Source organism: Panulirus ornatus, chromosome 19 (assembly GCF_036320965.1).
Source record: "Panulirus ornatus isolate Po-2019 chromosome 19, ASM3632096v1, whole genome shotgun sequence".
NCBI lineage: Eukaryota > Metazoa > Arthropoda > Malacostraca > Decapoda > Palinuridae > Panulirus > Panulirus ornatus.
In genome coordinates, this window is record NC_092242.1 from 64,238,776 (window position 1) to 64,382,954 (window position 144,179).

Genomic DNA, 144,179 nt, shown 5'->3' on the forward strand with positions numbered 1-144,179 from the left:
TAGGAGTCGCAAATACTGTTACATAAAATATGTTCTTCCACACCAATCTTGTTTGGAGATCCGACATCCTGGCTACGCACCTGAATTAAGCAGATGGTAGAAGGGAAGATCCTACGGGAAATCGGTAAACGATGTTTACGTTGAGCGGAGGAAGGTTGATTGAAGCCAAATATTAAAAAATGGGTATATTACGGTGCCTGTTGACTGGAACTTGGACAATCATATATGGTGCCTCTCTGCACCCCTGCCTGGCTTCATACTCAAATGAGGTCTTGCATAGAACTCTAAAGCTCAATCTAACAACAGTTAAAGGGACTAAAAACAAAATATCTCTTACATCAATAAGTTTAATTATAAAATGCTATTTACATAATAAAACTTGGGGTCTTGGGTTGCGTCACAACCTCCTGGAGAATAATTTAGATTTTTTTTTGTTCATGTTTTCCATGAAGAACAGAGCGGGAGCAGACACGCAACTCCGTGCACACGATAACAAGCAGATTAAACTACGCATTCATACCCTCAACAGAACTAGCAGAAACAGAACACGAACACACACACTCTGTTCCTCGAAAGAAAAAGGCCAAACTTTCAGGAATGCACTGAAGAGAGAGATTCAATATGAAATAAATGTGTGTGTGCGTTGAGCAACAAAATGTTATGATGCACGTGTGTGTGTGTGTGTGTGTGTGTATGTTGAGCAACACACAGCTATGATAAGATCACTTTGAATCAACAAGTTTATCCTCTCTGAATTAGAGCATATTTAGGCTCAGGTTCATGGAAAGTTAACAACAGTGAAATGTGTGTTCACTAGTTATCTTCGAAGATATGTCAAGACAGTATCAAGGGAATGTGATAATATCAAGGGAAGATAGTGATAAGATATAATGTTTTATTACCGAGTGTCTAGCATCAGCAACACGGTGTATGAAATAACAACATTGGTGAAGCTGATGTGATGGAACTCTATCAAGGTCAATGATCCATTCTGAGTCCTTGATTATGATGACTTCCCTACCCGCTCCTAAACTCGAACACAGACATAAATCTCTCCACTTAACTTAGCACCTTAGTTCCCTTGTGATTTACCGATTTATTCCCGATATCCCGCCGCATGGTGTGGTACTTCCCGTGTCTGTAAAGTAACTTGAAGAGTAATTCATGTTTGTTCCCTAAATCGGCGACGTATGATCGTTGTCCCAAGACTTGCCGAACTTATTCCAGGTCTGTAGGGAGGAAGTCTCCTTCTATCTGTCGGTGATTTAACGACTTGGCTCTTCCCGTCTTCCTGAATATCAGTAGTGAGTTACTTGCGTCCCTCACAGTCGACAGACTCGGCCCAGTTACACATCCCTCCCACGGGATCGAACACCAGCTGCTGCGGGCAGGTGTACACCCAGCCCCTGACCAACCCTCGCACAGTCTTCGAGCACGAGATGAACTTCTTGCAGGAGTCCGGGTGGGAGAAGTACCCAGTGTCGTAGCACTGGACGGAGCCATCTGCCATGAGAATAGCCTTCTCCGTCAGCGTGGCGAGCTGGCCCAAGGTGCCGGTCAAGGCTCCCTCGAGATCGTCGTAGTAATAGTCGGTGTAGTCTCCGGCGAGGATGGCCGACTGAGCTGGTTTAAGGGTGGGCGGGGGCGTCACGGGGATCTTGGCGAAGGCAGGACGCTGAGGGCGTGGGGATCGTGGAGGGGGACGAGGTGACGTGGCTCGAGGTCGTGGGTTCAGTCGAGTGCGGGGACTAGGGCGTGAGCGTGTTCTGGGAGCGGGCGTGGTGGGTGCAGGAGTGGTGGGTGCAGGCGTGGTGGTAGCCTGAGGCTTGGGGAACAACGATGCAAGAGTGGGTCGTACTGTCGACTCCGGGTACACAGTCGTGTCTGAGAGGGACTCCTCATCAAACGTCGTCACGGCCTCCTCATCTCTTGCCACTTCGACCGGTGATGCTGTGGCACTGAGTACAGGGGCGGCGGTGCTAAGCTGTGGGCGGGTATCATCATCTTCCGGACGGACTGGGCGTGGACCATCCACTGGACGGGTTGCTCTTGGGTTATCAGCCGATGGGCGAGTCAGTCTTGTTCGATCTGATGGGCGGCTTACTCTTGGACCGTCAGCCGATGGGCGGCTTGGTCTCGGGCTGATCTGGATCAGCGGGCGAGATGGTCGTTGGCGAGACTCAGGCTGTAGGCTGGCGTCGTCAAGCTGCGGGCGAGGCAAACGTGGGCGAGTGAAAGTCCTAGAAGGGTTGGTCCTCGGGGAGGTAGGAGGTCGTGTCCTGATCCTCACAGGTCCACTTGTCGTCTGCTCAGCCTAGGACGAGACCAAGATGATCCCTTACATACACCATTCCACAAGTGGGGAGTCAAAGTCTTCTAGAACTAGAATATTGCCAGTTTAAAAGCATAGTAATGATTCAGTTTAGATGGTAACCAAATAGATAAATATCAAAATACTTAATGAAATCTATGTGCTGGATCTTTGATACAAAATCATAGCATTTATCATCAAACATAAACAGGAACACTCATTCCAGACAGTCTTGTCAGCAACAGACAACTGCAACAAGAAGAATGTCTAAGATTATCGAAGTCGGGGAGTCAGGCCGTAGCTTATCGCCTCCTACAGGAGAGAGAAGTCCCCGAGAGGCAGAGAGTAGTCACCTGCAAGTCCGAGTTCACCAGAGAAAGGTTGTTCAAAGAACCCAAGAAGTGTGGCGGTGGTGGTAGTGATGGTGTTGTGGTTGGGGTTGCACGAAGAAGATTATGTGTAAACAATATGAAAAATTCTCTTACCCACATTGCGTCATTTTGGATCTGGAAGAGATTGTCATTTATACCAAACAAGCTGGAGAACGATCAGTGAACACAGGCAGAGCAAACTGGAGGCTAAAGTCTGTCCTGATGACCTCTGACTGTAATCCTTCCGCATCATGTTCTGAAACAAAGACGAAGTCCGTCCAAGTCTAATATGTCACTTTAGGTCATGTGGAGAGTCGTTCCCAGTCCGGGAGGTGACTGACGGTCTACAGTCTCGGTCAAGTTATTAAGTTGGTTATAACATGCTATCAGTTCATGAGGATTACTTTACCACAGGTACGTGTCATTCATGACGCCCAAGTGACCAGGGTAACATGTGATGTGCAAATATAAACTACTCTGTATCATATACACGGAAGTCAATTAGAGTATGTGGTGGAATGACTCCAAATCAACTCTAATCAACTTCCTTTGGTTCACTGTTAAGTATCCAATGCAAACTACTGAAGGGTGTGGCAAATATACACAATGCATCAACAACCGGAGTGAGGTATGTGTGGTATAATGAGAGATGGGATGAAGGTAAGTATGTACAGTCTGTGTCTGGAGGCTACTGATACTACTACACTCACACTACACCCATCACCGCAAGAGGAAGAAGATATTTACTTGACCAGAAGCTCCGATGACCCCGATTCTCTTCCTCACCAAGATTCTCCTCCTGTTGTTTTTGGAAGACCCGGTCGGTCGACGGGGAGGTGGACGTCTGAGGACGCCGGGAGTCGACTTAAGGACCTCCTCTTTCCTCTCCGCCTTCCCTTTCTCGCCGCCCGTTTTATTTCGGAGTGGCTTGGAGGGAAGGCGGGACTGCGTGTTGGAGGTTCGGCGACTCACGCCGTCCACAGACGCCCCTAGGCGTTTGGCCTGAGACCCCACCGGACGACCCCTTAAGCGGGTGCGAGTTCGTGTAGGTCTTCCGGCAGTTGTGATGGTGGTGTTACGTTCATTTGTGGTAGTGGTGGTTGTTATAGGAGATGATGTGGTAGTAGTGGTTGTTGAGCTTGTTGTTGTTGTTGTTGTTTGTGATGATGGTGGTGGTGGTGGTGGCGGAGAAGAGCTAGGGAGGGTAAGGTCAGACGACCCAGTTTCCGTGGTGAGGATTTCGTCGTCGTAGTAATTGTAATCCTCATTAGGGAGGGCGTCGTGAGTAGCACCAGCGGCGGCCTGGGGAGAGAGAACATCATGCAGGCTGGGTCCCGTCCTGACGACCTCCTGCCTGCCATGCGACGACCCGCCATGCACCGCCACCACCGACGTCGTCGCCTTCAGTGCTCCGCCACTGCCAGGTTCCCCGCCATGCTGTGAATCATGCACTAAAGGGGGGACATCCTTTTCCCCCGAGTCCTCTCGGGGAGTGAGTTGATCATGCAAGACAAGTTCTCCCTCTCTCTCTAGAAAGTGTCCATCACCATGATGCATCGTTAGAGGAAGAGAATGATCAGTGTTGGGGGTAGAGGGCGTGCGTGTGGAGGGGGTGGCCTCCTGTGGTATGTGAGGGGCACGGTGCTCCACCCTCACCGCCTCCGGCACCTGCGGAGCCGGCCCGAGGGATGATGATGCAGGTGACTCTACCGTGGTGGGTTGGTGGTGGGAGGAGGTTAAGGTGGTGGTGGTGGTGGTGTGTGGGGTTGGGGAGGCTACTGCAGTCTCGGGTGTAGGTTTTCTAGCTACTAGAGGCACCAAGTCCAGCAGGGAGATATCGTCTACCTTAAGCCTGTGCAGGTCTGTTTGCGACACACCATCGCTAAGCGACACACGATCAGCCCGGCCTACGTGATTGGCCTGCGACGCGCGGCTGCCCTGTTTGACGCTCTTAGCTTGTGACGCACGATCACCCTGCGTCACACGGCTGTCGTGCGACGCACGGCCATCCTGTGTGACGCTGCTCTGAACCTGAGAAGCGCGGTCGGCTAGTGACGGGCGAGCGGAGGGCGTCACGTGGTCATCTTGCGATGCGTGGTCAGTGTGTGACACAGTGTCAGACTGTGTAACATGGTTAGTCTGTAACACACGGTTAGTCTCTGACACACGGCTAGTGTGTGACGCATCAGTCTCTGACACACTACTAGTTTGTGACACACGGTCGGTCTGTGACACGCGACCAGTCTGTGACACATCGTCAGTCTGTGACACACGGACATGAGATGTCACACCATTAGTCTGTACTATATTATCATTTTCTGACACACGACCAATCTGTGACACAAGGCCAGTCTGCGACTCACGACTAGTCTGTGACACACGACCAGTCTGTGACACACGGTTAGTGTGTGATACACCATCAGTCTGTGACACATGACTAGTCTGTGACACACGGCCAGTCTGTGACAAATGACCAGTCTGCGACACACGGTTAGTATGTGATACACCATCAGTCTGTGACACATGACTAGTCTGTGACACACGGTCAGTCTGTGACACATGACCAGTCTGTGACACATGACCAGTCTGTGATACACCGTCAGTCCTTGACACATGGCTAGTCTGTAACACATCATCAGTCAGTGATATGTGGTCCGCCTGTGACACACGGCTAGTATGTGACACACGGTCAGTCTGTGACACACCATCAGCCCGTGATACATGGTCAGTCTGTGACACACGGCCAGCTTGTGACGACACACGACCAGTCTGTGACACACCATCAGTCTGCGACACATGACACCAGATGTCATACTATCGGACTCTGACAAGCTATTAGTCTGTGACACATGGGCAGCTTGTGACACACTATCAGTCTGTGACACATGGCCAGTCTGCGACACACCATCAGCCTGTAACACATGGTCAGTCTGTGACAGATGGACACCGGATGTCACACCATCAGTCTGTGACACACGGTTAGTCTGTGACACACGATCAGTCTGTGACACACCACCAGTCTGCGAAACCTGGTCAGTCTGTGACACACGTGCAGTCTGTAACACACTACCAGTCTGTGACACATGGCCAGTCTGTGGCACACCAACAGTCTTCGAAACGTGGTCAGTCTGTGACGCTCGGCTTCTCTGTGACACATGGACACCAGAACTCACACTGTCAGTCTGTGACACATCAGACTGTGACACGCGGCTCGTCTGAGACACACGGCCAGTCTGTGATACTCCATCAGTTTGTGACACACGGCCAGTCTGTGACACTCCTTCAGTCTGTGAAACATGGACAGTCTGTGACACACGACCAGTCCGTGATACTCCATCAGTCTGTGACACATGGCCAGTCTGTGACACTCCCTCAGTCTGTGATACTCCATCAGTCTGTGACACATGGACAGTCTGTGACACTCCCTCATTCTGTGATACTCCATCAGTCTGTGACACATGGCCAGTCTGTGACACTTTCTCAGTCTGTGATACTCCATCAGTCTGTGACACACGGCTGGTCTGTGATACACGGCCAGTCTGTGACACAAGTACATCAGATGTCACGCCATGAGTCTGTGACACACGGCCAGTCTGTGACACACCATCAGTCTGTGACACACTGCCAATCTGTGACAAACCATCAGACTGTGACACACGGACGCCAGATGTTACACCATCGGTCTTTGAGACCCGGCCAGTCTGTGACTCATGGGCAGTCTGTGATACAGCATCAGTCTGTGACACACGGCCAGTCTGTGGCACATGACCAATCTCTGACATATGGTCAGTCTGTGTCACACCATCGGTAAGTGACACACTACTAGTCTGTGACACACGATCTGTTTTTGACACATGGACACCAGGTGTCATGCCATCAGTCTGTGACACACTTCCAGTCTGTAATACATGTCCGGTCTGTGTCACATGGTCAGTCTGTGCCACACGGCCAGTCTGTGACACACGCACACCAGATGTCACACCATCAGTCTGTATTACACGTCCAGAGTGTGACACATGATCAGTCTGTGACACACCTGCGGTCTGTGACCCAAGGTTAGTTTGTGACACACGTACACCAGATGTAACATCATCAGTTTGTGACACACGGCTAGTCTTTGACACATCGTCTTTCTGTAACACATCATCAGTCTGTGACACACGGACAGCAGATGTCACACCATCTGTCTGTGAAACATGGTCAATCTGTGACACATCATCAGTCTGTGACACACGGTCATTAGATATCAGGCCATCAGTCTGTGACTCATGGGCAGTCTGTGACAAACCATCAGTCTGTGACACACGTCCAGTATGTGACACAAGACCAGTTTGTGACACTTGGGCAGTCTGTGACACATCTTCACTTTGTGATACACGTCCAGTCTGTGATACACCTTCAGTCTGTGACACGTGATCAGTATGTAACACACGACCAGTCTGTGACACATGGTCAGTCCGTGACACTTCATTTTGTGACACACGGTCATTTTGCGAAACACGTTCGCCAGATGTCACGCCATGAGTCTGTGACACACTGCCAGTCTGTGACACACGTTCAGTCTGTGATGCACGGCCAGTCGGTGACACATGTTCAGTCTGTGATACACGGCCAGTCTGTGACACACGTTCACCAGATGTTACGCCATGAGTCTGTGACACACGGCCAGTCTGTGACACACTTTCAGTCTGTGATACACTGCCAGTCTGTGACACACGCACACCAGATGCCACGCCATCAGTCTGTGACACATGGCCGGTCTGTGACACACGGCCAGTCTGTGATACACGGCCAGTCTGTGACACACGTTCACCGGATGTCACGCCATGAGTCTGTGACACACGGCCAGTCTGTGACACACTTTCAGTCTGTGACTCACGTACACCAGATGTCACGCCATGAATCTGTGACACATGGCCGGTCTGTGACACACCTTCAGGTTGTGATACACCTTCAGTCTGTGACACACGGCCAGCCTGTGACACACGGCCAGTCTGTGATATGCGGCCAGTCTGTGACACACGCTCACCAGATGTCACTCCATGAGTCTGTGACACACGACCAGTCTGTGACTCACTTTCAGTCTGTGATACACGGCCAGTCTGTGACACACGCTCACCAGATGTCACGCCATGAGTCTGTGACACACGACCAGTCTGTGACACACGACCAGTCTGTGATACACGGTCAGTCTGTGACACACGTACACCAGATGTCACACCATGAGTCTGTGACACATGGCCGGTCTGTGACACATCTTCAGTCTGTGACACACGGCCAGAATGTGATACACGGTCAGTGTGTGACACACGTTCACCAGATGTTACGCCATGAGTCTGTGACACATGGCCAGTCTGTGACACACCTTCAGTCTGTGACACACTTTCAGTCTGTGACACACGTTCACCAGATGTCACGCGACGAGTCTGTGACACACGGCCGGTCTGTGACACACCCTCAGTCTGTGATACACCTTCAGTCTGTGACACACGGCCAGTCTGTGATACACCTTCAGTCTGTGACACACGGCCAGTCTGTGACACACGTCCAGTCTGTGACACACGGCCAGTCTGTGACACACGTTCACTAGATGTCACGCCATGAGTCTGTGACACACGATCATTCTGTGAGACACTTTCAGTCTGTGATACACGGCCAGTCTGTGATACACCTTCAGCCTGTGACACACGGACAGTCTGTGATAAACGGTCAGTCTGTGATACACGTTCACCAGATGTCACGCCATGAGTCTGTGACAAACTTTCAGTCTGTGATACACGGCCAGTCTGTGATACATCTTCAGTCTGTGACACATGGCCAGCCTGTGACACACCTTCAGTCTGTGACACAAGGCCAGTCTGTGACACACCTTCAGTTTGTGACACACGACTAGTCTGTGACACACGTTCACCAGATAACACACCATGAGTCTGTGACACACGGCCAGTTTGTGACACACGTTCAGTCTGTGACACACGACCAGTCTGTGATACACGTTCACCAGAAGTCACGCCATGATTCTGTGACGCATGACCAGTCTGTGACACACGTTCAGTCTGAGACACACGGCCAGTCTGCGATACACGGCCAGTCTGTGACACACGTTCACCAGATGTCGCGCCATGAGTCTGTGACACACGACCAGTCTGTGACACACTTTCAGTCTGTGATACACTGCCAGTCTGTGACACACGTACACCAGATGTCGCACCATGGGTCTGTGACACATGGCCAGTCTGTGACACACCTTCAGTCTGTGATACACGGCTAGTTTGTGATACATGGTCAGTCTGTGACACACGTTCACCAGATGTTACGCCATGAGTCTGTGACGCATGGCCAGTCTGTGACACACCTTCAGTCAGTGACACACGGCCAGTCTGTGACACACGTTCACCAGATGTCACGCCATGAGTCTGAGACACACGGCCGGTCTGTGACACACCTTCAGTCTGTGATACACGGTCAGTCTGTGATACACGTTCACCAGATGTCACGCCATGAGTCTGTGACACACCTTCAGTCTGTGATACACGGCCAGTCAGTGACACACCTTCAGACTGTGACACAGTGCTAGTCTGTGACACACCTTCAGTCTGTGAGACACGACTAGTCTGTGACACATGGTCAGTCTGTGACACACGTTCACCAGTTGTCACGACATGAGTCTGAGACACATCTTCAGTCTGTGACTTACGATCAGTTAGTGATACACCAGTAAGTGACACTTGGTCAGTCTGTGACACACGTTCCCCAGATGTCACATGATCATTCTGTGACACACGACCAGTTTGTGATGCACGATCAGTCTGTGACACACGACCTGTCTGTGACACATTGTCATGCTGTGACACACGGTCAGATTGCGACTCACTCAAATCATCAGTCTGTGACACACGGCCAGTCTGTGACACATGTTCTGTCTGTGACACAACATCAGTTTGTGACACATCATCTGCCTGTGACACACGGACTCCAGATATCACTTCATTAGACTGTGACAATCGACCAGTCTGTGACACAGAACCAGTCTGTGACACACCTTCAGTCTGTGACACAGTGACACCAGATGTCACTCCATCAGTCTGTGACACAAGGACATCAGATGTCACTCCATCAGTCTGTGACACAGTGACACCAGATGTCACTCCATCAGTCTGTGACACAAGGACATCAGATGTCACTCCATCAGTTTGTGAGTCAAGAACAGTCTGTGATACTTCATCAGTCTGTGACACACCATCAGTCTTTGACAGAGTGACACCAGATGTCACGCTATCACTCTGTGACACACTGTCTGTCTGTGACGCATGACCAGTGAGTAATACACGGCCTTTTTGCAACACCCGATCAGTCTGTGACACACGTCCAGTCTGTGACACACGTCCATTCTTTGACACACGTCCAGTCTTTAACACACGATCAGTCTGTGACACACGGTCAGTCTGTGACACACGTCCATTCTTTGACACACGATTACTCTGTGACACACGTCCAGTCTTTAACACACGATCACTCTGTGACACGCGTCTAGTCTTTGACACACGTCCAGTCTGTGACACACGCCCAGTCTGTGACACACGTCCAGTCTTTGACACACGACCGGCCTGTGACACACGATCAGTCTTTGACACACGACCGGTCTTTGACACACGACCAGCCTGTGACACACGTCCATTCTGTGACACACGCCCACTCTGTGACACACGTCCAGTCTGTGACACACGTCCACTCTGTGACACACGCCCACTCTGTGACACACGTCCACTCTGCGACACACGCCCGCTCTGTGACACACGTCCGGTCTTTGTCGTACGATCAGTCTCTGACACACGCCCAGTATCTAACACACTATCAGTCTGTGCCACACTATCAGTGTGCGACACGCGATCAGTCTGTACATCGTGAGTGAGAATGTTGGTATCTGTGTCTAGGATAATCTCGGGCAGGTTGTCTGGTAGGATAACGATCTTTGACCTAAGGCGAGTCTGAGGGACAGCCGTGACCTGTGCCGGGTCGACCTTGGACACAGCCGCGACTTTGTCGACCTTGGACACAGCCGAGACCTGTGCCTGGTCGACCTTGGACACAGTCGTGACTTGTGCTTGGTCGGCCTTGGACACAGTCGTGACTTGTGCTTGGTCGACCTTGGACACAGCCGTGACCTGTGCCTGGTCAGCCTTGGACACAGCCGTGACCTGTGCCTGGTCAGCCTTGGACACAGCCGTGACCTGTGCCTGGTCGACCCTGGACACAGACCCAACTTGACGGCCCCGACCTGACGTACTATCATCATCAATGACCAATTTCTTGTGAGTTACCCCGTCGTGCCCCTGGTCGACCTCACCTGCGTCAGATGGGACCCCTGGCGACACCATGACAGGCGTGATCTTAGGGATGGTCTTGACTTGGACTGGTTTAATCTCCTGCACGACCGTGCTGGGTATGGGCACCTTGTGCTCATGCTCGAGATGGACAGCCCTGAGCTCACTCTCCGGGACAACTTTGGACGGCACGAGTTTGTGTCCGTGGACGACCCTGGTCCGTCCCAAGTTGTTCTCGGGGAGGTCGAACTCGTGGCTGTGGGCGCCGTCGCCTGTGAGATCGACCGGGGGCCTGAGGGTGATTGAATCAAAACTAATCTCTGGCGTCAGGTCGGTGTCGGACTCGAGGTCGACCTTGGACTGGCCCTCAGCCTCGGGGTGTAGCTTGGGTAGAGAGTCACCTGGAGTTAGTACAGTTAAGTCTGGTTTGTCTCCCACAACCTCGAGTACTACTACTTCCCCCTCAGTTGGTGCTCCAGGCTTCGACACTACGGTCGTCTCGACGACCGAAGGCGCTGAACCTGCCTGATTAGAAGGTGCCACAGCCGAGTGATCAGGCAAACCAACATGCAACAGATTATCCTGAATGTCCACTGTGTGAACGGCCGGGGTTGTGGGCGTCGGACGCACCACAAGTGGCCTGTATCTGACAGAGGACGGACTTACAGGGTCGCTGACAACCGTCGTCTCCTCAGTGGTGGTGGTGGTGATTTCTTCTTCGGTGGCGAAACGACCCCGCTCGATCGTCACGTACCTGCGGAGAGCATGTTAGTAAGTACAGTGGCCATGGTCAGCGACGGTGTTTATCAACCTGCTTACCAGTATTCTGATTATCAATGACACCCGGTGTTAGAGCGGGAAGGCTGTAAAAGCGGCACACTCAAACACACACACACACGCACACACACACACACACACACACTGCGCGCGCTTCCCAAAGTCTTCTGTTAGTATACATCGCCCGAGCTGCTGTAGGAGGAGGTCCCGGTATGAGTGGTGGAAGTACTTGGCGCGCCCCACAACACAAAATACAAAGATATCCGCAGGTAATTTCATCTGCAACACAGGGCGAAGCATGAGCGTCAACTTGTACAATATGGTAGAGAGCTGTTGACATGTCAGATAGCACATGGGTAACCCAGTAGGTAAGGTCAATGGGTAAGGTCATACCACGGCGTAGGTAAGGTCATGCCTGGTACCGAAAGCGGAGGGTTGGCATAGAGTGGTGGCAGCAGCAGCGAGACGCGCCACCGACAGCTGAACATCGAGTGTGAGAGGTTGGTGAGGGGCGCGTGGGCTTTCTGGCTCTAAGATTTAGGTCATACAGGTACAGACAGCAAGTGTGATACATCAGTTAGAAAAATTTAAGTGAATAGAAGAAAGAAAAAGAAAGGATGAATCTGCAGGTGTGTTCTGAGAAGCAGGAATGAAACGAGTTCACCATAACCAGTGCTCGAGGGAGGAACACGCACATTCCTTTGACATAAACGTGTATAACCGTGACTTGGAGATTGACGTCATTGCAAAGTATCAAGCAGTGAAGGGCTCAGCTGTTGACGCAAGCAGTGAAAGGCTCAGCTGTTGATGCAAGAGGTGAAAAAGCTCAGTTGCTGATGCAAGCAGTTGAAAAGCTCAGCTGCTGAAAACTGAGGGTTGGTACCTTGGACTGGTAGGTGCGATCTCGACTAAACCTTGTGCTGGACTAACAGTGGGTTCTGAGGCAGGGAGAGAAGGTGGGGTTGGGGAATCAGGCGTGATCCTGCCACGAGAACGGTCAATTGTCACGTACTCGAGTGTTGGCTGAGTCGGGTACAGTTCCTCGATGGGAGCCGGCGTGGCAGCACTAACTTCAGCGGCCGGGGCGACCACCCCACCGGAAGTTTGTGGACGACGTCTCTCGAGGACGACGTACTCTCGTCCTCCTCCTCCTCCTTGTGTCGGCTCGGCTTCGCGGGCCTGACCAACTTCTTCCTCCGCGGCAGGACGGGCCTGGGCCGCGGGTCTCTGGCGTCTTATAGTAGTGTACTCAGGGCGTCTTCCTCCGGTGCTGGCGGGTTCCTGTCGCCTGGAGGATGATGATGAGGAGGAGGAAGAGTCGGTCGCTGCTGCCTGGGACGTCCGACTCCTGTGCGACAATGGTTAGTTTAGAACCCCTCATGAAATGGGAGCCACAGAGACAAGCCAATAGTAACAATAATCTGTAGACAGTGCAACAGAAAACACCAGGAACGAGACGCCTCACCTGTCGCGGCTGATGCTAGTGTACTGGGGTCTTGAGCGTCCTCCTAGAGATCCTGACGAGGAGGTAGTCTCCCGGGCGGAACCTGAGGTCGAACTCGAACTCTTGGAGGAAGTCGATCCCCTCGTGAACTGGTTCCCTCCAGAGTTCTGCAGGCTGCAGGATGTTCATGACAGTGTTAGACACAGACATATCTCTCCGAAACATCACATAACGAATAACAATCTAATGTTTTCAAAGGAAAGGAAAATATACCGTATATCTGCAGCTTCCATTTGAATGTTCTAAAACGGTCTGGTAAACCGCACTTCGCTGTCTACTACTTCTGTCGTCAGATACTCTCTCCGCTACCCAAGCCACAACTTACCGTCTGCTGACAGTGTTGGGGACTTCCTCAACTGGTTCCGGCAGGTCACCGGGAGTGGAATCCTCGTAGTCATAGTAGTACTCGTCGTCGACGTAGATGTCGTCCAGGTAGGAGTAGTCGACGGGGATCTCGGTGGTGGTGGGGATGGAGCCGGAGGAGGGTTTTGGCGTGGTGGCGGAGGCTCCACCTCGACTCTTCTTCTCGGTGGAACACTTGGTCCTGGTCGGGTGGTCGCACCCATCAATGGTCTTGCTGAACACCAGGTCTGTTGGGAGACGTAAGGGGGCGTCAGCTCCCAACCTACAACGTGCATCACCTACTTAAGCGGCAGGTGAAGCCGTGCGCTACTTACCTGAGGGGCAGGTGAAGGATTGCGTCACTTACCTGAGGGGCAGGTGAGCTTACGTCACTTACCTGAGGGGCAGGTGAAGGATTACGTCTCTTACCTGAGAAGCAGGTGAAGGCTTACGTCACTTACCTGAGGGGCAGGTGAAGGATTACGCCACTTACCTGAGGGGCAGGTGAGCTTACGTCACTTACCTGAGGGGCAGGTGAAGGATTACGTCTCTTACCTGAGAAGCAGGTGAAGGCTTACGTCACTTACCTGAGGGGCAGGTGAAGGATTACGTCACTTACCTGAGGGGCAGGTGAAGGCGTACATCACTTACCTGAGGGGCAGGTGAAGGCGTGGGCTACAATGCCCAGGCCAGAAGCACCAGAGTCGAGACACCAGTAGTACTTGTGGCAGTTGTCAGGGTTGGGGTAGAAGCCCTCCCGCTTGCACGAGAAACCTGGCAACGCATGAGACATCAAGTCACACACGGTCGGGCTACCAACAACATTAAGAATCAAGAACACTGATAAAGTCCCCTCCTGCTATGTCTATTCCTTGCTATATATCTATCAGCTCGTCCATCCGTGTACCTAATGTGTGAACGTGTCTATCATCAAATCATTTGTCCATGTCTGTCTACCAATCTATCCACACATCACTGAACTGATTGGTTTATCTGTCTATCGATATCATTCTATCTAGTGATAAGTTTTCTTCTGACGTACGCACCCGAAGAGTACAAAATAGAAAAAAATGATCGATATCAGAAATTCAGAAATTTTAGCAAGGCCCAGAAAAATATGGCCGATAGATTTCTTGTTATTGCCTTCATCTTCATTCAAATTCAATTTAGAGCTACTGTACGTACACCTTTTGGATGTCTGAATACAATTATGATTTCCATGATTAAAAAAACTCTGGTACTGTCCAGGTCTCAATCATCCTAGGGTTTTTGACGCAACTCCTATCGATTCGTCACCACCTACTTATCACTGATTATGGACCACCTCGCCTATCTATCGATCTAGCCTTTTGTCTATCGTCACTCTATCACTATCTATTGGGCTTTATCATCCATCTATCGATCTCCGGGTCTGACCGTCGCCGACGTACCAGAGACCGGGCTGGGGGTTGTTGGCGGTGCTGGGGTGTTGAGGGGGTCGATGGTGGTGGTGGTTGCCTGCTTCCTCTGTCCTCGTCGTATCCCAGGGCGGCGTCTACGCAGTGTCCCTCTAGGCGTGCTCGTGGTCGCAGGCAGCCTCGCGGGCCTGCAGGAGGCGCGGCAGGAGGAGGAAGAGGAAATTTGTTATTGAGGTGTGGTGGGTGACTGGTCTTTGAGTTTTAAAGGTCCCATTCACACACACACACACACACACACACACACACACACACACACACACACACACAGCCTAAACCAGGCACATATTTATCGACCCACCCCCCAAGAGGAGGATGAACAGCTGGGATTGGCTGTGGGCTCGACTGCCTCGACCAGGAATTCGCACACGGGCGACCCGTTGCGTTCATCAGAAAGTCAGGGTATTTGATGACCTACTTAAACTATCTGTCTAAGCTATCGTATTGTGCCCGCATTGACTGTGTCCTCGTGTGTGTGTGTGTGTGTGTCCCACTCGACGTACCTGGAGGTGGTGGTGGTGAGCCTACGTCGGTTCTGGACGCGCGAGGAGAGGCTGCCGGGAGTGCGGGCGCTGAGAACATGGAGGCGAGATTAGGATGTGGGTTTTTGAGAGAGAGAGAGAGAGAGAGAGAGAGAGAGAGAGAGAGAGAGAGAGAGAGAGAGAGAGAGAGAGAGAGAGAGAGAGAGAGAGAGAGAGAGAGAGAGAGAGCAGGCGAGGCAGACATACAGGGCCGCCCCACCCCACCCTACCTCTCCCACTTTCTGTCTTTCACAAAGAAAATGGGATGTGAGGGGTCTGGTCCTCCTATACAGAAAATGGGAAATGAGGGATCTTATCCATCTATAAGGAGGAGTGGGCCTGATCCTTCCACACGGAAAATGGGATGTGGAGGGGGGGTGGACCTATTCCTCCTACACAAGGATGAGGAATGAGGAACCAATCCTTCCATATCAAACACATGATCCAATCTGACCCTTCCACACACAGTCTCGGGGAAAGTCTGAACTTCTCCAATCATTTTGAAAAAGAAAATAGTCACCCACAGAGAAAATAGGAAATATGGCCTTTTTCTGTCACCTACCTAAAGAAAACAGAGAAATTCTCATTTCTTCACACACTACAAAAATTTCAGAAACTGTAGCTCCCTTGACGGACGTGATATGAAATACTGGTGTGGACAACTATGACCTTGTAGTTAACAAACAAAACCTACTAATCAAGTATATAGGAGTTGAGGTAATAGGGGACAAGAGAAAGGATTTCTAATTCTTCTGTTCAGACACTGAATATTTCCAAAATGTATCACATCTTATCAACTTCCAGTTACTGTTTAATATCAAGTATGAGAGGTTAGTCATTTTATGATGGCATGTACGAGAAACGCCACCAACTTCTGCTGTGCTTTATCAATTGATTATGGGCAAGGCAGAATTTATATATTATATAAATCGGATGACGATCTTTATTTGGGCCTCGTCATCCTTGTTATTGACATGCTGGACCAGATTATATGAACCTGAAATACGGGAACTGTCATGAACCATGCATGAGGTGGCAACATGCACTGAGGGGCGGTCATACAAATGCGTATTTGCTCCGGCCGTCGGGAACGTGATGAGTGATCCATGCAAGCTCTCCTGCAAGGCAAGATATTAATGGATGAGATGGTTCTGCAAGAGGAGCGAGCGCCCTCTGCTTAACTAGGCTCTCTGCACGGATGGGTTGTGGGTAAGGTTGCCTGTGGGGGGTACTACTGTGGGTAGGGGGTGGTGATGTTTGGTGGGGGTGGGTGAGGGGTTGGTAGAGGGCGTTGGCGGGCGGACGAAGGCTTCAAGAACATGAGTCCCATGAATGAAGTGGATATGGCCGATCGTCCCTTGTTCTGGGAACCTCTCACGCGCTCTGAAGGCTCTAAGCTTAATGTCCAGCAGAAGCAGTTCAAGCAAAGACGGAGAGCACAAACATAAACAAGCACAAACACACACAAACAAAACACACATGAAAGGGGTTAATCTGTTTAACAAAGCTGGCAAAGCGGCGTTGTTGTGGGAGACGTGACTCTCCTGGTGCAGTTAGGACCGGTTAGCGTGGCTCCAGCACCGGCGAGGCTGTCCTGAGGGTACCTGGGTCTTATACGAGGGGGTCGGCTGGCTTGGACCCGGGACGTGCCGAAGCTTGTGCCGCCACGGGTTTGGGTCCCGGACGACTGGGAAGTCGTGCCGAAGTCTTGCCTCCTCGTGTCTTGGGTTCTGTCTTGGGCCCTGGTACGGAAACGTTCTTGGGATCTGTCTCGTGCTCTGGTGCTGAGGGATGCCTGGGATCTGTCTTGGGCGCTAGTGCTGAGGGATTCTTGGGTTCTGGAGCTGAGGGATGTCTGGGATCTGTCTTGGGCCGTGGTGCTAAAGGAGTCTTGGGTTCTGTCTTGACTCCTGGTACGGAAACGTTCTTGGGATCTGTCTCGTGCTCTGGAGCTGAGGGATGCCTGGGATCTGTCTTGGGCCCTAGTGCTGAGGGATTCTTGGGATCTGTCTCGAGTTCTGGAGCTGAGAGATGCCTGGGATCTGTCTTGGGACCTGGTGCGAAAACGTTCTTGGGATCTGTCTTGAGTTCTGGAGCTGAGAGATGCCTGGGATCTGTCTTGGGCCCTAGTGCTGAAGGACTCTTGGGATCTGTCTTGAGTCCTAGTGGTGAACGGTTCTCGGACTCTGCTGGAGGCCTGGGATCTGTCTTGGGACCTGGTGCGGAAACGTTCTTGGGATCTGTCTTGAGTTCTGGAGCTGAGAGATGCCTGGGATCTGTCTTGGGCCCTAGTGCTGAAGGACTCTTGGGTTCTGTCTTGAGTCCTATCGTTGAACGGTTCTCGGACTCTGCTGGGGGCTCTGGTACGGAAGGGTTCTTGAACTCTGGCGTCGGGGGTCTGAGTGATGAAGGGGTCTTCGGCTCTGTCGGGGGCTCTGGTGAGGAAGGGGTCTTGGAATCTGTCAGGGGTCTGAGTGAGGAAGGGGTCTTGGAACCTGTCGGGGGCCTGAGTAAGGTAGGGGTCTTGGAACCTGTCTGGGGCCTGAGTAAGGTAGGGGTCTTGGAACCTGTCTGGGGCCTGAGTGAGGAAGGGGTCCTCGGCTCTATCTGGGGCTCTGGTGCGGAAGGGTTCCTGGAACCTGTCGGGGTCCCGAGTGCTGAAGGTGTCCTGCTCTCTATCGGGAGCTCTGGTGCGGAAGGGTTCTTGGAATCTGTCGGGAGTTCGAGTGCTGAAGTTGTCCTGGACTCGAGGACGAGCGTCATCTTGGGACCTCGAACGCAAAGTGTTCCGGATTCTACCGCGGAAACTATCTCTATTTCTTGTTCGAGTTGTGCTCTGACCTCTTGTTTGGAAAGTGTCTTGTGTTTCGGTGCGGAACCGGTCTTGCGTCTTGAACCTGGTGTCCGTCGAACCTCTGGATCTGGTGTCATCAACGGCCTGACTGGCCACTGAGACTGAAGTGCGTCTTCTGCAATTTGTCGTGTGATAGTTTTTGGCAAGTGGAAAGTGTTGTGTGTATTTTGGGTGGGGGACAAAGTTTCCCCAGTGTGGCCATGGTCCACAGATACACCAGAATTCTGAGACAACTCGACCACCACACATTAGAGGAATCAAACTCCATCCTTAGATACAGATCTAGATCATCGTATACCGTCAGATATTCAAGCCAATTTTATTTATTCATTCAGCCAAGTTCTCTCAGAATTCTAGCCAGTGTAGCATTACTAATCATCTACAGATTCTTGTGCCTGGAAAAGTTAAGGCTAATGTCTAGTCCCAGTGAAATTAAGGCTATTAATGTGAATCCTGATTGATCTATATTGCAGACGTCCACAACAGAAGCCATAACTAACAGTGTAACAGTGTTGTGAAAGCAAGAAAAAACACACGAACGAAAGTAGGTTAAACTAAAGACTACAACTGTGGCACTAAAACCTCTCTAATACTGTAGTGATTATGATACACCAAACCTTATTAGCAATGTTACCATATCTAAATTATGGGTATATGTATATATATGTGTGTATACCATTGGAAGACAGTGTTAAACCTTAAATTATACCTTAAGACTAGGAAACCAAAAGCTTTTTTTTTTTTTTTTTTTGGCATATTGCACAGAAACATCACTAATTCCAACAACAACAGGACAGGGACAGACGACATCACACATTTACCAGAGAGAGAGGAACACAGCCATTTCCCAGTCCACACACATGGCCACATGGAGACACGATAATTCCTTCGTCTATGTAAGCTAGAAAAAAAAAATGGACTCTGTCCATAGGTAAGCACATACCATCTCAGATCAACGCGTGACCTTGCTTGTGTAAGGTCATCAACTAAAGGCAGAGAATACCAGTGGTGGATGAACCAGGAAACCACAAACAATCTGGTCTGAATGCTTTCCGATTCTTCCCTCGGACCGCCTCTACTTACCCCCCAGTCGCGCTCTGGAGCGCCCTCGCCTCGTTGAGGGAGACGTCTATGTCCTCGTCGCTGAAGAGGGCCTTTTTGCCAGCCTCCACAAGCGGGTACTGCTCCCCGTTACAGATGCCTCGGAAGTCGTCGTTGTCCAGACTCCAGTACATGATGCCTCCCAGGCCTTGTTCCCGCACGTACTCCGCCTGACACCGTAGAGGGACTGAGTTAGTGACGGTGGACGAGGAGTGCCTACCCTATCTATCTACGGGCTCGTCAACAATAATGATATGCGCTAACGCGTAGCGCCCGCCGCAGAGATAAAGAGATAGAGATGGTTGATAATAATTCTAGCATACTTGATGAGATAACTTAAACTGATGAGTACCATCTCTTGATCATTAGCGATACTTAAACTGTCGAACTTTTTTTTTCCTAGCCTATTCTTCCATCACTGTTTCCCCAGTGTAAGTTCATCCGTCCATCCCTGGCGTCTCACCTTCCTGGCGACGATCTTCTCATCGTCGTAACCGACCCACTGGTCTTCGTTGTAGGCGTAGGGTCCGATACGTCGCGGGTAAGGTTTCCTGACATCCCAACCGTAAGAGGCGATGTTTTCACAAACCTGTTCATCAAAAGGAGTCTTATAACTCACTATATCATTCAAGAAAATAACTTCCCTTCTACATTACTGTTGCTATTCCTTCGTTAATAACTTTAAGTATACCAACATTTAACTCAATACAGCACAAAGATATGAAATATCGTGACGAGACGAGACGAGACGCTGACATATACTATAGTGACCCCTTCTTAAACCCACCTCGTAGAAGGCCATAAAACCGTTTTCTCTGGTGTACTTTCCCTGCTCACCAGGCCCGTCGGCGGAGGCACCGAAATCGGTGAAGTTTCCGTCAATAAGCGTGTACGACCGACCATAAGTAGGGATGCCGATCACCAGCTTGTGCTTGTCTGCGCCCAGGGAAATGTAGTACTTCACCGTCCAGTCCTGTGGGACAATATAATGCGCAATTATCTTTCTCTTCTGTGAGCAAGTCGTGTGAGAGCTTCCCATTCTTTCCTGTTATCCATTTAAGAATTATTTTGAATACAATTCCCACTAGAAATGTTGAAGTTCATGTATTTCAGTGTGAGGTCAGAGCTTCTATCAAGTACCTGCCTCGTACACAACAGGTCAGGACCAGGGGCCAAGACCTAGTACTCACCTGGTACTCATGACATGGAGAACTGGCGTATCCAAAAGACTTGTTACTCATCTCCTTGCGACCTGGATATACTTGACGTACTCACCTGAACCAGGTACTCATATCCTCGCGACCTGGGAGAACCTGAGTATACCCACCAAGACCTAGTAAACAACTCATCACATTCATTCGCTGAGACGTATCATTTACTCATCACCAAAGTTCACTCACCGAGGAGACGTGGGTGCTCATCACGTCCTCATGACCCAGGAGTTACTCACCACGTTGAGCTGTGAGTTCCAGGCGTACTCGGAGGTGCCTGGGGCGGCCATGAGGGCTGCGTGGTGGTTCACCGTGGGTTCGTAGGCGCTGTGGTAGTCGTAGTTGAGGATGTTGAAGAAGTCCAGGTCACTGTGTGGTGGAGAGAGAGAAGAGGAGGGAGGGGATCAGTATGGTGGAGGGAGGGAAGGAGGGGATGAGTATGGTGGAGAGGGAGGGAAAGTGAATGCATATATTGGGGAGAGGGGATGCGTATGGTGGAGAGAGAGAGAGAGAGAGAGAGAGAGAGAGAGAGAGAGGGAATGAGAGAGAGAGAGAGAGAGAGAGAGAGAGAGAGAGAGAGAGAGAGAGAGAGAGAGGCGGGGAAAGCAAGCGCTGTGATCATGACTGCGTGTCGGACGACCATAACAGATGGCCAGCCTCCTCTGTCGCACCTGCCTCCCACGAGCGTGTTCTTCACCTCCTAACTTAACCTCCTCCGCGAAGTCGACCTCCTCCTCCTCCTCCTCCTCCTCCACTGGTCAGGGTCGTGGTGCCTCCACGTGGCACACAGGTTACGAACATTAGGGGCTGGGGTATTGTAGATGATGCATGGTCCTCATCAGGGGATAGAAGGGGACAGACACAGATAGACAGATTACAACAAGCTCGAGTCGAAAATATTCCGTTCCCGCGGGAGATTCTCGTGTGGTCCTTCCGCGTTTGATGCGCGGAGTCGACAATGAATACTGTAGATAGAGGGATGGATAGATGGGTGGATGAATAGGCTATGTGAGGAGGAGGAGGAGGAAGAGGAGGGGGAGAGGAGGATGCTTCTGGCGCGAGCTGGGCCGTCCAGTTGAAAGCGGTTCAGCTGAGGCACTGAGCCTGGGGCGGGCGGGTGGGTTCCGGCTGCATAAGTATGTCAGTGGATTTCCTCGTCTCAAGACTCTTTCTTGTGAAATTCTAACCTTCGCCGCCCGCCCGCCCGCCTGCCTCCAACACCCTCGAGGTAAATGAAACTATGATCAATTCTTTCTCTCGTGGATAATCGTCCTCATTACATCTCAAATTCTTCACCCCCATGGCTGAGAAATCTCGTTTTAAACAATGATATTCACGTCGAATTTCTCTCGCTGTCGGAGGCTGTCTGGGTTGCGACAGTCGGTCCAAGTGGACTACGTCACGTCCCCCACCCCCCACCCCCAACACCGGTGAACCGTACTGGGCCGGACGACGTAACACCGTGTCGCTATCGGACCAGTTGACGTGGGACGGAAGGCAGAGCAGCGAGTGATGTCAAGCCGACCACCGGGTGGATGGGATGATGACTGATCGACAACACGGTGGGAACTCCTCTACTGAACCAAACCAGTTTCGATTCCTTACACCGCGTGAGGCACAGGAGTTTGTGTGTATGAGCTGTAGAGGTAGGCTGTTGTAGCCAGCCTGTCGCGGGCTCTTGCGAGGCAACAGACCATGTAAAATGTCACATCCCTGACCGTCAGAATATGCAAGATGGACCACTGGTGCTCGAGACGCGTGTGGTTCTTCCGCGTTGGACAGTAAGAGGGACGGGGAATCTCCCTCTGCAGTGTGCTGAGGGAAGTGTCTAATGTTTTGCAGTGAGAGCTGAGATCTGAATGAGCTTAAAGTGGTGACATCATGGTGACTGGAGATGGAAAAGACTGTGCTATTTGGCGAGAATACCTAGTGAGGGAGGGTGCAGTACCTGGTGAGGGAGGGTACAGTACCTGGTGAGGGAGGGTGCCGTACCTGGTGAGGGAGGGTGCCGTACCTGGTGAGGGAGGGTACAATACCTGGTGAGGGAGGGTACAGTACCTGGTGAGGGAGGGTACAATACCTGGTGAGGGAGGGTGCCGTACCTGGTGAGGGAGGGTGCCATACCTGGTGAGGGAGGGTACAGTACCTGGTGAGGGAGGGTGCCGTACCTGGTGAGGGAGGGTACAGTACCTGGTGAGGGAGGGTACAGTACCTGGTGAGGGAGGGTACAGTACCTGGTGAGGGAGGGTGCCGTACCTGGTGAGGGAGGGGATGTCGTAGCCCTTGTCAATGTAGTTCTGTCCGGCTGGGACGGCCATGGTCAGCAGCAGAGGACCCTGCTTCACCTTGCTGCCTTCATCGTCAAACGCCTCTCGCAGTTCCTGCAGACAGATGGTAACGAGTTACAACCACTCTCAGGGCACAGCTAACACAGCGTTACACACACACTAAGAATTAACAAACAGTAACGCGTTACAAGGGCTAGGAGAGTAGAATACTCCAACATGTTACACATATACTAGGATAACAACAATAAAGAGACAGATCTTAGTCTACATGTTACAGAGCGTCACATTAACTGAGAACAACGATCAAATGTGGTATACACTGTGACAAGCGTTACTACAAAGATACGTCACTTGGCTTTGGGAGTACAGCGGTCAAGTGTTATTCTACTACTGCCGAAAATTACGAAAATTCTTCAGTAATTATCTACTTTCGCTTCCTACTATTTCCGTTTTCGGTCGCACGTTCTTTAGTGGCGACCCTCTGTTACTCCAGCCAAACTCCCGGCGTCCATTACGTCACTTGCATACGTCACCAACATCCAAGACGTCATCAGACTAAACACACGCTTCGTCCCTCAACCAAACTCACTCACTCGAGTGCATTTCTTGAACTTCGAGGAGAGTGTTTTAAGGTTTACACTTTTTCTGTGTTTTTTTTCAGGTTCGATTTAGCCCACACTCTGCCAAGGTTAAGTTCCCGAAAGACTTCGGGATTTCCCATAACAATGCTAGGCTTGTCCGAATCACTCTATGTTTTCGACACGGCGAAACAGCACCCACTCACAAAGGTCCCTAGTTCACAGACATTACCAGTGTATAGATAATCCTGCGAGATCTTAACAGACTTACGATGGGCTTTTCAATCTTCTAAGTGGAAGGGGACCTTTTGTTGCACTGGGGACTCTGGCCTGCGTCTCGTGTGGTCTGTCACACACACACAGACACGCAGGCCCGACGTGCTGTTCCCACTGGCTTAGAAAAAAAAAAATCTACTGGACGTGAAGACTTAAATTCTTTCTTAGATCGCTACTGTGACGCCGGAGTGAATGTCGGGATTGTCTGCCCAGCCAACACCTCCAGTGTCGCTCTGACGGCAGTACAAGCGTCGCCTGAGGGTGGGTCTGAGGGACATGGGCATGGCAGGCGGACAGGAGGAGGTGAGGAAGTATACCACTCCAACAGGAGAGTGTTGTGGCAAACTGAGCCAGGAGGATGTAAATTCGAATTCCTACATGATGGAAATTAGAGTGAAGAGCCGAAGACCCATGGACGTAAACCTCCCTCTCTCCCTCCCTAAACACACACACACACACACACACACAAGACCTCGAGTCGCTCATCAACTTTTTCTATCCATGAGCCTCTGGTCCCAGTTGACCTACAGGGCTCCCAGGTACAGCAGCCAGGCATCATAATCACCTGCACTGCTCCGGTATCGCCCCCTGGGCCGCTGACGTCCACACAGCGAGGGAGACAGAGAGATACGTTAAAAAAAAAACCCTCCTCAACTGTTCGTTGTTAACAACGGTACTGACCACCGCTGGAGGGAAAAGTCATGTGTTGGACTATAATATCACCTGACGGTATTACGGTTTCTTACGTACAGTCTGAGGGAGGGAGGGAGGGTATGTGTTGTTACTGTAACTCTGTCCTACATTTGGACGGGTCCGGCCAGATGTAACCAGGTGGAGGAGAGGTGTGAGTATATACGTTACGACAGCAGTAGGATACGACTGTCACTACGTAGAGGGGACAATGTGTGAGCCTTTGACTGTATAACCCTCCTGTGTCACGCTGGACAACTTGAGGTTACTCAGGGAGGTGGAGAAGAGCGAGGAACCAGGGGACCCAATATGTATATACCATAGCCTGAGCCACGTACCCCATTTCATCGACCAACCCCTGGGGATGGATGAACAGCTGGGTTGACTGTGGATCGACTGTCGTAACCAGGATTCGAACCTATGCGGCCCATGAATGCGTCACGGTCAGGAACGCTAACCGTTACACTTTTTCACGTAAGATTTGATCACTGTTATACACAAGGTTGTGGACTGAACACAAGAGCTAGGCTCGGTACGTAACCTTCACTGTACATGAAGCTACTGTAACCTTCACTGTACATGAAGCTACTGTAACCTTCACTGTACGTGAAGCCACTGTAACCTTCACTGTGCGTGAAGCCACTGTAACCTTCACTGTACGTGAAGCCACCGTAACCTTCACTGTACGTGAAGCCACTGTAACCTTCACTGTACGTAAAGCCACTGTAACCTTCACTGTACGTGAAGCCACTGTAACCTTCTTCCTAGTATGTATTTAACCAAGTTGTCAACAGGTTTTGTGAACATGTAGTTACAGGTCCTGGTGAGGGACGACCTCCCAGCCTCTGACTGGCGAGAGGTCCTCACTTCCATACCCACACAACAACACTGGACTGATCCAATGGATTGATCTCCTGTTCCTCTAGTAACGCTGACAAAAACATACAAAAAGCAACAAGAGAAACAAACACACAAGACATGGAAGCACCCTATATTATCTTAATTTTACTGGCAATTATAGCAGGGGAAATACATAACATTAAACATCAATACATCAAAAAATATATAAACAAAGCCACAAAAGACGGATAATTCTATCTCGTAACCTTCGTTTCTGTCGATGAAAAGCTTAAAAGAACGGCTCATAAACAAAACCACAAAATAGGGATATTTCTATCTCGTAACCTTCGTTTCTGTCGATGAAAAGCTTAAAAGAACGGCTCATAAACAAAACCACAAAATAGGGATATTTCTATCTCGTAACCTTCGTTTCTGGGGATTAAAAGCCTAAAAGACCGGCTCTCGTCGTCCACCTGGATGGCCCATGATTATAAGAACGAGTGACAGGGACGACCATTGCCTCAGTTGCCATATGATCTCAAGACGACTGATTATGATACGTATCAACACCACTGGTGTTACGTCGGCCTGACGAACGGGGCCATGGAGACCACACTACCCCACTACTTGCTGGAGATGACGAGGGCGGCCCCCATCCCCCCCCCACCTCAACACTACGTAACCACCACTTGCACGACTCCCACTGGACAAGTAACATGTATATTCTTCTTTTTTTCAAGGTGGTAAAAAAGGCAGGAGTGGTGTAGGTAGAGTTGATGGTAGAGAGCGGAGGGAAGGTCTGCTGCTGAAGAGTCATGAGGGACACAGTAGAAAGTTAATGATGTCTCGGAGGTACAGAACACACACACACACACACACACACACACACACACACACATATACGCCAGTTGATGACGTCAGGAAAAATATGCATACACGCCAGTCGACTGATGTCAGAGGTGCTGACGTGTGGGGAAGGGGGAAGAGGGAGGGGGAACACACACACACACACACACACACACACACACACATGCATGCACACACACACACACACACACACACACACGCATGCACACACAGACCGTGAGGAGGTCTCAACAACCATTCCCTGGCAGAGAAATTCGTGTCCGGTACCAGAAACGCCTCTCTTACACTACGTCCCCCTCTCCACTGGAGCAATTAGTACACTGGTGGTTATACCTGTAATTAAGTAATAATCATTTAGTGGCTCTAATGGGTATGGGAGGCCGCGATGATCACTGCTGTTGCATGAAACTGATTCTTGGTTCTTGGTCTCGTAGACATTAAATAGAAAATGGGACCACGATTTTTAAGATGCTTAAACAGTTACTTTCTTTATGCTTTAAAACCTTAAAACTTCGCCATGGATTACTTTAAAAGTATCCCAGGGCTCGCCATGTCTGCTGAGGAGTATTCCAAAAGCATTTCTCTTCATGGCCTTTCCAAATGTATCTTACTTTTAAAACTCCTTTACCATCAACCTGGGAGTCTAACTACGAGTACTTTCGTGACACGCTTTCGCAGACGTAACTCCTTCAAGATTTCCCAAGGTCCCTATTAGCAGTTCTTGCCTGTAGAGCCAGGCGCTGAGCTCTCTCTCTCTCTCTCTCTCTCTCTCTCTCTCTCTCTCTCTCTCTGGCTCGTGCACTGATCGTACCAACAACACTACATTTACGTACGACCATCTACACAAGAATTATATTCATACATCCAGCGGAAACGAGTTACTTGATCATCTTCTCTATGTAAAGGATGTGTATACAGAGAAACGTAGACACAGAAGCAGACACAAACGAAGGTAGCAGGGAAACAGATCTGAAAGGGCAAGCATACAAACAAATGCTTAACAGAACCACACACAAGCAAATGGAAAAATGCATCTTCAACAGACACAAACAAACACTCATTAGAAAACAGTCATTAAAAGACACTCGGAAAAATGCAAGTGTAACCAAGCACTCAGGCAAACTCAGAGGCACTCAGGCAAACACAGAGGCACTTAGGCAAATACAGAGGCACGCAGGCAAACACAGAGGCACTCAGGCAAACTCGGAGGCACTCAGGCAAACACAGAGGCACTCAGGCAAACACAGAGGCACTTAGGCAAATACAGAGGCACGCAGGCAAACACAGAGGCACTCAGGCAAACTCGGAGGCACTCAGGCAAACACAGAGGCACTCAGGCAAACACAGAGGCACTTAGGCAAATACAGAGGCACGCAGGCAAACACAGAGGCACTCAGGCAAACTCAGAGGCACTCAGGCAAATACAGAGGCACTCAGGCAAATACAGAGGCACTTAGGCAAATACAGAGGCACGCAGGCAAACACAGAGGCACTCAGGCAAACACAGAGGCACTCAGGCAAGCACAGAGGCACTCAGGCAAACACAGAGGCACTCAGGGAGGAAGCCATACAGAAACAATCATAATAAAATAGGACAGACAAAACGATAATCACACAAACACACAATCAGAAAAGCACTTACACAAACAAGAGACCTCGCCCGACAGATCCATCAGGGAAGCCACAGACATCCAGAGAAACACTCAGACATACAGACATCCCGTGAGACCGACAGATTCTCACAGACACAAAAAGTAATTTCGGCAGATAATGATGACGATCATGAGACCATTAACGGAGAAAGCTAGTAAGGGAACAGCAATAGACTTGACGCAGCATTCCAGTGTCATTTAGATTTGATCCGTATTTGGCAGAAGGAAAATTACACACACACACACACACACACACACACACACACACTTCTCATACTGGGTGGAGTTACCAAGCGACCTGAAAGAGCCCTCACCGCCCTCAGGTCCGCCTGCAGGGGGTCACAGCCCTGCCTGAGTGGGTGGACTTGCCAACAGCTCCCCAGCCACAGAATACAAGGGCCCCTCCACCACCAACACTAGGGCCCTACCAACCCTAGATCGACCTCCTGAGTGTCTGACAGCAACGAATATCAATTCACGCCATCAATATTCCTACATCGTTTACCTGCGAGTGAATATTTGTAGTTGAAGCTTTTCGATATTCCTCTAGTATGAATATATCCCTCTGAGCACCGGTTTATATACTCCTCAATACTAGATTCTGTCTCAGAATCTTCCTCTCTCAATACTGACATAATTGTGGTAAAACATATTACCCTTTGGCTGTATTACGGAACTACAGTATTGATCTTCGTTCTCAAGTGGCTACACCAGTTCCTTAGCAGTGGTATTTACTCAACCACCAGTGGCGGCGGTGGGCTGGGAGGCGGCCAGTAAGAGTTCCACTCACTCAATCACTGGTGGACACGGTGAAAGTAGCCGTGTGTGTGTGTGTGTGTGTGTTGGCCACACGTTACCTGTTGTTTCTTGGGCCAGCCCCAGACGCGGCCTGTAAATTCTCACGTGTCTCTGTTGCTGCTTGAATTCCTTTGTATTTTGTATGGGCTCTTGAGCACGAGGGCCGCACGAGCCTTCAGCACGAGGGCCGCACGAGCCTTCAGCACGACGGGACGACCCTCGAGCACCGCGGTACGACCTTCGAGCAGGAGAATAAGACCCTTGAGTACCATGGTACGAAATCAAAATATTGTCGTTCGATCCTTCGAGGGAAACGAATCTGTTTCGATTCACTGCTCGAACTTATGTGTCGCGTCTCGTGGTTTACACCGGTCGCTAGCGGGCTTCGAACGTGAGTGAGTTCGTCGGAGTGGGTTTGAAGTTTGAGGTATGGAGGAGCCTCACGGGTCGCCAGAGACGAGTGAGAGAGGTGAACCGACGGGAAGACTGGGTAATGGTGAGGGGACGTGGTGTTAGACCGGTGAGGGGACGTGGTGTTAGACCCTCGTGTTGGATCTTGGTGGATGCGATTCAGGAACCCGCTGGGCGATGGTAACTGTGCTGAATGAATCCTTTAACGCTAGCACGACGTTACGACCCCAGAACATGTCGGTGCTACCTTAGAACACGTCGGTACGACCCTAGAACACGTCGGTGCCACCTTAGAACACGTCGGTACGACCCTAGAACACGTCGGTGCCACCTTAGAACACGTCGGTACGACCCTAGAACACGTCGATGCGACCTTAGAACACGTCGGTGCGACCCTGGAACACGTCGGTACGACCCTAGAACACGTCGGTGCAACCCTGGAACACGTCGGTACGACACTAGAACACGACGGTACGACCCTAGAACACGTCATTACGACCCTAAAACACGACGGTACGACCCATGACCACGGCGTTCCGGCCCTTAGGGCGTGATGTTCGGGCCATCGTACCCAAGGATCGTACCGACCTGCTCAAGGGATTAGAAAAGAATCCACATTCCACCAGTCAAAGATCTATGCATGTAGCGCTGGGAGGAGCGAGGTGGCGGTGGTAGTGGTGGTAGTAATGGTAGTAGTGGTAGTAATGGTTGTGGTAGTGGCAGTGGTGGTGTTGGGGCAAACAACAACAGCTGTATTAGGTGGTGACGACACAGCGCCCCCAGCACACTCCCAGCGGCTAACGGGAAGGCCAGGCAGGCAGGCGATGAGCCACTGACAAGCACCACACACACACACACACACACACACACACACACACACACACACATCCAGCCAGCCAGAGATCCCCCACTGATACTCCTGGAAAGCAGATTCCCTCCTCCAGGGTATCCAGCCACCCTGACCACCAAGAGACGACGACGAAGAAGAAGAAGAAGAAGAAGAAGAAGAAGAGAAGGAGGAGGAGGAGGAGGAGGAGGAGGAGGAGGAGGGGGAGGAGTAAGAAGAAAATAGTTTAAGCAAACGACATAAGATAAAGAGGACGAGAGAAGCACGTTGTACACACACTGAACATCGTGTTTACCAGCAGGTAAAAGTCCTCCTAAAACACCTGGCTCTCTAACCCTACAGACCAGACCCACACACAGCACCCACGAGAGGAGGGATGTGCTGAGCACCCCAGACTCCCTCGCGCCTCACATCATCACCCACCAACTTCACACTTTTACAACTCCGTGTCGAAACTAGAACTTCCTTATTTGTTGTTGTTTTTAATCCAAAAATGATCGAAAATGGAATATTAAAAAACGAGTCGCCGATGATACAGCAACGTAGAGGATGGGAGCCAGTCACTCTAGCGACCCCAACCATGATTTGCCGCCCGTGACGGAGAACTCATTTCCTTTCCTTCATGACTGGTCGCAACACAGAGTCGCAGACCACCAGTCGCTATTAAACCCGGACTAATGAACGCTACGCTCCTCGGACGCCACATTGCCGCCGCAGCGGCGTAAAAGGTTAACCCAAGTGTGGGAAGATGGCCAGTGGCGTCGGACGAAGGAAGAGAGAGAGAGAGAGAGAGAGAGAGAGAGAGAGAGAGAGAGAGAGAGAGAGAGAGAGAGAGAGAGAGAGAGGTGAAAGTTGAGGTGATGATTACATGTTGACAAGATTTGGAGGAGGACTGAGGTCCTCTTCTTCCCCTTCCTCCTCCTCCTCCTCCTCTTCCTCCAGGCTTAGTGACCACGACCCCTCCCGTCTCTCGGAGGCGGCAGGACGACCCAGCCAGCCCATCCCTCGACCAGAACGACCCACCAGCCCACGGCTGGCGGGCAGCAGGACGACCGCCAGAGGGAGAAACCTGGCCTGGTATGCCGTCTGGGCGTAGATGGGCATCCTGGTCGTGTTGATGATGGGGAGAAAGCTAACCCGTCCGATGCGTTGGACCGCCCGAACACGACGGTACAACTTCTCAAGGATGAGGGTCCAACCCATTTGACCACAACGGTACAACCTCTCCAAGGTTGAGGGTTTAACCCATTTGACCACAACGGTACAACCTCTCAAGGATGAGGGTACAACCCCTTTGACCACGACGGTACAACCCTTGTGTGTTCGCGTGGTGTCCCGGCCTTTGACTTAACCCTTGACTCTTCAGGACAAAGGCTCAGCCATCACATCTAAGGATCGTACTAACGTGTTCGAGGACCGTACCGTCGTGCTCAAGGGCCGTACCGTCGTCCTGAAGGGGTACAACATGGCATTATGGCTAACTGACGTCAAGGGACAAACTCAAGAATCCATTCTCAACGCAGGATAAACACTTGTGAACCTTCCGCGTGAAGCAACAGTGGTGTTCACTCTGGTTCACTAACGCTGTCTCACGAACCTCTCTACACCCAGAGTCAGTGGCCGTCGCTCTGTATACACGTGAATTCCGCTACGCAACGCAAGGCAAGGCTGTTGGGGGGGAGGGGACCAGTGCCGTTACGACAGTGAAAGTCATCCCTTGGGCGATGAACGGGAGGGACTGATACAAACTGTGTCTGGTGGGCCAAGCGTCGCTCAGGAATTCAAAGCTCCGGAGCTCCGAAGTGATGGTACGAATTACGATTCGCTCTGCGCCCAGGGAAGCGGGGGAATTAGTTCACAGTGACCAAGCGATAATGACTGATAGACTGATTATCATCATTAAGTGCCTGAGAACAGAGGTACGTACGACCCTTGAGTACGACAGACCATCCTAGAGCATAACGGTACGACCCTTGAGCACTAGGGCATGACCCTTGAGCACGACGGTACGACCCTTGAGCACAACGTTATTAACCCTGGGTATGATAATGTTTTAGCCTTTAACATGAACCTTCGGGGTCATATCAAAAGCCAGACCATAATACCCAAAGGTCGTACCATCGTACTCAAGGGTCGTACCGTTGTACTGAAGGGTCGTACCGAAGTGCTCAAAGTTCGTACCATAGTGCTCAAGGGTCATACCGTCGTGCTCAAGGGTATGATTAGATCATGTTACACACAGCGTCAAAGCCTACCATGACTGCGTGAAAACAATAACATTCACACACGAAATCCTCAGATAATCTGGTAATTTCCTGACACATTCGCCGGAGATAATCAGGCTGTAACGCAGCCCCTGACACAGGAGATAATCTCTTGCTGTAACCCGTGTGTTACAGAAGAGAACACAAGTAATTACTGAGGTTTCAGTAAAGGAGATCGTAACCAGAGCAGGAGGACACGTAGGAAGATACATACATGCACCACACAGCTGGATCACAGGTTGAACATACCACGTGTCTTGTCTCAAACGTCTCATGGGTTCAAGATACAGTTCAACAGCCTCATGATAACGTTTCCCGAAAACGTTCTGGGAACGTTGCTTACAGGAATCCTACTGCCAAACTCCATATCCTGAGCAACGTATTTCAGTAGGATGGGTCACTTGTGTATTTTGTTGCGTGCACAGCAGCAGGTCCTCCTCCTCCTCCTCCTCCTGCTGCGCCAGTCGCTGGCTGGCGTCCACACACCGACTGAGGTACATTATGATCCTTCTGATGTATTGCTAAACGTGTCTGGTGCAGGCGACCGACGGATGTCAACAAGGACGCGACACCGTCTGGGGTGAAGCTGGTCAGAATGGTCGTGTACCACCTCCAGAACGACGACTTAACCTCTTGAGTCCGACGACTTAACTCCTCAAGTGGAAAAGACTTAACCCCTTGAGTGCGACGACTTAACCCCTTGAGTACGACGACTTAAACCCTTGAGACTTAAACCCTTGAATACGACGACTTAACACCTTAAGTACGACTAAACCCCTGGAGTACGACGACTTAAACCCTTATGTACGACGACTTAACCCCTTTGAGTACGACGACTTAACCCCTTTGAGTACGACGACTTAACCCCTTGAGTACGACGACTTAACCCCTCGAGTCCCACGACTTGAGGCAGTGCGTCAGGTCTCGAGCCTCACCATTACATGTGCCTGAATCGTCCATCTTGAATCTGAACAGGAAGGCCAAACATTGCAGCAGGTTCCTTGTGACATTTCACCAGTAAATGTAAAGAGAAACACTCGTGGATACACACATCTGCAGACATGTGACTGTAAATACATGCCAGATCTCCCCACCATCTGGCCAGCCACCCCCAACCAACCTCCACCCCAGGCTACCCCACCCCACTCCCAACTTTCAGAATACCAGGCCACACCCCAGCTGACGTGACAGTTTCTCGCTGCTGCCACTCTCGGCTCCAGCCAGCCAGCCAGCCAGCCAGCCAGCCATCCAGCCAACCAGCGAGCCAGCCATGCAGCTAACTAGCTATCCAGCCAGCCAGCCAGCCAGCCAGCCAGCTAGCCAGCCAGGCAGCCAACTAACCAGCCAGGAAACCATCTAGCCATCCATCTAGCCAGCAGGCAGCCAGCCAGTCAACAGTTCCACTGCAAGTTACTTTTAAACCATTTGGAAGCAGCGTGGCGGGTGACAATCAGGTTCTGATGTACTCTTGGCATTCAGAGCTCTCACTTCCTCGTTACTGCTATGTGGGTTATCAGGCTCTGATGTCCACCTGAGTGTCTTACGGAGCCTCTCAGGATCCGTGGGAGAGATACACTTGGTCAGGGATCCTGCCTTACCCTTTCCCTCGAACGGGGACCATTGTGTGTGTGTGTGTGTGTGTGTGTGTGTGTGTGTGTGTGTGTGTGTGGAGGCAGTTCCCACGAAAGGTGTATACTGCATCCCGTTGCCCATGCCAGCCACGTTGGTGGCAGGTGAAGGGAGGCAGAGCTGTGGGTGTGGGCAAAGGCCACGACACACATACGTGATGGATGGAGAGTGTGGGAGCAAGACACGTGGGGTGAGGAGGGAGAGTAAGGGAGACACACCGTTACTCGAGCCAAGGATGGGTCGTAGCCAGGGAGTGTGGCGAGGAGGGTCCAGTCGCGGTCCAGGCTGGGCTGCATCGCCTCTTGCTGCACCAGCGGAAGGAGGAACTGCTGCAGAAGGATCATCACCAACAACAGCAGCAGCAGGAGCAAGAGGAGGAACAGCAACACTAACGGGGACAGCAGCAGGAGTAGCGACAGCAGACATAGCAGCGGGACAGTAGGAGCAGCAGATCCCACTAACCTTCAGACTGGCGCACACACACACACACACACACACACACACACACACACACACACATGCCTCCACCGCTGATGCTGTGTGTCACACGGAACTGCTGTCTCCCATGGGGACCCCCTCACTATAGCTACCGTGGTCCCGACCTGTCGGGCAGCAGCGGCCGTGTGGAGGGGTTCTACTAGCGGGACCACTCCATGTGGAGGGTAACAAGGACCAGCAGGTCCTCCATCTGGTGCTCTCCAGCAGACCGAACTCCCGCCATCGTCCACTGGGGAACCCGTAACTCCGTTTCGTCCAAGAGAATTCTCTAGGCAAGGATGTTGTCTCGTCTTTACTGCCTTCACTGTGGACGATTTAGTGAGATAGTTTGTACGGATGTGGATTATGTGTCGCAGGCGTGGCATGGCGGATTCTCACACAGGCTATGTCCGTCCATCCGTCCGTCTGGCCGTCCGTTCGCTCGTCCGTCCGTCCGTCTGTCCGTCCGTTCGCCCGTCCGTCCGCCCATCTGTCCGTCTATCGTTCAGCCTCACATTCTAACCCTCAACCAAACCCTTGACCAAAGCTTGACGCGTCTGTAGTGCAAACTCAAGAGAACTGGATGGTGTGAGACCCGTAAATCTAGTTCGGATTTGGCCTAACTTATGTTATATATATAAAAAAAGGGGCAGTTTAAACCTGTCCCTCATAACTTGCCTCATAACTTGCCTCATAACCTGCCTCATAACCTGCCTCATAACCTGCCTCATAACCTGCCTCATGACTTGCCTCATAACCTGCCTCATAACTTGCCTCATAACTTGCCTCATAACTTGATGAGACTTCCATTCTTGCTCACGAACCTTTAAAGACCCAGTTGTTCCCCAGCGTCTACAGACTTGGATGGCCACAAGACCCACGACTCTACCTTGATTTCTATGCCGCAAAAGACAAAGAAATCTTCGTCCTGACGCCATCCCCCAGGTGCGTCCTGACGCCATCCCCCAGGTCCTCCTGACGCCATCCCCCAGGTCCTCTTGACGCCATCCCCCAGGTCCTCCTGACGCCATCCCCAGGTCCTCCTGACGCCATCCCCCAGGTGCGTCCTGACGCCATCCCCCAGGTCCTCCTGACGCCATCCCCCAGGTCCACCTGACGCCATCCCCCAGGTCCACCTGACGCCATGCCCCAGGTCCACCTGACGCCATCCCCCAGGTGAGTGCTCACGTGGGTGACAACAATAGACTTCGGCGGCGTGGGAGGAACAACGAGGTTCAACGAGGGTTGGGCGACTTCATAAGTTTGATGTCAGTGGAAATATCGTGATGTGACCAGCTCACGTTAAGGTGTCGGACACCCGCCAGCGCTACACGTGCACGTGCCTCAGGTGAGGGGATGCACGTGCTCATACGAGGCCCCTGAGCGCCACGTGAAGTTCACGTGGCGCTGTTAACTCTCTTACGGTAGCTTGACCTTGTATGTGTGTGTGTGTGTGTGTGTGTGTGTGTATATATATATATACCGTGACGTCATCGGGCCTCATCCGGTGTATAGTGACGTCATAGTCTCAAACTGGTGTAAGCCGTGTCGTCATTGGACTCAGATGGTGTGTATCGTGACGTCATCAGCCTCCCCTTCTTGGGTAACCCTTCCAGAAGGAGGTCGTGACCTTTCCTGACCCAGGTACGGGTCATGACGACCCCGTTCCCTTGACATCACGACCTTCTGTGTGGTCCTATGACTCGCCTCCCTTGCCTCCACGCCCTTAAGCTAAGGTCACGACCTCTCCTGACACGACCTTATATACAGGTGCGGTTCTCGTGAACTGCCCCGTGACCTACCGTGACGTCAGTGACTGCTTGTTACGCTGTAACCTATTTCTGGTGACCTTACTAAGTTGTGACCTATTTCTGGTGACCTTACTAAGTTGTGACCTATTTCTGGTGACCTTATGTGTATTGTGACCTTTTCTGGTGACTGTTAAGTTAGCTGTGACCTATTTCTAGTGAGCATAATGAGCTGTGACCTCTGTTTGGTGACCCCATGAACGTCGTGACCTAAGATTGCATGACGGCCTGCTACTGGATGGCATATGACGTCATGGCCTGCTGCTAGGGGGTCATCTCATGTGACCTCATTCTCTGTTAGGTCATGGACTAGTAGTAGCGCATGACCTCCTGTGATGTGGTGGTCTCCTGTGCTGCCATATTCTGCCGGTAGATGACCTAGTGTGACGCAATGACATTCACTAATCATCAAGGTCTGAAACTGCATGACGTCATGACCTTCCCTGATCCCGATCTGACTCTGCATGACCGTACATGACGTCATGGTCTCGTATGGTCGTAATCTAATACCGCATGACGTCATGACCTTCCCTGATCCCGATCTGACTCTGTATGACCGTACATGACGTCATGGTTTTATATGGTCGTAATCTAATACCGCATGACCCCCTCGTCTGTCACTGCATGGCGTTATGTGGTGTCGTAAGGGTATATGATGACCTCATGGCAGGTCATGATTGGGCAACTGCGACGCATCACGTGACCTCTTGGTTCCCTCCCGTCCACCGTCATGCTAATGGTCAAAATGATAGATGAAAAAGAACATATAAGTTATCCCTAAAAGCCTTTGTGAAACTATAAAAACCCACTCTTATGAAGTCAGTCTCCAACTCACACTTTTTTCCTCGTCAGCCAAGCTCATTAAAGTACAGTTAGGAGAGTTTTTTTGTTGTTGTTTTTGTTCATTTTTTATTCTCTTCAGTAACAAAAGAAGCTTCGGGAACAAACACATGTGTTTGTTTCTGTCAACATGAGCAGGGTTAGCCCTGGAGGACTGGGGGGGGGGGGGGGGGGCGCCTCCTGTGGATGATTCTTGGCCGTGGAGGAAGACGTCTTGGAGGCTTCTGGAGTCTATTTACTTGGAGGCGACTGGAAGCATCTTGGAGGCCTCTCGTACACTCCTAGGTCTCTAGGTGTGAGGGAGGCGAATCGTGACCGGAAGGGGGAGGGAGTGGAGGGGGAGTTAGTGGAGGGATCACCAGGAGGAGGAGGAGGAGGAGGAGGAGTTAAAGAAGGAGTTTTAGGAGAAGGAGTTTTAGGAGGAGGAGTAGGAGAAGGAGAAGGAGGAGTTAAAGAAAGAGTTGGATGAGGAGGAGGAGTTTTAGGAGGAGGAGTTGGAGGAGGAGAAGGAGGAGTTAAAGAAAGAGTTGGAGGAGGAGGAGGAGTTTTAGGAGGAGGAGTTGGAGGAGGAGAAGGAGGAGTTAAAGAAAGAGTTGGAGGAGGAGGAGGAGGAGTTAGAGGACGTGACTCCCACAAGACAGACCTGACCCTGGCAGTCCCTGACCTCGCCCCTTGCCGGAGGGGGAGGACCTGAAGGTCACCCAGGCTTGGGGATGACGCCGACTCCTCGCAACTTCCGTGTCGTCTTCACCTGAGACGGAGGAACGTCAATGCCACAGCCTCCGCTAATGCTGCCGCTGCTGCTGCTGCCCGGAGCTACGCCCTTCCTCTCCCCAAGCTTCCTGCAGCACGTCCGTCACGGCACCAGTCTGCATCCTGTGCAGGAGGGGATGCAAGATCGTCCACCTCCCCCACCCTCAACGCAGCTACGAGGTACAGACGACTACAACGGTGACGGACGTGGGAGGTACATGACGCAGCCAGGTAGCAGAAGACCTGATGGTCTATAATGAGGGTTTCTGCTGAAGGACAGTACATGGGTCAGCCACGGTAGCAGAAGACCTGATGGTCTGTAATGAGGGTTTCTGCTGAAGGATAGTACATGGGTCAGCCAGGTAACAGAAGACCTGATGGTCTAAAACAACGTTTTCTACTGAAGAACGGTAAAGAGGTAGGCCAGATAACAGAGGACCTGATGGTCTGTGACAAGGGTCTCTGCTGGAGGATCCTAACTTCGCGATCTATGTGCGTGATGAGAGGATAGTAAAGCTGATGGCTCCCTGTTGTTCTAAATCAGAAAAATTCAGAGTCGATTTCTAACACTCTACAACAATATTTGTTACACCCAAATTTCGTTTGATGAATCTATGTATTCATTCACTAACTTCAATTGTATCAATCTCTCTCTCTCTCTCTCTCTCTCTCTCTCATCACCGACACCTCTTTGAGGGACAGGAACCCGTACCGTCTTGCAGGACTCACGAATATCATAAAAATCTGCTCGAAATTTATCCACAATCTCCCGTGCACCTCAGCCTGGGTCCTATCCAGCCATCTAGATAGACTGATAAACGATAGGATAGATAAGGGAATAGACAGGTCGATACGTAATGAAAGACGCACAGAGAAACCAACAGATAAAACTGGAAGTGATGCGCATACAGACACTGCAGGTGTGGAGGAGGTTGCACCTGACGGAGGGTCTTGGGTTAAAGAAGAGTCAGTGGTGAGTCGGCCTTGGGATCTGAAGGTGAACTGGTGCCAGAAGAAGTGTTGGAACTCCGTGTTCACAGGTACCTTCCCAACCCTCCCACACACACACATAATCACGACCGAAAACACACACACACACGCACGGGTGAAGCAGAACCTCCCCCATCATACTGGGAAAGTAATCAATTACAAATATGTAATTACATACGGTGATTTTTGCCTCACGATCCTATCTCAATCTATCTAGAGAAGGAATGAAAGATATCATAACTGTTCTCCAGCAGATGACCTCGTCCTAGACCACCAGGTCTTGCGTTATCTGTCCTTCCCATGTACTCTCCTCCAGCAGATAACCTCGACCTAGACCACCAGGTCTTGCGTGCGTTATCTGTCCTTCCCATGTACTCTCCTCCAGCAGATAACCTCGACCTAGACCACCAGGTCTTGCGTTATCTGGTTCTCTCATGTATTCCCACGTACACCTATCGCTTGGCAGCCCTCCGGAACACGTTCATCAACGTCTTAAATTTTTTCTCTCAAGTCTTTCAACTCCACGAACTCCACCTCACTCGACGCATCGTATCTGCCACCTGCAGCTGTGGCCGTACTGTAGCGTCGCCGTTGTGGCCGTACTGCAGCGTCGCCGTTGTGGCCGTACTGTAGCGTCGCCGTTGTGGCCATATTGTAGCGTCGCCGTTGTCGCCGTATTGTAGCGTCGCTATTGTAGCCGTACTGTAGCGTCGCCGTTGTGGCCGTACTGTAGCGTCGCCGTTGTGGCCATACTGTTGCCTCGCCGTTGTTGCCACATGTGGCAAGGCCGAATGTATAAACTGTTGGTGTGCAGGAAAGCCTGACTCTCATGATCTTTGTAAGTCTTGTGAGGAACTTGGTTGGTAACTCCTTCAGTACGAGGGTTCGACCCTTCAGCACGACGGTACGACCCTTCAGCACGACGGTACGACCCGAGCACGATGGTGCGACCCTTGCGCACGACGGTACGACCCTTGAGCACGACGATGCGACCCTTGAGCACGATGGTGCGACCCTTGAGCACGATGGTGTGACCCTTGGGTAAGCGAGCGTGGCCTCTGATCCGATCCTTATAGGTCAAGTCAAAGAGCCTGACAATCTTACCTAAATGTAGTACCGTCGTGCTCGATCGAGGGGTCGTACCGTCGTGCTAAACGACCGAATCAGCCACAGGAAGAGATCCCTCTTAACCTAAACCTTCACGAACCAATCCCATTTACCCATCCAGCACCCCGGCTCTCCATCTTAACCTGCACCTCCTTCCCTCCCTCCTACAAACCCTTCCTTTTACCCCTCAAAGACTCACGACGGAAGCCAGCGGCTCAAGGGACCTCCAAAAACACAACAGTGTGCAAGGGAAACGAAATTTCTTTCGCGGTCTCTAACACGCACGTACGTGGCTCAGAGCAGCGGGACACTTTCCCTTCTGGCTGACCTTTTGTGTTGTGATTTCTATAACGCCGGTTATTGACACAGTTATTGCAACATGGCACCCGTTTCCTGCACAGTCGTAGACGGTTCAAATTACGTCTCACTGGATAAAATTCTGATCTCTAATAATGTTCAGTGACGACCTATGAATCAGGGGTAAGAAAAAAAAAAAAGATCCAGTTGACATTTGCCACGAAAACTTCCTACAATAATAAAAAATAATACACCAAAATGTCAGTTATATAAATAAATGCTTCGATGACATAAAGATCGAAGTCAGCAATTACATATATCCTGTATATACAGATTTTTTTGTGTATCTTTTTTTTTCTTTTCAGGGAACAATGGCTATTTTTCAGGAGCGAAGTCATTAAAAAAAACCCTGATCGTTAGTTCTGTTCGTGGCTCCGATGACCTGGTAAGAATCTCGCCCCAGCGAACGGAAAGGAAAATGATCTCATGAGTTGAGACGGGGGGAACCCCCGGGGGACGAACACAGATCGTCCCGGTCGAAAGAATTAATCCAGTTGAAGGTGATGGGGACGAGGAAGCCGGACGACATGGCCATCAAGGACGAAATGAATATCGTCCAGATTTTATGGAGGTGGCGGTGGTGGTGGTGGTGGTGGGCGTAGTGGACGAGAGAGCCACACAAACAGCGACGGAGGCTCACCTTGTGGGACAGATGCCCGAGGACGGGACGACCTGAAAGGTGAGACAGGAGAGGAAATGACGGGGATACCTGGGTCATCTCCGGCATGGTGGTCGTCTGGTCCTGGCCATCTGTACCTGCCCGTACAGTGATGGAGGGGAGGTTCTCCTGCCCGTACAATGAGGGAGAGGAGGCTTTCCTGCCCGCACAGTGAGGGAGGGGAGGCTTTCCTGCCCGCACAGTGAGGGAGAGGAGGTTCTCCTACCCGTACACTGAGGGAGGGGAGATTCCCCTGCCCGTACAGTGAGGGAGGGGAGATTCTCCTGCCCGTACAGTGAGGGAGGGGAGGGTGTTCTGCCCGTACATACGGAGGGGGAAGGACTGCCTTCATCCTGACCCTTAAAGCTCAGGATGAAGGCCAGGCTAAACATACCTAATGGTCTAACCGTCGGCGCTCAAGGGGTTAAGGGAAACAGATGTATGAGAGAGAGAGAGAGAGAGAGAGAGAGAGAGAGAGAGAGAGAGAGAGAGAGAGAGAGAGGTAATCGTAGCAGCTCCAGAGAAGGGACGAGGCGAGTGGTCTTACAATAATAGAAATGTCAGTAAGAGCCACTCTCCCTCCCCAGCATTCTCCTACCTCTCACCCAGGCAGGTCTCTCTCTCTCTCTCTCTCTCTCTCTCTCTCTCTCTCTCTCTCTCTCTCTCTCTCTCTCTCTCTCTCTCTCTCTCTCTGTGTGTGTGTGTGCTCTGCTCTGAGTGGACCCTTGTGTGCGTGTGTCTCAGTTGACCCACAGTGGGTTTAGGCGGGCAAATGTGTATCTAAGTGAACCACTCTGTATTTAAGTGTACCACTGTGTATGTAAATGGACCACTGTGTATCTAAGTGGACCACTTTGTATCTAAGTGTACCACTGTGGATCTAAGTGGACCACTGTGTACCAACGTGTGTGTACCAAACCAAAAAGCACGTCTTTTGTGTACCTCCTTGATCATGTACGTGTCTCAATGTACGTACATTGGCATATATGTCAGTAATGTATGTTTGTAAATACGTCAGTCATGTGTACCTGTTCATGGTCGCTGGAGGACCACCCTGGCGGACCCTGAGGGGGCATCACTGGGCCCATTGTAGTGCTTCAACCTTGTAATCTTCACCAGATGGCGTGCTAAGTCGCCTTCGGCCATTCCCAACTGCTTATGATGAGTTTGTGACACAGTCGTTCCCTGTATTTTAACGTAATATCGGTTCTTTACGTGTATTATTCGATATACGTATACTTTGGACACATATATTACGTTGGTGAATGAATGCAAGACTCCGAGTCTGGGAATAAAAATATCCCGAAGCTGTATTGTGTTATATCCCAGGAGCAGACAATGAGGATTTTAATCTTCTCTTTGCATGTCCCCAGTCATCACTGTGAGTGTTCCCAGGGATGTCCCCAACCCGTGTCCCCCCCACACACACACCCCCACCCCAGGCCAAGTGGGTGTGTCTCCTACCGTCATTCCTTCAGGGTCAACCTCACTGCCTTTGTGAGTCTCTCTTTGTCACTACATGGAGGACTGTATTCGTCTTATAACGAGAGCGGGGGAACGGTGGGGTCGCCCAGGACACTCTGGTAAGATAATGTTTCCGTCATGGGAAGAAAAAATAATAATCCCCTGCAACGTAATCCGCCTCAGGTGTTTCTGCTCTCGATATTGTCAGTAAACACTGGGACTCTCGAGACAGACTCGAGGCCCAGGGTTCGACAGCAGCCCACAGGCACCATCCCCCAAGCTCTTCTGCTCATCTAACCTCACACTCCTTTTGGGCTCTAACACAACAAAGCGACTTCTAACAACCATTTGCAGAGATGTCGCCCACTTCTGGTGGGTCTTTTGATACGGTGGTTTATAAAAGACTTGTGTACTTACCCTCACGAGGGTGGCGTAGTTCTCCCTGTCTTCCGGGGCGGAGCCATCGCGGGAGGCGGGGTATTCCCAGTCCAGGTCGAGACCATCGAAGTTGTAGCGTCGGAGGTGCTTGATGGCCGAGATGATGAAGGTCTTGCGATACTCGGGCAGGGAGACCAGCTCGCTGAAGCGGCCCGACCCCTCGTTCCAGCCACCGATGGCCAGCAGGGTCTTCAGTCCCTTGTTATACTGCTTCAGACCGTTGAACTTGGCGTATCCGCCTGTAATCGCCGACGTACAGGAGGAGGTGGGTGGGGAATTAAAACATGGTTATCAATACACCTCGGGACATATTGGTCTAACATTCTCTCTAGCAAACATATTCACTGACGCGATGTCTTAAGAAATTAGAAATGTACTCATAGACCATCAACTGGGGACAGTCGAGCTCAGGACTTCGAACCTTACCTTGCTCAATATCCTGGTAAGAGTCGAAGGGTTTGATCTCGAACTCGTCGGTGAGGCCGCCGAAGGCGTAGACGAGATGGGTGCAGAGGTACGGGTTGATATTCTGCGGTGTGTACTTTGCCAGACCTTTCCGGTAGACGGACCAGTTGGTGTAGTAACACACCACTTTGTTGGCCGCGTCTACCGCTTGTCGCTTCTCTATCTCATCTGTTGGGGGTGAAAAAGGCTCTATTATTTCCCGTTTTCCCACTATACTGTCGTGGCAGTGAGACACATCAGTCCTGCGCACTGTATGCTGACCTTACTATCGTGACGCTAGGCCTCATGAAGGGGCAAACATCACAAAGTGCATATTAACGACGTCAATCATTGCACAGGAGACACGTACGTGGAAGTGTTACATAACATATAACGTTGGCCAGATGGATAGATAAGAGATGGGAGATAGTCACAGGAGGAGTCACGGGCCAAGGGGGGGTGTTTCCGAAGTGACTAGCCTTCAAGGAAAGGGACCATGAAAGACGCCTGAATGTGTGTGTGTGTGTGTGTGTGTGTGTGTGTGTGTGTGTGTGTGTATAGTGTGGCATACATAACATGATTAGGACTGGTACTCCTCCTGTAGAGAGTAAAATTCACTCGATACAAACTACTGCTATGTTGCTACATTAATACCAGTTTGTTTATGAACGGAGGAAAACGTAAAAAAAACAAAAAGAAAACTGAAAATTGGTTTGTAATGTCTTGACGTAAATGCCCATCCTCTTAGATTACAGCTATTCAAGACCCAAGACTTTATATGATGATAATGCCAAGGACCGGGCCATGGGCCAGAGGAAATTACTCAGCAGGACGAATGTGGCCCGAGGGCGGCGGGTCTGGCCATCCCTTGATCTACACTGTACTGTCGAGTTACACAGGAATGACGTCATCTTCCCCGCACCACGAGAGAGATCCAACTGCATCACGTACAACGATTTAATCACGTATAACGAATTCGACCACTCATGAAAAACTACGTCACGCGCAACGAGTTACACTCACGCACAACGAACAGCCTCACGTATAACGAACAGGTTGATACATAACGAACAGCCTCACATATAACGAACAGCCTCACACATAACGAACACCCTCACACACAACGAACAGTCTCACACATAACGAACAGTCTCACACATAACGAACAGTCTCACACATAACGAACAGCCTCACACATAACGAACACCCTCACACATAACGAACAGTCTCACACATAACGAACAGCCTCACACATAACGAACACCCTCACACATAACGAACACCCTCACACATAACGAACAGCCTCACACATAACGAACACCCTCACACATTACGAACACCCTCACACATAACGAACACCCTCACACATAACGAACACCCTCACACATAACGAACAGCCTCACACATAACGAACAGTCTCACACATAACGAACAGCCTCACACATAACGAACACCCTCACACATAACGAACACCCTCACACATAACGAACACCCTCACACATAACGAACACTCATTACAGATATGCATGCATGACGCCTTATTATCACCTATGACACTACGGTTTGTCAAGGTGGTATTTCTATATTTATACCATAATGACGACATGTTGCTTTGGCCATTAGATCATGCAGGTCAAGGGTCAAGGGCCACGAGAAACTGCCATTTGATAAGAGAATTGATTTCCGAGATTACCATTTGCGTGACGTAAGGCCTAATCTACCACCAAGGCTAATATAGGCCGACCACCACCACCATAATTACCACCATCACCACCACAATTACCACCACCACCACCACAATTACCACCACCTCCACATTAAGGCATCCGGGCCAGCCACGAGGCGCCCTCTGGCTGATCATGAGTTAAGAGATTCACTGCCATGGGCGCGGCGGCGGAGCGGCCCAAGTCTGCCTGGGTGGGTAGCTGAGGAGGTGGGTTTGAGTGGGCTAGTGGGTGGGTAGGGTAGGGTAGGTTGGGTGCGTGCGCGACCTCTCACCCGCTAGGCTGGACGCCCGCCCGTTGGCCGGCCCACAACGGACGGGGTACCGCTACAAGGTCATGTGGGAGAGAGAGAGAGAGAGAGAGAGAGAGAGAGAGAGAGAGAGAGAGAGAGACGGGGTGGAGGGTGGGAGAACAACAAGAACGCCGAGAGCAAAGTCTCTGGCAATAAGAATGATAATAAAAAAATATTCTATTGTACGACGATCGGAGGTGGATATGACTAACATGGGAACCAGATGAACACGAGGGAGGCGGACGCAAAGGGGTGAAGGTCTGTGACGAAACAAGGGAAAGTGGATGATGCAGGGAGGACGAGGAGGAGGAGGAGGAGGAGGAGGAGCACCACCACGAGCAGGACGATATGCAGGTTAAGTACCCCACACTTCATGGTTTGACTGGGCTGGATCATACGCGACAAACCTTCCTCGCTAACCAAGCCATGAATTAATCATACCCACGCCTTCAACACTCTCACCCCCCCCCCCCCCCCCACAACACGGCTTCAGACCCTGTACTCCGCTACTACACGGCACACGGACCTTATACAACACATCCTGGTTGGCTTCAGCCATCCACGACCTCGCTCCCGCTCAGTATAAGCGGCAATACATATTAGGAAAGAATATGCCACTGCCCCATAAGGCATACACACCACTTGCCTGAGTTAACTCCCCCTACACATCCCCAATCCGAAACTACGTCCCTTAGACATGTAAGAGTTATATTTTCTCGCCTGTGCTCTGGACATCAACCCAAATTCTCCAACTTCGCAGACACCGATTCGTCGTAATACAAGACCCGTCACACCCCCCAGTGAGATGCAACTTCCATATTTAAGACACTGATGACTGAGTACCAATCGTCCAGCCTTCACACCCCCGCCTCACTCAGATACACTCATGATTGCTGAGAGAGACACGACTGGAAACTGAGGTAATGAAAATAAGCGTTTTACACATAACATGATCTCTGACCGGCAAGACTTTGGGAGAGATTGTTGGTGTGACTAACCACACGAATCGTGTCCGCTGCTCACGTGAGCAGTGCAAACAACACGACCTGTTCCTTAGAGGACTTTTAAACCACGACACAGATCTATTCATATACGAGGTGATAAGAAAAACTATTTAATGTTGAGGTGAAAGACCTTTTTTTTTTCCTCTTATCACCTTAAATTTACGTGGGCACTAATGTAAGATAAGACTTAAGGGACCGAAGCTCTTAAATTCTCTTCTCGGTGGAAAGGAGAGTGTGTGTAGTGGGTGGAGGGAGGGGTTCCTTTCGTAATCTTTATTCAGCTTACGAGTGCAAGGCCGTCATGTGCCATGGGAGAAAGCAACAGGATATTTCGTCCAGTTCTGGTCGAACTTAGAAACCTCCTCGGATTTTGGACTTCTAGATCTAATTTCTGGTTGTTCTTCTGACTCTATCTGGTCGATGGAGGGCCGGAGGAGAAGCGTACCAGCGTGGAATCCAAAAAGATCGAGTCCATCATGTGCATAGCTCGCCTTACTGTGTTGGGAAGCGGTAACGTGTGTACATAAGGCAACGGGTCTCATGCAATGACTTTCTCTACTCCCTCTTCTTTATCAAGGGAGATGAGATGTGGTTTCTCCCCATATCGCCCCAAGCAACTTCTCCTCCGTCTCAAACCACCACCTATGCAAACTCCCCTGAGACGAGTCCTCCTAAAATCAGGTTCAGTAGATACCTAAAGCAAGTAACCTAATCTTAATCCGACCTAACCTAAATGCAGGTGTTCTAATCTAACCTACCCAACTCAGCTTAAACTCAACCTACAATATCTTAGTATAACCTAACCTCAACTACCTAACTTCAAGCAAACCCAGCGTAGCATAACCACCCTAATCCAGCAAGATAACTTACCTTAACGTAACCTAAATTAATCTAACCTCACTAAGACATAACCCAAGATAACCTGAACTTATTCACACCCAAACCTTCCAACCTAAACCTAACCTAACCTAACCTAACCTAACCTAGTCTAACCTAAGCTAACGTAACCTAGTCTAACCTAACCTAACCTAACCTGACCTACCCTAAACTAACCCTAAGCATAACCTCAACTTAACCTAACCTAACCTAACCTAACCTTCAAAGAGTTTTGGCCTCTCTAGACGTGCCTTGGGGACCTCCACAATTCGCTCATTGTGGAGGTCTTAAGCCTCCAACTACGTTTTCTGGACCATGTTGCACTCTACAGTTTACCATCAGTCCAACACGTTATAGAAATAGATGTTTTTAGGTTTTCTATCTTAAAGCTGTCTTTTGTCCCAGTAGAGGAGATGACAAATAGGATAGACTGCGCAGCAACCAGTCGAGCCAACCTGTTCACTGCGCACTCTCCAGGAACTGCGCATTTCGAAGTCTCTACTAACTCCTCCCCCCCCCCCCCTCTCTCTCTCTCTCTCTCTCTCTCTCTCTCTCTCTCTCTCTCTCTCTCTCTCTCTCTCTCTCTCTCTCAAAAAGATAATTCATTTTGTGATATACGACAAATGCCAAGCTTTACCGACTGTGTCTTGGGGAAACAAAGTGTACGTTGTAAATAAAAACGTAAATGTGTCGATAGATGGGTGAATAGATAGAAAAACAGACAGATAGATTGTTCCATGGACAAATATGGAATTTACAGAAAATTGTACATATTTAATGCAGCCAGACACATGTAAAAGTATAGATAGATATATCTAATTAAAAGATAGAGACATATAGCACTAAATAAGCCTCGCTATCAAATTTGTGGATAAGACAAAAATATAGACGAATGGTCAGACTGACGGAGAATAAAGAGAGATAAATAGGAGAGAGAGAGAGAGAGAGAGAGAGAGAGAGAGAGAGAGAGAGAGAGAGAGAGAGAGAGAGAGAGAGAGAGAGAGAGAGAGAGAGAGAGAGAGAATATGATCCCATTCAACTACACCAAAGCCATTAACACCCTAACCACATTCCCGGCTCCACATCCGCCCTTGAACCAAAGCTAAGGCCCCGAGACCCGCTCCGTTACGTAAACACACACACACACACACACACACACACACACACAGAGCCAAGATTCCCAGCACATCAAATATCTATCGTGTTAAAACCCGTTGATAACATGGCCCCTGTGGCAGCAGGAGGAATTGGTCATTATCCGAAACGACCTTCTCACGGCTACAGTTCCCTTGTTAAAGAGGGCGGGACCCGCGTTCGTTGCGAAGGAGCAAAGCCCCGGATGCTTCTACGCACATAGGAGCAAGTGTGTTGGGTAATGAGGATTCGGTACGTTGGGCAAATTGGGGTACATAGCTAGTAGCCAGGGACGGAAGGCGGCTCCCTCCGGCTGCCCCAGTTGCCCAAGGACGCCAGGATACCAGGGGCGTGGTCCTCTACCCCGACCTTGAACAGGACCCAGTCAGTAGGGAGCGGCTCCTGCCCGGGGCTGCCCCCGCTTACCTGCGGTGCAGTCCGGCCCAGACGGCTGAAGTGGGGTTCCTCCCCTCCCATAGACACGGTCGCTGGAATGTGAGGTAGCAAGGACGCTCGGACGGCGAGACTCACATGTGCAGGAACACGTACAGACTCGACCTATATATATATCACACACACACACACACACACACACACACACACACACACACACACACACACATATCTACAAGGGTTCCAGTGTGTTTGATCATGTTCGACGTAAGATCCGTGACGCTCAGGAAAAATATTTGGATATTGGGTTCATTGTATTGATGATGTATATATATTCAGTCCACCATCAACCTTCTGCTTCCTGGCGGACGGCAAATATCTTTGCACGAGACGCCCCACTCGACCAACAACACCTGTGTTCCTCCTCCTTCGTCAGTTGTATCTGAAGGGTCCAGTGTTGTGAACTTTGTCTCACATTTACATGTACGAACTGTTGCCCAGACGATGATATTTTGCCTCTAGGAGTTCAGGCTTCTTGAACTGGAAGAGGTTGAGGTCTTTCGTATAAGTTATGGGATCTAGGGGAGAATAACTAGATTATGTAAGGTAATCATCTCTACAGATGTACCATCATAGACTTTAATCCCTCACGAGAGACTTACCAAACCAGAACACAGTGTTCCATGCGACAACAACTGTTGTATAACAATTATAACCTCAATTATAAGAGTACCAGTGAAGGCTCCCCTTTTTTTTTTTTGGCCAGCTAGACTCCCCAGTTCACTGTCAAGATCCTCCCATCTGATATAGATGGAGGGACCGGGCGAGGTGGGGTCGCTCTTACCCATGCAGCTGGTAGCGAGGTGGACGTGGGAGCCCTGCAGCAGCAGCGAGTGTCAAGGTTGGTCGGTCCTGAACATTCACCAGTGTGGTCGAGGCGGACGATGTATGGCGTCGTGTGCAACCCCTCAAGGTTACTAAGGCTGGAGGTGTGTGTGTGTGTGTGTGTGTGTTGCCAAGGACCGGGGCGGTGTATGGCCCATCTTTGTTGGGGAAGGTTTTGATTGACCTGGTACCGTCTTGTGATTTACATAGATGAATATCTACACATATACATACACATACAAACACTCAGACGCATGTAGAAAATACGAAGAAAATGATAAATTCCAATATGTATGAAGGCAATCACAGACAGTTATACATAAAGACACACAAAGCGAAAATTACGTAGCATTAAGTTTAAATGGCCGTAATTCAAGTAAAGTTCCACTGGAAATGAGATTAAGAGAGAAACTAGTAAAAAAAAAAAAATTGACATTCAAGTAACACTGATAATCTATCTCAGTGTTTGCTACGTCGTGAATGTCTTAACCTGACCACAGAGTACGGGTTTGCTATAAGCTGGTCGCTAGGCAAAAAAAAAAAAAGTAGAATTTACAAACTTGAATCGAGGGGCATTATATAATCCTATATGTTCTTTGTAAACAAACTGTGGGTTATAGTGGATCACCCAACCAAGATCCACCAATCTGGGGAAGGTTAATAGATGATTACGTAAGGTTATACGAACTAACATGTCCTGATATTCATCTGTGATCAATTATATGAGAAAAAGAAAATATTAACCAACTCATGAGTTGTGAGAAATGACCTTCGCGCAACACAGAAGAAACTAAAACTCTAATGAAAGACTCGAACTGTCTCGGTAAACAGAAGAAACACACGGAAGAGACTCAAAAGATCTTCAGCATCTTTGGTGCACACAAAACCTGAACAAAGATCTTCTCCATTTCTGGTCCACACTGAGGACCAGACCGGAGGCCAGGTCGGGGCGTCGCCAGGACGAACCTAGCAACAGAGCCGGGTCGGAGGGTAGGGGCTCACACAAACACCCAGACCTCTGTTGGCCTGTTGACCAGCTGATGGTCTTCTAACACACCCCCCATCATCTTTTGTGATCTGTCTGCCCTTAATGATGGTCTTTCAAGACCCTCCGACACCCCCATAAGCTCTTTCTCGCCTGTTTTCAAAAGGAATGTTGTCTCAAAGACCCCCCGTACCAACCATCTATCGCCCAGCTTAGATAGTCTCGAAGACCACCCCACACCATCACCTGGTCGACCCTGATGATGCTTTTCGTACACTCGACCTTGATGCCCGACCTTGAGAGCGACGTTATTGCCTCTTACCTCGTTTTTTTGCTCGTAGTTTTTTGTTGTGTTTTGTTGGCGCGTCTGTGGGCAGCTGAGTGGCAAATGTTTTGGGTCACCCGACCTTTATAAAGCGTCTGTGGTCAGAAACCCCCTACAGACCTCGCCAGGTCATAAGAGGATGGAAGAGATAAGTTTTCAACAATCGTGGTTTATTTCTTTCTTTCTTTCTTTCTTTTTTTTTCACTTCTTGTGTTCAGTTTCATTAGGAGATCTTAATGGTGTTCGTCATGTAGGTTATAATACGTCATTCCTCTACATCCTACGCTCTCAGGTGTAGTGACGTATGAGGAAAACGTAGATGATTGTTATGATTCTTCTGTCGACAGCTTCTGTCAGTCAGTCAGTCAGTCAATCTGTCAGCCAGTCAGTCAGTCAATCTGTCAGTCAGTCTGGCTGACGAAACACGATTATGAGTATACTGAAGATGTTTGCGGAGTCAAATTCTGATTCACTGATGGCATTCTTGTCACGCTGTGTGTGTGTGTGTGTGTGTGTGTGTGTGTGTGTGTGTGTGTGTGTGTGTGCGTCACTTGGTCCACCCTGGTTTATGTGTGGGTGGTGGTGGGGGGATGTGGGAACTCAGCACCCCTCTTCCAAGGCCTTATAACCTTGTCTTCCCGCCCCGTCGCCGCCTCCTGCAGGTGGCAGACTTATAACGCAGGTCTGATCCTGCCCAGGACCCGAGGTGAGGGTGAGGGTGGTGGTGAGGGTGAGGGGTGGTGAGGGTGAGGGGTGGTAGTGAGGGGTGTTGGTGAGGGTGAGGGTGGTGAGGGTGAGGGGTGGTAGTGAGGGGTGTTGGTGAGGGTGAGGGGTGGTGAGGGTGAGAGGTGGTGGTGAGGAGTGGTAGTGAGGGGTGTTGGTGAGGGTGAGGGGTAGTGAGGGTGAGGGGTGGTGGTGAGGGGTTGTTATGATCACGTGGGTGACGCCCGGTGATGACGTGACGGAATCTGGAGGCAACAGTGCATGATGTCAGGGTTGTCAACGGGTCTCCACTGTCTTGCTTTGACACCCACCAGTCGTCACCCTGCTGGTAACGCTGATTGGAGGGGGTACACACACACACACACACACACACACACACACACACACACACACACACACACACTCACTCATGATGCTCCGCACATCACACAACTGGTCTGGCCCTTGACATCTCTGTGTGGTAACGCCACCCTCCCACTTCACACACTCTACATACTAAGCACATAACAGGAACGCACTTCCTCCCCTGAAGCAGGGAGGGCGACCTTCCACGCACCCTCTGCTCTCCATACTAAAGACGCAACAAGGCTCTGCTCTGCCCTTACCCTGGAGCAGCAAGGGAGACCCTTACACCACACCAGCAGGAAGGCTGGCACTAAACCTGACGCACGTCTTGGATGGCACTAAACCTGACGCACGTCTTGGATGGCACTAAACCTGACGCGCATCTTACACACACTCCTAAACCGTTCCTGTACAACGCTGACGATAGGGAGTTCCTGTGTGTGTGTGTAGCTAGGATGCCCCACTCCTGGTCGAGGCTGGAGTGTCCCTCCTGATGACTGTACAGTACACCAGGCACTATCCAGATAACACACTGTGTTGTAGCACAGGTTACCTTCGGCTGCCTACCAAAGCCGGTGCGGTGGACATGCAAATCACGCAGCGGTACCAAGTTCCCATTTACCCAAAGGGGTTAGGAAAACACTGCCTGGAGGCCATCTACTGAACGGGGGAGCAAAGGAATGTAACCTCAGCGTTAGGAGAAAGCAAAGGTGGTTTTCATGACGACGTGTCCCACCACGTAGGGACGGGTAGGGGGGTGGGGGGAGGGGGGGATGATGATAGGCCTTATAGAAGGAAGAGAAAGTCTGGTCAGGCGCTTCAAAGAGCGTCATGTCCGGCTCCCCACACTTGCCGTTCTTACCATCACGATCTCTGGGAAGCGTATGTGTACACTTCCTCTGTGTGTGTGTGTGTGTGTGTGTGTGTGTGTGTGTGTGTACTGGAGGGGGGGGTCGGGGGATGAGGAGGGGGAAAGTATATGACTTTCATCATTAACCTTCAAACTCCTCTCCCTGGCTGGCCGAATGTCGTCGTGTGTTCGTATTGGTTCATTACGATCGTCTGTTGTGTTTAAGCCATCCTCAGGTTACCCTTGTACACCCACATCTTCCTTTGGCACTAGGAAGTCCCAAGGATCACTGGATGCCAGTCCCTGAGGTCACCAACTACGCTTGACGTCACAGCAGAGCCAATTGTAGAGTTAGACTTGATAATGAACATGTCACAAGTACAGCCGCCATCTAAGTTTGAGTTACACTGAAGTCCCCAGCGTAGAGGAATGTGAAGCTGAAGTCACAGTCAAGTCACGAATGAAGTATGACGTCACAGTGAGGTCACAGGCTAGATCTGACGTCACAGGAAGGAAGTATCTCCCGCCAAGTTTTGCTCAACTGGCAATTAAGAGGAGGAAGATTTCCTCTCCCAAGGTCTGATGGCGAAGTTTTTAACACCGTCTCACGCTGCTAGGGAGAGTCTCTCTCTCTCTCTCTCTCTCTCTCTCTCTCTCTCTCTCTCTCTCTCTCTCTCTCTCTCTCTCTCTCTCTCTCTCTCTCCACGATCCGGCAGGAACCCTTACCCGTCAGGTCAAAGGTCACGCCATCGTACCCAGGGGTGGTCATCCGGTTGTGCTGTTCAAGGCTGGCAACATGATGGGCCGACCTCGCTTGTCCATACAGGTGCCCCAAGTGTGTGTGTGTGTGTGTGTGTGTGTGTGTGTGTGTGTGTGTGTGTGTGTTGGGGGAGAATGTCCAGAGGAAAAGAAGTCATGTTGTGGGACTGCATTCTTGACGACAAAGAAAATCGACACAGAGGGGAAGTAAAATGCTACCGAAGTTGCTAAACTCCCTGAGCACGACGGTACGACCCTTGAGCACGTTGGCACGACCCTTGAGCACGACGGCACGACCCTTGAGCACGACGGTACGACCCTTGAGCACGACGGCACGACCCTTGAGCACAACGGCACGACTCTTCATGATCCAGAACTCGACGCGAACCTTCAAGGCTCACGTCAAGACCTGGACCATCAACATCTCCAAAGATCATAACTCTCGTATTCAAGCGTCGCACAGTAGTACCCCAGAGGGCCTTGGTACTCAGTGAGTCTTGTACCGTGGTGCTCGAGGGGTTTACCAACGTTCCTAATATGGTACAGCCACACACACACACACACACACACACACACACACACACACACCAACGATGCCTACGTCATCGTCCCAGTGTGCTTGAAAGGTACACCAGGAAATCCCACAATGGATTCCGTGGCCACTAGCCACCTCACCACCACCTCCCACCCACGGCACAGCCCAACAGCCGCCTCGCTTCTACGCCAGGAAGGCGAAAGTGGAAAGACGTCTATGTGTACGAGACACAGCGGACGTGCGTCATGTTCGATTTAATGGCTCCAGCACCAGAAGGAGGTAAAGGTCGTGTAGCCACGACCAGATACCATACGTCAAATATATGAAGCATAAAAACTTGATTCTCTTTCATGATTCGCTGTGGAGCCAGAGAGGTCTTGCTTGACCTGTCATTTAGGAGATGTGGGCGCGTACAGGGAGGTAGTTTGAGGCACAGACGTGGTTCTGTCGAGGCTTCAGTTCACAGTAGAACGATACAGCTTCACCTGTGGATCGAGGAGAGACCCCGTTCCCCCAGTCCAAGATGTATATATTAAGTGAAGCTGGTTCGACTGAAACGGGTTGACTCATAGACGACAGAACGGAACTACTTTTGTAATAGATGAAACTCTGAAACTACCTACCTAATGAACGAAGCTTTGAAAAATGATGAAACTACTATCCTGGTCAACAGAACACTCAGATTATCTTGCAAACGATGAGTCGAAACTAATGAACAAAAGAACAAAACTGCTAAATGAAGCAGTAAGGCTACTTCTCTTGTAAACTAGTGTTCAAGTTTCATTCAAGGAAGCATCCCAACTGATTCACTAACGAACAGGAGAAAAAAAGCTGCTAAAGGAGAGAGAGAGAGAGAGAGAGAGAGAGAGAGAGAGAGAGAGAGAGAGAGAGAGAGAGAGAGAGAGAGAGAGAGAGAAACCCTTCCCTGTAAATGTCGGAATGAAGCCGATTCACCAGCGATCGTGGGAACGAGACTGCTTCGCTAGTCACTAAAGCTCTTAAAGCCCCCGAGGAATCGAACCCCACCACCGGGAGTAACAGCAAACAAGACTCTCTATTTGATGGTAGCGCAGCGGTCGGTCCTCGGCCTCATCATGGCTGATCTCTTTGTTTGCTTTTAGAATTACAGGCCATCTATCTTGTGAAAATAGTAAGGCACTGCGTTACCTGATTGCTGTTTGGCCGTTGGCAACGCGTTGTCATGTCTGTTTCTTTCCGTACACCGCTGAGCTTTGGAACTTTTCACCTTCTCATGTCTTTCTGAGCATGTGTAACACCTGACCTTTAATCTGTCCACTTCCTGAAAGAATCTTAAAAATTTCTCTTCTTTCTTCTCTCCTTGTTCCTTTGTCTCTTCAACGCTTTATTCATGATTCATTCAGGGCCTGTTATTCAGTGAAGAGACATTGGAAGAATTAAGTCGTGGGAAGATACTGGCTGTAACGGGCGAACCCTCGAACGCACCAACAAGAAGAGAAATATGTGAAGACATAAGTAAGGACTGAGGAGCCATCATAATGATAAACTAAAATACTGATTGAATCACATTATCACGTAGCGATAATGAGAAATTGCACCACGAGAGATAGAAAATACATGGCGAAAACTCTGTATTATGTATACATACAAAACTAACTTGTATCTCGCTGTGTTGTGAAGACACCATCAAAGCAAGTTGAAACCAACAAGTTGATAAGAATTAAGGATAACGACACAAGCAAAATCAAGGGAGAGGAACAGACTGATTATCATATAAGAGGCTGAAAGAACTCAAACTTTACGTACTATAAAGAAGAGAAATATACATGACGACCCACACATGACAACAAATTCAGGGTGTTTGAGGCAATATGTCCAACAAGGAAGAAACAGCGGAATTAAGACTGCAATAATCTTCCAGAACAATTCCAAGAGAGATATACAAAGATATACGAGTGCAACAATGCACAACACAGACTCACACAAAATAACCGTCCTTAACACCGACTTAGAGCAAAAATAACAACCTATAACACGATCTTGTGGGAGGTTCTAGCCACACAACCATCACAACAGTGGTCCATAACCTCACCATTACAATGACGACGAAGCATAAACCAACAGGTTCGTCCACGTATCTTTCTCGGGTCTTAAATCTCCCACTAAACCTCTTCCTCCCTGATCGCCCTAGATAGACATCCTATCCCTCCCTGACCGTCCTAGATAGACATCCTATCCCTCCCTGACCACCGTAGATAGACATTCCTTTCTCCCTGACGCCCTAGATAGACACCCTTTCCCTTCCCCGACGCTCTTGTCAGACCCACCCCACCTATCGCCTCAGCCAGGCCCCCCTCTCCCACGCTCCCTTGTGAGAGCTCTCTCACTGGCACCATGGTAATGATGTGTGTGTGTGTGTGTGTGTGTGTGTGTGTGTGTGCGCTGGCCGTGACGTCACATGTTTACAGTTCAAGGACGCGTCACGTGACAAGCTGGTCGAGATGCCAAATGTTGATTATTTCCAATGCTCGCGTTATCTATCTACGTATATATCTGTCTATCTGCCTACCTACCTGCCTATCTATCTATCTACCTACGTATATATCTGTCTATCTGTCTACTTATCTATCTACCTATATGTCTATCTATCTATGAATTGCTATTTTCGTATGACACAAATTCGCCTTCGACTCACAGATCTGTGTACCACAAGACACACCCCAGTCCTTCCTGCTACAACGAACACCCTCGCTGGTTACAGCGTAGCGAGACGTCTGACGCCAACGCTTGAAATACTGGACGTAAACGCGTCTTGTGGGATTTTTTTTCCCCCCTCTGTAGCCTCAATGAGAGTTAAGCGTGAGTACCTGCCTAGATATTGGGTAGGTCAGGTCCCTCCTCCCTGGTGATGAAGTGGGGTCCACTGCGACGGGGCGTCGGCAGAAGGAGGAGAAGAAGGAGCAGACGAGCGGGGAACTTGGAGAAATGGGGGATGATGAAGAAAAGAGATACACGAAGAATATGAAGAAAAGGAAGGCAATGAAAAGGGAAAATTACAACAGGAGAAATACCCAAATGGTGAGGGAGATCACACACACACACACACACACACACACACACACACACACACACACACACACGAACGCTGAGTAACCCAGGGAGGAAAAGTGTTTGGAAGTTACTCTGGAAGACGATGGATGACGCATGGCATCCGACCTTACCTCACCCATGGCCGGGGTACCTCACCCAGGGCTGGGGTACCTCACCCAGGGCCGAGGTACCTCACCCAGGGCCGGGGTACCTCACCCAGGGCTGGGGTACCTCACCCAGGGCCAGGGTACCTCAACCAGGGCTGGGGTACCTCACTAACTCAGAGCCTGGTACCTCTCCCACTCAGGGCCAGGGCACCAGAGGCAGCGAAAGACGTGCCTGGGGGGCGTGGAGCTCCTGCCGATTAGATCCAACCTAAAACTCATGCACTGGTGGCAGGGCGAGTAAGAGGGTTTCCACCACCCGTTTTTGCTGTGGGTGCGGATGTGGGGAGAGAAAATGGGAGACAGACTCACGTAAATGTCACATTAGTCTTTCAAATCAGTGACAACACCCATCATCGGCGACCAAGAGAGGCGCCACAGCAACAGCTAACGCCGGCGCGTCTGTAGTTTATCATCATTTACTTCTCTCTCTCTCTCTCTCTCTCTCTCTCTCTCTCTCTCTCTCTCTCTCTCTCTCTCTCTCTCTCTCTCTCTCTCTGTCCTTTAAATGTCAGAGTTTTACACATAAACTCTCAAGTGACATTTGTTGTTTCCTTCTTGATCACGACGGTACGATGCTTGACCTAGACGGTACGAACCTTGAGCACGACGGTACGATCCTTGAGCACGACGGTACGACCCCAACATACCAACAATACATATACGTATAAACAGCCATGAACATCTGTATAAACACATACAAACAAGTGTACAAAAACACAGAACATCACTTCTAGAAACCAGTGACAAAATGCAAGTGTGTGTGTGACAAGTAACGATACTTTTTACCATCTTAAACTGCGTGACTGAAAGTCTCTCTCTCTCTCTCTCTCTCTCTCTCTCTCTCTCTCTCTCTCTCTCTCTCTCTCTCTCTCTCTCTCTCTCTCTCTCTCCACAGACACAGACACAGAAACACACACACACACACACACACACACACACACACACACACACACACACATACACACACACACACACACACACACACACACACACACACACACACACGAATGTAATGGTCTTCCCCCATACAGAGCAAACAGGTAATTACAAGCACGATCACAAAGACAGACAGACAGACAGACAGACAGATAGACACAACACCCTGACCTCTGCCCAGTCCACATCCAGGAAGACAAAGTAACCTCTACAGTTACACGAGCGTCACTGAACCCTGTCCTGACCAGACCTGACCTGACCTCCGCGAATTACGTTTTCTTCAGACCTTGACTGGCTGTTCAGTTACATCACTGTGACCTTCATCTCTCGCATGACAGTCAGGAGAACAGCACAATCAATGACAGTCATGACAAGGCCATTACCCTCCATAACAGTTGAGAATAAGGTATTGCAAACACAAGACCAGTTCTATAACAGTCAGGTCGCACCTTACACACAAGTCGTCAGGATCATAAGACTTGCAATATTTTTGCAACTGTGCAACTGCCACTACAGAACCAGGCAGTACAGAACCAGTCAGTACAGAACCAGTCAGTACAGAACCAGTCAGTACAGAACCAGTCAGTACAGAAACAGTCAGTACAGAACCAGTCAGTACAGAACCAGTCAGTACAGAACCAGTCAGTACAGAACCAGTCAGGACACCACTATAGTTACATCCAGTGTCATGACTTCCACAAACATATCTCCCGTACCATTCCTTCATCTTTCCCTGATGGTCGTTCGTCAGTTACATACAACCTGACATTATAGGACACGACTGTGGAGGGCAGATGTGTTGGTAACCGTAAGGATTACCTGATCTCTCAGAGCGTAAGTGCAGCGTAGGTACATGGATAAAGTGATCCTGAAGGATAAATGGGATTCTGGTGTTCAAGGGTCGTGCTAGAGTGTCGTACCGTCGTGTTCAAGGGTCGAACCGTCGTGCTCAAGGGTCGTACCATCCTGCTAGAGGGTCGTGCCACAACAATATACACACGAGGAGGTTCACTTCACCTGACGCCCCAACCCTGACTCATCTCACTGTCTCTACTTCACTTAACGAGGTACTTAACAAGCTACTTAACGAGGTACTTAACAAGCTACTTAACGCTACTTTATGGCTTGGATTACTTACGTGAATGTGCCAGAGCCGCCAGGATGGCAGCTGCTGCCAAGAGGAACCTCATCTGTGGAAAGAAAAAGGGGAGAAAAATAAATATCAAGAAGAAAAAAAAGTATTTGTAAAATTAGGGTCATTATGTGTTACGTGGTGAGCCGCCCTCTCTGGAGCTTGTGTGGAATACTAAAGTTAACATATAACATGTGGGTCCCTACTGTATGAGAAGGGACGTGGGTCACAGTACCTATGACAATGTATGGAAAAGGTAGATAACTTGAGGACATGACTGGTTCGTTGACGAAGTTGTCTGGCAGTAATAGTATCTTACATTCCCACAATAGTATCTTACATTCCCTCCTCCTCACCCACCACTCCCTCCGGCACAACAGTCAAATACCCATGAAGGAAGACCCTGCAGTATACGCAGAGTATACTGGCGTGGAAATTCTATCGGAAAGGATGAAAGGAAAACATAACGTGACGTAACCACACCCAACAGATACTCTGGCGAAAGACTTTTAGTTGGCTGCTCTGTCAAGATACAATCTCGGGGAACGTGCAGATATCCACCGTCATTCTTATACAAGGTTACTCTGGGATCATTACTGACTTTAAAATACATGTCTAGCCTTGTCTGGAAGTGAAATTATCGTTCTTCACCTTAACCACATTTTGGGGGGGGTAATCTATCTCAGTGTTCTCTATCTCTACAGCTGGAAAAGAAAATATATATATATATATATATATATATATATATATATATATATATATATATATATATATATATATATATATATATACGTTGGCGCATGACTGCAGTACAACTCCATGGCGGGACATGTGACGTCACTACTGCGGGAGAAGAACATTACGTCACTCTCCCGTGTGGGGGGGTAGTAGTTACCAATACTGAAGGGTATATGATCGCTGTTGGCTACAGTGTTTAGGGAATTTCTTTAGTATAGAAAAGTGAGTTTATTGAGGGGGGTCCTTCTCTCTCTCTCTCTCTCTCTCTCTCTCTCTCTCTCTCTCTCTCTCTCTCTCTCTCTCTCTCTCTCTCTCTCTCTCTCTCTCTCTCTCTCTCTCTCTCTCTCTCTCTCTCTCTCTCTCTCTCTCCGGTGACGTTTCCCCGGGTTTAGGGAAGGGCCAGAAGGGAGTACGTATAGGGGAGATAAGATAGGAATGAGAGGGAGAGGCAGTGGTCAGAGGAGACGCAGAGAGAGAGAAGACGATAAGGTCTGGGGAGACAAGATATGACGACAGAGAACGGGTAAGTGGGACAGAAAACGGTAGAAGGGGAGGAAGAAGAAGAAGGAGGAGGAGGAGGAGGAGGAGGAGGAGGAGGAGGAGGAGGAGGAGGAGAAGAAGAAGAAGAAGAAGAAAAAGAAGAAGAAGAAGAAGAAGAAGAAGAAGAAGAAGAAGAAGAAGAAGAAGAAGAAGGCAGGATAAAGGCCAGCAAAGAGAACCGAGAGAGCGAGAGAGAGAGAGAGAGAGAGAGAGAGAGAGAGAGAGAGAGAGAGAGAGAGAGAGAGAGAGAGAGAGAGAGAGAGAGAGAGACAGGGAGCTTCCATGGGAGGGACAGGGGAGAGGATATCACAGGAAGGTGGGAGGGTCAGAGGTCGGGGGGGTGGCAGGAGGTCGCAGGCCGGGTCAACGTGGGAGAGGGAAGGGCAGCAGCAGCAGCAGGAACGTGGGAGGACCATGGTGATGGGAGGCTCTGGCTGGGGTCACTCTGGGTAGTCAAACCTTACACGGACGAGGTTATCCTTTCCCATAAGTGAGAGGTGTTGGAGAGAGAGTGAGGGGTGTTGGAGAGAGAGAGATTGAGAGGTGTTGGAGAGAGAGAGAGAGAGAGAGAGAGAGAGAGAGAGAGAGAGAGAGAGAGAGAGAGAGAGAGAGAGAGAGAGAGAGAGAGAGAGAGAGGTGTTGGAGAGAGAGTGAGTGAGAGGTGTTGGAGAGAGTGAGTGAGAGGTGTTGGAGAGAGTGAGCGAGAGGTGTTGGAGAGAGAGAGAGAGAGAGAGAGAGAGAGAGAGAGAGAGAGAGAGAGAGAGAGAGAGAGAGAGAGAGAGAGAGAGAGGTGTTGGAGTGAGAGGTGTGGACAGACGACGGGGGTGGGTGGTGGTGGCGTTGGAGGGCCCGTTAGTTGTTGTGTCAAGGCGGGTGAGATCGACTCCTCACCCCCACCAGATCTCCCCCTCACCCTGTTCCTCCACACCCGAGCCGCCACTCAGCTAACCCCATTCGGTCCTAGGTACCCCAAACTAGGGGGCACTTACCTACCACCCAATGAGGCCTTGGTAACCCTCCCCCTCGCCCCAATCTGGCACTTAGATAAACCCCCTCAAAGTGGGACCTTTGTATTCCTTGCCAGTCCTTAGGTCTACTTAGCCGGCACCCAGGAGCCCCCAAGCCGGCACCTACCTACCCCTTGGTTGGTTCCTGTCACATCCATCCAGCCATTACCACATCATACCAGTTTTTCAGACCCCAATACTTTACTCAGACTTGAGTCGAAGGATGACGTAAAGACGGACGAATGATCAAGGTACTTGGGTAAAGGCAGAGTAATGCAAAGTGATAAAGGACTTTAAGGCCGAGTCTTAAAGGCCGACTTGGAGGAGGAGTAAAGGAATATCGAGAATGAATGAAATCAGCCAGAGTCTGACACCAGAGCCTTGATGATTCTACTCCTCCCACACACACAGGGTGTACTACACCCAGGTGGCTCTTGACAACAGGGTCTTACACCAGTGCCAAGGGTGAGGTTGGAGGGTGAGAGGGGGGGGAAGGAGGGGTATCTCTCTCGCCCCTAAGGGTTTCTGGCAACACTAGGAGGTTATCTCTCACCCACAGGGGCTCTGGCAATAGTAGGAGGGTACGTCTATCCCCCAGGGTCTCTGGCAACACTGCTCGGTCCCGTTGGTCGGGGAGGGGGGCCTTACTCACTCCTTGGTTACCTTGTATTCTTTTAGGCTTTTTCCCCGTTAAGCCTGACACACTTGACTAAATATGTAGAAAAACTTGACGTAAACATCATTTATCGTTCTATTTATCTTCATTGTTTTCCATTTGTTATATAAACTTTGAAAAGGATCCCAATTGAGCGAGTGATCAACGAAATTCCTTTCTTATCCACAGGGAAAAAAAGTGCCCTTTCGTGTGATAATCACATCATCAGGGGAGACGTAGCTAGGACGCCATTTGGTAAACAAGTGACTACCCAAGTGGAGGTCGGGTGCGTTCAAGTCTGGCAACATGCGTATCATAAAATTGACCATGTGGACCAGCCACTATCTACAGACCTTCAATAATAATGTAACGATTCTTTGTGTAACTGATAATAGAAGACTCAATGATATTTCTCGTGGTACAAGAGTTAATAACTGAAATGGCATTACTCCAGTCAATACAATGATCATGATATTCTAACATGATTTAACAAGGCAATTTGATTCTTGTCCTGTTCTTACACTATATTTATGTTGCTTGCACCACGAGAGAGTTCAAAGACTCAATTTGAAAATCAAAGTTAGAGAGCAAAGTCAAATATCAAGACAATGGACCAGAATGAAAAAATAAAGTAATGGCGCGATATCTAAAAGTATTCAATGAAGTCAAGGTGATGCAGGATGACAAACTCTGTAAAGCCACACAACAAAGATCTATTTCAAAACAAGAAAGTAAGTATACCTGGAGAATAAAGTTAACGGGTTAAACAGAAAAGTAAACCTACGGAATGAACTCAAGGAGTGAAGGTTAGAAGTGTAGCTAAAGTGTGAGGTTTAAGGAAATAGTCTCAAAAAAAGGAAATCTATCTGAGAACAAAGATGAAATATAGACAATAAAGACAGCGAGTATATCTAAAGTGTAAATAGGGATATCGGTCAATACATCACAACGAGAAGGTAGAGCAAGAGTATCAAGTTAAACAGTAAAGCCAAAGTAACGCAATAAAGAAAGGGTGAGAACGAGTGTGAACTGTCGCCTGATTCCTTAGTAAATATTGAGAATGACTTAGCACAAAGGTTTAGGTCAGTAAGGTACGTGTGTGTGTGTGTGTGTGTGTGTGTGTGTGTGTGTGTGTGTGTGTGTGTGTGTTGCAGGTGTACGGCATCTCAACGATTGGGTCGAATCACCTTCACGACGGCTGGTGGAGAATCGACGAAACCTGGGCCAGGTAAGACCTTGAGTTGAGGACGAACACCAAGTCTGAGGAACAGGTTTATGAGGAACATAGATCCAACCACAGGAGGAAGAAGTAAAGGAGGAGGGCCCAGGAGAACCAGAATATGAGAAGGAAGAGCCCTGGAGAACCAGAATATGAGGAGGAAGAGCCCTGGAGAACCAGAATATGAGGAAGAAGAGCCCTGGAGAACCAGAATACGAGGAGGAAGAGCCCTGGAGAACCAGAATATGAGGAAGACAGCAAGCAGGCAGGCCTGCCGTATGGAGGTGAGTGAAGGACTTTTATGAGGACCTGAGGGAACCACTAACGGGTTTACGAGCCCTCCTGGGCCCCCCTCTCTCCCTACGTCCAGCTGGTCGTCCCCAACTTTCCAACACTTTCTTCTCCTTTAGTGTCGACAACGGGGCCGTGGCTCCTCTTCTTTCACCATTAAGAAGGCTCCAACTTCCCTCAACAACAGGGTCGTTGCTCCTCTCCTTTCACCATTACTATGGCTCTAACTCTCATCCTCTACAATAGGGTCGTCCTTCCTCCACTTTCCCCATTCACGGGGCTCTAGCTCTACCCTCTACAACAAGACGGCTGCTCGTCTTCCTCCATTATTCAAAGGGTTCGAAGCTCAGATCTGAACCTCCTGCGGGCGACTATGTCCTGTATGAACTCAGCCTCGACCCCTCGACCAACACACACACACGTAAAGGATAGCTCCCCCTACAACTCCTCCAGAGCTTCATGGCTATACCTCATTGACACTCTCGACAGGTTGCGGAAGTATGAAACGGCTCCGTCTACATCCCCTACAACTGCTGAAGTACGGGAGAGCTCAGGTCATACCCCAGTACCTCCACCGTCCAATAAATGATTCGACATTCTGTTGATTTACGTTGATGCGAAACGAATGATTCACAAACCAGTTGCTACCTACGGGATTGGTGGTGTTCGGACATTACGACCCCCGTCAAATGTCGGTATATCATGTGATCTGAAGGGGTTCAGAGAGGTCAATAACTGTGGAAATCTGGGTATTATAGTCAAAGGGCGTGTTGGTGTGGTCGTCCAAGGTCTGGTGGAACTCCTCCTGGCGAGGCATAGGAAGGTTCGAGTCCGGAGTTCGACAAGATCTGGGTCACCTCAACACGAATCATGGTAAGGTTCAAGTCAGGGGTTCGCCAGGATCCGAACCACCTCTACACGATTCATGGGAAGGCTCGAGTCAGGAGTGTGATTGTCTCTGAACCACCTGCGGGCGCGGCAAGGGAAGGATTGAGTCAGGGGTTCACCAGGATTCGGACTACTTCCACACGAAGCATGGAAAGGTTCGAGACGGGTTCAACTGGATCAAAACCACCTCCAGCAGAAGCATGGGAAGTTTCGAGACGGGTTCGACGGGGCTGTGGCGCCCGTCTACCACTGTGATGGAACAGGTTCCTGTTTCAGGCACATTCGTTCGACCTCGAGTAAAGTCCATCGAGTTATTTTAAGGCATCAACGTCTCACAGAAAGTTGCTGACATTTTGTAGCCCTTAATGCCAGGAACAAAAGGCGAATATACAATGGTCTGTTAGCACTGGCTCTCTATTGTCCATGGTTTCATAGTGATGCAAGAAATATGAAGGGCGCGTATCGAACCTCGATGATTATGATCACTATTCGTCGGTGCGTTGAAGTCTCTCCAGAAACTCCTACGTAATGGCGAACCGTTTCATTTCTCTCTCTCTCTCTCTCTCTCTCTCTCTCTCTCTCTCTCTCTCTCTCTCTCTCTCTCTCTCTCTCTCTCTCTCTCATATCACCTACTTGCATTCACCTTTTTGTAAAGTACAGGGAGGTGGTTCTACACTCGTGTGGGGCCCCCATCTCTTGAACTTTCTGTGCTGTCAAACAGATATTAGAATTTCTGTATGCTGTCCATATTCTCAGCTTCATCGGCGCGCGTGTGTGTGTGTGTGTGTGTGTGTGTGTGTGTGTGTGTGTGTGTCTGTGTAACAAGGTCCCGTTATCACAGCAAACCAATAACATACGATCATCCGCCAGTCCTTCCATCAGCACGTAACACAGGTGAACAATATGGCTCCCTTCAGCACGTAAAACAGGTGAACAATATGGCTCCCATTTTCTGCACAGTAGCCGGCATGTTGCGTCTCCCAGGACAATGGGTTGGCTACACTCCCTCCGGCTGTCTCTATGTGAGAGGGATACTGACCGTCTGGGATCTCACACCACTCCTCTCACTCGCTACAGCAGAAGGCAGCACGCCAGCACCAGCAGGACGCCCGCCCCAGAAGTTCTCTGGTATTTCGGTATGTCCTCGATTCGATTCTCTGACGTAAAAAAAAAAAAGAATTAAATGTCCGCTAACAAGACCTTGTGAAGTGGACGGTCGTCGGGTGTTTGGTGTCTTAACTGTACAGGGGCGAGGAGGGAGGGAGGGAGGCACTTGCGTCTGTGGTCAGCGGGTGAGAGGCGAGTTTTTCTGTTGAGGCCGCGGAGGAGGTGTTGGGCGGCCCCACACGCCAACAGCTGTTTTAAGAGGCGTCTTACCGAAATCTACACAGCCGAAGCTTTATATTGACGAGCCGCCTCTGGACACCATGGGCCTCGTAACGTACATAATATTCGTATATACTTCCTCTAAAGTCTTTGACTAAGAATAATTCCACAAGAGGAGGCAAGACGTCAGATTGAAAATAGGACAGCCATAAGAGGGACTCGAACTAGTGCCAGAACCACTGGGAGGGAGAGTCTATAGGATATAGCCTGGCTAGCCATCCATCCACGGAGCTACCTGACCGACCCACGATCTGGCCAGGTAGCCAGCCAACTCACCGGTGTGTCCAGCTGTGAGCGGACGCGTGTGATCACTAGGGCAACAAGAGACTGACTGACTCCCAAGCGGGCGGGCCCGACCCTCCGCAGCCAACCTTCACTGGCCCAGCGAGAGAGAGAGAGAGAGAGAGAGAGAGAGAGAGAGAGAGAGAGAGAGAGAGAGAGAGAGAGAGAGAGAGAGAAACAAAGTTAATTTTCTCTCCCCTTCTTCACCCTCTCTCTCTCTCTCTCTCTCTCTCCCTCCCCTGAGGCCCTTTGCTTGAGGTATTATTACAACCTTGGTAGCCACACTGGAGGTGCGTGCGACACAAGCGCCACCTGTCGCGCCACCCCCCGTTAGTCCGGTCCAGAACGCACCGACCTTGGTGGGGAAAGCTGGCAAAGCTGTCACCAACAACAGCTTGACTGATGTTGGAGGCACTCTCCCAGGGGCCCCCGTGGTGGCACGCCCGGACGTGGGAGTATAGTGCACGCACCTGAAGACGGCGGCGGAGCAGGTCCTCTCGACCCGCAGGGCAAGGCCCGCGGAGGGCCTCGTCCAGTATCCACGGAGCGGGGTTGGTGGGTGTTGAATTAACGATGCTGACTCGTAGAAAGCAAAGCCCCATTTTATCGACTGATAATCATATTTATCAAAGTAAATTCCTCTCCCATCTCTACCGTTTGGTTAGTATTGCTAACACGAGAATGTTGTTTCTCGAACTCAACTTGGTGCTCTCTCGTAATCTGCATGCGCGCCAGGCAGTAATCAGGTCAAGAGGTAGAAAGTGTACCTCTCCCACCATAGAGAGTGGCACTCAGCTCCATGAGAAGCGGCTCCTAGCAGTGGTCCATCATGACGGACGGCACCAAGCACTAGCCCCGCTATGACAGGTGGCATCCAGCACCAACCCCACCATGAGGGGTGGCACACAGCACCAACACTATCATGATGGGTGGCACCCAGCACCAGCCCCAACCATGAGGGGTGGCACCCAGCACCAGCCCCAACCATGAGGGGTGGCACCCAGCACCAGCCCCAACCATGACGGGTGGCACCCAGCACCAACCCCACCATGATAGGTGGCACCCAGCACCAACCCTACCATGACAGGTGGCACCCAGCACCAACCCCCACCATGATGGGTGGCACCCAGCACCAACCCCTACCATGACGGGTGGCACCCAGCACCAACCCGACCATGAGGGGTGGCACCACCATGACGGGGTGGCACCCAGCACCAACCCGACCATGACGGGTGGCACCCAGCAGTGTATGGGCCCAGGATGCTGGCGGCCAAACTTTCCACCTTTCGCTAGAGAGAGAAACTCAAGCCTTATTAAGATGCTAGGCAGGCCTAGGGCTTAGGGCATCCATCTATCACGGTACCCCATACTTTTTTGTACCCCCTCCCCCTACTTTTATTACCCCCCCCCTAGACCGCCCTTCCCCCACCCACCCCCTCCCCCAAAACCTTACCCTTTCATTCAGAACTATAGAAAGTTGATGACGACAACAAAGTCCAGTGTATTTAGAAGAAGCAAAATTGAATACTGCTGCGGTGTGTGGTTACTGACGAAACCAACTGAAACATATGAGCTAAGAATCACTCGTGAACACCAAATTCTATTGGTGAAAATCTAAGGAGTTGTGCGATCTTGAAAGAACGCGATAGATAACAATCTAGGCATAGCAGCAAACAGGAGGGGGCAAAAAAAAGTCGTGTGGACTGGAATCGGAAATTTCAAGTATGGGAAGAAACAAGTGATCCATATGTGGAAGTATTTTCCTAGTAATATCCTAAACCAGATAACCAATGAAAATATATCCATGCCTTACACGAACGATGAAGGGGTTGTTCAGTGTTTCTAACCCAGTTACCTGGGGAACGAAGCTGGAGTAAGCTTCAGCAACTGCAAAAGGTGGACGGTTAAGTAAAGTGGCCGACCAAGCAAGAATGATCATTACGAAAGAAGTGGAGCAACAGAGAGAAGCTTTATAACAATATAAACTATATATGTATATATATATATATATATATATATATATATATATATATATATATATATATATATATATATATATATATATATATATATATGCGGTGAGAGGTGAGTGCTACGTACTTAACCATATCTCACGACAGCATTTCGTGGCAAGTTGGTAAAAATAGATACCCCGTAACCCCAGGAACCATCCGCCAACACCATCAGCCCAGCAACACCTACTTACACCGTCTCCATATCTCCTTCCGTAGCTGCTCAAACTCCTCCTCCCCCCCCAACTCACTCCTCACTCACCCTCCAAGACTCGCTTTCATCCGCGAGACTTTCACTGCCGCGGTCGCGCCTCCCACTGGCTTTCGTTCACTGTTCTCAAGACTTACAGTCACGTGAAGGGAGGGAGGGAGGGTCGGTCAAGCTCTTCGTCTTCCTTAGTGCATGCAGAAACCCGCTTTGGTTTAAGGAGTTTAAAAACAGCTACCTTAAACTACCAGTTGACTCAGTAGATACCAAAAAAATGTATCTGGTTTCTTTATCTTCTCTTATGAGAGACGGGAAGCATCGCTACGCCGTCTGAGAACTGACCAGAAACCACTGGCAGAGCTACGATGGGGGAGGAACGGTTTCTGACATGTTCTGACACACACACACACACACACACACACACACACACACACACAGGAAACCTGACCCAAAGATGGTTTTCTCCATAGCATCCGCAGGTCGTCCTGGGTCGGTCTCCGGTAGCACCGACCACTTTCTAGAGGATCCGGAGGCGCTTGATGAAGATGAGGATCGTCATAACTCAGAAGGTACGTGGTCTTCAGTCCTCCACGGTGTAGAGTCCTCGTGTTGTGCAGGATTATCCAATTCCTTTATCTTTTTTTTTCGTCGTCTGTATACGACGGAGGATGACATCTCCCACGGACAACGGATTGATACAACTTGTCTGTAAAGTGACATCGTAATGATATCGCACATATACGTTATCATTATCGATGTATAGGAGCAAAAGTCAAAGTAATATAGGAGCAAAAGTCAAAGTAATGGAGAGGTGGTTGTGTATTCATGATCTACGAGTCAATAACCATCGCTATGAAATCTAATCTATCCACTTATCTATCCATTTCTCCACCTATCTCTATGCCACACCTCATTTTCAATCTTCACACTCATGCGCTACAGTTCTCCTCGTCTCATTTCTCTCTCTATCACTCTACCACAATCTCTTGACATTAATATGCGTCTCTTTCTAAGTCCCACATGCCTAACCCCGGGTACATCCGCATTCCACAGTGTCTAAGAGAGTCTAAAATGACTTTTTTTCTCTCTCTAATTACGCCACGACGACTAACGCTTGGAGCACGACAGAACGACCCTTTAGCACGACAGTACCATCTATGAAGACGAAACGACCCCTGAGTATGATGCCTTGGTCTATGACCTGACCGTGGAGTGCCCAGGTCAAACAGTGAGTTCCCCCACCTTCCCTCCACCATACCCAAGGATCGAACCGTCGTATTTTGAAACATCTGTTATGTCTCTCCTGCTCCCACCACACTAATCCACGAAGTTCCTGTTCTCCTCCGCTGTCACAACTACCCTCATTGGGACGCAGATAGTCTCGTCTTGAATTCATTTGTATTCTTCATCGAGCTGAAAGAAAAGCTCAAGAATCGTACCGTCGTGCTCAAGGATCGTACTGTCAAGCTCAAGGGTCGCACCGTCGTGCTCCAATGGTCGTACCGTCGTACTGTCAAGCTCAAGGGTCGCACCGTCGTGCTCCAATGGTCGTACCGTCATGCTCGAGGGTCGTCGTACCGTCATGTTCGAGGGTCGTCGTACCGTCATGCTCAAGCGTCGTAGTACCGTCATGTTCGAGGGTACGTGTACCGTTATAGCTCAAGCGGTTCGTAGTAACCGTCATTTTCGAGGGTCTGTGCTACCGTCATGCTCAAGCGTCGTAGTACCGTCATGTTCGAGGGTCGTCGTACCGTCATGCTCGAGGGTCGTCGTACCGTCATGTTCGAGGGTCGTCGTACCGTCATGCTCGAGGGTCGTCGTACCGTCATGTTCGAGGGTCGTCGTACCGTCATGCTCAAGCGTCGCAGTACCGTCATGCTCCAGGAAGTAATCGCTTGCTTAACATCATCCAGCCACACAGGCTGCGTCACTTCCTCCGGAGTCTTCCAGAATTTTCTCGTCATTTTGAGAGAAAAAAAAAAACTGGTTGTGATGCATCACCTTCCATTCCAGCACACATGGGGAAAAGTACCACCACCGGATCCAGACTGACTTCCGCAACCTTTCCATTACCATTCCGTCCAGCAGTACATCACGCACACCCTCCACCTTCCGTCCCATTCTTTTCCATCGGAACTACTTTGCGTTTTTGTGGGCGAGAATGTCGTCGTTACTTTTCTCCTCCCATAATTGCGTCTAGATTCCCTCAGTACACTAACTCCTTCTCTAATCCACCATCACCTTACGAGGAGTGTACGAATCAAACAGCGACGGGTACAGAACACCTCCTTCCATAACCTCAAAATGAGATCAAACCAGTTTTTATCAAGTTCTCCATTCTTAACAAAACCTCTCTACTGCCTCTTGTCGTTTTTATACGACAAATCACACTCGACACACTTTCCCCCATTCACAATATGACGAGTAACGTCTATTTCCCCTCCCTCCCCCCCACTACATTCCCCCTACATCACCACATGCTGGAGCCACACACTCGCCTGGAGCTGCCTCAAACCAACATTCCCAAGGCTGAGATCTCCTTCTTCCTACACTAGTCTTTCTGGGTATTTCACTTCTTCATTTGTAGCCTCGTGGACAACATCAACAGCCTGACCACTTACCTTACACTTTCTGTCTAGTCTTACCTTACCTTACCTTACCTTACACCTCCTGTCTAGTCTTACCTTACCTTATTTTACTACGTAGACCTTCTGTCCAGCCTGTACCTCCTCTTCCCCTCTACCTTGCCCAATTAGAAGGGCTTTCCACCATCTGTATTCTCACTTATTTCAGCATATTCTGATACTCTCTCTCTCTCTCTCTCTCTCTCTCTCTCTCTCTCTCTCTCTCTCTCTCTCTCTCTCTCTCTCTCTCTCTCTCTCTCTCTCTCACTATCTCTTTTTATATACCTTATATCCTCTTGTTACCATAGACATTCCTATGAGTTACAACACTCACCTCTTCCCCTTAACTATTCACCTTCATCTTTCCCTACACTATACCCAACCATTGTCCTTACTTTTTCTATTCTTTCCCCATGACTTTCTCTTTCTTACACATGCTCACTGTTTCCTCTTTCTGTTTCCACTTCCTCTCTCCACCACACCCGACATGATGTGTCATCACCTGCAATATTCCATTGTTCTCTTCAACTGTTCGTTTCCTCGGCTCATTCCACTAGTCTGTTCCTTCCCTATACCCCTATTCCTCCCTCCCTCACTCACTCACAATATACTCATCCCGTACTATAGAATTACTCACCATTTCCTTGTGTTTCTCAATCATTTTCTTATGTCTTAGTGCTATACCTTTTAATGCTCTTAATCCTTATACTAATGACTGACATACCTTAAGTCAAGGTCGACCTCGAAGTTGAGGATACTATGTTCGAGGACAACCTCAAAATTGAGGATACCACGTTCGAGGTCAACCTCATACTTCTGGCTACTATGTCAAGGTCACGATTCTCGTCCAGGGTACCAGTTTAAGGTCAACCTTACACTCCAGTAAGGACAACCTTCTCGCTCATATTCCTACCTCACTACCACCCAGTCCTCCCTCACTACCACCCAGTCCTCACTCACTACCACCCAGTCCTCACTCACCACCACCCAGTCCTCCCTCACTACCACCCAGTCCTCCCTCAATACCACCCAGTCTACTTACAAAATCCCACTCACACATCTACTTTATAAAGTACTCATCACAACCTCAAACATTTGTCAAATCCAAGGGTACGAAGACCCTTAAGAACTGTACTGGTCGACACTCTCAGCGGGTTCGTGAAAATACACCACCTCGTCTCTCCTTCAGGAACCCCTTGCTTAACACAGTACTTCCGCCACTTAATCCTTTCCGTAATCACTGTGACACAAGTGTTTGCAACACTGGTGGGTCTGCACTAATTGCCACCCCCACGAGGAGAAATGGTCGTTAGGGCCCGAGCGGTCGTTGGCAATGACCACGACAAAAGAGACCACTTCGGACCAAATGACCACCAGTGACCACTGCTGGTCCCCAGGGCAGAGTGGGAGAAGGGGGACACACACACACACACACACACACACACACACACACACTAGAATAACCTGTCATACTTTCGTCTGTCGACTCTGCAATATATTGTGGTTGCTGTTCTTTAGTACCATCCACTTACTTATCAAAATCCTGAGCTACCGAGGTATAAGTCTTGGCTATTGAACCATAAGGCTTGGCGACCGAACTATAAGACTTGGTTTTCTAGAAGTATAAGGCTGGGTTGCGTAGGTTGTCTAAGGCTTGGTTGCGTAGGTTTGAGACATGGCTACCGTGTTATAAGGGTTGGCTACCGAACTTTAAGACTTGGTTTATCAAAGTATAAACCTTGGCTGCCGATGTATGAGACTTTGCTATCAAGCTATAAGACTTGGCTACCGAGCTATAAGGCTTGAAGCTCGACTAATCAAGTCTAAGCTACCGAGATATAAGGTTTGGAGACTCAGATAGACGTGTGGGACAACCGAACTCTAATAAGGCTTGGTAACAGACCATTTCATAAGCCTAGACCACCGAATTATAAGGCTTGGTAATAGGGCTATTAGTCTAACCTACCGACCTCTGAGGCTCGGCTACCTAGCCATAAAGCTTGCCTATGGCCCTACCTACGACCTTTTTGCCACAACATAACAAACCCTTCGTGTCATTTCTGTCTATAACTTTACGACAGCGGTAGGTAATGGCACCTGTACACCACCCCCTCTGTCATTCTAATTCCTTACCTTATCATCATCATCATCCTACGTACGATGTATGATGTATGATTTATGCAAAAGACCCTCATACAATGTTCCCTATACCACATTACTGTATATAATTTTCATGCATACATTCAATATACAACTCTCATTGTATCAAAGTAGTGCCAATCTATATGTCAAGAGACCAGAGGATAAACATTTTGGTACCAGACCAGCGTAAAATGCATGTAACGCCTTTTACGCAACGTCTCGCTCTCCCTCGCTACGCCCACACGAGACTTTAAACCCACAAGTACTGAGGCGTACCACGATATTCCTGCTATCTTGTGTAAATATTCAAATATTCTGCATAGAGAAGATCCAGGCCTCAGAGGAGTGGACGTGTTACTTACTCACCCTCTACCACTCCAGTTGATAACCCCCCTACCAAACTAGGAGTGCTGTATGATGTATTAATTTCGCTCAGAAGACAATACAATGGTGTATGCTGCTGTAGCGTTGTATCGGAAGCCGCCGGTCACTTACCTCGTACAGTTGCCGGGGGTCGCTAGATCCTGCATTTATATTCCCGTCAAAGTTTAATTCCTTTTCGTGTAAGAAAAGTTTTATGCATCTCTTTTTTGCCTGATTCTTGGTTTGATGTAAGTTACCACTGCTTCCCCGACGGAGTGAGTGGTAATGGGAAGTCGTAAAAAAAAAAAAACTAAAATGCTGGTAATGTGATCCCCCCCTCCCCTCCTTCCCGCTTGGGAAATGGGTTTAAACGAATTCAATCGAAACGACACATCATCATGAGTCTTGCCTGCGACCCATGTGTGTTATGTGATCATGAATACGTGATCACACACACACACACACACACACACACACACACACACACAGGGATGAAGATGATTCGAGATTATAACAATGCCATAAAAAAAGAGAGAAAAAAGAAAACATGATCTGAATTTTAAGACAACCGCTAAGGTTAGCAGTATAGCTTACAACACTTGGTTTCCGAGGGTTAATATGGCCGACTGGTTGATGATGAGGAAACCACGACTAACGATACAGTTATGACCAGTCTACAGTTATGATGAGGCAGACTGGAAGAAATTCCGGGCCTGGACGGTGGCGGCTGAGGCTTGAAAATATAACGAACAAGCGTTTGTAACTCTAGCGTGACAGTGTGACCAGAACGGAGTAGTGAGTCTCGCTCGGAAGACAATCAACGTTGCCAACTAAGCGTGTCTCTCTCAGAGGGAGAGAACATTTTCAAACTTCCGGGCGAGGGAAAGAAAAAAACATAAAGAATTCTTGTGTTTTATTCTTAATGACACAATATGTCTCGCGTCTCACATATCCTTCCACCTTCGCAACTCTCAAGAAAATAAAGAGACTCTCGTAAAAGACAAAATTACTAGAAAACGAAGACATGTATACGTCAAGGGGAAGTCAAAACCCTCAGTTTGTGTTTTGTGAGCGACTGTAATGAATCCAGAGGTGACCTGCAGACGAGTTGTGAGGGAGGGAGGCAGCCATGCAGGGAAGGAGGGAGACTGTCAGGGTAACGGGGTAAACCAATCCAGAACCAAGAGCCGCTTCAGTCTTCATAATAGCGGTAGGAACGCAACATCGACTGAAACCCTACCATTCTACACCGGTAAAACCTGACGGAAAAAAAATAGATGATAAAAGGTAGAGATATAGAGGGTGGCCGCTGCAACAGGAGCAGAAGGAGCAACAGCAGGAGGAGGAGCAACAGCAGGAGGAGGAGGGAGGTGCAGCTGCCGAAGCAATTAGACTGAAGGAGAGGTTCATCGGCCCCTCTGCTGCTGCTCCGCCGCTGACATGAAGGACGATAAAGACGACTTAAGTGTGTAGTGCGTTGATCCTGAGGCCTCCTGGCCAGGGTGACGAGTGGCAGGTGAGGGAGGAGGGAGACGGAGAAGAGAGGGAGATTGTACGGAGGGAAGAGGAGGGGAGGCACGGGTACGAAGTTGCGTACAGGTGAGGTCCTTGTCACTCAAGTGAACCATGGAGACTGTATACAGGTGAGGTCCCTGTCACTCAAGTGAACCATGGAGACTGTATACAGGTGAGGTCCCTGTCACTCAAGTGAACCATGAATACTGTATACATGTGAGGTCCCTGTCACTCAACCCTGGAGACAGATACCTCAGAGAGTAAGGGGGCGGGTGACTTGAGCGACGTCTGGCGTCCGTGAGTCTGGATCACAACAAATCGACCGTTCATGTCGGCCAGCCATCATCACGCTGGGCGACCGACGCCTCCAGAGGTAAGGGAATAAATATGAGGTCTTAGATCACAGAGGACTTGTGACATTAAGCCACCCAAACCATCGTTAAGTGAACGGCGCGGACGCCTACCCTCGCGTAAACACCGACAGGTGTGTGTGTGTTTGTATACACCTAGAGAGAGAGAGAGAGAGAGAGAGAGAGAGAGAGAGAGAGAGAGAGAGAGAGAGAGAGAGAGAGGAGCGAGTAAAGCGAACACGGAACGATAGTTTCAGGCTATGTTCACGACGCCGACCTGAAAAGAAAACGACAGAAATTTGGTTTTTGACGACTCGGAGGCCCGGGAGGAGGAGGAGGAGGAGGAAGGGAGGGAGGGGAATGGTGGTATGAGGCGACGATGGAGGTGGAGGAGGGAGGGAGAGGAATGGTGGTGTGAGGCGATGGTGGAGGAGGTGGAGGAGGTTATATCTTATCAATAAGGACAAGAGAGTGTCACCCGCGGTGTGACACGAGGCGCGCTGAGGACACACAGATATAAGCCTTATCAATGGTTTGTGTCTGGGGAAGGGACAACAAAAAAGGAAAATGGAAGGTCGAGTGTAAGATTTGATATCAAAGGTTCTAGAGAAACGCCATCAGAGAGAGAGAGAGAGAGAGAGAGAGAGAGAGAGAGAGAGAGAGAGAGAGAGAGAGAGAGAGATTGGAAAGATGTGTGTGTGTGTATGTGTGTGTGTGTGTGTAGGCACCAGGTCATTAGTATGGGGAACAGAGACAGTGGACAACCACATAATGGGGCTGTTACACCGTAGCCAACGCCACACGTCGTCACGTGTCTTGAACACGTAAGAACATTGTTTTCGTTTTTTTTTTCTTTTCTTTAACGACATGACGTCATCACGTAAGACCCTGTGCACGCATGTAGTGTGACGTAACGACCATTACCTTTGTTAACTGCCTCACGACACAACCTCCAGTCTTTCTCGATAAATGATAAATGAATACAAAGTAGGATGTATGAAGGCTACTGAGAGAGAGAGAGAGAGAGAGAGAGAGAGAGAGAGAGAGAGAGAGAGAGAGAGAGAGAGAGAGAGAGAGAGAGAGAGACCGCTGTCATGTACATGTGTGAGAGACACAGAAATCTCTCTCTCTCCATCATCCTTACTTCTGATCGCCCATCAGTTTCGTCTCGTCTCTCTGTCTCGTGACCCTTTGAGCACGACGGCACGACCCTTAGAGCACGACGGTACGACCTTACAGCACGACAGTACGACCCCTAGAGCACGACGGCACGACCTTTAGAACACGACACTACGACACTGCCGTGTTCAACGCCAATAAGATACACCAAAACACGTCAGGTCGTCCAGACACAGCAGAGTATCAACATCCAATGAGCATTAGAGCTATTGGGACGGAATAGAGACAGGGGTCAAGATGCACGTGCAGGAGATGGTACTGCACGTGTAGTGCACGTACAGTACACGTGTGATAGTAGTTAAATGCTCCTAACACTGTGGTTCTGGAACTACGAGATTCTGTACCCCTAAAATATAGGGTCAAGAGGCAGGGAGTTCCCTCTTACGAAGCATATGGACCATATGGAAGAGGCGGTGCAGCCATGGAAGGAAAGGGGTCTGTTCAGGATGGGGAGAGATGAAGCAAACGGATCCTAACGGAAATAACGGGCACCCGCCGATGAACAGACAAAAGAAAATGGAGGTGCGTTTTGCCACCAGCGCCCCTCACCAAAGTGCCGGAGGAAGTGTTTCTGATACACCTCTTTCCCCCCGTAGGACCAAAGACAACCCCCTTCGGAACCCCGCCATTACAGCCGCCTTGCGTGACCAGCGGACGACCACACCGACGAAAATGATAACAAGGATACAATTATCATCACGATGGCTGAGGGGACACACACACACACACACACACACACACACACACACACACACACACACACACACACACAAGAAAATGAGACTCCTGGCTTTTAGATCATTCACAATTGGTCATTCGAGTGTGTGGGGCAAATGGGACACAGAGGAGAGTGCGTTGTAGCACACTCACTGGCTGCCGGAGAGCACGTACGGCACACACACACACACACACACACAATGGACGTATACCCCACACATCCTTTCATCATAGATGTACGTCAGTATTTCCCTCATACGACCGGACGTAAGGTGATGAGAGGGGGCGCGACATCCGACAGGCCGACTTGCGGACTGTGGTATGTTAACTGTTGTCCGGGCGCCAGGAGGGTGGGTGGGTGTGCGTGCATGGCCTTCACTGGCGGGGGTATGACGACACCAAGGTGGTCAGGCGAGAGTCTCTCTCTCTCTCGAACAAGTGACGTCATACAGTCGGTCAGAGCGAGAGCCTGAGGAAATGGCGCCATTCCATTGGTCGAGAGCGAGAGTCTCTGAGGAATTGACGTCACCCTCTTAGTCAAGCGAGAGTCTGAAAAACTGACGTCATCCCCTGCCTGTCAAGCGAGAGTCTGTAAATAATGACGTCACCCTGCTTGTCAAGCGACAGGCTAAAGAAATGACGACACCCTAACTAGTCAAGCGAGAATCTGAGGATATGACCTCATCCTGCTACTCAAGCGAGAATCTGGAGAAATGACGCCACTCTGCTAGTCAAGCGAGAGTCTCAAAGAATTGACACCAGTCGACTGGTCAAGCGAGAGTCTGAAGAAATGACTTCGTCCTGCTGGTCAAGCGAGAGTCTTATATCATCAACAAATCCTTGTTGGCTACGGGCTACCCTAACGTATTATCTTAACTACTAAATCGTCATTATGATCTCAGTTTGGTGGAGTAATTGGTCAAATTCTGGCGACATCAAAGCTATGACATGGGAGACAACACGGAATTATCACCTCCACAACAACTCCGGGAAGACTAGAAGGTTCTCCTAATGTCCAACTCAGAAGCTTTTCTACGATAGAGGCTTCCATGCGTCGGAGGCTTACATACGACAGGGGCTTCCATGCGTCAGACGCTTACATACGACAGGGGCTTCCATGCGTCAGACGCTTACATACGACAGGGGCTTCCATGCGTCGGAGGCTTACATACGACAGGGGCTTCCATGCGTCGGAGGCTTACATACGACAGGGGCTTCCATGCGTCGGAGGCTTACATACGACAGGGGCTTCCATGCGTCGGAGGCTTACATACGACAGGGGCTTCCATGCGTCGGAGGCTTACATACGACAGGGGCTTCCATGCGTCGGAGGCTTACATACGACAGGGGCTTCCATGCGTCGGAGGCTTACATACGACAGGGGCTTCTATGCGTCGCACGCTTACATACGACAGAGGCTTCCATGCGTCGGAGGCTTACATACGACAGGGGCTTCCATGCGTCGGAGGCTTACATACAACAGAGGCTTCTATGCGTCGGAGGCTTACATACGACAGGGGCTTCCATGCGTCGGAGGCTTACATACGACAGGGGCTTCCATGCGTCGGAGGCTTACATACAACAGAGGCTTCTATGCGTCGGAGGCTTACATACGACAGGGGCTTCCATGCGTCGGAGGCTTACATACAACAGAGGCTTCTATGCGTCGGAGGCTTACATACAACAGGGGCTTCCATGCGTCAGACGCTTACATACAACAGAGGCTTCTATGCGTCGGAGGCTTACATACAACAGGGGCTTCCATGCGTCAGACGCTTACATACGACAGGGGCTTCCATGCGTCGGAGGCTTACATACAACAGGGGCTTCCATGCGTCAGACGCTTACATACGACAGGGGCTTCCATGCGTCGGAGGCTTACATACGACAGGGGCTTCTATGCGTCGCACGCTTACATACGACAGAGGCTTCCATGCGTCAGAGGCTTACATACGACAGGGGCTGCCATGCGTCGCACGCTTACATACGACAGAGGCTTCCATGCGTCGGAGGCTTACATACGACAGGGGCTTCCATGCGTCGGAGGCTTACATACAACAGGGGCTTCCATGCGTCAGACGCTTACATACAACAGAGGCTTCTATGCGTCGGAGGCTTACATACAACAGGGGCTTCCATGCGTCAGACGCTTACATACGACAGGGGCTTCCATGCGTCAGAGGCTTACATACAACAGGGGCTTCCATGCGTCAGACGCTTACATACGACAGGGGCTTCCATGCGTCGGAGGCTTACATACGACAGGGGCTTCTATGCGTCGCACGCTTACATACGACAGAGGCTTCCATGCGTCAGAGGCTTACATACGACAGGGGCTGCCATGCGTCGCACGCTTACATACGACAGAGACTTCCATGCGTCGCACACTTACATACGACAGACGCTTCCAAGCGTTTCAAAGATTCTAATACGAAGCGCATAACACTGTAGACAACTGGGTATGATGGTTATAGAAAACTAAATCTTTTTTTTTAAAGGTTCTGGCACTAAGATGTTCTTTGACATAATCGGCGGACTCTAGCTGCTGTGGTGTCTACAGAACTGCCCTGCCTCCTGTAGGGGCGCAGGTGTGCCTTCCAACGCACACACAGACGGACTGAGGCGCGGAGATGGAGTTGGTAAATATTACGTCTATGATCAAGGTGTCGTCAGCAGGTGTTAGTGTTAGTGAGATAGTACAATGGTTGACACAAGCTGGGGGAATCGTTTAGAACCCTCGAGCACAACGGTGCGACCCTTGACCACGACTATACGACCCTTGACCACGACGATACGACCCTTGACCACGACGATATGACCCTTGAACACGACTATACGACCCTTGAACACGACGATACGAACCTAGACCATGACGATACGACCCTTGACCACGACTATACGATCCTTGCTCACGACTATACGACCCCTTGACCACGACGGTACGACCAACGAGCACGACTGGCACGATAGCCTGGGTCATCATGCCTGTGGGTCGTAGAACTGTCTTGCTCTGGAGGAACGAAGTAGTGTCTCTGACCCTCCCCCGGGTCGAGGAAGCACCTCAGTCCTCCTCAAACATCATCGTCATCATCAGCGACACTGAAACGCAACGGTATCAAATATATGACGTAAGGAAGAGGTTACGACGGCGCGCGGCGGCAAAGACTTGAACTGAGGTTCGACCCAGACAGAAAGGGCGGGGTGGCGACCGGGAGAGGGCCAAGGGGTCGGACAGGGGCGGGCGGGCGGGCGGCCTCCTCCTCCTCCTCCTCCGTGGCTTGGGCTGCTTAGGGGGTCTTGGGTGTCATGAGATATGCAGTTATCTCCAAGGTACCGGCTCGAACTGACTTTGGTTCGAACACTGTGTTACTGCTTTGTTCACCTGGCTCGACCATCTACAGCTGGATGATTCAAACGCTGGCGTAACCTTGTTCACGTCTCATGAACGAGAATACACCACGAGAGAACACATCTTTGTCTCGTCAACACACATCCTCCGACACCATCCTCACAACCAGTTACTCACAGTCTATTATCTATTTTTTCCCCTCCTCCGCCAATTGGCTACGCCCACATCTGCCTTACCAGTCGACTCACTTACGCCTACGCCCACAGTAGGTTGTGGGCTTGAGTTAAAAAGAGACAGAATTTCTTCTTTTTACCCCGTTGCATCACCACCACCAACCACCACCACCAACCACTTCCACCGACCCCCACCACCATCAACCACTTCCACCGACCACCACCACCACCAACCACTTCCACCAACCACCACCACCAACCACTTCCACCATCAACCACCATCACTACCAACATCACCACCACCCAGCCCACACTAGTGGCTCCAGCGTTGACCCATAACTAGCTAGTTGGTCAGTTAGGGCCGCGTGATGTAACCAGGCGACGGCACACACACACAGTTCCCCTGAGAGAGAGAGAGAGAGAGAGAGAGAGAGAGAGAGAGAGAGAGAGAGAGAGAGAGAGAGAGAGAGAGAGAGAGAGAGAGCAGCAGCAGCAGCAGCAGCAGGACCCCTGGGGGATCCGGCGCATCCTTGTGGTTCATGAAGTGAAAGGCAGCCAAGGACTCGCAAGGACCCGATGGCTTCCTGCGGGGGAGCTTTTCAGGTCCTTCACGTCAGTGAGGTGTTCATGGATCATGATCTCAGGGTCTCCATCTTGTGCTCAGGGATGACCCGGATGTCCCATAAGGACATTCTCATTGTCTGATCCCTTGAACACTACGGTACGGCCCAAGAGCACGACAGTACGGCCCTTAATCACGACGGCATGGCCCTCAAACACGACGGTACGGCCCAAGAGCACGACAGTACGATGCCTGGGTCTGACAGCCAGGCCTTTGATATAGGATCATACGGTCGTACTTAAAGGTCGTACCTTCTTGTTAATGGGAAATACCGTCGTGCTCAAGGGTCGTAACGTCGTGCTCAAGGGTCGTACCACCGTACTCAAGGGTCGGAACATGGTATTAAAGATATCTGGCCAGTCTAATGGTATGATATCGACAGACCAGATCAAGAAGGTCAGCTGGTAGGCTCCAGGCCACAAGGATACACCCTCACTCTGGTTTCCTGTTTTCTTTTCTCTATTTTTTTTTTCTTTGACAGTGTGAGTCACAGCCCAAGTGGCGGCTGTTACAGTTCAGTCTGTTTCTGTCTGTGTGTGTCTGTGTCTTATATCCCATACTTCACTCTCCTCCACTGACTGTCCTAAAAACCATATATGTGTGTGTATGTACAGAATTACTACCATATATGTGTCTGAGTGTGTACAGACCACTACCATGTGTGTGTGTGTGTGTGTGTGTGTGTGTGTGTGTGTGTGTGTGTGTGTGACCAGGATCACTACCATAGGAGTGTGTAAAGAGGATTACTAGTGTCATAAGATCGTCATCTGAGCTAAGGGTAGTTGGGTGGCTGTTTGGGCTTTAGGCCTATCAAGTGCCAAGGGTCATTAAGGCCGTCAACGTTAAGTTACATCCAACAACCGAAACATCTTCAACACCTTCTTCAGGTGTAGCAGGTAATTCTACGACCACATTCGCTCCTACTTGTTTATATGGACCGTCTCGGATCCAAGTCTGACCCATTTTACTATATATGGGGGAAAACTCCCTGATTCAGGGTTGGGTAAGCTCCCTGACACAGGGTTGGGTAAGCTCCCTGACTCAGGGTTGGGTAAGCTCCCTGACTCAGGGTTGGGTTAGCTCCCTGATTCAGGGTTGAGTAAGGTCCCTGACTGAGAGTTGGGTAAGCTCCCTGACTCAGGGTTGGGTAAGCTTCCTGACTCAGGGTTGGGTAAGCTCCCTGACTGAGAGTTGGGTAAGCTCCCTGACTTTAAGAATGGTAAAGTTCCCTGATTCCGGATGGGGGAGGGGGGAAGGGGTTGCTGTGGAGACGCCCTTGGGGGTGTCCTCCGTGCTCACCAGCCCACCTGACGTGGCGGGACGGGCCCACCAGGAGGCCAGCCACCCAGAACAGTAAGGACACCCGTTGATTCATCGACCTGATGCCCACCTTAGCCTCTGTCACGATCACAGTCACGTCATACCCTTCCTCACCCTCCATTGTGGCAGGGTCGCACTCATGTGGGGCCGAGGTGGGGCCCACTGAGAGACTGACAGTTCGCATGCGGGTGGAGAGGTTCTCCTACACTGTGGAAGAGACAGAAGTCTTGAGAGAGATCCAATAAGACAAGTTCTCTCTCTCTCTCTCTCTCTCTCTCTCTCTCTCTCTCTCTCTCTCTCTCTCTCTCTCTCTCTCTCTCTCTCTCTCTCTCTCTCTCTCTCTCTCTCTGTGCGTCTGTAACCCAAAATGTTTCCCTCTCTCTCTCTCTCTCTCTCTCTCTCTCTCTCTCTCTCTCTCTCTCTCTCTCTCTCTCTCTCTCTCTCTCTCTCGTCTTCCACTGCCTCCCTGTCCCCATGTGCGGGTCCGGACCCACGCCCTGAGGGGGCAGCTCCTTGGCCTCCTCCTCCTCCAGCCACCGCTACTTCCTCTCGCCCGTCCCCTTGGGAGGAAGCAAGACATGACATTACCGCCGCATGCCACACCACCCGTCCGGATCACCACCTTCACCGTCTCTGCTGAAGGACCGCCTACATCCACACCTGGACGTCTTCATGACCAAGGCATCCCCACATCTCAAGCTTTCCCAGGCTTCTCCTTACGCTTTCTTAACTCACATCACCATAAAACAAACCCCATTTCAACCCATATGCTTTTCTCAAACCTTCCTCTCTCTCTCTCGTTTTCTTCCCTCCCAACTTTGTTTCTGCTTCTTTACCAACCATGTGAGTAAAAAACATCCTGTCATAACCTTATTTCTTTTTTTTTTTTTTTTTTTTTTTGTTTCGAGATATTGCTGACCTTTTCAGTTTCCAGAACGCAGAGAATTTCTCCCTCACTTCCTACCTGGCTTCCAAGTGCCACCTGCAGCTGGCCACAGGCAACACTGACGGCCTCTCACAGTCAGTGTACTACACATGATCCCAAACGAGTACACCCTACACTGTATAGAGAGCCTCTTACACTGCCCTGTATACTGTCCGGGACAACAAGCTTTACTATGTCTTGTCACCAGAAACTGGAGCTCTACAGTATAGAGAGCCCGTGTACATATGTCTCCAGTAGTCTATTGAGCCTTGGCCTCTATATGCTCTATAATTCCTATCGCCAGAGGACGACCCCCTACGCTGTCGTCTACTGAGAGAGAGAGAGAGAGAGAGAGAGAGAGAGAGAGAGAGAGAGAGAGAGAGAGAGAGAGATAGGAGACTGAATGACAAGACACGAGACTGAGGTCCACCGAACAAAGACCCGAGAACATGGACCCTTCTATGACCCACCACTCGTAGTGGGTGGCCGGCAAGTGGACAGACACTACGTAAGTGGAGTGCAGAGTGAATCCACCGTGGCTTCTCCAGGTGGAGCAAGCCCGTCTCCCTTAGCCAGCCAATGGCGATAAGCTGGCAATGGTTAGGACGATGATGCGTGTGTGTGTGTGTGTGTGTGTGTGTGTGTGTGTGTGTGTGTGTGTGTGTGTGTGTCTGTGTCCGAAGGGGTGCGACTGTGGTCTGGGTGGGGTGGGTTGGTGGAGGGGTGTTCGTGGCAATGGACTTCCTGCTTAGGTTTCTAACGACTCTGAAGGGAAGGTGATTTCCTGACCAGGATCCTTGATGAAGTATCTTTTTTTCTCTTTTTTTTTTTTTGCAAGATGCCATCATGTTGCAAGCGTCTGTCGTGTCTGATGATCAGACACGATGAATGTACAATGTCAGGCTGACCACCTGCAGTACTTCACACACACACACACACACACACACACACACACACACACACACACACACACACACACACACACACACGAAGAGACGCCATAAAACACAGTGAGATTGCGCCAGGTACTTGTGTATGTATGAAGAATTGTATGACGGGCGAAGGTGGAGAGGGAGGAGCGGGGCGGTTTCCTGTTGTGAACTGTCCTGAACTGTATGCAAGGGGAGAGAGAGAGAGAGAGAGAGAGAGAGAGAGAGAGAGAGAGAGAGAGAGAGAGAGAGAGAGAGTCGTGACCGGGAATGGCCACGAGCCACAGCCAAAACACCACGCAAGGCGATCACATAAAAAACGAGCAGTGCTGGACAGCCCTGTGCCGAGGGCCAGGCCGATCGTAGCGACGTGCACGGGCAAACCATCCACCTCCTCCCACACGAGGCTGGAGGAACATCCTTACCGAGCCAGGTGGCAGGCAACCTGCTGCTTCCTCACACAACATCCTGAACATCGGTGGCCAACATCACCTTTGTTCAGTGAGGAAGATGCGGTTTGATTGTGACATCCCAGCTGTCAAGTGCACACACACACACACACACACACACACACACACACACACACATATACCCCTCCTCCTCCTACTGAGACGAGACTTGGTGATATAAACCACACATGAAAATATCATGATCACATGTGATGACATCTTCCCCCAAGAATGGATATCAAATCTATATATGTATAAATTACGATAAGAGACTGTCCCAGGAGCAGTGCAGCTTCGATAGCTCACCTGGGATGTATATGGCGCAGCTGTGGTCAAATGAATGATAAATTATCATGGAATCGTTTGAACGTCTCTCTGTCATCCTTGTCTCAACCAATCGGCGTCAGCTTGGCGTCCTCTTGGTCTTAAAGATAATGGATGGGGTCTCAAATTGTCATGTGCGTCTGAACCTATCAAACTATTCGAACTCTCGATTCGAAACAGTGTTGTTCTGTATCTATGTGTTATGTGTGTGTGTGTGTGTGTGTGTGTGTGTGTGTGTGTGAGTTACAACCCAAGGTGACCTTTATGATGAACTGTTATAACCCTTACCATTGTCATTGGTACTTGTCCCCTCAACAATCTTGACATTCCTGACGTCTCGCTGTGACAAGTGTTCATGAAGCAGCACACATGCCTACTTCGGAATCGCATTGACGAGTCGTCTGGCAAGTTTCGAAGACGTGGCCATCGACAGGAGAAAACCTGATTGGGGGAATTATTCATAACCTGGCTGGGTTTTTGTCCAGCTGGTAACCAGAGACGCTTTTATGGGTTTTGCTGTGGTCAAGGATGGTTTCGTTTATCTTCAGTCATGTACTGTTGTGTTGCTGGAGGTAAGCTGAGTAGGTTTAGTTAAGTGGCTTCCTCGGGGGCTATATCTCTCGAACACGGGCCCAAGCCTGGAGTTGGCGGGACAAAGGATTGCCACTGACACTGGTGAAATGCCAGCCTTGAGCCAGTGTCTGCCTGCCCCAGTACTGGTAGAGTGTGTTCGTCCAGGTTTGGATCAGCTTCGGTCCAGCCTTGCCAAAGTTCCTCTTGAGCCTTAGCCTAGCTTAGCTTCAGCCTTGGTCTAAATATCCAGCTTAGCTTCAGCCTTGATCCAACTATCCAGCTTAGCTTCAGCCTCGGTCCAACTATCCAGCTTAGCTTCAGCCTCGTTCCAACTATACAGCTTAGCTTCAGCCTCGGTCCAACTATCCAGCTAAGCTTCAGCCTCGGTCCAACTATCCAGCTTCGGTCCAGAGAGAGAGAGAAAGAGACGAGTGGTCTGAATTCGCACCTCTCCTCACCACCAACTACGATGTAAACATCATGAAGAAGTTTACACGTTCCTCCTCTCGACCACCAGACGCCTCTCAAAACCATACCTGTATAACCCGGCACTTGGCTCTCCCTCACGCGCCGTAAGACCTCGCTGCGGCACACGGCGTTATAAACGTTGTATTCTTACGTTACACCAACCACAACAAACTGCTCTACGGCCCCGTCATATCGTACGTGATGAGGTCAACCATCGGTTCCTTTCTCAATTCCCCGGTTCGTTAAAGCGATGTCGCCAACGTCACGTGAGCTTCGTTATAATGCGTCTCCATTCGTCGTAAAATCTCCCAGGTCACGTCAACGGCGTCGGACTCGATGTTAGACTTGGTCTCACTCTTTTGTGACTTCGTTGTGATCGGGAGGTGAAGGTGGGAGGGAGAGAGGGAAGGAGGGAGGAAGGGTGTTTTACCTTCCCGATATTGAGGCGGTTGGTGGGTAAATCGGCATCGAGAAATGAGAAGTGTAAATCTGGGGTGTCAGAGGGTTGGGGGGGACATGGAGGAAGGTGGGTAAAAAAAAAGGGGGGGGAGGTTAAACACCCCCAGAAGCATAAAGAAAACGGAGAGAGGGTACGCTAGTTTTAAGATGTGTCTGAGATCTCGCCTCCATCTTTAGCCAGTGTGAGACAACCACTTGATACGAATCTTCCCCCCCGCCCCCCATCACTGATTTAGATCTCTCTCTCTCTCTCTCTCTCTCTCTCTCTCTCTCTCTCTCTCTCTCTCTCTCTCTCTCTCTCTCTCTCTCTCGTCTTCCTCGCTCCCCCTACACCACTCTAATCCCTACTTACTTGTCGTCTCTCTCTTCTCGTATCTTTCCAAACCTTCGTTTCCTGCGTGTCCAGTCTCTCCCCCCATCCGCCCACCCCTAATCTCTTGGAGGGGGAGAGATGGGCAGAGCAGGAGAGACGGGGTGGGTCACCCGGCGTGAACTCCTCCACCACCCACCCCCCGCCCCACCCACCCAGCTACAAATGCGAAGGTCATGGTCCCCCTGACCCGAGAAAGGTCACGAGGAGAAGCCACCGTGGCGCTGGGTTCGACCTGTTTGTTCTTGTGGGTAAAGTAAGGTTTCTTTAGCTTCGTTAGGCAAAGGATTTTCGACTCTCTTCTGCTTTCGTAATTATCCTTTGTTTGTTCGTCTGTGTAGAGACGAGAAATGTAGTGGGGTTCTGTAACCCTCCTGCAGCAGGTGAACTCGTCATAGACCATCAGGTCTTCTGTTGTCTGGCTACACCATAGACCCTTTCTGATAGTACAGGAACACCTTCCACGAATGGTGAGGTTCAGGAATGATAATGATGAGGTTAAGGGGTTTGTTAGAGAGCGTTTCTTGCGTGATGAGGTTTGTGTGTGTGTGTGTGTGTGTGTGTGTGTGTGTGTGTGTGTGTGTGTGTGTGTGTGTGTGTGTGTCTGAGGTTCAGCAACTGTCTGAACCTATTAGTTCAGTTTTGTCTCGGTGTTCGGAGGCTGAGGTTGTTGGGTTACCAAGTGGTATCACTATATCACAGTCAAGATATTCTGAGGTTATGGTGTGGTTTGCAGGTGTCACTAGAGCAGAACCGAGTCACTGTAGTCCCTGGCTGGGGTTCACTGTGGTCCCTGACTGGGGTCCACTGTGGTTCCTGGCTGGAGTTCACTGTAGTCTTTGGCTGGGGTTCAGGGGTCGTCTGGAGGGCATTCTAGAGCTGAGGGCAGAGTCACCGTCCTCCCTCAAGCTGGGGTTGAACCCCTCCTCCACAGTCCCTCCTTGGCACGGATGCTGGGGTTGAACCCTTCCTACCCACCCCAGGGAGGGTAAAAGCTATTAAAACATACAGTGTCAATCTTCTTCTGCTAGTATCTCGGAAGATGTGTACCATGATGAGTTCTTAATTGCTGCGTCCTTGATTGATGAGTCCTTGATTCATGTCTCCTTTAATGACATGTTCTTGATTGATGAGTCCTTGATTCATGTCTCCTTTAATGACATGTTATTGATTGATGAGTCCTTGATTCATGTTTCCTTTATTGACGTGTTCTTAACTGATGAGTCCTTGATTCATGTCTCCTTTATTGACGTGTTCTTGATTGATGAGTCCTTGATTCATGTCTCCTTTATTGACGTGTTCTTGACTGATGAGTCCTTGATTCATGTCTCCTTTATTGACGTGTTCTTGATTGATGAGTCCTTGATTCATGTGTCCTTTACCGACGTGTCCTTAATTGATGAGTCCTCAACTGGTGTCTCCTTAATTGACGTGTCCTCGATTGATGAACCCTTCACTGACGCATCCTTGATTAATGATTCCTCGAATGATGGAGTCCCTTATTGATCATGTCCTCCTTTGGCGAATCCTTGAGACCAAAACAGACTACAAGACCATCACAGAATCCCCCGTGACATTTCCTGGACTTATCAGAAGACATCCTTCACTCCGGCAGAAAGCAGGACTCACACCACGCTGGCCTCTGGGCAGCCAGATAGATATATACGTTTAGAACAACAAGGAAGAGAATCCATTAGCTTATGAAAGCTAACGTGCCCTCGGAATAGGAGGCTAAAAGCTATAATTATCTGCTCAAGGAGATGTATAACACTCATTAAGACACGGGTTCGTCTGGACCACATCGTGCCAGGTCTGGGGTCAGGAAGTGATCTGGCCACCTGGGTCGTTTTTTTTTCCATTCTTTCTGGTCAGAAATGCCTGCTTGCCTTTCCGATAGGGTTACGAGAAGAGAAGGGAGTGGTGGAGGGTTCTTGTGGCGGTGGTAGGGTGATTCATGTGAGAGGTTACCATGGGTACTTACTTGCTCCTTCAGTCGCCTGTTTTCTCGGTATTCTCTCTCTCTGTCTCTCCAGTCTCTCTCTCTCTCTCTCTCTCTCTCTCTCTCTCTCTCTCTCTCTCTCTCTCTCTCTCTCTCTCTCTCTCTCTCTCTCTCTCTCGTCCTTTCTTTGTTCTCTGCATCACCGACCTGTCGTTGTCTGTTCCATTACCTCCTCTAAGTTATACTACTACTACTGCTACTACTACTACTACTTACTACTACTACTGATGATAATAATGATAATAATAGTAATAATAATAATAATAATAATAATAATGATAATAATAATAATGATAATAATAATAATAATAATAATAACACAACTGCTGTCACTGCTACTAACATCCTTACCGTTTATACAACACTACACTAACCCCTCATGACACAAAGAACTACAGACCTACAAGACAAAAAAAAATCAACAGTAATTTATTTTGCAACTGCATCGAAAACATCTTGAACCGTCCCTACTTATAGGCTTCAATCTCCCTGATCCTGACCCTCCTCCCCAGCGTCCTACATAGGCTATCTGATCCCATATCGAGTGCAACAAGCCATCAAAACCAAAGTAGTCCGAGAAAACCCACTTCTCTTTTTTTTGTGATCACACCTTGTTCTAAATCCCCCCCGTCTCTCACACAACTTTTCCGTCTCTCTATACGGCTCTGTAACTCCACCGTCGCACGTATAGTAACCTCGGCCTCCATGATGTTGGTAGTCCTGTTCAGATGGTCAACACTGATTATACAAGGGACTTGCTCCGTCCTTTATCCATATGGTGTACTGCTCTCACATCTGGGGGTCGTTCTTGCTCTACATCCATACAAAAGAGTCGAGTCCAAGGCAATCTGAGAGGCCATTCTCCACGTCTGATCTCGTTAACGTCACCAGTTTGCCTTAAGCCGATGTGTCGGTTCTCTTGTCCTCTCTTCTGTGGATATGACTCTTGTTTCTGTACCACGGAGTTGGTGGCTGCTTGTGTGCCCGAGCCGTTTGCTAGGCCGGGTAACCCTCGGCAAGCTAGTGCGTCACGTGAGTGCTGTATGGCCGTTAGCAGCTTAAGAATGTAGGACCCTTGTGATATTTGTTTCCTCCCCTACACTGCTAAGCTTTGGAATTCTTTACCTCTTCCATGTCTTCTCTAACAACGATGACCTCACCTCTCTTCATAAAATTGGTTTCTCACTTAAAAAAAAAAAAAATCTCAGATTATCTTTCTTCTTTACTTCTCAATCTCTTTCTTCCCCATTTTTTTTTTTTTCCTAGACTTCGTCCAAGGTTTGACCTCGATCAAGATCTACTGTACACCCGTCCCCGGAGCCTGACTCTGGCCCAGCAGGAAACAGACATGTCAGGGTTATGGTTGTTTTAATGTCAATCACCGATAATACCAGCAGGTAACCTCCTGGGGGGGATATGTTAAAGTGAGGGACTGGTGACCTGAGGTGCGGGTGACCCCGTCTGGCCAGACCACTTGGGTCCCTGACCTGACACGTCCCGTCCCTGGTCACTGAGCGAGTGGCCTGAGACCTTGGCTATGGACGTGGCTTGTCTGACGCTTGGCCACTGACCCACCCGGCCTCGCCCTTGGCCACTAACAAGGTCGAATGATGGAACGACAGAGGTGAAAGTGTGTGTGTGTGTGTGTGTGTGTGAGAGAGAGAGAGAGAGAGAGAGAGAGAGAGAGAGAGAGAGAGAGAGAGAGAGAGAGAGAGAGAGAGAGAGAGAGAGAGAGAGAAGAGAGATGAAGGATAACTACCTGTCTGCACTGCACGGGCGGGTAGGGAGCCTTACATTCGTGGACCACCATGTTTGGAACCTTCTCTACCTTCGTAAACTTTGATCAAGCCTCCGTCATCTGTCCACATGTACCATTTCCCCACCCACACAAAGTTTATTCCATTCGTCCACTAAGTCTTACAGAACTACGGTTCTACATCTCTTCTTTCTCAATCTCTTCGTTCTGTCCTCTGGTTGTTCTGTCTCTACATCTCTCGAAGACCTGGTCACTGTCTACACCATCGACCTGTTTAAAGAACGTAAAAGGTTGCTATCAGGTCACCCCTCACTCTTCTGTCTTCCATAGTATGCGTGCGTGCGTGCGTGTAGTCACCTACAGGTACATAGAGGGAGGGAGCTTTACCGTCGTAATGAGCCATTTCATGACCACACACACCTGCATCCATCAAGGTTTTAATCATTTCTTAACACCAGTGGCCTCTGCCCCGCCAGTCCGCCTCTCCATACCACACCTCCTTCCTGTCTCCATCAACCTTACTGCCAAAGAAATACCTCCCAACTTCCGTCCTGATTCTAATTTTGGTCAACTTCCTCTTGTGCCTCACGGTCGAGCACTGCCTCCGTGCTTGCAGGCGCTAGTCCTTCTTAATGCCACGGCAACGCTTTGGGTGGTAGATGGGAGATGATGGGAGAACCAGACTACAGAAGACCTGATGGTCTATGACGACGTGGCCTGCTGGAGGATAGTGATAGATAGCATCATCCTCAAAGCCTAATCTATAAAGGTGGATAGATGATGGTAAACCAGAAGACTCGGAACTTTAAGGCAGATCAGAAAGTCCTTCTTCATCCTCTGTCCATCTAGTGTGTTTACATCCTCGTCCATCGTCACTACCTGACACTTCCTTAAGCTACATTTCCTTCGTCCATTAGGTTGTGCACGTCACCTTGCAGACTAATCCTATCTTAATAGGTCCTTATTGTATCATTAAGCTTATCATCCACATGTATACATTTCATCAATAAGCTTATCATCCACACGTATACATTTCATCAATAAGCTTAACATCAACATTTTATACATTTCATCAATAAGCTTATCATCTACATGTATACATTTTTATCAGCAAGCTTATCATTTACATGTATACATTTCTACGATTCTTCTGTGGCCTAACATTATCTACTGCCCCACCACATTAACATCACTGGGCAACCGTTTCCCCGTAACCCAGTTCTCTGAATCTCTGTTGCCACGTCTATGCTGCCATCCTCTGGACCTTCTCTATCAGTTCTTTGTGCTCTCTTTAGATGCGGTGACCAAACTTGGGAAGCACATATTCTGATGTTGGTGTGTGTAAGGATGTGCGTGTGCCTCTGTGTGCTCGTATGTGTACCTGTGTGTCTGGATGTGTGTGTGTGTGTGTGTGTGTGTGTGTGTGTGTGTGTGTGTGTGTGTGTGTGTGTGTGTGTGTGTGTGTGCGTGCGCGCGCGCGTGTGTGCTCGTGTGTGTGTGTGTGTGTGTGTGTGTGTGTGTGTGTGTGTGTGTGTGTGTGTGTGTGTACCTGTGTGTATGGATGTGTAGATGGGAGGAGGGATGGAGCTGAGTGGGGACTACTCGCTCAACTTTCTCCTTAAATTATGATCTCGGTCACACCATCGGCTCTACACCCTCCTGCCCCTGCCTTACCTTACACTCTCCTGCCTCCTCACCCCACCCTTCACCCTCCTATCTTACCCTACACCATCCCGCCTCACCCTACACTCCCCTGCCTCACAACCTACAACCTTCCGAGCACTGGTTGTTAGTACAAACACCACCTCTAACATCATTTCACATGACCCACCTCGCCAAGGTTTTCTGCAACAGTTTGTGTTGTGAACCATCCAGCAAGCACCCACCCTGCTCCTACACCACGCCTGTGCCTCAGTAAAGGTCACTAGTGCCAATATATACTTAAAGTCCAACTCACTTTACAGGCGAACTCTTAAGGTAAGTGAGTCAGAACGATACACACACACACACACACACACACACACACACACACACACACACACACACACACACACACATATATATATATATATATATATATATATATATATATATATATATATATATGTGTGTGTGTGTGTGTGTGTGTGTGTGTGTGTGTGTGTGTGTGTGCGTGAAATAGAGCGAGTACCTTTGGAGAGAGAGAGAGAGAGAGAGAGAGAGAGAGAGAGAGAGAGAGAGAGAGAGAGAGAGAGAGGAGAAAAGAGAGAGTGTCAGAGTAACCGAGGTCGCTCTTCCATACCCAACACCAGATCACCAGCCATGGCGCGACCGTTGCCCACCCGCACCGACGAAAGTGTTGGAGAGAGAGATGGAGGAAGGGAAGGGGATGGGTGGGGATGGCGGGGGAGATGGGAGTATAGTGTATGGGAGGAGGTGGAGGAGGAGGAAGGGGGGATGGGGGCTGCACGTATGGTCAGGGGCGGGGTTAACTTTCACCTGCCGGACTGTCCCTTTCAGACCGCCATACACACACGTCTCACGCCATAGAAAAGAAACTCGCACGAGTTATGAATGCCCATTAAAAATAAAAATAAAAAAAAAATAAAATAGAAAAAAATATTACTCTGAGAAGTGTTTGTTCGATATGAATAAAAGACGGAAACAACAGAGAGCAGTGATCATATTTCCTATACCGGTATTATTTTTGGCTCAGTAATTACCTGTTAATGTATATCTCGCAAGGAATACGTTTATGCTAATTGGGCTCATCTCTACAACTCTGTCCATCACACAACTTGAGTTCCTGTTTGGTGTCTACAACTACAACATCGTCATACCATTTATTCCGTTCACCCAACATTCTCACACAAACAGTGTTTCTCTAACTTTCTTCTGAGAAGTTTCATGGTTAATATCATGTTATGGTCTCTGGTTGTTCTATCTCTGCATATTTCAAAGAACTGTTCACCGTTGATGTTATCAAACAGGTTTTCAGTCTTCCAAGGCTGTGATCAAGTCGCTCACCACTCTTCTCTCATCTACTGTAGACAAAATATTTGGTCCCAAACCACTCACACTTTAACTGGGCTCTTCACTCGCACCGTATTGTTGTCCTCCTCTGGACCTTCTCTATTTGTACTCTGTGCACTCTATGCTCGATCAAGTGAGCTGACCAAACTTGAAGAGCGTGTTCAAGTTTAGGCATGTGTGTGTGTGTGTGTGGGTGTGTGTGTGTGCCATCTGCTGAGCCAGATCTTAACTAGCACAGGTCGTTCCCGATGAGTTTCACCTCTGGAAATTACGTCGACAAGGCTGTTGTCTGTCACTGGTTTACGCATGAGTCCTTGTTCCACCCTGTGAATCAAGGCTGTCGAGGATATAAGCAAAGAAAATGACCTTGTGTCATCTATGGGCCACTGAACACTCTACTATAGATTTACCCGGCTGGGCAAAGACGGTATGACCTTTTCTACATGATGGTCTAACCTTTGACCTGATCCTTTAAAGTGTCAGGTATAAAGGCCTGGGGGCCACCGTATCCAAAATTCGCTCCGACGTCCCCAACGGTCAAGCCATCTTGCTCAAGGGTCGTACGATCGTACTCAAAGAGTCGGATAACAACAACGTAGCAAACTCATTAAAAAAGACGACATCATACATATGGTTTGAGAGCCTGCTTGCCTGCCTGCCTGGCCTGCTTGGCGAGCGGCGAGACATTACGATAGTGGAGCGGGAAAGTTCGCGTTCTGTAAACTACAGTAGGGAAAAAAACAGTGTGTTTACACTTTTAGAATGGGGGCAAACATAGATTAAACTCAGGTCGTCTCTCTACCTTACTCTCGCTGAGAAAAATCCTTATCATTATATTCATCCATGGGCAAATAAGATTAGAAATTAAGCCCACAATGTACATTAATCACAAAAGCCCTGAAACTCAAGAATAGTGATAATATATGACAGCTTCTAGCGAGGCTCGTCCCCGAAGCGCTTGTGCCAAGTCTCCGCCGGGCTGGAGCAATGTGCCACGTCTCAGCCTCACTTGACCAAACTTTCACCAACTTCGACAATACCAACCTACGCCATAATGAGTCCACTGACCCGTTTGAATAATAGTCTTACCTCCTGGTACATGCATAGGGCTGGCTGCGTATAATTACCATAATCAATTACACAATAGTAATCGGTGTTACGGCTTGGCTGTTGTGATTCTAATTTCGCTTTAGCATCTTGAATGCGATAGTGTATGATCCCTGAGTTTAATGGTATGACCCCTCTGTATGACAGCCTGGCCTTTAATGTAGCCATTAATGATTACGTCAAAAATTAGGAAATCGTACCTTAAGGTCGTACGTAGTAGCCTCGTCCAATCGCGCCGTCGTGCTCATGAAATTAACACGATCTTTTGATCGTGTGTTTGAAGACGTCTGCTACAATTATAGACCAAATAGTCATGAAGATCTTAACCTTTCTAAATACTGAAACGTTTACGTTTGCTTACGTTTACTACGTTAACGTTTTTGCTAACGTTTACTACGTTAACTATCAAGGCGTCCTGATGACCAACCAACCATTTTGAACTGTCTGGCAACAATCCTAAAACTGACGCCATTGGAGGAAATGTTGGTGATAACTATGACTTATCAAGTGATTACACTTGTGCCAACCCTACCTGACCATTAATGAAGGTCATTTCCAATCTTATTTCGTCTTGTAATGAGTTTAGCTTCCCAGAGTATTTGATGGCGTCACAGTTGATACTATGGTCGTAAATTCCACGCTCTCCGAACGTAGCTGTCGCCTTATCGGTCATTAACTTTACTTATTGCCTTATGTATATATATTTATCCACTGGTCTTGGTGGATCGAGTGACCTTACTATCCTCTCATCTCTCTCTTGACCTTTTAAACTGCGGCCGGAGGCGGGAATAGCCCAGCTCGCACAGGAATGCTTGGAATGTGAGTGATGGCAGACTTTCTACATCTACAACAACCAAAATTGTTCTTTGAAGCATGATGAAATAGTCCTGAGTAAAGTTATTTATTACTGGTCACATTTCATGTTATCTATTGCTCAGATTATTGGTTGATTTCACCCGACGTCGTTATAACGAGGTGGTTGGACGATCGTTACGGCTGTGTAAGCACTTAATTGTGGCAACACTGGTGGATAGCAGTGGCACCCCTGTGGATACGTGTGGCATCATTGCTTGGATAGGTATGCCGACGTTGATGGCTAAGTGTGGCAATACTGACGGTAGACAGATGTGGCACAATGCTTGATAAGGTGTGGCACACTGGTGGATAGATGTGTCAAACACTGGGTGATGGGTATTGCACACTGGTGGATAGATGTGTCAAACACTGGGGGATGGGTATTGCACACTGGTGGATAGCTGTGTCGAACACTGGGAGATGGGTATTGCACACTGGCGGATAGCTGTGTCGAACACTGGGAGATGGGTATTGCACACTGGTGGATAGATGTGTCAAACACTGGGAGATGGGTATTGCACACTGGTGGATAGATGTGTCAAACACTGGGGGATGGGTATTGCACACTGGTGGATAGCTGTGTCGAACACTGGGAGATGGGTATTGCACACTGGCGGATAGCTGTGTCGAACACTGGGAGATGGGTATTGCACACTGGTGGATAGATGTGTCAAACACTGGGAGATGGGTATTGCACACTGGTGGATAGATGTGTCAAACACTGGGGGATGGGTATTGCACACTGGTGGATAGCTGTGTCGAACACTGGGAGATGGGTATTGCACACTGGCGGATAGCTGTGTCGAACACTGGGAGATGGGTATTGCACACTGGTGGATAGATGTGTCAAACACTGGGAGATGGGTATTGCACACTGGTGGATAGATGTGTCAAACACTGGGGGATGGGTATTGCACACTGGTGGATAGGGGTGGCAACAGAGGAGGATAGGTGTGTGTGGCACATTGATGGGATGGTTGTGGTGACAGTGGTAAGTAAATGTGACGTGACACAAGACTGTGTGGTAACACACACAGGAAAAGTGTTGTAACACTGCCACCCCCCCCCCCCCCCCGGAAGTGGGATAAGACTATTTTGCACAAGTACTTGGTGTGGTAACAGTGGTAAACAGTTTGATAACAGTGGGTAACGTAGTCACGACACGTAACACTGTCATAACTCCGAGTAGCGTAACGATTCAACGTCGAATCGGGATCTAATGTGGTAACGGACGTGCGTAGACGTCACAGAACTGTTAGTGGGTGACAACGTTGGGCCCGTTACTCTCACGTAACAGATAAATATTGACCGTTTAACAGAAAAAAAATCAAATCTCGAAGGATTTGAAAAGAAAAAAAAAAAAAAACATGCTATTTGAAGACAGGGAAGTTCAGAGTGACAGAATAACATAACAATAATAAAAAAAAAAGATGGCCAAACTATTTCAGTAATTTACTTGAATATTGGACGCATGGATGAAAAAAAGGGGGTGGGGGTACGAAAGAACAGTTTTTGACGAGGGACGGTGTGCTTGAAGGCTTAGGTCACCCACAAGTCTGCATTGATTCCCGTTCAGTTTCGCAGATTCCTTACTGTGTGGTATGTAGCAAGGACTGGCCTCACCGTTGCCAGGCGCCTTCACCACACACTGTAACCTGTAGATCCCAAATTTGGTCAAGGTGACCTAAGGCTGAATCATATAGTCCGTCGGCAGCGTTTATTTTTTTTTTTCTTTTTTTTTTCTTTTTCCTGTCCTTAGTCGTTGATATGAATGTATATCAGCCTTTAATCTGCTTCTGTTCTATTTGCTACAACAGCGTCAAGCATACTGTATTTCACGTAGAAATACAATACAAAATACATAAAAAAAATAATGAGTCTTTTCAAGAATCACAATTTCTGTATATTCGTAAAACATATAACAATGCTCTCCCAATACATTTTTCTCCACATGAATGTAAATGTTTTATTCTTCTAAAAATCAAAAACGATAATCATTTAATATATACATTTTTTTTTTTCTTTTTGCTTCATTCCTCCTCTTCGTTTACGTAAATTCATTTTGTCACAAAGACTCCGTCATACCTTTGCCTAGAACGGGTCATTGTCTCTAAACGAATGCCTTCCTCTTCCTCAAGCTTACTGGCTGGTTGTCTGGGCTTAAGCTTATCAGCTGCCAGGGATCATCATTAATGGCCATCATCATCAGGATACATACGTAAGCCGAAGATGATTAATACACATTCTTCAAGCGCTTTAAGATACTTTCAAACCCACAGACACAATAGCCTTGTATAAATATACTTTATTTTGTCTATAATTCATCTTATGCAACTGCGCACTCCTGGGTGGATCCCCAATCCAGTCACAAGAGATGTTGCTTCTATTTTTCTCTCTATGTATAAAGCGTATTCAAGATTTCTGTTTTTGATACAGGAAATGGAACTTGTATTCGAATACTTTTCAATCAGGAGTACCAATTACTCATTCGTTCTCGTCGCATGTATCAATGAATATATAAATGAATATATAAATAAATAGATAGCTATCTTTGTCCTTATGATCGATGGGAGTGGCTCTACAACATATTGCGAGTCTCGTGTGAGAACTTAACCTCTGATATTTCCAATCTCAAGTGATGTAACGGGTTTTGCATTGTTCTGTACAAAGATATGAACGAGAACCTGATGCATCGCTACTTCTTAACCTTCCCACTGTGTACGGAAGACCCCCTCCACCATTTCATCTATAAAAGTCATAGATATGGATGATTTTGCCAATAAATCGTCCTCTTCTTCTGCTACAAACGTGCAATATATACTCTTTTATTTCCAGTAATATCTTGATTATTCACCAAGGCTGGTTTAAGCCTGCTTACCCTTTCAACTTTGCTAAACTGCCTTAGACTAATTTCATCAAAATCTTGTTATAGTTAAACCCTACGTTAACCTTGGCTAACATATCCTAGCCTTCTGTTACACTTCTGAATATTTTTTGATAAGCATCATCATTAATTAGTCTCTGAAAGAGCAAAGTCATGATTTATTTTTTCAGTAAGTGAAACAATGATGCAGTTTCAAGACGAACTCCACTTCTGCCACTTTATGTATTTCTTAACAATTCAAGTGTTTTGCCTCTATTCTTGAAGAAAAAAAAAACTTTAGTCACTGAATATTGCAAAATATCGATAACACACACACACACACACACACACACACACACACACACACACATAGAATACAGTAGATATGAAAATACAATGATAATTGTTTAGAAATGGTCATCACTATTAACTTTGAACATTCACGGATCATGTTCAGCAATGACAGTGTTGTGATTAGATAATACAATTTCAGCTGCGAGGCATAATTTGGAGCATTGTGTTTCATTAAATGATATCAGAGTTACGTATACGAGGGACACTGTTGGGTTAATGGAGATAATAGTATGTATCATAATTGTATAATACCAGTAGAGTCAATGAAACCTCGCCGAATGGGCGAAATGATAATTAGAATCATACAAAGGGTATATCTGTCTCCAGTAAGGGATTGCATGTCTGCTCGCTGTTGTGTCGTCTGTTTGTTGACATCTGGCGATGCGTTGGTGGGTACATTCTCATGACCTTGACTGACATATTTCGGCTAAATTACTGATAATTAAGATAATCGTTGTCTGATAAGTAGGTTAGCTGAGGTTTTCATAGGTTGATGTTTTTTGGGGGGAGAGGTGTATTGCCTACTTTTATGTTGATAAACTTAATGGATTACCTGATAAGTATTATTTGCTTATCTAAAATTGTTGTTTGGGTTAGTCAAGATCACCTTCCTTAGGTGTTAAGGATAATGTCAAAGCCACATACACACTCAATTAGTATACGAATAATTTCCAACACCATGTGTGTGTGTGTGTGTGTGTGTGTGTGTGTGTGTGAAGATTCGCCAAGACTAAGTCTGGCATCGGTTGGGTCTGTGTGCTCAGATGTGCCATGAGTGCCACAGGGTGGCCCGTGTACAGCTACAGTGTTAGTGGGCTCTTAGGTAGATGTTTATGTTGTAGAGAATGTGATAAATTGCTTCCTCCCAACCAGAGAGCAAGTCTCCTCAGTTATTTCTGTAATCACAGTGAATAATATAAACCATCTAAAACATATGAAACCATATTCCAAAGCTGGTTTTGATGTGGAGCTAAGGAAGAATTTTACCAATACTCTAAAGAGACTAATAAAACAAAACTTTTTCCAATATTTGGATCATACCAAATGATTTGCGCAAAAAATATTTATCATAGTCACCCAAATATTTTGTATTTTCTTTGTCAATTCTTTCATTAGAGAAAACTTTAGATGCATCATAAGGACCCAGAAATTGAAATTATCTTATCAACAGCCACAAAGAGCCACCGAGGGCTGACACCAGCCATAAGGTAGGATGGGCAATATGGCACCCTAAAGGAGAGGGGTTTGGGGGTCCTACGTGGCGGGACAGATAGCGAGACTGCATCAAATAATATCTATAAAATCAATGTTCATTATGTATTTTTCTGTTATTTCATCTATTACTTTACTAATACTCTCAACTCTCATATCCCTTCTCCCGTTCCCTGAGTATCTTCTTCATGGTAGTCATTGAATATCTTACCGCAGAATTAGTTCGTAAGGGTTCATTCTTCTTCTATACACTGCACTTGACTTTGGTATCTAAACAAAACATTCTAATACCAGAGAAAGGCTGTTAGTCTAGTCAATTTCGAAATGGTCAAATCAATCAAATTCAAAGTCTCTAATTACGTACAGCTTGGGTCAATCTCTTGCTACACTACATGACAGGCTAGGGTCTTGGTACAAAAAAAAATTAACTGAAAAAAGCGAGAAAGAAACACACAAGAAAATGCATTTGAATTGAAACCTGACTACATGAAGATATAACCCTAATCTAATAATATTAGTCAAGATAACTGACTACCGGAGTACCGAACATGAGACAATCTCCAGGTTGAAAACAGCTGCAGGTGTGATTTTCTTACGAGTCGTAAATTACAAACGAAGAGTTCTGGTTTAAACGACCTCTCAACAACACTCGACAGCCCTTTAAACCTTACTAAAGGCATGATTTAAATGAAATGTTCCTAAACTAATCCTAATGGAATTTAAAGTACATAAATGTGGTTTGATTCTTGTAGACCAAACAACGGAACTTGCCTGGTTTTCGGAGAGGCCACGAAAAATGATCGTCCTGTAAGATGAAACTCCCAATATTCGGGTGAATTTAGCCATCAGTCACTACTTCTATCTTTGTATTAGTCTTCAATCATAAGAACCAACACCATATTACATTACCGGGTTGGAAACACAATCTTCGGTGAAGGCATTCTCGAATTTGTGACAGTCATATGATTTTGTTTCTGTCAACTTACGTAAAACCAATTTTAACAGTGCAACTGATGTTGACAAGTTGACATCTTCGCCAGCTGACACACAAGGAATTATGGGAATATGGAATAAAAGCGCAACGTCTTGCGTACTGCATTTATTGCGACTAAATTTGCATCTCATAATTCTTCTGTGCAGATGAATGCGATATATATATATATATATATATATATATATATATATATATATATATATATATATATATATATATAACGTTCCTTCGACGAAGGGTTTGACGTTTCATGACTATCTCTATCATTAGCTCATGATTATTTTGAAGACATCAATCGAATGCTAATAGCTATTGGATATACAACATTAAGAACCCAATATTTGCTAATCATATTGAACTTTTAAAGGGAAACATAACCGAAAATACTGAGATCAATTGCCAGGACATGGAAATATCTGGCAATTTTCACTTCGAGGTAATTACATTCGCTTGTCAATTATTTTACGATTTCCTTTGCAAAAAAAAAAAAAAAAAAAAAAAAAAAAATCTATGACATTAAAAATCTTGGATATCAAAGAGATGGCATCAGTAGAGGATTTGAAATTAATTATTGGCAAAGCACTCATTAATGAGAGTAGTTGGGAATATTATTCAGCTATGGTCTACACTATTTGGAAATATTGTGTTCACAGAATGAAATACGAATGAAATACGAATGAATTAACAAAATATATTTTTGTATTTCCATAGAATGTCACTATGAAAAATATAGTCATATTGTGGTTATATAATAGTATAGCAATGAAATATATGGTCATATTTTGTTTTTCCAGAATGTTATATCAATGAATTATGTATTCAGTTTGTGGTCACAGAATGATAGAGTGATTTTTCTCGAGTGTACTCTTTTTTTTTCGTAAACATTAGGTGGTTTTCTTAACCCACAAAGATGAGGTTAGATAAAGTATGTCATGGTTTTAGAATACTTCAGTAAATATAGTCATTAGTTGTGAGTTCTTGAATCAGTGAATTCAGAGACATTATAGTTATATTTGCTATAGTGTATCAGTGATAAATCTTTTTATATACAAGAGATAGTAAATCTACGAAGTGTATATTTACCTATATATCTTTGTCTTACTTGACTGATGTTGAATCTATGGCCAGTGAATTATGGGAGGCCAAAAGGAGTGTTATCCATTTAAATGTTCAATTGCAGGTCGTACAGCTGTCAGTGTGTGTGTGTGTGTGTGTGTGTGTGTGTGTGTGTTACGGGGAGAGTTTTACTCTCCTTTTGTCCGTCGCTCAGTTATGTACATATGTATCATGACTTTTTTCCTATTTATGCATATACATACACGCAAACCCTAGCCTATGTCAGGTACCCCCATTGATCGTCCAGCTTGGAGGGGAGAATCAACAGCGGGGTGTACTATGGACCTGCTGCCGCGACCGGGATTCGAACCCCCTAGGGTTTTGTTCTCAGCAGGTCCGTGCATGTATGGCGGTGAGTAACGCGAACCGGTATATCACAGATACATAAGTGTGTAATGATTTGCCGAGACTAAGCCTGGCATGTGTCTAACTAGCACAGGTCGGGTGTCTTTAAGTATAATTCTAAGACCACAAACACTCACTATGGTCCGTGAATGTATGCATGTATCTAACGGGTATTGCCGGATGAGTGACCATTAAGTCAGAATGTGATATACATAAGTGTGCATATCACTAGAAGTCTGTTGATTTCCGTAATATTCATACTAGCAATTATGTTGCTGGATTTAATGGGATTTAGACTCTTAAGTAATCATTATAGCCAGAAATCATAACGATTGTGTCAGACGTACATATTATATATAACATGTGTTTTTCTACCTACATTCCACACACTGGTGAAGCCAGAAACATATAGACGTCCAGTAGACTCCTTTCTCTGGTGGTGCCCTTCAACTGAAATTCATTTATCGCGTTTGCAGTACACAGTAATCTTGTACTCTTCCAAAATACAAACCTGTCACCCGGCTTCTTTCCTAAAAAAGATAAAAGAAAAATATGTCTGCAAGTTTGCATGCGTTTTTCTATTGTGTATATATGTGTAAGAAGAGGTGTGCGTGTGTTTGTACTTTTCGACCAGGAGTCAGATGACGCATAGCACAAGTTATCTTGACATCCCATGTTGGTAAAATATTTCATGTTATGTCAGATACAGATTCAGCATGACATGAAACTTACCACAAGTAACCATAATATACCGCGCTGGTGAAGTACACCGGCGACAGTAGTGTGTAAGTAGGATAAAATTGGTCGACGCCAGGTGACCCGCCCACTAGTTTGACTGCGGAGGGTCGGCCACAAAGACTTTGGTCGGCCATATATCTGCTGGTGTTTATCAAAATTTATCCGTCAAACAATGTAATCTTAGCAAGGCAATCATTACCGATTTACCTATAAGTTCCATGATATTGCCCTTGTAACAACAACAGAAACAATTCTTTTTTCAACTTGCCAAAACGAGCCAATGGATCACCGACTTGCACGCACGGATGTAAACATTATGGTCACCAGTCGTGCCCAAACAACTCATGGGGAAGCACGTAGTAATAAGTCACTTATAAATTGTGTGTGATTTGTTGTGAGAAATTACTTAAATCGAGTGACATATAAGAAAAAACTTAGATATGATAATAATAACATAATATTTGATATGTACGGCACGGATTAGTAGTGCGTGTGTGTTTGTGAACTGACTGGAGAGGAAATGTTGGGAAAAGGTAAACATCCACTCTTGCTTGGGTCAGCGATTAGTAAACTATATCTTGGAAGACATTAGTTTATCATTGCGATAACTCCTGAACAGTCTTCAATTCATGAAAAAACTAACAATAACTAGAGGTTATAATGATTACTGAAGAGTATGGTAAAATATGACGGTATAAGGTAACGCTACCGTTTGCCCTCAACAATCAAAATGGCTTCAGTACGCTACAGACTTTGAAAATCATATACAGAACCAGAATATAGTGTGATTGACTTCAAAACATGTAAAGTGATTAATTTCCAAGCATCTCGTGATTCGTGACTGATGGTTTCCTTGGAACTACGCCTCCGGCCAACGGAAGGTAAGTAAAATATCGTCTTTGACCATGATGTTTCAACTGGTATAGTTTACCTGTAGAATGATATGTAACGATTGTTTCGCCTTTTCATTGGTTACCTATTTCCAGATGGGTAATATGTAGATACCCATGAAAATGGAAGGACGACTTTCTGAAAATTACGTACGTTACAGTTTAGAATTTGATTAGAATTACATATATAACTGGAATTTAATCAGTATGTCATACTTAATGGCTGTCATTGGCTCTGTATCTAAACTATAGTGTCGTGAAGTTTCAGAAAGTATATTGAACATTGTAATCAGTATGATGTTTGAACTAGTAAACTTGACTTTGAGACTATGGCTTTAGCACCCTGTCCTAATGACACTTCAAGGGAACATTTTCAGTTAAAGTTAACTGATATTTATAAGAGAAAAATAGGCAACAGAAGTTTGAGAACTGTACAAATACATTAACATGAAATCTGTAATTCAAGAAAACTGTATTTAGGAAGAAATTTTCACCGGCCGGTGATGAGATAGTACCATTATTAATCAACCGATGATGATTCGGTACCATCATTATTTTCACAGGCCGGTGATAATGTCTGTATCATTATTTGAAGTACTACTGTAAATGCGTCACAGATGTAGCTTTGAAATATGAGAGCTTTTGTTCTGCATATCTTGTGTAGTTAATGCGTGGTGGAGCGTGATTTTCATTTTTCTTTTTAATCTGCAATACTGTCGATAGTGGAGATGGTTATGAAGATCAGGGAAAACGTGGAAGTAAAATGATTTAACAAGTCACTGAAACATGTAGAAGAATGTCACTGAAACTTGTAAAGTAACCAGTCACTGAAGCATGTTAGGAATAAGAAAACCCCTGAAAACCTTACCTAACTTCCTGTCGAAGTCAACACTTTAAGCTTTTCAGTAAACTGATCCAACGTTTTCCTTCATCTTCATAGCCCTCCCCGCTATCGACTATCCCTGTCGTAAAAGGAAGTATTTAGTTTATTTTCCACACGCTACACTGTCATTAAAATGGAGAATCACGCATATTCCAGAACTATTTCTGTGATGCATCTAACCTAGAAGTTTACCATTATTTACATTCATTGGTTATTGTATAGATGTTTTTCGCTGTTAAGTTCTGTGAATAAATGATAGGCTAGATGGTATAAATATTGTGATCCTCTTAAATATTCTTCTTCTTCTTATCATTATTATTATTATTATTATTATTATTATCTATGCATACTTTTGTAACATGAAAGTGTTGAATAATGAGGTGTATGTGTGGAGTAAAATATGAATGAGTGTGAGGTCATCACAGTTGAAGGCAATGTCATAGTGGGAGGACACAGAAGACAATTCAATCCATTGAGCATGAAGGTACGACCCATGAATCTCATGATATGACCATTATGTATGAGGTGGTGGGTTTAGATCTGACCCATAAGGGCCAGGTGAAAAAATGTCTTGCTTAGTGGTCGCATTATGCGGAATATATCGTCGTATTGTGCTCATATGATACTGAAAATATTTCTCTAGATTGGCAAACTGATTTCATATATTTCATGCACGAAATTTCGTAAATATTAGTTGGTTATGCCCACGAAGATTCTCGCAGTGTTCTTGAAAGGATGTGAGATTTAGTGGAATGTCATGTTTTTAAGATAACTCAGTAGATATAGTCAATGGTCGTGAGTTCTTGAATTAGTAAATATAGAAGGACATTACAGTACAGTCATAACGTACAGTTTTATTTCCTACAGTGTATTACAATGATCGAGCCTCTGTATACAAAAGTGATTATAAAGTTACTGAAGTGTATACTCACCAATATATGTTTTTCGAAATTTTGATTATTGGATTGTATATAAAATGACACGTAAAAAACAGATCCACTCCACATTTAGAAATTTACACAGACCTCTGTACAAAAGCGATTATTTTCAGTCACATATGGTTTATTTACACTTGAATTTCATATTTACATTTCGATATTTTTTATGAAGATTCGGTACAAACTCACAATATAAAACAAGCACTGAAAAGGAAATACTTATCAATATTTGAGATCGTAAGGGGGGGTAAAAATCAATATTTGAAATAAAATTTGAGTAAATACCTGATTAAAAAAAAAAAAGACAAGATAGTTTTGAATAGCATGGTATAGTCAGCTCTTCACACAGTCTCCGATATGGTGGCCGCTGGCCAGTTCCCCCATGATACCACGTGAAGGTTATGGTCCTATTTCGGGACTGTCGCAAGCAGTGAGTGATCTGGATACAGGGAGACTGAACACTGATGACCACCATTGTGCCTTACGGACTCGTGTTAGCTCTAAAGATATTACATGAAAAGCTTTTCCATTTAAAACGCATTTTTTCCTCGTGTATTTTCCACACTGAACATACGAGAAATATGCACACAATCTTAAAAGCAGTTACTAACTTTGTTAGTAGATGGTGGTGGACAAGTGTTCTCTTAGATGTCTTGTCACTTATCTTTAACTTCGTTTCTATTTGCAGTTGAGCAGTGAACCTAACACACACACACACACACACACACACACACAAACCATCATGGCTCTCACGCATACGTCCCGTAGCGTCACCAAAAAGACACCAAATTGCAATGATAACCCTTGTTATTCAGCTTTCCTCCAAGTGGAGCAATATTGAATAGGATTTACCAACAGAAGAAGGATGATTGACCAGTATAAAAAGCTAATCTTACATTAATGCCCCTCATCAGTCCTTCAGGTTAGCATCAAACGCAACTCTCTGCTTTCTTCAAGAGCGGAGTGCTTGGGGCGTCGTCCTCGTAACTCAGATGTCTGGTGAAGGACACCTGCTTCCTATGGAGCCCTGGGTATGATGCCACAGGGTTGGGCAGGCTTCCCTCCACCTCCTGGTACGGAAGCTGGTCAGGGCTGAGCACTGCGGGGTAGGAGCCAGGGGCACTCGGAGACGTGACGGGCGTTCTCCGAGGCAGGGAGGAGGTCTTTGGCAGCTCCGGTTGGTATGTACGGTCGCGGTGGTGGTCATGAGGGTAGTACGGACCAGGCACATCCTTCACACCCCGAGGAGGCGCTGCCGGCGGAGCCTGGGGAACCACCCCAAGTATGCTGTACCGTGGGTTACCCTGGGGCGTGGGGAGACGACCACATGTTAACAGGTTTACAATACAGACACACACGGAATACAGAATACATTCTGGAAAGAGACAGTGCTTAAAGGCAGAGGGATAACCTAGCCGTAGCTATTAAATTATTTGCTGGACGTAAAGGTTACACACATGTGAACAATCAAGTACAGTAGGTAATAGTTTTCATTAGATTTTCATCATGATTTGATTTACAGTATCTTTTTCTCCGCGTTAAATCGACTGTTTTCGGTAATAAATTTTTGTGTTTATCAGTAGACAGAGATAATAATTTCCCCCCCCCCCACAAATTAGAATTCTTACGATGGGCCAAATGTATGACTTTCCGTTTGTGTTTTATTAAGTAACGTTGACTGCTTTTTTTACCCTTGGAATCGATAGGCCTAAAGCCTTAATAACCAACCGCCCATAATACGCTTCATATAACTCTTTAACTTAATAACGTGGAAAAAAAGTGTCATGAATATTCACTGAATTGACATCTCAGTCATTTACGTCTAGCATCACTTAATGAGTCTGCTAATGGAGAGAGATAGGTATGTAAGTGGATGTTGGCCAAGCGTTTGATGATAGGCTTCTCATGCCTTGTAACCAGACATTCCAACTACCTTAGATTTAATGGATACAGAGCCACACAGCCAGTACCGCTGCATGTGACCAGTGCTAACGGCACATCGGCAGATAGATTTCCGAATATATAATTACAGCAAATATTCATGTCCGAGGTATATGTTCTCGGCGCACCGACAGACATTAATAGTTGCGCTGTTATTACATTCTTGCTCAGTGACTGTGAAATGCGTAACGCTATTAGTCGAGGAACCAAGGCGCCTCCAGCACTTTTCCAGTCAGCCAGCCAGCCCCCCGTCTGTGTACCATGTGTATAAATACGTGAGCAATAATACGATTAATGAAAGGAACGGAAAGATAGCCCTAGGCTTGGGGCTTTTGAAAGAAGGGCGTTTTGTTATCGTTGCGAAAATAAGTTAAAAGGTGTTTTTGTTTTTTTTCGGTAAAAACCACTCTGAAGTGATTAAAACAAGGGGGAGGGGGAATAGAAGGGACTTTAAATATGTGAATTTTAAGTGAATTATTATTATTATTATTATTATTATTATTATTATTATTATTATTATTATTATTATTATTTTGTATTACTAGTAGTGGCTATCATTTCTTAAAACACTGAAGGGAATGTTAATCCAGAACGACTTAGGCTTTGTGTTAGTAGTTCATGAATATGATCCTTACAGCGTGGCGACTCAAATAGCTTAAGCTTGCTGAATAGAGTGTACGTTTAGTAACGACAGCCGAATGATTGAATGGAGACTGGTAACCTAAATTTAACATGACGAAGTGAGGTTAGAAACTGTGATGACAGGAGATGAGGAACATGCCGTGTGCATGAGTGATGCCTGATGCATGTTATGCTGAGTGGTTTGGAGGGAGAGAGAGAGAGAGAGAGAGAGAGAGAGAGAGAGAGAGAGAGAGAGAGAGAGAGAGAGAGAGAGAGAGAGGAGGTTTAAGGCAAGGGAGAGGGCCAGACCTGGGCGCTGACGAACGTTGGCAGGTGGACGGATGGGTACCGATACCCCTCCGACGGGAGGAGCGTAACTGCCAGGGGCGTCTTACCCCCACCGGAGGACTCCTGCAGGGGTATCACATCGGGGTCAAGGTCACTCTCATACTCCACCTGTTGAGGGTCAGGTATGAAGGCTGGTGCCACCTGAGTTTTTGTGATAGTAATAGTACTAGTAGAAGTAGTAGTAGTAGTAGTAAAAGTGATTGTAGTAGTATAGTAGTAGTAGAAGCTGACAAAATTATTACGGCAATAATTGCATTAATTACAGGTATTGTTGTTACAGATGAGATATATTAAGTTAGTAGGAGTAACCACTGTAGGTGTTGTAGTTGTAGCTGTAAGGAGTAACGGTTAACTTCGTAACCGTAGAAGCAGACACGTCAGAAGACGGCGCGTCCGTCCTGACGGAGAGACATTTAATTATTCCCAGATTAGAACGCGAATGAATCTCTTTCATGAAGCTTTTAATGCTCTCCTATTTACTTAAACTGCCTCCTCTCCATCCCATTCCCCCTCCTCCTCTGTACCCCAACCCCGTGCACCCCTACCAGGAGGACCTACCTGCATGTCCCTCTCGAGACAGGAGCTGTCATGCTCAGACGTCAACAAGGACGAGGTTCGGCTCTCCCCTCCGGAGCCACACTGGGGCCGCCGCTCCTCCTGCACGTCCTTGTGGTGATGCTCAGCGGCCAGGGACGCCGCCTGTGGCGCTCTCCTGCTGCGGAAGGTGATCACCAGAAGCAGAAGGATCAGCAGGAAGACCAACCCCGACCCCGCGCTCAGGACCCCAGCCACGACGGAGGGTAGGGTCAGGCTCTCCAGGAGGGATTCGTCGACGTGTTGGGAACCCTCGTTGCCCTCCTCCATTTTCTTTCCCGAGTCTCGAACCTCGGCCTCTGAGGGACCGTCTGCCGAAGGGGTGGAAGATTTTTCTCCTCAATTATTTACGTACCGATAATGACTTCTTATGTGCTCGTTTCGTCTATTAATGAAGTTTATTGACCTTTATCATCACTAAATGCCTTGATTAATGTTACTGGAGTCTGTACACTTCAGAGGTGTCTATATACTTAGAGGTTAAGCCAATAGGCCTTTGACTATGTTTATGGGTCGTGCTGTTTTATCGGACTTTGTGTCCCCATTTACCCGACCGTAGTGTCTTTTCCTTGGGATCACTGTAAATAAAAGTGGGTTAGGGTCTTAAGAAAAAAAAAATCAACCGAAGCTGTAAAAACCTCACCTAACTTCCCCCCAGGCAGTCAAGAATTTTTTTTTACTCTTAATTTTGACTGTTTACATTTTGTGATTGTTCCGATCTTGTGTCTTCGTGGGGTTGCTTGGGCGGCCGTAAGCGGTCGAACGCACGTCGAAGCGTTCCTTGACACATGATGATAGCCTCCACCGTGTGGCGAGGCCCAGGAGACAGACATCCACCGTAACATTGAGAATTGAGATGAATGTCCGTCGCTTGGGGAAGTGAGGTGAGGTGTTCAACACGTCCTGCTGACTCCTAGAACAGTTTCACCGACTCAGCATAGAGCTGGTAGCACCGCTAGCCATAGAGCTGGTGACACCACTAGCCATAGAGCTGGTAGCACCACCACCCATAGAGCTAGTAGCAAGGGCTGGTATAACCACTAGCCATAGAGCTAGTGGCAAGGGCTGGTATAACCACTAGCCATAGAGCTGTTAGCACCACTACCCATAGAGCTAGTGGCAAGGGCTGGTATAACCACTAGCCATAGAGCTGGTAGCACCACTAGCCATAGAGCTGGTAGCACCACTACCCATAGAGCTAGTGGCAAGGGCTGGTATAACCACTAACCATAGAGCTGGTAGACAGAGCCGTTGGTGCCAGCGCTGGTGATGGTCAGGATGGTCGCCTCGCTGGTTCCCTTGTCGTTCACCGCCCGAACCACCAGCTGGTACGTCTGCCCCTCTTCCAGGCCCTCCACCTGTGGGGGGGTGTGACACTGTTAGGGCCGTAGCTGCTGGTACCACACCCCACCCCACCCTCACAGAGCCCTCCTCCACCTGTGAGTGGGGGAGGGGTACACTGTCGTGACCTCCCTCCCCCAGCTGGTACTCCATTCCCCCTGGGGAAAGAACAGGTATTGACCGCCAGGGTCAGCCATTAAGGTCAAGTTATGACCACCGATAGAAAAAGATCTGAAGAAGGTGTTGAGAATGGTTCTGAGACCACATAATGCACACTTGGTATGTATGTGGCCCACGGAATGTGCTGTGTGTGTGTGTGTGTGTGTGTGTGTGTGTGTGTGTAGAAAATGTGATGAATTGCCTCACCACAAAAACTTGAGCGGTCCAATATTTACCAGCTAATTGAGCAATCCTCCCAAGTTTGGCGCAAACAAAGGCCAGTGGTAACGTTTGGAACGAAATTTGAGCGAGTTCCCCTCAACCTTCCCCCCCAGAAAAGACTTTTATACGTTATTTAAAGAAATCTTCGAACCTCACTCACTCACTCTCTTTTCTCTGGGGAAATTACAGGAGAGACACACTTCCCCTGAAATTGGGGGAAGGAAGAATCCCATTCCTTTTGATATTTGGGGGGGAAAGCAAAGCACAGAGAATTGAATACAATGATCAGTATTGACAGAGGAAGTATTGACTTGCGGTAAACGTACGTCTGTGTCTGTGATGAAGATGATTCTACCACATATTCCAAGCGCCAGTATCAAGTCAGCTCTCGGCCGGCTGGCATAAACCAACAATAGTGATCTCTACCGCTGGTGGTCGGAGGGGGTTCAAAGCATCACTGTCGATTTGGAAAAAAAAAAAAAGGCACCTAATTCCACAAAGATGAATGTAAGATAACCTGGCTCAGGTGGATTTGTATTTCATTGACTTCAGCTTGTGGTGTGTTCTGTATATATATTTCTTTCTTTCATGCTCTTCACCATTTCCCGCATTAGCAAGGTAGGATTAAGAACAGAGGACTATGCCTTTGAGGGAATATATATATATATATATATATATATATATATATATATATATATATATATATATATATATATATATATATATATATATATATATATGTATGTATGTATGTAGAGAGAGAGAGAGAGAGAGAGAGAGAGAGAGAGAGAGAGAGAGAGAGAGAGAGAGAGAGAGAGAGAGAGAGAGAGAGACTCACGTAGAAGTCGGGGACGGAGGGGGCGGTGAAGTTAAGGGCCTGGAGGCCGTTTTGGGGGCCGTGCTGGAGGTCGGCCTCAAGCAGGAAGTGCTGGGTGAGGCCGCCGCTGTTCCCGGCCTCACATCGGACCCTGACGGAGGTTCGGCTCCCGTGCCTCACCCTGCAGTCACCCGGCGACCCAGGCTTACCTGGGGGTAGAGATGGGGGTTACTGGGGCTTCAGCTTACCTGGGGGAGAGGTGGAGGTTACTGGAGCTTCAGCTTACCTGGGGGAGAGGTGAAGGTTAATGGGGCTTCAGCTTACCTGGGGGAGAGGTGAAGGTTAATGGGGCTTCAGCTTACCTGAGGGAGAGGTGGAGGTTACTGGAGCTTCAGCTTACCTGGGGGAGAGGTGAAGGTTAATGGGGCTTCAGCTTCCCTGGGGGAGAGGTGGAGGTTACTGGGGCTTCAGCTTACCTGGCGAAGCGGTGAACTTTACTTTGGCTTCAGCTTACCTGGGGGGAGGGAGGTTATCTGGCGTAAAGGTCAACCATGGAAAAGGTCATGTAACGAGAGGACATACACCTGCTTCTGTCGGACAGATACCTGGGACCTCGAACAGTTGGAGGTGATGGGAAATGAGTACACGCCAGGACGGTAAAGAGGAGGGAAATGAGTACACAACAGGACGATGATAAGGGAGCTCTGAGCTCTACAGGAGGTGACCTAATGGCCTTCCCCTGGAGGAGGTCAGTGAGGCAATTGGGTGGTCAGGAGGGGAAGGAGAGGGCTGCTTGCAGGCGTGGAGGAAGGTTGTTGGGAGAGGAGTACCTGCATGATAGACACAGAACAGTGTTATAACGAATAATGCAGTGGAACCTGTTGTCACTATAGTGTAAACTGGGCATACGTGCGAGATAGTATACGTTATTTACAAGGTATGAAAAAATAGAGGAAGTTACAACTGATAGAATTTCAGCACCGCTGAGTGTAAGCTATTTGCAGACTATACAGAATGTAAGTTATTTACAGCCAGTAATGCAGCCGACGTTAATCACAAGGAGAGTATTGCAAATCATTTGCAAAGAGTATTGGAGTGTGTCAGGCATTTGCACCGAGTAAAGTGGAGAGTGGCAGATGCGATGCAGCGAGAGGCGATTCATTGAGTGTCATTATTTCCCCCCCTGTACCCTGAGAGGGACTCTACTGTGTTGTGCTGTGCGTCGCTGTGACGCTCCACCTCTGAACCTGATATCATGAGAGGGACAGTGCTGTGCAGTGCTGTATTGTGCGTCGCTGTGACGCTCCACCTCTGAACCTGATGCCATGAGAGGGACAGTACTGTGCAGTGCTGTATTGTGCGTCGCTGTGACGCTCCACTTCTGAACCTGATATCATGAGAGGGACAGTGGTCTGCAGTGCTGTATTGTGCGTCCCTGTGACGCTCCACCTCTGAACCTGATGCCTTGAGAAGGACTGTGCTGTGCTGTGCGTCTCTGTGACGCTCCACCCCTGAACCTGATGCCTTGAGAAGGACTGTGCTGTGCTGTGCATCGCTGTAACGCTCCACCTCTGAACCTGATGCCATGAGGACTGTGTACTGGGTTACCGGGGTGGGTTGGGTTACCGGGGTGGGTTGCACGGCTGGAGACGAGGGTGGGTGCAGCTCGGGCGACTCAATCCCGGTCGGCAGGAGAGGTAAATTTGAGGCTCAGGAGGGGACGCAAGTTCGAGGTTTTCCGTCTAACATGGGAAGATGGTAGAGTTCCTCTGGTTTGGTCTGTCCTCCTCTTCAGAGACGATTCTTTTCCCTGTGTTCTCATCTGGCTAGATATACCAGGCCACATTTAAGTATCTAACCACTCGTACTTCAGTGTGACGTACCTGACACCTGTTACCTGGCCTTACGTACCTGATCACTGGTACTTTGCCTGACGTGCCTGACCACTAGTACCTGTCCTGACGTATCTGACCACTGGTACCCTGGTACCTGACGTAGGCGACCTCTGATACCCTACCTGACGAAGGTAACCTCTGGTAACCTACCTGACGAAGGTAACCTATGTTACCCTACCTGACGAAGGTAACCTCTGTTATCCTACCTGACGAAGGTAACCTCTGTTACCCTACCTGACGTAGGTAACCTATGTTACCCTACCTGACGAAGGTAACCTCTGGTAACCTACCTGACGAAGGTAACCTCTGGTAACCTATCGAGACTCAACCCCCGGAGCACCTCACCCGCTGGGACGATGTGGAAGACGCAGGGTTCCCTCTGGGTCCCGATCTCGTTGGTGGCCCAGCAGAGGAGCGTCCCGTAGTCCAGGGAGGTCATGGGCGTGTAGGTGATGACGCTGTGGCTCCTGGTGGAGGAAAACCTGCCCTGGGGCACGTCGATGGTGTCCGCCGTGTTGTTGAACGTCCACTGGAAGGAGTCCTGGACGGGGTTGGCGTCCACGGAGCAGGTCACCTCCGCGTCCTCGTACCGACTGACGGCGTAGGTCGTGACCTGACCCGGCGAACACACGGGGGCGTCTGTGTGCGGCAGGAGAACATAGGGGAAAGGAATGACGTGTCAAAGATACCACGTCTTACAAACGTGTGTAAATGATGTAAATAACGTGTAAATGCGTAGGCTTAAAGGGTAGGGAGGGGGAAGATTTTGAGGGTGGGGGTTGAACGAGACGCAGGGAAAGCCTTGCTCCGAACGAAGTGGCTTGCATTCATTGAGCTCGTGAAACGAGTCTTCTCAGAGCAGCTGAGAGAGAGAGAGAGAGAGAGAGAGAGAGAGAGAGAGAGAGAGAGAGAGAGAGAGAGAGAGAGAGAGAGAGGGTCCGGTACTTTCAGCAAATCCTCCGGACAGACTGGCCACTTCCTCCCTCTACCTGGCACCGATGTCCTGAATACTGAATCAGTCCTGCACATTCACCAGAGCTAAGTTGTTTACAGGAGGGCGCTCACTGAGCCCCGCCCGGGTCCTGGGCTCATCCATAATGAGACGGCACGTGCGTGGCCTGGCTGCTCCGGCAGGAGTAGCAGCAGCAGCCAGCAGCAGGAGGAGGAGGAAGGACGGGAGAGGAAGGAAGAGTACCTCCCCAAAGCCATATGCATCATATATATTTGAAGCATCATATATATATGTATATATACATTGAGATCTCTGATGTGCATTTGGACATTTAAACAACGCTTGGGTTGAAGTCAGTTTCCTCACTGAAGACCAGAACGGAATATGTGCTGTGTTCAGGGGGAAATGTTGTAATTGACAGATACATTTTAGAAACTAGACAGATTAAGACTGAGATGCTTACAGGAAGAGGATGGGTTAGGATGTGTCTGCCTCACACTATATCAATAACACATTCAACACACTTAGCTACGTGTGTTTGATGTCTGCAAGACCACACACTCACACAGATACACCAGTCTACATCACAAGCACACCCAGAATCCAGCCCACAGCAACACACTGAACAAAACGCACTCGCTCGCTCACACACTTGATGTCACACTCTGCAGAAGACCGACGCAGATCATCAGCACTCTCAGGAACGCACTCAGAATGACTTATGAGCATCAGCAACGCAGTCAGCAGCGCACTCTGCTGCTCGTCACGGATGTCACACTCTTGAGAACACTGACTTACCTTATGAGCAGAGCCAGTAACGCTGACCCACACCTTCAACACACACACACACACACACACACACACACACACACACACACACACACACCCATTATCGCACTCTGAAGCCCCGAAACCCAGACCACCACAGCACTCAACTACTCACACTTGATGTCGAGCCTGAGGGCGTTGGAGGAGGCCCGGCCCACCAGGTTGGTGGCCAGGCAGGAGTAGCGGCCCGTCTGTGCCCGGGCCACGCGTTGGAGCACGAGACTCTGGTTGCTCACGATCACACCCCCGCTCACGTTGTGCGTCAGGAGCAGCTCCTGTGGCGGCGCCCCAGCACGGCGGGAGAGGCACCAGAGCACGGAGGGAGGGAGGGAGGGAGGAACAATGTAGAGAACACGGGTGAACAGCGTGAGAGGTAGTAGAACACGGGAGAACAGTATGAGGGGTAGTAGGACACGGGAGGATAAGTGTGAGGGGCAGTAGAACACGGGAGAACAGTGTGAGGGGCAGTAGAACACGGAGAACAGTGTGAGAGGAAGTAGAACACGGGAGAACAGTGTGAGGGGTAGTAGAACACGGGAGAACAGTGTGAGGGGAAGTAGAACACGGGAGAACAGTGTGAGGGGCAGTAGAACACGGGAGAACAGTGTGAGGGGCAGTAGAACACGGGAGAACAGTGTGAGGGGCAGTAGAACACGGGAGAACAGTGTGAGGGGCAGTAGAACACGGGAGAACAGTGTGAGGGGCAGTAGAACACGGGAGAACAGTGTGAGGGGCAGTAGAACACGGGAGAACAGTGTGAGGGGCAGTAGAACACGGGAGAACAGTGTGAGGGGCAGTAGAACACGGGAGAACAGTGTGAGGGGCAGTAGAACACGGGAGAACAGTGTGAGGGGCAGTAGAACACGGGAGAACAGTGTGAGGGGCAGTAGAACACGGGAGAACAGTGTGAGGGGCAGTAGAACACGGGAGAACAGTGTGAGGGGCAGTAGAACACGGGAGAACAGTGTGAGGGGCAGTAGAACACGGGAGAACAGTGTGAGGGGCAGTAGAACACGGGAGAACAGTGTGAGGGGCAGTAGAACACGGGAGAACAGTGTGAGGGGCAGTAGAACACGGGAGAACAGTGTGAGGGGCAGTAGAACACGGGAGAACAGTGTGAGGGGCAGTAGAACACGGGAGAACAGTGTGAGGGGCAGTAGAACACGGGAGAACAGTGTGAGGGGCAGTAGAACACGGGAGAACAGTGTGAGGGGCAGTAGAACACGGGAGAACAGTGTGAGGGGCAGTAGAACACGGGAGAACAGTGTGAGGGGCAGTAGAACACGGGAGAACAGTGTGAGGGGCAGTAGAACACGGGAGAACAGTGTGAGGGGCAGTAGAACACGGGAGAACAGTGTGAGGGGCAGTAGAACACGGGAGAACAGTGTGAGGGGCAGTAGAACACGGGAGAACAGTGTGAGAGGAAGTAGAACATGGAGAACAGTGTGAGGGGCAGTAGAACACGGGAGAACAGTGTGAGGGGCAGTAGAACACGGGAGAACAGTGTGAGGGGCAGTAGAACACGGGAGAACAGTGTGAGGGGCAGTAGAACACGGGAGAACAGTGTGAGGGGCAGTAGAACACGGGAGAACAGTGTGAGGGGCAGTAGAACACGGGAGAACAGTGTGAGGGGCAGTAGAACACGGGAGAACAGTGTGAGGGGCAGTAGAACACGGGAGAACAGTGTGAGGGGCAGTAGAACACGGGAGAACAGTGTGAGGGGCAGTAGAACACGGGAGAACAGTGTGAGGGGCAGTAGAACACGGGAGAACAGTGTGAGGGGCAGTAGAACACGGGAGAACAGTGTGAGGGGCAGTAGAACACGGGAGAACAGTGTGAGGGGCAGTAGAACACGGGAGAACAGTGTGAGGGGCAGTAGAACACGGGAGAACAGTGTGAGGGGCAGTAGAACACGGGAGAACAGTGTGAGGGGCAGTAGAACACGGGAGAACAGTGTGAGGGGCAGTAGAACACGGGAGAACAGTGTGAGGGGCAGTAGAACACGGGAGAACAGTGTGAGGGGCAGTAGAACACGGGAGAACAGTGTGAGGGGCAGTAGAACACGGGAGAACAGTGTGAGGGGCAGTAGAACACGGGAGAACAGTGTGAGGGGCAGTAGAACACGGGAGAACAGTGTGAGGGGCAGTAGAACACGGGAGAACAGTGTGAGGGGCAGTAGAACACGGGAGAACAGTGTGAGGGGCAGTAGAACACGGGAGAACAGTGTGAGGGGCAGTAGAACACGGGAGAACAGTGTGAGGGGCAGTAGAACACGGGAGAACAGTGTGAGGGGCAGTAGAACACGGGAGAACAGTGTGAGGGGCAGTAGAACACGGGAGAACAGTGTGAGGGGTAGTAGAACACGGGAGAACAGTGTGAGGGGAAGTAGAACACGGGAGAACAGTGTGAGGGGCAGTAGAACACGGGAGAACAGTGTGAGGGGCAGTAGAACACGGGAGAACAGTGTGAGGTAGTAGAACACGGGAGAACAGTATGAGGGGTAGTAGGACACGGGAGGATAAGTGTGAGGGGCAGTAGAACACGGGAGAACAGTGTGAGGGGCAGTAGAACACGGGAGGACAGTGTGAGAGGAAGTAGAACATGGGAGAACAGCGTGAGGGACGAATAGAGAACGGGAGTATGTTATGTCTAGATGAACACAGGATAACGAGTCATGTACGGAAATTTAAAGACTACAAACATAAACGAATATATAAACACACACCACTGTATGCGTATAAACACACACACACACACACACAACACACACACACACACACACACACACACACACAACTAGAGAGACAAATATAGATAGATACATAAATTTCAGGTATTTGTATGTTCTATGACACACACACACACACACACTCACACACACACACACATACTTCATGACACACACACACACACCACACACACACACACACACACACACACACACACAGTCTTGTCTATTCATTTGATTACAATCACCTCAGGACCCCATTCTAAGGAAGGACAGTGGTGTGGAAGTAATCACAAAAGTATTAATAACACAATTAAGGTAAGAGGAGCAACATCAGTTCGACCTGGAGAACGATGAAATCCATTCCTCCCAAATGAACTTTCGCCAGGACTGAAATACTGAGAGCGGCAACTCCAGACCATAAGGTGATGTAGACGCAACTGAGAATGATGATAGTTTAAGAACGGCAACTCACATTGTGTCGCCAGGAGACCCGGGTGGCGCGGGGGTTGGCCTCGATGCTACACTCGAAGTACACGTCGTCACCTTCCTTGATGTTGCTCGAGTCTAGCGACGACCCGAAGCTGCAGGAAGCCTTCGGTAGATCTGTCGGGGGAGGCAGGCGGTGGTGGTAGACGGTGAAGGAGGTATCCACACAGTGCTAGTCTCTACGAATATATATATCAAAATTGATATGCGCTCAGCGGGTGGGCTTCTCCCATCGGTGGATCTTGGCCACACGAAGCTATAGGAAACAGACTAAGTGTGTGATGTTACAACTCAAGTCACCACCCTTGACATCATACTTAGAGCTAGGACTTCGTGTCATACATGTGTGTACCGAGAAGTGTGAGCGGGTCATGCCCGTGTGTACCGAGAAGTGTGGACATGTTATACATATGTGTACCGAGAAGTGTGGGCATGTCATACATATGTGTACCGAGAAGTGTGGGTATGTTATACATGTGTGTATCGAGAAGTCCCCACACACCCCAGGCACTTGGGCGCCGTAACTCCAGTTACGGTAGGCTGTCTGGTGAGGTAGCTCTCCTTTAAAAGTCTCCCACTCTCTCACTATATATATATGTATTGCCAGCTGAACTAAAACAGACCGTACCATTTTATTTTTACGTTATTGAGGAGTAAGGTATCTTCTGTACAGATGTAATGGAACGGTTGCTTCTCAGTTTAGGTGAAAGATTTGGTAAAAGCAGCAGCTCGATGGCTGCCGAGCATTCGTACAGTTAGATAAAAAAAAAAAAAAAGATTTTATTGGAAAAGTTGTACAGCATTTTCCACTAACATCGAAATATGAGTTTAGAGATTTTCAGATCTCGTCATATCATGAAGGTGGAGAAACCGGAATCTCATCTGATATTTTCCCGTATTTACCTAAGACTACCGTGCGAGGATTCAGTTTTCTTAGGAAAGACAATATTTATCCAGCTATACTTACAGCAAGCTCACGACGGGAATACAATTGTGGGATTATACACGGTGACTGTCAGGTTTATAACAGTCCGTGGACAGGCTGTTGTGTTAGGCGCCTAAATAGTCGTTATACCTCGCTGACTTAAGAATCAGTCCCAGTGATGCTGTGGTGAGTAGTAAGGACAGATGTATGATAAATCTAGTCACTATTACAGTGTATGTCAAGACTATAACATAGTTCAGAGCAAGACTGTTCTGTATACAACGAGGGTAAATAAACGCCGCGCAGGCCGTATCTACGCTGTACGGAGCTAGGCTAAACACCGCGCAGGGGCGTGGCTACGCTATACGGAGCTAGGCTAAACACCGCGGAGGGCGTGGCACGCTATACAGAGCTAGGCTTAATTCTGCGCAGGGCGTGCTACGCTATATGGAGCTAGGCTAAGCACCGGTGTGCCCAGGGCGAAGCTACGGTGTATGGAGCTAGGCTAAACACCGCGCAGGGCGAAGCTACGGTGTATGGAGCTAGGCTATACTATACAGGGCGAAGGTACCTACAGTAGACGGTGAGGTTGCGGGAGTCCTCGAGTGCAGCAGGAGGGACCTGGGTCTCGGCCTCGCACCGGATGACCGAGCCGTGGTCCTGGGGCCTCGGCGTGAGTTCGATAGTGCTGGTGGTGACGTTGCCTTCACCCGAAGTCTGCCGGAGGGGACAGAGATAAGGTCTTTGGAGAGAGAGAGAGAGAGAGAGAGAGAGAGAGAGAGAGAGAGAGAGAGAGAGAGAGAGAGAGAGAGACTCTGGCTGGGCAGAATCTCAAAATACCATTAACATCTCAGCAGCAGAAGATCTCGAGATACATATAAAGCCAGTTCTGAGGAGCACTCGAAGTAGAGGATCCCAGATAAGGGACAAAGGGATATTGAAATATTTTTTCTTCAGAAACTTCGTAGACATCGAAGTAAAAGAAGAAAAAAAAAAGATAATAGAAGTGAGAGATCTTTTGATCAGATTATTTGTAGCTTTCAGGTGAGTCAACATTATCCAGTTTCGGTATGAGGGTTAGTCATTATAATATCAACAAGATCAAAAGGCCACTCGGAGAAATATATGTGATTGGGTTCGGGGTCACAGTTAAAAAAAAAAATAATGGGAAATAAGAAAATTGGAAGAAGGTTAATTTCTTTCTTGCAGTCTTTTATGTATATATATATATATATATATATATATATATATATATATATATATATATATATAATATATATATATATATATATATATATATATACGTCAAGAATGAAAAGGCACTTGACGACTTTTGAGAGGGGTAAAAAATGCTATTTTGTCTGTTTCCAGGGAAACCAATGATTCTGCAAGACAAGACAGAAAGAAGTGTTGAAGAAACCCATTTCTTTTTTTTCGGGGGATGGGGTTGGGGGGGAGCAGAAGTTTATGAATGTAGTCTAATAATTTTGAAGAGATGCACTAAAACCTCCAAGAGGAACTCAAGGGTTAGAAGTGGCCTAACGGCTTTGCAAGTGAACCAAACATTCTGGTGATATTTTCTTTTTTCTTTGTATTCAAATTATTCCAGAAGTGAGCGATGGCTTTTGAAGTCCCGAGTCAGAAGAAGAAGAAGAAGAGGAGGAGGAGAGTCTGGCCGGGGCAGAGGGTTACAGCCCGTCTGCGCCTTGTGAATGCATAATAAACTCTGTGTATAAGGCGAAGAAAATAAGATTCTTACTTTCCCGTGTGTGCTATAGAAAAAAGAAGAAGATCGAAACTTCTGGAATGGCAAAAAACAAACAAAAGGATATATAAAAAAAAGTTCAGCTCTACGGCAACGAAAAGTTTGAGATATATAGAGTCGTATTTCTCAAGAAACTATATTGAAAACGTTCCTATACGGAGTTTGAAAGGTCCATTCAAGACAGTAAAACGTTTTCATTATAGGGGGGCCAGATTGCGGGTCACCGAAGGCTTAAATGAATTAGAAAGGGAGGAAGAGGGCGTTAGTAGGTAGGGAGGGAGAGGGGCCTCCCAAACTCCAACCCCCTGCCCACCCTCTCTCCCAGTGGGAGATTTCATGATCCAGGACGAGCAAGGGGCTTCAACTTCTACTATCCTGGGATTCGCAGTCGCTTGGCTCAGACGCGTTTAGTTCAACTTGTGTGTTGGTGACTGTGACCCATGTTTTTTTTTTTTCCTTTATTTTTAGGAGTCTAACTTTAGGACTGGGCGTTATTATTACTTGGTCAGGTGAAACTTACTTTGGAAGATGATCATTGTCTTATCCTGTAGTGCCATTTACTTTAATCACCGTATAACAGCCTTACTCAAAGTGTGTTAAACTTCATAGTAAGTTAGATATAGATGAAAAAAAAAGATATAGCAAAAGATATCTAACCTTAACGTGTTTTCGTTATCTTAACCTTGAGTAAATATATATATACCCCGAAGTATTATCCGTGAAAGCAAGTTGAAAAAGAATGATTATGGATCGGGTTCGATTTGGTTTTGATACGTAGCCAAAGTGAGTGTGCTCGTCTTTGTCTTCTAAACTCTCAAACGTAGACGTAAAGGTTCTCATGTTGTCACATACACGTCATTGTCCGAGTCGGTAACGTAACACACACACACACACACACACACACACACTTGTTGCAAGCAAATTTTTCTACCCCGAACTTTATAGGTAAGCGTGGGGCAGATCAAGCCCCAAGCTTACTCAGCTTAAGTTAATGGTAATTAAGGCTTATATTCCGGCTTTAGTTACGGTGATTTAGAGGAGGTAGGACTGGCAATTGGCGCGCTGGACTTTAGAATAAGGTCGTTTTCATTTGGTATATGTAACAGCCAGTTTGCGGCAATTAGTTCCAATTGCTCTCCACCCGCCGACCAAAGATTAAATAGACAGTACTGATAGATGCACCACAGGGACCCTTGTAGTTGCCTGACCTAGCCATTGATGGGAATCGAACCCAAGCCCTCGCCTCGTTGGAGTACCACAATCACAAAGATTCGCCAAGCGATGACCTCATATGACCAGTAATAATAATTTTTTCACTTGATTCAGCCGGACCAGCACTCAGTCCCAGGGTGTTGTGTGTATGATCATACCTTGCGTTGTAGGGTATAACCCGTATGATAGTTGCGACCACATCCCCCCCTCTCCCTGGGGTTTACGCCAGTATTACCAACCCCTTTTATTGCCATTGTATTACCACTTGAACCTTCAACGGCCTGAAACTGCTTTCGTTCGTGTATTAAACCGGTCTTCCAATGTTCTTACGATGTCATATTATATTGTTTCAGAGGACACAGGACGATTTAAAAGAGACAGTAATATGAGATAGAAAATGGGGAGGAGAACTGGCCGATAGTAATATGAGATAGAAAATGGGGAGAATTGGCCGATTTAATGGATAGAGTAATCTTGAGAGAGAACATGGGTGGAGGGAAACTGAACGATATGAAAAGGGTATGATAACTTGAGGGAACAGACCGAAATACTTTGACTTGTGGAATAAAAGACTCCCATATTAGTTTACATCTGGTGTAGGTGGGTGGATGTGGGGAGGGGGGGGAGAGGTTAATAGCCCTCCACCTCCTGTCGTAACCATCACAATAGGAACGATAGATGGTGTCGTAGCCGTTACAACCGAGACGAGGGCTGGTGACGTAACTGTTGCAACAGGGACGATAGACCGGCGTCGGAATAGTTTACAGCCAGGGACGACGGATCGTCGGTGTCGTATAACCGTTACGACAGGGACGATAGATCGTCGGTGTCGTATAACCGTTACGACACCGACGATAGATCGTCGGTGGTCGTCATCGGTCATGAGCTGGTGTTGACGCCACGGATGTCAACCATTCCCCCCTCCCCCACTCTCCGGGAGAGACATGGTCATTGCAAGCCTAACAGTTATGGAGTTCGCATCGAGAGATAGTGAGGGGGGGGCGGGCGAGATACGTCACAGTTACGAGAGACGCCAGAGGACGTAGGGGAAAGAGACAGTGCAAGGGACATTTTGGCACGTAGGGAGAGTAAGGGCAGACGATAGATAGTGAATAGAAAGACAGTCGGAAGGAAAAAAAAATAGATTTTGGAGGGGTAACTTTAAGAAGAGTTACAAACGGGTAGTTGAAAGGGGAGGCCGATTTGGCCAGTGGTTCCCAAGCGTTTTTGTGTCGTTATCCCTCTTTTCACATGGGTACCCTCTTGATAACCCCATTCCCTGCCTACTTCCAAGATAACTGTTATCAGTTGAGCATAATATTGATGGATGTGGGTATAACACACACACACACACACACACACACACACACACACACACACACATATATATATATATATATATATATATATATATATATATATATATTGAGGTAACTCCTCCAGCCTTACGACCCCTCTGAAATTGCCAAACGACTCCCTAGGGGTCATGACCCCTAGATTGGGAAACACTGAATTAGGAGTAAGAGAAGGGAAGGCCTGGGGACGTGACTAAAAACTGTGTGTGTGTGTGTGTGAGAGAGAGAGAGAGAGAGAGAGAGAGAGAGAGAGAGAGAGAGAGAGAGAGAGAGAGAGAGAGAGAGAGAGAGTTGAGTGAATGAGGGGTTGGCCAGTAGATGAGGAATGATGGTAGAGGGGGAAATAGAAGGGGATGTTTATCAGTAAATATAGAAAGGAACAAGTGATTGAAAATCAGATGGGGAGTAAAGGGTTATTAACCTGCATTCGAGGCGGGTCCAGAACAAGGCCATTGTAAACCTCCCTACGGTCGTACAGTCGTACTCAGAAGGGTCGTGCCGTGGAGTTTAAAAAGGGTCGTACAATTGTCTCAACAATATACTTGCTTCATTAAGTAACAAGGAAACTTTTATAACAAAAAGTAGACACAGACACTTGTCAAGCATACGGTGGATTAACTTTAAAGTAACGCATCTCTAGCAAGTACCTACTTGTGTGCAGAAGTAACTTTGTTCCGTGTCGTAAGTTACCATTTTTAGGATATTACTTAAAGGTGTCTATTTTTCGTGATGACTTCTAAGTCATCTTTGGCCATCTAACTTTATCATTGATATCATCTAACTACTTCATCATCATCAGTGGTATACTAAAATCCTAATCACATTTTATTTAAGTGTCTCCCTATTACAGAAGAAATATTGTTGCTGAAGATATGTTTATTGTTTTACGATGAAAATAAAAAATGTCTTAAAAAGCCACAAAGCCACGATATCCGATCAGACTGACCAATTTTCCTTGGACCTCATTGGCTCCTAAGTGTGAGGTCTCATCATGACGTGTCTAGCTTCTAGCATGACGTCACTAATATAGGATTAGATACTGCCTGAGTGGTTAGTACTGCTATACTTACCATAATTGGTAATAAGTGGCTTACTAATGTTCATCGATACTCTATCTCTCTACCCATCATCTCATTTCCCCTTTTCTTCATCTCTTGTACATTCTCCTGCTGCTTTCTCATGTACTCTTCCGAATCACACGCACACCTTCCCTGCAGATGCCAACTATACTTTTCCTTTTTCTGTTTCAGTGACAGTTTTGATTCTGCATGACACACTTCACCTCACACACTTGACGCACGGCTTGAGTAAATACCTTTTGATCTTCTTCCACCTTTCAAGTTTCAATTACTCTTTCTTTTCACCATTCTTCGCAGCACTCAGTCCACTTCACCAGACTCGCTCAGTTTCAGCACATCTCTCACACTTATGTCATTTCCTCGTTCTCTAACCCACTGGGGCTTGGGACGTGACCATGGCTGGTACTGCCTGTGGCTAGTACTGACCGTGGTTGGTACTAACCATGGTTGGTACTGACGTGGCTGGCACTGACCGTGGCTGGTACTGACCGTGGCTAGTACTGACCGTGGCTAGTACCGACCGTGGATGGTACTGACCATGGCTGGTACTGACCGTGGCTGGTACTGACCGTAACCTCGGCCTCGAGGACCCGCTGGTGACCCGTCCACCAGGAGATGGTTGGGGTGGGTCTGGCGCCCACCACCACACACTGCAGATGGTACTGACGACCAGCTGTTAGTGGCTCCTTCACAGGGGGGCGGATCTCCACGTCTAAGGGAGGCACTAAGGGGATAAAAAAAAAATGGAGGGAGGGATATATGATGTGAGTTGAAGAATCAATTATTAGATGTGTCTAGATAATGAGTGGTATGTCGCTCAAGGCACCAGGAGGTACCTAGATTTATTCTTTGTAGTTTTATTTATGATGTTGATATTCTCTCATTTTATTGCACAAAATATCCAGATCTTCTATGGCTCGTGATACTCACAGTTCATGTCTACCGTGACCACGAAGGAGGTCGGGATAGTAAGGTTGTTGTTAGAGGCTTCGCAGGTGAGGAGAATTTGGAGGTGACTGCGGTTAAGGGGCCCTAGAGTGAGCGTGTTGAACGGCTCTCCGACGGTTGGCTCCTCCTCCTCCTCCTCGTCCTCTTGACGCCCAGCGGGCCCCGGGCCGAGCGTTGTCACCTTCAGTGCCGGGAAGGTGATGGTGGTGTTCTCCAGAGAACGGGATTCCATGTCCGTGTCCAGGAGGTGGGTGTTCTGATACCACACCACGGATGGCGGAGGGGTACCTGGACGTGGTAAGAGTGATGTTTAAGCAGGTTTCAATCTTGATCAGAAAACGACTACCCAAATTCTATCAAACATCCTAAAATTTAAGAACCTCTTGAGGATCTTTGAGATCTTGTGTGGAGAGGGAGGGAGAATGAAAGGAAAGTTAACTGTGCCCCTAAATACACAAGGCAGCGATGCATAGAAGTATCTATGATCACCACACTTGGGGCGGAAGACTGGTTTCTGTATCGCGTTCCGCTGCTGCACGTGCAATACGGAACTCCAGCGAAGATCTGAGGAAAAAGGGTGTATTTTATTGAGTTCCTAAAGTTAAGGCGAAGTGAAAGCAAGGGGAGGTGGCCTAACACTCTCAGAGGGTGGAATATTGCTGAGGCCTAAAGACGCTATGTAGGTACGAGAGAGAGAGAGAGAGAGAGAGAGAGAGAGAGAGAGAGAGAGAGAGAGAGAGAGAGAGAGAGAGAGAGAGAGAGAGAGCACAGCCTACAGTGGAGCCCCGTCGTGGTGGGAACACATGCAGATCAAAGTGGGTGTGATGATAACATAACAAGGTTAGGGTTAGCTTTTCTCGCTGTGAGTATTCGGGTTTGTTTACATCATCCTCGCGACGACGCTACCTCTCCAATATGGAGCGTGGTATTCCATTAACACTAACCTGAGCGTGATTTATTCCAGCTTGGCCGGAAGATCCGTAGTTAACTCGACCAGGATGGGTGGGGGTTGGTTGGTAAGGGTTGGGAATAATGATGTTTTTTTCTGTGTCGGTGAAATTTCTCCAGAGAAGGAATTTCATCATCTCATCGCTTTTGGATCTTGAGTAACTGGATATAAAGGTTGTGAAGTTGATTGCCTGTGATAAATCAAGTGTCGTCAGGAGGGTAGGAGAGTTATGTGGCTGTGGGGGGGTGGGGTAAGCAATTACCAGCTCTCACTGGCGTCAGGACACGGCTGGCTAGGTTAGTTTGGCAGACGCCCTACCTGGGCCTGCCTCCCTCCCTCCCCCTTGTGACATAGCCTCACCTCACTGCCAGCCAGGATAGCATTGTTATCGTGTTTCCCGGAACTGGTCTACGTTTTGAGGTATTGTGTGTGTGTGTGTGTGTGTGTGTGTGTTGTGGTGAAGCCTTCAAAGGGTTTATGATGTAGGTTTCCCAAGGCCGAATTACAGCTCGACTCCATCATTTTGATGTATTCATTTTCCTGCCAGAATCTCTCTGTGTTGCCGTGAGGGACATGATCTGAAATATGATTCATGCCAGCAAATGTCCTTCAGCAAAATTGCAGAGTAAAACACCAGCGCTATGATGTGTTGCCGCCCTTTATGTTAACTGGTCTTCACCACCTGGTCAGGAAATGTCATCTGAGTTGTGTATCTTTAGATAATGTTTTGCACCTGGCCATCACCTTCCTGCCCAGAAAGCCTTCCCGCACCAGAAGCACTGTGGATGATGGGTGAGTGTAGCCACTGTCTTCAAATTCGACCGTCCACGCCGTGGGAGTGTATGTGATTTTCGCATTACGTTCAACACCTGAAGAAGGTTGTCCACGGGATGGGTAATTTAATCATTATTTGACATTTTGCAAATGTTAACCTTATGCAAATACGTTTCAGTGTTGTTGAATATGCTAGTGAGTGAGTTGTGATATTAATGTTGCGCTTCGGCTACATAGCTTTAAAACTGGGGCAAGCTGCGTGGACTTGCTTCACGCTTACTGTGTCGTCTCCCTGCGTCGACTTACCCTCAAAGAACGCTCCCACATAACTCCACCCACCGTCATCTCCCTCTGCTCCAATCAGCACTCAAGTCTGTGCGGGCTTTAGGTCTATCAACCATCCTTGGTTGTTACCGTGAGGCCATCCACGTCAAACTGCATTCACCAACCGAGATATTTTTTTTTTCTTAAACATCAGCGAGTCGAGTTATGGATAATTCTAATATCGCTGGCACTCCCTCTATGCCTGTGGATCGCGATGCTTAAATTTAACTAGTCATTAGGTCTGTCTAATTGCCATGGTCATAAACGCCTTATTAGATTCTTGAAACGCAATCTAAGATCACATGTACTTTCCCAGTAAATAGATATTTGCTCGTGTCTATTTCTTTTTTTTTTTTTTGAAAATGGCCGCCAGGGGATCTGCTGACCCGCATCAAACAGAAAACGGAAACAAAAAAATATTCATCATTTGCTCCCCCCCCCCCCTCTCTCCACCCCCCCTAGGCACCACGTCAACAGACTTCCTCTCTTTTCCTCCCTCGGCACCAGGTTTCCCCTCTGCTTCCCTGCTTTTATCAGACCCACACTCAATATTCAACAGGCAACACCTGACCCCCCCCCCCCCCTTGTTGTATCTGGCTTGCTTTATATGAGTCTTTCGTTGCGTAGCCTCGGGGTCTAGCATATCCCGCCTGATGTTCTTTGCTTTACTCATAAGCCAACGAAATAGGATCAGGTTCCTCGTTGAGAGTTTGATGGCTGAAGTTGCCGAAGATTGGAGAGAGAGAGAGGGTGGGGGGGTAATACTAGCTCTTATGAAGGCCGCTTAGTCATACGTGTTGTCGAGCCTTGCAGCTGCGAAGCTGTGTTGTGTGCGAGGCAGATGCCACCACTATTGGTCATATCTCTGCTGTATGGTGGTAACAAGACAGCACAGCTGCATTGGATATCACATGTGTCAAACCTCGGCGACACCTGCGATTCCTCCAAGCGGTGAGACAGATCAAGACTTGCTTTCATCATCTGACGTAGACCAAACCTTCAAAATGATCAAAACTTATTAGTTGCATGCGAGGTGAGGGAGAAGGGATTTTTTTTTTATTTTTTTTGCAAAGAAGCAACTCATTTTGACTTTTTTAGCGCCTTTTTTTGTTTTTTTTTTTAGCGCCAATGATAGCGCGTGTGATATGATAATTAAGTCCGCCTCATTATTAGTTCAAGAATATTGATGAGAGTCAAAATATTCGGTGCCGTACGCTTAGTATAGTATATATGGAAGGTGCCCAGGGTAATTCATACTCCTGTATCCGTATTTCGCAACAGACATGACAATAACAGTCAGTTACTTTGCAAAGTTTTGATATATTCTGATGAACTGACAGCCCTTAGACTCCATGAAGTGACACACACACACACACACACACACACACACACACACACACACACACACACACACACACAGACAAATGAAAAATATATATAAAAGCACCACAAGGAATATCACGAGTCAGGCGTTCGACGCCCCTCCCTACGTCCACAAGCACCACAGTGTGTGTGTGTACACACGCACTTACACATCTAAGACCATTTCCACACACCCCTGAGCTACACATACGCCTACACATTGCCCGGAACTCGTGGTGTATTTTCCCATTTTAGTCTCGTTAAGGGATCGCCATGCGCCGGAAAGTTTCACAATATTTAAGCAGCCAAAAAGAGAGGGGGGGGGAAAAAAAATGTATGTTGCTGATCAAGAACGAAAACGCGCTCGGGAGGAAAACTGTGATCGCGAGTTTTATGTAAATATACGATTACATTATGTAAAAAATTCTACTAATTAAAACTCTAAGTAGATTACTTTTTTTTTTTTTAAGAATGCTTGATGTTTTATTGTTTTTACATGTATATTTTTTTTTTTTGGAAATATTTATCGAGTTCGGTTGCTGCAGTGGCAACGCTTGGGAAAAATAAGGAGCCATTTAATCCCTTTTTCTTGCTAAACAGAAAATGGTGGTGGTGGGTAGTGTTGTTGGGTGTCCAGGAACAACATAAATGAGGAGCAAGTGTGGGTACGAAGTGCATCCTCCTTTCCATTTTTTTTCTCCAGCTGTAGTTTAATTGATTTTGATGCCCAACTCGATTACCATCTCTGAATGGTAAAAGTTATTATTAAAGAACTTAATTCCATTTGCAATAAAACATTGGCAAGCAGTTCTTTTTTTATGGTAGTTTGTTTAAAAAACTTTTTTTTTTTTATTGAGTTCAAAGCCTTTTTGCTTCCTGGTTTGAATTTTTTTTTAAACCATCGGTTGTTTTAAAGTTATTTTCTAGTTTTTAATCCGAAATATATTTCTTTATTGAATATTAATTCCGTCTTGTGGTTCTTTTAATTGGAGGCAATACACCCAAATTCCTGCACAAGTCCGTATTTTCGTTACGACTATATCAAAAGTAAGGACAATCGTGCAATACGAATTAATGATAATAATAATAATAATAATAATGATAATAATAACTAGACATTGTTAATGAAAATAAAGCCCATGCAATACTCAATTCACAGAGAGAGTTGATCTCACTGAATCTTATTATAATTCATGTGACGCCGCCTTTTACTTGACCCTCTCTGTGAAGCGTCCCTTCCCTGCTTTGAGATCTTCATCAAGGGTCGCGTCTCCTCCCTGCGACACCGCCATGAGGTCCTTCATAAAGCTTCTCTCACGAGACACCCTCATCTATAAGGCTTACCTCCATGGGCGACGCAGGTGAGCTGGAGCGTGTCTCCCTCGAGGTAAGGCCCCACGACGCTCCCCGCCGTCCCCTGGGAGCGTCCCACGTCCCCAGCAGGACAGTCACCCCGTCCGGCGGCACTGCGGAAGAGTGGGTCATTAGGGCTAGGCGTATGACTGACTCCCTAGAGGGTGGTGTGATGAGGGGGATATGATGGTTGATGGGAAAGGGCGTCGAGGTTGACAGTATTTGACATGCCTATACCTTTTCAAGCCCTCTGGTCGAGGAGTCCCTTCTCTAGGGGCTCCAGCAGCTCTCAGGAAGCCGTCCACGCCCACTGGGCGGGATCACAGGTGGGGGGGGGGGAAGTGTGGTGTTTGTGTGTGTGTGTGTGTGTGTGTGTGTGTCTGTGTGGGATGAGCAGGGGGCATCTAATGCGTCCTTGTTCAATGTCTTCGGCATGGAAGCTGCATCTGGAACATGAGGAGCCTTGTGTTGTGTTGAGTCTGTGTTTGTAATGCGTTTGTAATGCTGGAGGGATGAGCGGCGGCCAGAAAGGAGAAGAGAAAGTATAACACACACACACACACACACACACACACACACACACACACACACACACACATCGCTGGAGAGTGTAGTTAGCGATGGTTGTACGTCTGATGGAGTGAGCATTTAAGACTGGTCTTGGGAATGTTGTTTTCTCCTTGTCACGTGACGGCGTGTGTTTGTTCTGTCTGGAAATGTCCTTGTTTTTAGTTCCTTGTCACGTGACGGCGTGTATTTGTTCTGTCTGGGAATGTTGTGTTGCTAAATTCGTGTCGCGTCTCGGCGTGTGTTTGTTCTGTCGACGTCCATTTTGTTGAAGATGGAAGCAGGAAATATTTTTTGTTTGTTTGTTTGTTTCAAGATATAAATTTATGGTTGTTTATGAAGCAATCTGGGTGGGATGGATCTAGTATACGGTTGGGAAACTAACTGATTGCCGAGCATGTTGAGGAAAAATTGTATTGGGTTTTTTCTTCCCCCTTTTTTTCTTTTCGTAACAACACAGGTGCTGAGCTTAAATGATAACTAGACATCCCAATGATTGTTGTGAGTGCCGTGTCTAGTGTGGTTTGTAACACTGTAACGTTTGCCTTTGACACAGTGGATAACCATGTAACGTTTGCCTTTGACGAAGTGGATAACCATGTAACGTTTGCCTTTGACGAAGTGGATAACCATGTAACGTTTGCTTTTGACAAAGTGGATAACCACGTAACGTTTGATTTTGACAAAGTGGATAACCATGTAACGTTTGCCTTTGGCAAAGTGGATAACCATATCACGTTTGCTTTTGACAAAGTGGATGACCAAATGCAGGTGAGGCGTAGTTTAAGGTGGAGCAGACAAGTTGTTCTTGGAGGATACTGAGGGATTCCTGTTCTCCCTTTCAGCATTGGTGCCAGCAAGTGTTGTAGCTACAAGGGCGTTTATCTCGTTTCATAGTCGTTGTGATAACGTCTTCAGTGCGGGGAGTGGGAAGGTTACGCCTGTGTGCGTTGTGTACGTGATATTTACCGCGGCTGAAGTTCTGTTGAGTGGTAGTGGCCTAGACCATTCAAGTGTTATGGGAAGGGGGTTGTCCACCAGGTTAGTCACATTCATGTCCCTCCGTCGGTTCAGGGGAGGGTGAGGGTGGATTTCCTCTGGCGGTGCAGAGATTTTATTTTTGAGGGAGCCAGTGTTATGATTGCGCGATGCGGCGCTGCATGGTTTTTTTTTTTCGTTGCTGGTGTAGGGAGAGACAGAGTGCTAGGATGTGACTGTGAGATCAGATGAATACGAGAGGACTTTCACACCGAAGTCTGTGAGAAAATGTCTTAATCATAGCTATTTCATATATATATATATATATATATATATATATATATATATATATATATATATATATATATTCTAGCCAATTTGTCGACTGACCCGTGGGAAGGATGAACACCTGTGTTGACTGTAGGCCGACTGCCGTTCCCTGGATTCGAACCCAGGCGAGCCCGTGGACGAAACCATAAAGTCAGTCACGCTAACCCCCTACCACGCTGCGGAAACTTGAGAATTTTTTTGTGGAGGCGAAGTCTCTTGTGGGGAGGGAGGAGAGCCTGTCAGGGCTCCAGCGTCCAGACGTGAGGTTGGGTTCAACTGGTTTTTAATGCCTCGAGGTACGCCCAGTACCGCTGGTGTGTCGGACAGTGTCCAATGCTCTGTTGATATGCCACCACTAGTACAGTGTGTGTGTGTGTGTGTGTGTGTGTGTGTGTGTGTGTGTGTGGTAGGGGTGGTTGTGGTTGGTTAAAGCCATCCAGAAAGCGCGTGTGGTAGTGGAGTGGTAATTTGGGAGTCTAAAGCCACGCTTGTGTGTGTGTGTGTGTGTGTGTGTGTGTGTGTGTGTGTGTGTGTGTGTGTGTGGGCGATGATGTGTGGAATACTGAAGGTTGATTCTGCTGTCCATTAGTTTGTTGTTGTTTTTCCTCCCCCGGGGGTTTTGAATGATTGACGCTCTTAGTGATGCGAGGCGATAAGGGAGGTGGGGGAGAGGAGATGAGATAGGTCAGGAGGGAGTGGTTGTAGATATTACATTAACAGGTTTCCACATGTCCGGGATATTTTCAATTGTGTAGACCGGAGAGGACGAAGATTCTTGTTGATATTCGGATTGCAACGGGGAGGCGAAATGTTTTATGGAGAACTCTGATTTGTTGTGTTCTGGGCCCTGCTGCTGGAGGGTGAGCTCTTTTAAACTTTTAAAGAGTTCTGAATGTCAGTCGAGGTGAGGGGTTGCTGATGTTTTGAGATGGATTTTCGTGTACGTGTCTCACGAACGTCTGGTTCAAGGGTGTGGTGAGTTTTCAGTCAGATTCTAAGTTGCACTTCATGTGTGTGTGTGTGTGTTTGTGTGTGTGTGTGTGTGTGTGTGTGTGTGTGTGTGTGTGTGTGCCGGTGTGCAAAAGGTTATGCCTGGCGAGGATGGCTGTGGGAGGTGGTGGGCTGGGAGCCTGTTTGGTTGATTGAGTTGGTTGAGGATGTGGAAACGCCGTTGCATTTGGTTTATGACTGGTTCACCTCTGGGAATCTAGAGTGCTAGTGTTGAGCCAAGCATATATATATATATATATATATATATATATATATATATATATATATATATATATATATATATATATATATATACCTTAACGTTTCTGGCCAAGATTCTTTAATTTCATTCTATCAGTTCCCTTCTCGAGTGGAACTAATCAATGGCCAATTTCTATCAGTGAAATTCTCTTCGCTTATTCTAGATAAAAAAAAAAAGATTACCTTTCATTTTCAGATTATTTGGCGAGCAATTTTGTTCGTTTTCTTTTAGTCGACTCTGGATACCTCTCATGTATTATTTCCGGGTACACATGGTTGGTTGTCCTCAATTTTTGTTGTTGATGTTGTTGAAATATGGATCAGCTGATGCTAATATGTGATATGATCGAACCTTTGCATAATGTGTGTGTGTGTGTGTGTGTGTGTGTGTGTGTGCACGGGAGAGTCAAAATATTGTGTGGTAGCAGTATTGTATAAGTGAACACAATGAATGTTTTATTTTGTCTGGTCTGTAATATCCTTTTGGAAATATATCCTTCCTAGGAGGGACTTGAAAGAAATGATAAACAAATCATGCGGGAAAGAGATGGTAGAAAATTGGGTATTGAGAAGAACATAAAAGGGCAAAAGGTAATGTAAATAAGGTTGGAGTAAGTTGGGAAGTGTCACAGGGTAACGGAGGAGAATGATGAAGACTCGGTAAAAGGGACGAGATAAACAGGTGATAAGAATATGAGAATGAGGAGAACTGGAAGACATATATTATGATCCGTGTCGTAATGAAAGAAAATGGCTAAGGCAATGGATATTGTTCATTAGGTTTTACACGTCAAAAATCGATGAAAAAGAACGAATAGTATGATTGGGGTGATACTCCTCCATTACCTAGCAAAAAGTAATCTAACATAGCATTTATTCTAACCCAATCTAACTTCAAGATCTACACATCTTTCACGATTCAGCAACTATTCAAACTTTAAAGATATACACCTATAAACATAATGGACAAGAACCATGTAAGTACACCATTAGTAACGAATGGTAATAATGCGTTTGTATTACAGAACGAAGAATAAGACGAAAAGAAAATATATATATATATATGTATCAAGGAGGAAAATAGGCAAGAGATATGATCCCTGGTCGACACCCGCGTATTCGACTTCGGGTGGAGTATTAATAAGCAATATCGTGGGGGTGACTCTGGCTTGTCACAGGCAGATGACAGCTAACCCCAGATTGGGACCAGATATCTCCTGCTGGTGTTGCACCCGACGTCAGGACCTGTTTGTTATGATATACGTTGATGTACGAGTATTTATTAGCGCATGCGTGTCGATACGTTTTGTAAGTTTGGACACGTTTGAATGTATCTGCGCGCGCCAAAAAAAGACAGATGGACGGACACATACGAATGCCTGGCAAATTTTTTTTTTTTGATTGAGATTATCATGATGGAAATGTATAAATGAATATATCGCAATGGATAAAAATGTACAGATAATAAAATCTCGGTGTTTCCATTTGCAATATTTTTCTCTACTGACGCCACAGATAAAGAAAGGTATTTGAACAAACTGTTTTGCGATGAAATGTGGGAATAAACGAATGATGAAAAAAAAAGAAAGAAAAACGCCCACCACAAGAGACATTTTCCAGCAGCTTCTGCCACCACACACCTGACACCACAACCCCAACAGATCATCACCACCACCCACCACCACACATCACAGCTCACCACCATCACCACCACTCCACAGCTCATCACCACCACCCCACCCAGCACATCACAGCTCACCACCATCACCACCACTCCACAGCTCATCACCACCACCACCCCACCAACACCACACCTCACAGCTCACCACCATCACCACCACTCCACAGCTCATCACCACCACCACCCAGTACATCACAGCTCACCATCACCACCACTCCACAGCTCATCACCACCACCACCCCACCAACACCACACCTCACAGCTCACCACCATCACCACCACTCCACAGCTCATCACCACCACCACCCAGTACATCACAGCTCACCACCATCACCACCACTCCACAGCTCATCACCACCACCACCCAGTACATCACAGCTCACCATCACCACCACTCCACAGCTCATCACCACCACCACCCCACCAACACCACACCTCACAGCTCACCACCATCACCACCACTCCACAGCTCATCACCACCACCACCCAGTACATCACAGCTCACCATCACCACCACTCCACAGCTCATCACCACCACCACCCCACCAACACCACACCTCACAGCTCACCACCATCACCACCACTCCACAGCTCATCACCACCACCACCCAGCACATCACAGCTCACCATCACCACCACTCCACAGCTTATCACCACCACCACCCAACACCACACCTCACAGCTCACCACCATCACCCCCTACTACGCTTCACAGGTAACCAACCCCATCACACGCCACACCTCACCATCACCGCCACCATCACTGTGCTCCACAGTTCACTACCACCGCAGGTTAACGTCACCTCTCATCACTATACTTTACTCCACACCTCACCACCGCCACCACCATCGCCATATAACCCAAAACATCAGCAACGAATCATTGATTTTTTGATGCATTCTGGGCTACATCCTCTCATGAATACAGACGAACCAATTCTCAGTCCTGCGACAACAGAAAGTAATCAAAAAAGTATAATACAGAGGGAAAAAACACACACACACACACACACACACACACACACACACACACACACACACATATATATATATATATATATATATATATATATATATATATATATATATATATATATATATATATATATATATACACATATATATATATATATATATATATATATATATATATATATATATATATATATATATATATATATATATATATATATATATATATTCTTTTTCTTTCATACTATTCGCCATTTCCCGCGTTAGCAAGGTAGCGTTAAGAACAGAGGACTGGGCCTTTGAGGGAATATCCTCACCTGGCCCCCTTCTCTGTTCCTTCTTTTGGAAAATAAAAAAAAAAAAAACGAGAGGGGAGGATTTCCAGCCCCCCCGCTCCATTCCCTTTTAGTCGCCTTCTACGACACGCAGGGAATACGTGGGAACTATTCTTTCTCCCCTATCCCCAGGGATAGGGGAGAAAGATATATATATGTATATACCCGAAGATATATATATATATGTATATGTATATATACATGTATATATACCCGAAGCTTAAAGCCTGGCGCAAGAAAACGGAGGAGAAACTAGTGTTGGCGAGGCTACAAGCCATGCGGTTCCTGGTGCGGCAGTAATGCTATTAAATCCAAAATTTTATTCTAAACTTTTGCCTCTGGTTCTTGCGTGTAATGTGGCCAGAAATAAAACTGTTGTGAGCACTTGCGAGGTCGTGTTGTTCTCCTAAACATTTTTTTTTTTTTTGTTTTGTTTTTGTTTATGTTGATGTCTTTCTGTCAGTTGAATTTGATAGAAGATGGATAATTTTGAATGATAGATTGAAGCGATCGTACAGCATCGGAACTCTTAAAGATAATGATTTTGTTTTTATTCATAAAGTTTAAATTTTTAGGAAGAAAAAAGAGGTGATCCTGAAGTTTGGGAGTGGTGATTTTGCCAGAGAACTGACAATTATCTCTTGATTCAAAATTATGACAGAACGGGAGACTAATTTTTTTCCCCCGTTTTTTTTTACCATGCGTCTTTTTATGTCTTGGGCTAAGCGCCTTACCCTATAGGAGAAAAAAGAATTATGTAATGAGCGAGGCTCCAACGTCTCTTTTGTCATGGATTTAGAGAAATTCGGAGAAAAGAAATTATATATATATATATATATATATATATATATATATATATATATATATATATATATATATATATATATATATATATATATATATTTCCATGCTTAGTGAAGTCGATTAGGTCATGTTGGCTTGAATAAGATAGGTTAGGTTTTTATGGAGATAATTTAAAACGAAACAAGACCCCAGCCTTATCTAGTTTATTTTCTCGGGAAATAGTAAATACGAGAATCCTTTTTTCTACTTCGAATCCGTCGAGAGATACGAGGAACTTAGCGATGACTTCTACAACTTTTTTCCTTTAAGATAACTCGATTAACAAGCGGAAAGAACGCCGTAAGGAAAGAACATTATTATCCTAAAATGGTACTGTATTACCTTGAACTTCATATACCGATAAGATTTCTTTTTAGGAGTAAAACTTTATTTTCTTTTATCCGATGACTTTACTTTGACGAACTCAGAACTTTTTCGCTCAAGTTCTTGAAATGCGTACGCTAATTTACCATAACTTTTTCCACATTATTTTTTTTTTTTTTGGCATAGATGGCTCAACAGACTAACATACTGACAGGCAGAAAGGTTCGAGAGAGAGAGAGAGAGAGAGAGAGAGAGAGAGAGAGAGAGAGAGAGAGAGAGAGAGACTATGCGAGATACATTTACGAGCTGAGAAGCAGTAACACGCAGCACCTGGCCCGGGGGTGTCTGCCCCCAGGTGAACTAACATCATAAATCCTGGCTCATGACTGTGCTCAACTCGAGTTTAACACAGCAGCAGCAGCAACACATGAATCATGATATTGTCTAAACTTCGCTGGAGTCATGTTCTAACCTAGTTCTGCTGCCGCGCCTTGGGGTTGGCCCTGTAAGATCCTGTTTTCTACTACGACGAAGGCCGCCTAACTCACGACGGCGGCGGCGCTGGTGTGTTTTGTTCTTGGGATTCAGAGGCTGGCCATTGCTGACGGACCCAGATCACCCTTAAGGTAAAAATTCCGTACCATTCACCACTACGGTGATACTTAGCTTTGGTTTCAAGTTCGGCTTTACGTAAGTTTCTCAAAGGTCGCCATTGACGAAGCTGAACGAACCATGTATTTTTTTTTGAGGATCCCACGAGAGGCCAGACGATGCACAAAAGGCCTAAGAACTAAGATCAACATTGAGGGTTGTGAACTTATACCCTCCTGACCTTAGAAATTCTATATCATTCAGTAAAAAAAAACAAGAAATGTCTGCCTCTCTTCTCTTCGAGTCTCGGAATCTTATATATGTTACATTTCCAAACAGCCGGGCGAATGCAACCTAATTAAGTTTAGCGCCTCTAAAACCTAATTTCTCCTCAATTTTCTTTCTGAAAACTCCTCTCACAACTTTCCCGTCTCCTTTTGATGGCTCTATAATTCCAGCACTCAGCGCTAACAAATGCACTTGCAATCACTGTAGCATAAATTGCTATCAGCGTAGCATACATTGCTATCATTGTAGCATGCAATTTATCTTCATACGATTAAGCTGATCTCAAAGATATGGCGAGTCCTCTTCAAATGCCGGAAAGTCTTTCGAGCAGTTGTTAAGGCGAGTATACAAAGGCTTGATTCGTCCCTGAGTGGAGGTGTACTGCTCCCACATCTTGAGCAGGATCGAACTCTTTAAACATATTCACTCGACGGAGTCGAGTTCCAAAGCAGTTTTTGTCTTACCAACTCTCTGTCTCTCTCAGTCTAACCTCAGAGCTTTAAGCCACTTGTCTTACGCTGCAGTGGTGGATCTCTCTCTCTCTCTCTCTCTCTCTCTCTCTCTCTCTCTCTCTCTCTCTCTCTCTCTCTCTCTCTCTCTCTCTCTCTCTCTCTCTCTCTCTCCTACGGATATGGCTCATACTTCTGGTTCTGAGGAGCGAATGCTTACGTGCCTCGCTCATACCTAGACCACGCAACCCCCGGCAATCCATTGCGTCACATCATCGACACAGTACATGTGCTGGCTCACCCTTTATCTACTGCTACATATCTCCATTGTAAATCATTTACAGGCAGAACCATCCATACCAGCAATTTACGGCGACGGTTCTCCATTCAAATACATTTACAGGTAAAGCCATTCAAGTCAGTAATTTACAACTACAGTTATCCATTTGAATATATACGACCACAGCCATCCATAGCACACATTCACAACCACAGCCGCCCGTACCAACACATTCACAACCACAGCCGCCCGTACCAACACATTCACAACCACAGCCACCCGTACCAACACATTCACAACCACAGCCGCCCGTACCAACACATTCACAACCACAGCCGCCCGTACCAACACATTCACAACCACAGCCACCCGTACCAACACATTCACAACCACAGCCGCCCGTACCAACACATTCACAACCACAGCCACCCGTACCAACACATTCACAACCACAGCCACCCGTACCAACACATTCACAACCACAGCCACCCGTACCAACACATTCACAACCACAGCCACCCGTACCAACACATTCACAACCACAGCCGCCCGTACCAACACATTCACAACCACAGCCACCCGTACCAACACATTCACAACCACAGCCGCCCGTACCAACACATTCACAACCACAGCCGCCCGTACCAACACATTCACAACCACAGCCGCCCGTACCAACACATTCACAACCACAGCCACCCGTACCAACACATTCACAACCACAGCCACCCGTACCAACACATTCACAACGGCATTAATCCTTTTAAGCACATTTACAGCCGAAACCTACCATAGCAAGAATTTACAACCACAAACTCCCACCTAAACCCATACCCAACCGGAACCATATCCACATGAAACTCGATCACAACCCAAATATACCCTCATCAACAACCAGTCTCACAAATATCATCGAAAATTATCTTTTATTTTCCTTTTTTTGCATTATTCTTCTAATTACAGGCATCACCGCCGCCATTCCCATTCGCGTTTTCGGGAGCAACGACGTATCCTTCCACCACAGCGATCCCACTTCCCATATCTGATCCTATTTCCAACCCCCCCCCCCCCCCCCCCCCCAGCAGCTGTAGCACCATCCCGGTTGCTTTTGATAAATGAAATTCCCAAAAGCTTTGCCTCCATAATATACTTGCAGGGCAGAACGCTCCTCGACTCACGTAATTTGAAACAAGAACACTTGGGGTTGGGATAGTCACGAGTTGTTGTTATAACCAACGTATTGTTGTTATAACCAACGTGCTGGTATAACCAACGTTTTGTTATAACCAACGTTTTGTTATAACGAACGTTTTGTTATAACCAACATTTTGTTATAACGAACGTTTTGTTATAACCAACGTTTTGTTATAACGAACGTTTTGTTATAACCAACGTTTTGTTGTAACCAACGTTTTCTTATAACCAACGTTTTCTTATAACCAACGTTTTCTTATAAACAACGTTTTTCTTATAAACCAACGTTTTTGGTTTGGCCAGCTCTTGAATTATGGCCTCACCAGAACGCAACTTTAGTAAGATGTAACGCAGCCGGTCATAACGATGGAGTCGGGTGTATATTGGATAAAATAAATTGAGTTCAGTTAGAGGTGTGTGTGTGTGTGTGTTTTGGGGGGGAGGGAGGGACTCTTTTTTTTTTATTTATTTTGATCGCCTGGTGATATACGGCAACCACAGCGAGAACTCACCAAACAAGTTATTTAAAAGCAACACTTGGAAAATAAAAAAGTTGGTTGGGGGATATAAATGGAAGAAAAAATTGCTCCCTGAGGCAGATGTACATGTATTCCTACATGCATGCATGTATACATACAATGACAGAGTGCGCGTGCCTGCATATCCATAATTGTATATGTGTTTGTAAGGAAAAAAAATGAACAAAAACATATCGTGGCCTTGAATATGTGAATTATTTAAATACTTACATATGGCCATGTCAGACGCGCCTACACACGAACATAAGTCATACGGTTACAAAAAAATGAAAAAAAACTGACACACACACACACACACACACACACACACACACACACACACACACACATGTCATAAATAATGCACAGCAATATTACAATGCAGAGCAGGCCTAAAACCATTACACATAACGCCAGCATTCCGTCCTTAACGTATTTATGAAAATGCATACATTTTTTTTTTTTTCGTGACTGTTGCGTTGCGAAATCATTTCTCAAGAGAGAAACTATAAAATGCCATAAACAGAGAGGGGGGCCAAGTGAGGATGTTCCCTCGTGGGCTCGGTCCTCTGTTCTTGACGCTACCTCGCTGATTCGGGAAATGGCGAATAGTATGAATAAATAAATAAAAAAAAAAAAAAATATATATATATATATATATATATATATATATATATATATATATATATATATATATATATATATATATATATTGAGGGAGGGGTGTGACTGAAATCGTGGAGGTTTAGTGCTATGAACATACATATGTAAAAACACATGCATAGGTTTTTGTCTGTGTGACTCATCCGAAATGAGATTGTTAACTATAGTGAATTATGGAAATGACTTTTGGCTTCACACAACCGCTGTAGCTAATTACAAGCGTGTGTATATGAGTCCACTCCGTTGTAATTAAACTTGTTTGTTTTGGTCAGCGCTGGAATTACGGTGGGTGGGATTATTATGAATAAATTAATCATATTACTCTTCCCGTTTTATCAAATATGACTTGTTTTAATTAGATACATATAACCAACCTCTAGCACTTGTGTTAAATGGAGCTCACACGTGTGTGTGTGTGTGTGTGTGTATATATATATATATATATATATATATATATATATATATATATATATATATATATATATATATATATATATATATACCGAAAGAGGACTATTTCTAGGAATTGTGGCCCACACATATTGGTTCTGTAATTTTAACGCGAAATGGAAATACCATTGGAGGTAAAATATTCGTTTTAAGGAAAGACACAGGAATAGAGATATATTTGTCAGGGAAAAATATACACTGGGCGAGGGAAATAATTCATTTTTGAAGGGAAGACACTCGTTTTGAGGGGAAAAATCTGGTATGGAATATATTCCGGTACAGATTGTCTCATGAAAGAAAATACTAAAGCATATGCTTTAACGTCTAAGTCAGAGGTCACGCCATTATACGCAGGGGTCGTACCGTCGTGGTCGTGGGGTCGTACCGTTGTGCTCTAGGGTCGTACCGTCGTGGTCGTGGGGTCGTACCGTCGTGCTCTAGGGTCGTACCGTCGTGGTCAAGGGTGGCACCGTTGTGCTCAAGGGGTCGTACCGTCGTGGTCGTGGGGTCGTACCGTCGTGCTCGAGGGGTCGTACCATCATCGTGCCACCGATGGGCGTACCGACATTGAAAACGGTCGTAACCTTTATGCTTGAGAATGAGGAAAACTATTTTTAAGAGGATCATGAATGAAGCCTTTCCAAGTACAGACAATGAATGAAGCCTTTCCAAGTATAGACAATGAATGAAGCCTTTCCAAGTATAGACAATGAATGAAGCCTTTCCAAGTATAGACAATGAATGAAGCCTTTCCAAGTATAGACAATGAATGAAGCCTTTCCAAGCATAGACAATGAATGAAGCCTTTCCAAGTATAGACAATGAATGAAGCCTTTCCAAGTATAGACAATGAATGAAGCCTTTCCAAGTATAGACAATGAATGAAGCCTTTCCAAGTATAGACAATGAATGAAGCCTTTCCAAGTATAGACAATGAATGAAGCCTTTCCAAGTGTAGACAATGA

General features: G+C 47.7%; 2 protein-coding genes across 7 annotated transcripts in view; both read right to left on the reverse strand.

Annotated features, from left to right (window-relative positions):
* Positions 1–331: 331 nt before the first annotated feature.
* Positions 332–66,484, reverse strand: Cht6 (Chitinase 6). Of its 6 annotated transcripts, XM_071674144.1 has the most exons (20): positions 66,381–66,484; positions 59,387–59,438; positions 43,229–43,435; positions 42,782–43,041; positions 23,027–23,151; positions 21,010–21,139; positions 20,347–20,532; positions 20,023–20,148; positions 19,542–19,729; positions 17,659–18,573; positions 17,209–17,586; positions 15,587–15,655; positions 15,060–15,214; positions 14,281–14,403; positions 13,613–13,877; positions 13,249–13,401; positions 12,667–13,131; positions 11,673–11,760; positions 3,430–3,984; positions 332–2,314 (listed from the first exon to the last, which is right to left on the reverse strand). In XM_071674144.1, the coding sequence occupies exons 2-20, from the start codon at positions 59,436–59,438 to the stop codon at positions 1,310–1,312; spliced, it is 5,445 nt and encodes a 1,814-aa protein (XP_071530245.1). In that variant the 5' UTR covers positions 66,381–66,484; the 3' UTR covers positions 332–1,309. The 6 variants fall into 6 exon arrangements, with proteins under 6 accessions (XP_071530245.1, XP_071530246.1, XP_071530243.1 ...); XM_071674145.1 differs by having other exon boundaries at positions 12,796–13,131; positions 17,209–18,573; XM_071674142.1 differs by having other exon boundaries at positions 17,209–18,573.
* Positions 66,485–106,422: 39,938 nt separating this feature from the next.
* The window catches only part of LOC139755605 (nephrin-like), a 152,471-nt gene continuing 114,714 nt past the window's right edge, over positions 106,423–144,179 (reverse strand). Inside the window, 13 exon segments of the mRNA XM_071674149.1 lie at positions 106,423–107,823; positions 109,391–109,537; positions 109,988–110,334; positions 111,252–111,381; positions 112,584–112,771; positions 114,803–115,096; positions 116,353–116,512; positions 119,441–119,571; positions 120,955–121,096; positions 126,360–126,514; positions 126,721–127,026; positions 131,492–131,581; positions 131,584–131,613. Of these exon segments, the coding sequence (XP_071530250.1) occupies positions 107,449–107,823; positions 109,391–109,537; positions 109,988–110,334; positions 111,252–111,381; positions 112,584–112,771; positions 114,803–115,096; positions 116,353–116,512; positions 119,441–119,571; positions 120,955–121,096; positions 126,360–126,514; positions 126,721–127,026; positions 131,492–131,581; positions 131,584–131,613 (2,495 nt within the window). The 3' untranslated portion in view covers positions 106,423–107,448.

What these genes read in the sequence shown, in the direction of transcription:
- Cht6 (XM_071674142.1), bottom strand. Translation starts at nt 59,438, where the DNA reads ATGAGGTTCCTCTTGGCAGCAGCTGCCATCCTGGCGGCTCTGGCACAT. An exon ending in CTCCAGAGCGCGACTGGGGG is followed by an intron (nt 18,574 to 19,541) that starts GTAAGTAGAGGC and finishes GACAAATTGCAG; the next exon opens with AAGACGCACTTCAGTCTCAG. An exon ending in CGACGGTTGTCAGCGACCCT is followed by an intron (nt 3,985 to 11,672) that starts GTAAGTCCGTCC and finishes CTCTCTCCCCAG; the next exon opens with GCCGCCGCTGGTGCTACTCA.